The sequence below is a fragment of the Gopherus evgoodei genome, chromosome 2 (genome assembly GCF_007399415.2).
Source record: "Gopherus evgoodei ecotype Sinaloan lineage chromosome 2, rGopEvg1_v1.p, whole genome shotgun sequence".
Lineage (NCBI taxonomy): Eukaryota > Metazoa > Chordata > Testudines > Testudinidae > Gopherus > Gopherus evgoodei.
The window spans coordinates 229,843,313-229,987,491 of record NC_044323.1 but is presented as its reverse complement, the minus strand read 5'-3'; the positions used below and the strand labels follow the sequence as shown (position 1 = coordinate 229,987,491).

At 41.0% G+C, this 144,179-nt stretch overlaps 2 protein-coding genes across 5 annotated transcripts in view; both read left to right on the top strand.

Moving 5' to 3' along the window:
- The window catches only part of TOX (thymocyte selection associated high mobility group box), a 275,711-nt gene extending 250,793 nt beyond the window's left edge, over nt 1–24,918 (top strand). For all 3 annotated transcript variants that reach the window (XM_030553148.1, XM_030553147.1, XM_030553149.1), the window contains 3 exons: nt 6,458–6,844; nt 22,267–22,418; nt 23,917–24,918. In XM_030553148.1, coding sequence (XP_030409008.1) covers nt 6,458–6,844; nt 22,267–22,418; nt 23,917–23,953 — 576 coding nt within the window. In that variant the 3' untranslated portion in view covers nt 23,954–24,918. The remainder of the gene's footprint in view (nt 1–6,457; nt 6,845–22,266; nt 22,419–23,916) is intronic.
- A 62,346-nt stretch (nt 24,919–87,264) lies between these two features.
- NSMAF (neutral sphingomyelinase activation associated factor) lies at nt 87,265–143,943 on the top strand. 2 transcript variants are annotated; one of them, XM_030553146.1, is made up of 31 exons: nt 87,265–87,386; nt 103,533–103,622; nt 103,727–103,805; nt 103,899–103,966; nt 104,055–104,091; nt 107,467–107,517; nt 111,871–111,942; nt 112,376–112,423; nt 112,531–112,583; nt 113,121–113,250; nt 114,424–114,495; nt 115,578–115,686; nt 117,524–117,700; nt 119,064–119,143; nt 121,680–121,770; nt 121,866–121,929; nt 122,055–122,106; nt 123,003–123,123; nt 124,081–124,212; nt 125,934–125,976; nt 126,430–126,590; nt 131,763–131,871; nt 132,912–132,970; nt 134,335–134,402; nt 135,938–136,005; nt 136,253–136,376; nt 137,978–138,061; nt 139,404–139,461; nt 140,111–140,213; nt 141,038–141,147; nt 143,586–143,943. In XM_030553146.1, the coding sequence occupies exons 1-31, from the start codon at nt 87,334–87,336 to the stop codon at nt 143,678–143,680; spliced, it is 2,661 nt and encodes an 886-aa protein (XP_030409006.1). In that variant the 5' UTR covers nt 87,265–87,333; the 3' UTR covers nt 143,681–143,943. The 2 variants fall into 2 exon arrangements, with proteins under 2 accessions (XP_030409006.1, XP_030409005.1); XM_030553145.1 differs by having other exon boundaries at nt 87,266–87,386; nt 139,404–139,554.
- Nucleotides 143,944–144,179: the final 236 nt, after the last annotated feature.

Here is a 144,179-nt window from a genome sequence, read left to right as displayed (position 1 = left end):
TTGGCTTTAGGTTAGAGGCAGGCATGAGGAGTTTGCACTGAACAGGAGAGCTTTGAATGGGAAAGGGAAGGCTCACTCTGCTCAAGAGCAGGAGAGGAGAGCAGCAGGATTGGTGAGGGACATGCAGGGAAAGATAAAGGGACTGAAGTTCTATTATCTAAATTATCTCTCTCATTTATAAAGTGCCCCAACCTGTGCAGCAACTAAGCACCAATATATACAGTAAAATAAGAATGGCAAAGATGGGCTTGCTCTCATACTCCTGGTATTTGGTTGCTTATACTTAAAGATGTTCATTATTTTATTTGCTTCTTTTCATTTCTCACTCCCCTGCTTTTCCTTTCGTTCTACATGGCCCATTTTCTTCCCTTTCTCTTTGTTCCTCTGGGCTTTTGTTCTAAGTGTGACATACCAGGGTACAATCCAGGCTCATGTGTAGCTGTGTCACCCCTGCCCTGTAATCTGGGTTACCCTTTACAATGGCTTGCTGCTCACAAACAGCCTCCAGAGTGTTAGTCACTCCCAGCTATATCTGTTTGTGTGCTTTAGCCAGCCAGCCACACCTTGGCTCTTACCAGCCTTAAAGTTTACCACAGGGTGACCCCAATACACTCCCAGTCTCAGATTTTCCCCCAGACCTCTCCTGGACAGTACAGATATACTGAGTCTGTTATTCCTTTAAGGAACTTGTTGCCCCAGATGGAGTCACCCTACATTTCAACTTGAGCACGCTGGATTGGATAAAACAAAAAGCCAGTTTACTAACTACAAAGAGAGAGATTTTAAGTGAGTACAAGTAATGAGGCATAAAAGTCAGAAATTGTTACAAGAACAATAATGATAAAACACTCACTAATGCCTAATTTAAACTATATTAGATTCAAGCAAAGTTTCTCACCACATGCCCGAGCAGCATTGCTGACCAAACTCTCAGATCAGGACCCTTCCCCCAAGCCCAACCATTGCTTCCTTTGTCTCTTCAGGTACAGTGAACGTGATGGACAGGGGTGGGGGGGCTGTCTTGGGGTGTTTGTCCCTCCTTTTTATAGTTTCAGCCCCCTTCTTGAAAAACATTTCTGGCTAGATATCAGGAGACAAATAGTGTATGTGAAAAGATGTTCCTTGCTTTTTTTCCCACCTGTTTAAACTTCCTTTGTCTTCCCTTCCTGCTTGATGATTCTGTTTACTACTTAAACAAAAATTAAGCAGAGCACACATCTCTTTGTTTAGGACAGACCTGTTTGCCAACCTCTGTTTGGGCAGGGCTGTGGGATTTGGAACATGTGTTAATAACACCATACAGGGGAATCTTATAACTTCACATACAATCTTCCCACACATACTTTATCAGGACAATAGTGACCAGCAAACTATGAGTTTCAGATATTCAAGGCATATTTTGAACAAAGATTATTACAATAGTGTATAAGGTGTGAATACCGGGGGGGGCGGGGGAGTCTGTCATAGTAGGCTCTTGTGTAAAGGGTGAGTTTTGCATTGAATCCAGAAGACAGGCATACATCTTTTAGGATGGTGTTCCATACCTTCAGACTTGACACAAAAACTGCCTCCCTCCATCTTCTGGTAGGTTTACACTGCATGCAACAGTCTTGGAGGCTTACATATGGAGAGACAATATCCTAAGATATTGATAGATTAGGATATTGCCTATTAAAATCTTAAAAAATTAGGACCAGGACTTTGAATTAAATTCAATAGTGAGTGGGAGCCACCGGAAGGTACAGGGTACTGGTGTGAAAAACTAGTATTCTAATCTGCAATCCTGTAATGTACTGGCTAATGTGTATGTGCTCCCTACTGATAGACTGTATATGAGATTCTGTCATCCTCTGGCAACTGATCTACAGAACCTTTAAGTCCTACCACTCCTAGAACTAAAAAGGATTCTCCTTTAGCTCAGGTGGTAGAGACCTGTATAGAGAGCAGAAGGTCTAGAATTGTACACATGTAGCATCAAGCATAAAAATTAGCTGGTGACTATGATCATAAATTCATGTTGGTACCTTAGTGCTGAACCCTGGGGATGAATATATTTGTCTTCCATGTTTTCTGTGGTCCAAAGTCTAATTAAACAAGTTAATAGGAATCTTTAATATGTTTTCCTGTACTATTTTCCTTAGATAAGCAGAATGACTTTTCAAATGGCAGATTGGCTAACGAGTTTCGGTCTGCAAAGTTATGCCTGATACCTGAACAGCTGGAGGCTCTGTCAACCAGTCAGATCCCCTCTTTCATTATTCATATTTTATCAATAACATGTAGTGTCCTTATGTAGGAACAGATTCGGCTCTCAGTTACACAGGTACAACTCCAGCTGAAAATCAATGCAATCAATGCAAGCTGTATGTGTGCCTGGGAGGGCAGAATATGGCCTGTGCTGTGTACTCACATTTTTGTATGTAATAGATAATAAAGGCATATATGAAAAGTCTGTAACATTTTTGGTATCACCTATCTCATTAGCGCCAGTGCTGCTTACAAAAGAAAAGGTTTCGTCCCTAGCCTTAGAGAAAGCTGAAAGCGTGGTATGCTGGGGAATTATACTTAATGGGTTTGTTTATCCAGATTCCCAATAACTGATAATATGTATGTCTTTTACACTAATATTGGACGCTTTGGGACATCAAATCACATATGATTTAAAGCATTCTTAGTCACTGTAAAATACTTGCTTAGTCTAGGGCTGGAGTGTTCTGAATTGCATCAGAATATTGTGAAAAATATATAGAAGAATTACTGCTGGCTTGAAATTCTTTTTGATCCAGCTGGCAGACACTCTTCTGGGAAGTAAAAAAGTGATATTCATCCCCAGCGTAAGACTGTGCAACTACCAATAACTGAAATGGGAGTTGCACCTGCTTATTTGATCCACAGGATCTAGTATCCTGTAAATTAATTTATTGTAATGGGCCAAATTCATCCTTTATATAAGTGCATTGAAAACAGTGGAGTTACACCAGTAATGAATTTGGTTCAGTGTATCTCCCCCTATTTAAAGAGGAGTATGACAGAATCTTTGCCTATATACACAGAAAAATATCACAACGGAAGAAATCCTTAGAATCCTGTCCTTGCTCTAAGGAAATACATCATGGAGAGCAGTGGGAGGGTCAGGTAGGGTGACCATTTTTCCCTAGCTTGAAAACAGGATGCACGGGGCTGGCCCAAACCGCCTGGCATTGCTGCTCATCCCCTGCACCCCCACAGATGTTCCTCCTTGCCCCCAATTGAGCCAAGTTGAAGAGATGGGAGTGGGAGGAAGAGGACTGGGCTGGGATCTGAGTGTGTGAGTGTGAATACTTTTGGGCTCGGAGCCAGGAGGTGAAGCTATTGGACTATGATCCAGTTAGCAGTGTGATGCCCCTTTGGGATTTGGGATAGCAGAGGGGCAGGAAGGAGGCTCCGGGTAGTGGGTGGGATCAAGGAGACTCCAGAGAGCAGCCTTGGGGAGGTGGGGGAAGGCCGAGATGCAGGGCCATTTCAGACTTTGTTATTGAAGGAGGCGATTCCTGGCCAGGAAGGGGAGGGAAGGGGAGAGAGGAGCAAGCAATGGGGGACCAGGAGGAGGTCACTCCTGGCCAATGGTACAAAATTCAGGTGGGGCAGATGTCCCCCACTGCCCTCCCTAAATGGCACCCAGGATGTGGCAGACGCAGGCAACTAGAGGCAGACTGAGGACTTGGGAGGAGGTCTGGAAAGGGCTCTGGTGACCAGCCCCGAAGGACGATGAGTGGGGAGAATATGAGACCGGGGTGGGAGCTGTGGGGACTGCTTGGGAGGCTGTGGCGGGGGTGGGGGACCATGCCACACTTGGTGCCCCAGCACAAGCGGATGCTGCAGAACCCAGTCAGGCGCTTACCAGCCGGGTTGCCCGTTAGGGTCTGGGTCCCACAAGTTGCGGCTCCATGGCCCAAACAGAGAAGAGTTTGTTGAATTAGGGCCCTGACTGCACTGCCCTCTGACTGGGCTGCAGAGTGAGCACGTGTTACCCCATTGCTCCCTGACTGGGGGGCAGAACATAGCAGAGACAGACTGGCCAGGCTCCTGTCCCCCTCCCCAAAACGTTGCCACTCATACTCCTCAACATTCTTCCATACCTCCCTAGGGAGGCATGCCCCATCTTTTTTGCAAAACTGGGCATTTGTCCTGTTTGCTCTTGCCAGCTCATTTGGCAAGAGCAAACAGGACAAATGCCCAGTTTTGCCAAAAAAAAGTCACAATGTCAGGGACAGGGCTTAAAAAAGGGACTGTCCCAGCCAAAATGGGACATACGGTCACCCTATCAAGGAAACATCCTGACAACACAGAGGGCTGGAAAATATGTACCCCATGGGGACATTATTGTTTTTCCAAAAAAGATACAGCATTACTCCTAGTATGTGAGGAACACAGCATCTTCACCAGGCCCCTCAGTCAACAGATCTATGAGGCTTTGGCAGGCCTGTTAGCCGGTCCTCATTGCTTTTACTATCCTGCTATGCATGTGCTGTTGGTAAAACTGGGACGGATTTTGCATATGCTATCAGGTATCATGTGTCATTTTGTGTATGTGTGCATCTGTCTGTATCTTAATCTGCATATGTGGGTGTGTGTAGTGCATAGTGTACAGGGAGAGAGACAGAGATTTGCATTCCTTTTATCATTTTTATTTAATTTTCCTTAATTTACTGGAGAAAATACGTTTTCTGCTTCGGTATTGTAACTTGACTTGGGAAAATGAAATTATCATCTTTTTCATTGTATATCATCACAGATAACGAACCAGTTTCTGTAATGTGCCTATTAGCTGATTATTGGTGATGGCACATAAATCAGAAAGCATACAAATAGACTTTCACAGGCTCGGCTGATGCTGAAAGTAACATGAAACTTATTTTGACTTGAAAACTAAACAAATATGACATGGCATTGGTAGGATAATGGTATGTATGCATCTTCCAGCCTATATTTTGATACAGTGACTTCTTTTTCCAGAGGGACATTTACCATTTTTTCCAGCATATTTCACCTTTCACTGGTTATAAATACACTACAACCTTTCCTTAACTGCTACATTATTATTCAGGTACTCACACATAAGCACTGGATGGTTAATCTTTAACTCTTTTTGGCATTTACTTGAACATATCTAGTTTACAACTCAGTTGGAAGTTCTAAGAAACTGAGTGCATGGGGAACAGAACAAATTTAGTAGAAATTCAGAGTAACGACGTATAAACATTAGAACTATTTATTATTGAAAGTATTCATAATTGCTGCAAGAAAACAAGACAAACTGCAATTATTTTGAAAAGCTCTGTTTATTTTCTCAGTTCATTTATTTTGGTGCTGTTTTATTCAGGGCCAATTGAGATAATTTTCTTGTTTGCATGCGGTCAAACATAGGCCAAATGGTACCATCAGTTTTTAAGCAGAACTCCTTCACTGAATTCATTGAGAGGGTTCTGCTTAAAAATTAATTATTCAATATGCCTATACTATTTTCAAACTCACAATCTACAAAACACAGTTGATGTGGACATGGATATAATCCTAACACAGAATATTTTAAAAATAAATTATGCCAAACTGGAATTTTAGTTTGATTCAGTGACACAACCGTAGTGCCCAGTCCTGCCACCCTTCATGATAATACCAGCCTCTTATCTGGTGCTTTCATCTGTAGATATCAAAGTGCTTTACTAATGAGGCCAGTATCATTATCCCCATTTTACACATGTGCAAATTGAGGTACTGAGCAGAGAAGTGCCTAAGGTCACCCAGCAGGTCACTGGCAGAGCCAGGAATGGAAACAGAACCAAGTATCCTGAGTCCCAGTCCAGTGCTTTATTCACTTATTGCCTTATTACCTCACAAATAATCTTTCTTCACTTGAGTGGTCCCTTTGAATTAAAGGGGACTAATAACAGAAGTAATGACTGCTTATGTGAGTAAGGGTTGCAGGTTTGGACCCATGTTTTCATTTGCCGAGTAGCTTATCACGTCAGTAACATCACTTCCAAGTTTTGCAATATCAAAATGTCAATCCAGAAAGCAGAGGGGCTGTATTTACAGGAGTGAAGAAAAATCTGTGTGGTGTGTAAGAGTTAACTTTATTTGTATTTATTTAAGAGTAATAACCAGTCTCCGCTGTAAGGACATTTTAAGTAGCATCTCCATGACTGATGTATGCTGCTGAGATGAGTGCTGTCATAAAGGAGTTCTTCATATAACGAGCAGAGAACAAAAGGGGAAACATGGGTATTTGTTATAGAACAAAATTCTCCAGTATACTATGGGAAATTACCACTGCACTGTGCTTCAGAGTATTACTGTAGAACACTAAGTTATTCTGGTCAGGCATGGAATGATGCAGAGGTTCATTTGTGCAGTAAATAGATCTCAGAAAAACAGCTGTTATCTGTCTCTAAAGATTGTTTGTTTGTTTTCTCAACAGAGCTACAGTGAACCTGTTGATGTTAAGGCGTCCCAGCCGCCTCAGATGATTAATTCAAAACAGTCAGTGTTCCATGGGCCCACACAAGCTCATTCCGCACTGTACCTAAGCTCCCATTATCACCAACAATCCGGAATTAATCCGCACATAACTGCCATGCACGCTAATATCCCCAGGAATATTGCACCCAAGCCCAACAACCAAATGCCAGTGACTGTTTCCATAGCAAACATGGCTGTGTCCCCACCTCCACCGCTTCAGATTAGCCCTCCTCTCCACCAGCATCTCAACATACAGCAACACCAGCCAATTACAATGCAGCAGTCCATTGGAAACCAACTCCCAATGCAGGTCCAGTCTGCTTTACATTCACCTACAATGCAGCAAGTAAGTTCTAAATCATGAGCTTTCAGTCTGTTTGGGGAACAGATTTTCATCTGAATCAGTAAGACTGGTCTTCCAGTAGTTAATGTAGGATTTTTTTGATTCATGGTTTAGCTTTAATTTTGCAACATTCCAGTCCTGAAGTCCCAGCTCCCAGTCCTGCAGCTACTTGAGCACGTGAGCAACTTTACTCATATGACTAGTCCTACGAGCTGCACCAGGACAACTCATGTGAGTAAAGTTAACCAACTGCCCCTGAAGATTGGCTCCTGAACATTAAAATTCTCTCCCATAGGAAAGGGAGTTTCTTTTACAAAAAATATTACTGTTACTCAGTGAAATCAGCCTCTGAGGTAGAAAATAACCTAATGAACAGGTGAAATGTTAAGATTCCAAAAATGTTGATTTAAAGACACGGTTTATAAAGTAAGATATTGGAAATAAGGGACCAGTTCCTGATGTTCATATTAAAGTTTTATTCATTTTCATACTCAGTCCCTGCTCTAACAAATTCCCATTGAATTTCAGTGGGAGTCTGATTGAGTATGGCCCGACTACATACTGGAAACCTCATGATATGGACTTTCAGGTCCCAATCCTCCAGTGATGTAAAGCAGTGCAACTTCACTGGAGCTAAATAATTTTAAAGAGGATCTGGCTCTCAGTACATAAAGTTTTATTTTCTAAAAAATAGCCCAGAATTGATGATTTTGGGGAAGGGAGTAAGGAGGTGTGTATCTTGAGATTGCAAGATTTAGATGTAATTGGGCCTAATTTTCCATTACACCTTGTGTAATCATTTGCAGCATTGTAAAGTGAGTGTAAAATCCTACCAAGTTAGAATCCCGTATTTTACACCCACTTATTATAAATGGCTAGGCAAGGTGCAGGCCCATTACTGTGTTTCATGCTCAATGTTTTCTGCTCTTTTTTTATGCCCTTCCAGGTTTCTGAAATACCCAATTTGTTTATACAAATGCCTTGTATGCACAAAGCTTGTGGGCACAATTTATGAATCCAGGTTTGAAAATCTTGCTTGATTATTTCATGGATAATATAATTATACTTAATAGAAGGTGCAATGCAGGAGTTGGATGGTTTTAAATAGCATATTGGCACCATGCCATGATCATCATCATCACATAAATCTAAACATTGTTCCATGGTGCATTATTCAAAAATTACATATAACAAAATATATTAAATAAAATGTGACTTCAGTAGCTTCCATTACATCATGTTGAACATTACCCAGAAGGAAAGAAAAAAGTGGGACTACCACTTCTTGTAGCATGTTGCATGTATTTCAACAGCTTGAAAGAACTGCCACTTATAACAGAAGCTGCTGGCTATGACATATTACATATGTTGGGCAGTGCCATTTCTAGCCTGGGGCATAACAAACACTGTAGAAAATAGGCATCCTGAAGTCCATAAATAGATCTGTGTTATACTGTACCTTTCGCTTTCCTGACATAACATACAATATGATAAAACATTATGTGACTCTTTTTGCCTACTCCCCACAAAATTAAAAAAGCAGTGTAAAATATGATGTCCTGAAATAGGAATGGGAATCTTTTACCCGTATTTCTCATTCAAGAAATCTGACATTTCTATCAAAGATACCAAATGCATTATCAGGCACCTGGGACATAGGTGGTCTAACCTAGTGATTGGAATAGGAATCATTGAATTAGATATTGTAGTTTTCCTTGGACCCAGCAAAAGTCTAGTAAATTCCGAACAACTTATTCTTCTTGGGCATGGACAGTTGTAGGGAGGGGAGTAGGTTGTAGAATGAAATAGGAAGGGATTCTTGACTAAGGGTTTTTGCAGAAAGATGTGGAAGATGGGATGAATTGGAGGAAATCTGGTAGTTGTATCCTAAATGTAACAAGGTTAATCTGTTTAGTGATCTGTAAGGGTCCTAGTTACTGCTGGTCCAGCTGTGCAGAGGGGCATGTCGATCGCCCGTTCTGGGTGGACAACCAAACCTTATCCCCTACCTCAAAGCCTGGTGTTGGCTGGCGGGACCACTTCACATACCATTTGTAAGTTGCCTTGGTGACTTCTAACTACTTCTGGAGTTCTTAGTGTACCTACTAGTGAGTTCAGTGACAATTGGCATGGACAATTTCAAGGGGATCTGTAGATGAACGTGAGGATGAAGACCATAATTAGCAAAGGAGGCATTGGTAGCATTCTTTTAGATAAACTCAGCATGAGGGATCAAAGAGAGCCAGTAACATAGGTTCTGTTCTAGGATCTAGTTGTCTTCCTCAGACTGACCATTGTTGCTTGGGTGATAGGCCATAGAGGTTAGCATGTTTATACTCAGGTGGCATGGGAATTCCCACCAGAAGCAGGCAATAAACTGTGGTCCCCGGACAGATACCATACTCATAGGCAAGCCATGGAGATAAAAGATGTTGTTCACAAACAGGTGAGCTGTTTCCTGAGCAGAGGGAAGCACTCTGTATTCAACAAAGTGTGCTGTCTTGGTTAAGTGATTGATCACCCCTAGAATTGTAGTGTGGCCTTGGGAGGGTGGTAATTCCATGATAAAGTACATGGAAATGATAGCCCAAAACCAGAACAGAGAGGATAAAGTTTGGAAGAGACACAGCAGTTTTGAACCGGTGTCTTGGTCTGAGTGCAAATATCACAGGAGACTACATAAGGCAAAACAAGACGCATACAGCTGACCACCAAAACCTCCCAGACACTAGGCCTTGCATCTTGGAACAGCCAGAGTGACGCTCCACGGGAGCATCATGGCAGAGTTGTAGGACTTGAAGCTGAGTAGACCCTTCAGGTACATAAATCCATCTTTCGTGATACCAGATCCTGTCCTGGAACATGAATGTGGCAGAGGTCTGGTCCTGCTCTTGGTCTAAGGCTTGATGGATTTGGATGGCAAAGGGGTCATGGGGCAACTAAGAATGGATAGAGGTTATCAGGTTGGAGGCTATGATGGAAGAAATGAAGTTTGAGGGCTCGAGGATTGTGGACCTAGTTTCTTTTCCAGGATCAAAGTTCTCATCCTTCCACAACAGTACCTCTGCCTTCCTGTTCTTTGTCCCAGGATGGTAGGTGACCACAAACCTGAATTGCGTGAAGAAGAGGGACCAGCATGCCTGCGGGTGTTTTCAGGTGCCCGGCCATTTTAAGGTATTCCAAGTTTTTATGATCTATGAGAACTTGGACAAGAAATCTAGCCTCCTCCAGAAGGTGGCTCCATTCTTTGAAATCCATTTTGATGGCCAGCAGTTATTTGTCCAGGATGTCATATTTCCCCTCAGCAGGAGTGAGTTTTCGTGAGTAAAATATGCATGGGTGAAGCCACTCTTCGGGAGCATCGGATTGAGCTACAACTGTCCCTAGCACAATGTTCAAAGCATTTGCCTCCACCATAAACAGTGTGGCAGGGTCTGGGTGAATCCGGACGGGAACTGTTGATGAATCTCTGCTTCAGATTATCAAAAGCAACCTGAGTTTCTGGGGATCATACAAATCGAATTCCTTTCCGCAGTAGGGCTGTGAGAAGAGCAGCCAACACAGAGAATCCTGGGATAAAACATAGAATCATAGACTTTAAGGTCAGAAGGGACCATTATGTCGTCTAGTCCGACCTCCTGCACAATGCAGGCCACAGAATCTCATCCACTCACTCCTGTATCAGACCAGTGTCTGAGCCATTGAAGTCCTCAAATTATGGTTTAAAGACTTTAATATGCAGAGAATCTTCCAGCAAGTGAGCCGTGCCCCACGCTGCAGAGGAAGGCAAAAAAACCCCAGGGCCTCAGCCAATCTGCCCTGGAGGAAAATTGCTTCCCAATCCCAGATATGGTGATCAGCTAAACCCTGAGATTGTGGGTAAGACTCACTAGCCAGATACCCTGGAAAGAATTCTCTGCAGTAACTCAGATCCCACCCCATCTAACATCCCATCACAAGCCATTGGGCATATTTACCGCTAATAGTAAAAGACCAATTAATTGCCAAAATTAGGCTATCCCATTATACCATCCCCTCCATAAACTTATCAAGCTTATTCTTGAAGCCAGATATGTCTTTTGGCTCCACTACTCCCCTTGGAAGGCTGTTCCAGAACTTCACTCCTCTAATGGTTAGAAACCTTCATCTAATTTCAAGTCCAAACTTCCTGATGGTCAGTTTATATCCATTTGTTCTTGTGTCCACATTGGTACTGAGCTTAAATAATTCCTCTCCCTCCCTGGTATTTATTCTTTTGGTTAGGCTAAACAAGCCAAGCTCTTTGAGTCTCCTTTTCATAAGACAGGTTTTCCATTCCTCAGTACTTCCTAGTAGCCCCTCTTTGTACCTGTTCCAGTTTGAATTCATCCTTCTTAAATATGGGAGACCAGAACTGCACACAGTATTCCTGATGAGGTTTCAACAGTTCCTTGTATAACAGTACTAACATCTCCTTATCTCTACTGGAAATACCTCACCTGATGCATCCCAAGACCACATTAGCTTTTTTCACGGCCATATCACATTGGCGGCTCATAGTCATCCTGTGATCAACCAATACTCCGAGGTCCTTCTCCTCCTCTGTTACTTCCAACTGATTCGTGTGCCCAGCTTATAACAATAATTCTTGTTATTAATCCCTAAATGCATGACCTTGCACTTTTCACTATTAAATTTCATCCTATTATTATTACTCTAGTTTACAAGGTCATCCAGATATTCCTGTATGATATCTCGGTCCTTCTCTGTATTGGCAATACCTCCCAGCTTTGTGTCATCCGCAAACTTTATTAGCACATTCCCACTTTTTGTGCCAAGGTCAGTAATAAAAAGATTAAATGAGATTGGTCCTAAAACCGATCCCTGAGGAACTCCACTGGTAACCTCCCTCCAGCCTGACAGTTCGCCTTTCAGTATGACCCGTTGTAGTCTCCCCTTTAACCAGTTTCCACCCTTCAATATTCATATTGATTCCCATCTTTTCCAATTTAGCTAATAATTCCCCATGTGGAACCGTATCAAATGCCTTACTGAAATTGAGGTAAATTAGATCCACTGCATTTCCTTTGTCTAAGAAGTCTGTTACCTTCTCAAAGAAGGAGATCAGGTTGGTTTGGCATGATCTACCTTTTGTAAAACCATGTTGTATTTTGTCTCAATTACCATTGACCTCAATGTCCTTAACCACTTTCTCTTTCAAAAATTTTTCCAAGATCTTGCATACTACAGATGTCAAACTAACAGGCCTGTAGTTGCCCGGATCATCTTTTTTTCCTTTCTTAAAAATAGGAACTATGTTAGCAATTCTCCAGTCATACAGTACAACCCCTGAGTTTATAGATTCATTAAAAAATTCTTGCTAATGGGCTTGGAATTTCATGTGCCAGTTCCTTTAATATTCTTGGATGAAGATTATCTGGGCCCCCCCCGATTTAGTCCCATTAAGCTGTTCAAGTTTGGCTTCTACCTCGGATATGGTAATATCTACCTCCATATCCTCATTCCCATTTGTCATCCTACCATTATCCCTAAGCTCCTTATTAAAGATTGAGACAAAGTATTTGTTTAGATATTGGGCCATGCCTAGATGATCCTTAACGTCCACTCCATCCTCCGTGTTTAGCGGTCTCACTTCTTCTTTCTTGGTTTTCTTCTTATTTATATGGCTACAGAAGCTTTTACTATTGGTTTTAATTTCCTTTGCAAGGTCCAACTCTACATGGCTTTTGGCCTTTCTCACTTTATCCCTACATGTTCTGACCTCAATAAGGTAGCTTTCCTTGCTGATCCCTCCCATCTTCCACTGCTTGTAGGCTTTCTGCTTTTTCTTAATCACCTCTCTGAGATGCTTGCTCATCCAGCTTGGTCTACAACTCCTGCCTATGAATTCTTCTCCTTTCTTGGGATGCAGGCTTCTGATAGTTTCCGCAACTTTGACTTGAAGTAATGCCAGGCCTCCTCCACCTTTAGATCCACAAGTCCTTCAGTCCAATCCACTTCCCTAACTAAAATCCTTAATTTTTTAAAGTTAGCCCTTCTGAAATCAAAAACCCTAGTCACTGATCTATTTTTGTTTATCTTTCCATTTAGTTTAAACTGAATTAACTCATGATAGCTCAAACCAAGGTTGTCCCCCACAACCATTTCTTCTATGAGGTCCTCACTACTCACCAAAACCAAATCTAAAATGGCATCCCCTCTTGTTGATTCAGCAACTACTTGGTGAAGGAATCCATCAGCTATGGCATCTAGGAAAATCTGAGCCCTATTACTATTACTAGCTCTTGTCTTCCAGTCTATATCTGGAAAGTTAAAGCCTCTCATGATCACACAATTCCCATTAGTGTTTACTTCATTAGGAACATTAAAGAAGTCTCTATCCATATCCAGATCAGATCCCGGCGGTCTGTAGCACACCCCAAGCACTATCTCAGGGGAGGCTCTAGTAGCTCTCTTCCCCAGTGTGATTTTTGCCCACACAGACTCTGTCTTATCCATTCCATCCTTTCTTATATCTTTACAGTCGATCTCATCACTGATATACAATGCTACTCCACCACCTTTGCCTTTATTTCTGTCTTTCCTAAACAGAACATGCCCTTCAGTATCTGTACTGCAGTCATGACTGCTATTCCACCATGTTTCTGTTATCCCTATAATAGCCGGTTTTACATTCTGCACCAGTAACTCTAGTTCCTCTATTTTATTACCTAGGCTTCTTCCATTGGTGTACAAACATCTTAATTTTTGCTGCTTAGCTTCGCTCACATTCTTTACCCGATTAGGCCCAGACGTTCTACCGCCAGTATCACCTATTAGAATGGTATCTACACTACCCTTCCTCCTACCCACAGCTGTATCCTTTCTTACTTCATTTTCTTCCCTCTCAATGTTAAAATCCGGTGTGGAGATTACCTGGACGTCTCCCAACAATCTCCCCCCAATTCCTAGTTTAAAGCTGTCCTAATCAGTTGTAGAAGTTAACAAAAGCCAAGAAGTATTGGATTCTGTGTGCATCCTTTGGTGATGTCCATTCCATGCTGACTGCCACTTTGTGGGGTTCCATTGCCAGTCTGTTGGATGAGATAATATACCCGAGAAATTCAAGGATGTCCCAGTCACATGCACATTTCTCCAGCTTGATACATAGGTGATTCTGGCATAGTCTTTCAAGAATGCCGCCCATTTGCTGGTCCTGAAGAACTTGGTCCTCAGAAGAAATGAGGGTCATCAAGGTAAGAAATGACAGATTGGTCCAGTATATCCCAAAATATCTCATTCATAAAGTGTTGAAAAGTTGCTGGAGCATTGCATGGGCATGACCAGATATTCATAGTGACCATATTGAGTATGAAAGCCAATCTTCCATTCATCTCCCTTGCACACAAACACCAGGTTATAGCCTCTGCAGGCCTAGCTTAGTGAAATGTGAGCTGCATGTATCCAATCTGAGTTTGCTTATGGGGGGAGCAGTTTCATATGGTTACTTTGTTGAGGCCCCATAATCGATACAAGGCCACTATGAGTCATCCATCTTCTTGGCAAAAAAGATTGGGGCACTTGCCGGAGATGTGGATGGGCAGATGAAACCCATCTGTAGGTTCTCCTGCAAATACATGGAGAGAGTCTGAAGTTCTGATATATATCTGACTTATTGGGATCTCTGCTACAAGTTGGAGGTCATTGAGGGAGTCATAATTCTGATGGTGACAGGGAAGTATTTTCCTAACAGCCTAGAATTAGTGGTTGGCTTTTGATGTGAAAGACTGAAATTTAATATGCTTAATGTTTTTATCCTACCTAATACAACTGTGTGTGCTCTCATTATCCATACCAAAATATCTGCTTTTTATTTATGTATTTATTCCAAACTCTTAGTTGCAATGATATCTTGTACAAAAGAGTTTCCTATGTTAGTTTTACACTATTGGAAAAAACAAAATCCTTTATCAATTTTTAATTTGTTGTATTTGAGTTTCATTGAAGGTTCTCTCATTCTAGTATTATAAGCAAGTGGATAGGACTGCCTGAGTTAACTCCTGTATAGCATTCATTATTGTTATACCTCTTCTTATTCATCTCCACTCTGAACTAAACAGTCTCAGCCTTTTCAGTTTCTCCTCATATACAGTTGTTTTATTGCCCCTGATTATTTTCATTGTGCTTCCCCAACACCCTTCTATTTCTGCTATATCATAGCTGAGATGGGGTGACTAGAATGGAACACAGTAGTCCAGGTGAGACCATTCCATCGATGTAGAGAATGACTATAATATTTTCAATATTTTCTATCCCAGTCTTTATACATCCTAAAATTTTTTTTTTCTTTATTCACCACAACACTGCACAGTGAACATGTGTTTACATCCAGCTGTCCATACGGATGGTCAGCTCTTTTTCCTGAGTGGTTGTAGTTAATTTAAAATCCATTAATATGTACAAGTAATTCAAATGATCCCTTCTAATGTCTTGTAACTTGCATAGGTCAAAGTGAATTTAATCTATTACCACATTGCTTGTACATCAAGCACTGATAGATCTCGTAGAAATTCTTCAGTCTTCTCTAGTCTTGACTAACCTAAATAATTGTTATCATCTGCACGGTAGACCACCTCATACTTCACTCTTTTTTTCCAGATTATTAATACTATATTAAACAACACTAATCATAGTGCAGATCCTGGAGGTGCTCCTTTGATAACCTTTTGCTATGTGGAAATTGACCATTTATTCCTACTCTTAACTTTTGTTCTTTGACAGTGCTTTACTTCTCACCCCATGACTTCTTGCCAGAGTTTTCTTATACTTTTTGGTGAGGAACTTTGTCAAAGGTTTATTCAAAGTACAAATACATTATTTAACAGATTCTCCTTTATCAGCTGTTGACATACTCGAAGAATTCTAGTAGATTAGAGAGGCATGATTTTCCTTTTACAAAAACAATGCTGGTTTATCACTATCATATCATGATCACAGAGGCACAGACTTCCCCTGTTCCTGGGGGGTGCTCAAGCCCCACTCTGCCCCAGACCCCAATCCCGTTCCACCCCTTCCCCAAAACCTCCACCATGCTCCACCTCTTCCTGCCCCATCCTCCTCGCCCCACCTTTTCCCACCCCTGCCCCGACCTGTTCCACCCCCTCCCCCTGCCTCTTCCTGCCCCCGCTCCTCCTCCTCCCCTCCAGCATCTCCTGCAAACTGCTAAACAGCTGATTGCAGTGAGCAGAAGGCGCTTGGAGGGAGGGGGAGGCGCTAATCAGCAGGCCCGCCAGTGGCCAGTAGATGTGGAAGGAGAGGGACTGATCCATGGAGCTGCTGGTGAGTGCTGAGCACCCACTATTTTTTTCCCTGGGTGCTCCAGCCGCAAAGCACCCACAGATTCAGCACCTATGAATGATCATATCGGCTTTTTAATCGTTTTATTATTATTACAACTGGTGCAGACATACATCTACACATCTTCCTAGTAGATGCACATTAAAAAGGAATGAGGGGTCCATTATAATTTGCATTTACTCAAGCAGGATTTATATTGTTTTTTGGGAGAATAATATATGCAGTATTTCATCTTTTGGCTCTTTGTGACCCTATCTCCTAAAGTTCACATGGGTTTTTTTGCTTTCTGAGAGCACTAGAGTTTTCTAGAATCAGAGCTGCATTAACTGGAGCATGGTGATTTGTGGTAAAATGTAATTTACCTGTGGAAGACACCTTTGCATACAGTATTACTTAATATCAGCATCTGCTCTGAACCTGTCAGTTCTAAGGATAGAATTTGGCCTTCTGGAGCAAATTCGGCAGTCTTTACACACAGATAAAACTCTCAGTGAAGCTAATAGGATTTTTCACTGATTAGAGAGGGCAACATTTGGCCCATAATCAGTAAAATTACTTGTGTCCTGTGGATCAGATTGTCATAACTCTCCTACTCAGATCTGAACCTTAGAGTTCAGAACATGAGAAGCTAGCATGAAACCTCCAAACTTAATTACCAGCTTGGATCTGATATCACTGCCACCAGCCAGAATTCCAGTGTCTGGCTCACTCTGGTCTCCCCAAAACCTTCCCTGGGGAACCCCCAAGACTCAGATGCCCTGAGTCTCACCTAAAAGGGAAATAACCCACTTCCCTTCTCCCTCTTCCCCTCCAGGTGTTCCCTCCCTAGGTTCCTGGAGAGATATACAGATTCAAGCTCCGTGAATCCAAACAAAGGGATTCCACCCTCCCTGCTTCAAGTCCTTGAAACACAAGTACCGAGATATCAAATCTCTCTCCCCCCTCACCCAGAGGGTATGCAAAGTCAGGCTTAGTAAATCTAACACAAAGAGATTTTCCCCCTCCCTTCGTTTCTTAGCCTTAACCAGTGAAAAACACTCAAACAGGTCTTAAAAAGAAAGCTTTATATAAAAAGAAAGAAAAAGGACATAAAATTGGTCTCTGTATCAAGGTGACAATATACAGGGTCAATTGCTTAAAGGAAAAAATAAATAAACAGCCTTATCCAAAAAGAATACAATTTAACACATTCCAGCAACTAGACACATGTAAATACAAAAAAACAATATAAACCTATTGTCTTACTATCCTTGTACTTACAACTTGGAAACAGAAGATTAAAAAGCCTAAAAATGGAAAGATCACTCTCAGAGCCGAGAGAGTCACCGAACCAAATCAAAGAACAAAGAACTCACACCCAAAACTTCCCTCCACCCAGATTTGAAAAAGTCTTGTTTCCTGATTGGTCCTCTAGTCAGGTGTTTCAGGGCACTTTTTGTTAACCCTTTACAGGTAAAAGAACATTAACCCTTAGCTATCTGTTTATAACACAGATATCACTTGAGCATTGTGAAGAACTTGGCTTCACTTGAGCATTGTGAAGAATTCTGGCAGAATCAACCAAAATTCCTCTGAGGGTCAGAGGAAACACATGTTGAAGTAGGAGCCTGTTTGCCATTTGAAAGGGTATTCACCTCCTTCCTCCCTCTACAGACACTGGTACTCCCTCCTGTTAACTGCCCATTCTCAAACTTGCTGAACTCTGTCAGCTTGTGCGGAGAAGGATGGGGACATGGTCTCGTTGTCTCCTAGCCACTCCTTGACCTCACTGGGAAGGCTAGCCTAGCATTGCTCCTGGAATTAGTCCAGCACAGCACCTGCTTTCCCACCTTGGTACACATGCAGGGGGCAGCTAAAACAAGGCTCTTAATGTCTAATACCCATGGATGCAGGAATCCGTATAGTGTATATCGAAAAAAGGCAGAAGATTAATGTACACTGGGTTTTTTTTAAATAACGGCTCATTTCCGTATACCTTTGGTTGTTGGTTTTTAAAAGAAAATAAATGTATACTGCAATGTAATTGCCTAGCCTGCCAGAAATAATAGTCTCATTTTTTCTACTACCTATTTTATAAAATAAACTCATGGGCCTGCTGTATTTGTCCAGATTTCTTCCCCTTTTTGTTACACTATGTCTTCGAATGAGGTCAAGAGAAAAAAAATCATTAATATCTGTCAACTTCCTTTATAACCTTAAGGAAAAATCTTTGTATGATATCACACAGACAGATTTTCAATTTCCTTGTGTAATAAACAGATGCTTTAGGATTTGGATGTAATTTAAAGGTTTAAAAAAATCACATTGAGATTGATGAATAAATCAGTTGTGAAGACAAAAACATTGATGCCTGTTGAAAATACCTCTCCAGACAGACAGGAAATGAAATTAGTTCTCAGTAAAGTGTGGAGATGAGGATCACTGTTTAGTTCAGCTGCAGGCTTTTTAGGACTTGCTATCATAGCGCAACAAAACAGCTAGGGCTACAGAAATCTAATTAAAGAGCAAATGTCCCTTCTGACACCAAATTAATCTTTATCAAGTCCCTTATTTTTATTTCAATCTGGCACAGGAAAATGAAATTTAAAATTCTAGGCATGTTGCAAAACAGTTGGTGATTTTCTCTTGAGCATTACAATGCAAAACATTCAACATTGTTTAATTAGACCTCTAAGCACTCATTTTCTGAGCACTTTTTATTTCATCATTGTGTGTTAAGGACTTACATAAATAATGCACAAATATTTACTACAGGCCTAATATGAGGCTGTCTTCCTGTGTTATGCAGATATATATTGCAGGATTCTTACTTTACATGAAAAGGTTGAAATATGTATTGTTTACATAAAGGATATGATCATCATATATTAGTCCTTCATTTTCAGTAGTTCTGGAATTCTTAAATTATCTTTCGCTTTGGTGTATATGTGCTCAACCGTGTAAATTATCATTTGTATTATAGTAGCCCTACAAAGCCTTAACCAAGATCAGTGCCCCATTTTGCCAGGTGCTGTACATACAGAGCCAGAGACAGTCCCTGCCCCCGAAGAGCTTACAATTTAAAGGCATGTCTTCACTGCAGTGTTAGCCTGAAGTATAACTCAAGTGGGGCCCATAACCCTGCTCTCGTCCACACATAAAATTCTCTAGCTCCAGTTAAATAGGCCCTTAAACTTGAACTAGCTGACCCATCAGGGGATGTGGGTCAGAGCTCAAGGGCTGCTGATGCTGAGGGTAGAAATGCATTGGAGACTCTGTGCTGTAATCCAAACACTCTGTGCAGCTTGAGTGTTGTTTGAGCATCTTTGGAGTTGTCTGTTGTGAGCACTCTCACCTGAGGTAGGCTGACGCGAGAGGAGTTAATTTGAGGAGAGTAGAAAACTTCAGGGAAGACCAGCATAGACATGACAGACAAAGATTGCAGAAAAGGAAGAATAATTAGCCCTGTTTTACAGATGGGAGAACTGAGGCGTAGCAGGGTTAAGGCTCTGATCCAACAAAGCACTTAAGCATATGCTTACATTTCAGTACAAATAGCACCAACTGTGTCAGACTATTCATGTGCACAAACTTTGCTGAACTGGAGCCGAAGTGACTTGTCCAAGGTAACATAGGAACTCTGGGTCAGAGCCTGGAATTGGAGCCCAATCAGTACCAGATCAGTGCCTTCGCTACAGAACATCCTTCCACTCTGAAGATGTTTATTCGTCCTTAGTCTAGCCCAAGTGTTTATAGTGTTGTACTGTTGTTCTCTCCCTCTGATCTTGAGGAACCATCTGTCTTAGACAGAAAGTATATTTGATTCTCTAGGCCTGTTCAGCTTCATGCTTCTCTAAAACAGGTGGCTAGAGCTACCAACGCTATCGGATGGTCCTGTGTATATGTTTTCTTCATAAAGACTGGTAATAGATCACTAAGCAGGATGTACCGCCAAGGTACAAAGGTAATTCTAAATGCCTGAGAATATGCTGTTTTATATAATTTCCTCTTGCGACTGAATTAGAAATGGCCCCAAGACTAGTGTTTTATATACAAATTATGACAATAATATTACAAGACCCAATTCTATGATCTTCAATCAGGCAAAACTCTGATCAAAGTCAATAGGAGTTTTGCTCAGTTAAAGAGCACAGAATGTAACCCGCTTATTGTTTGTTCTTATGAAGCATTATTTGTATTCCAGTAATTGCCTCAACTAGGTTAACCCAATTCACATCCAGGAAGACAAAGTCCATACAGCTGAAGAACTTTCAGCCTAAGACTCCACAATGTAATGGGGGTTGGCCCATACAGTTTGGCTTGCAGGATCAGGGCCTAAGAAGACAAGCAACTTCCATAGCAAGGGTGAGAGAGTAACAACAAAAATGTGTATATCTTTTGTACACAACCATATATATGATACACATCAGTTATACCCCATTATCCCTCAACCTATCTACCATTAGTTGGCCAGTTTCTTGCAGGCATCCCTCACAGAAGAAGTGGGTCTTCTGGAAGGAATTGAAAGAGAAAAGGGTACTGACCTTATGAATCAATTCATGAAGGGCATACTGTGCCTAGGAGGCAGTGTGGAAGAAGGTCCGAAGAAGGTTGTAGGAGAAGTGGATAAGTTGGTGATCAAGGCAGGCATTTTAAATAGAGTGATTGGTGGACATGATAAGTGTGGGGGGGACAGAGCTCTAAAAGGCTTTGAAGATAAGAATAAGAAATTTGAATATAATGCAGTGAAAAACGGGAGCTAGTGGAGTGATTAGAAGAGGGAAATGGCATTTTGTTTTTAAAGGAGCCTCATTCCGAGGGGCCTAACAAAAACTACAAATTTTTTCTGTCTTTCTTTCTGTCTTTCTTTCTTTCTTTTTGAAAAAGACAACATGGCTCAGTTATTAAACCAGAAACAGGAAATAAATCTCCCTAGCAGCCTCTCCTGCTACAAAGTGTATATAAAGCAACCACATACAAACCATTCAAACTAACAAATAAAACTGAAAAGTCATGCATTTAGTCACAAGCGTGCCATATATGAACTCTGGCCAGAAAGAGTGGATTTTCAAACTAAATATTTCAGACCAAATTCAGCCTTTGCTTTAGCAGTGCACTTTCTATTGACTTCAAAAGGAATTATAGCTGCTTGCCCCAGCACTGAGTTTGGTCTCCATTTTTTTCCAGCAACTACTGCTTGGTTTCATACTGCATTCATATGTTCTAAACTATGAAGTATTTCTAACCTTATAGAAACATTCTTTATGTTTATTTAGGATAAACTTGGTATAGTAAATCAATACCTGGTGCCCTTGAAATTCTAACAACTCTGCTAGTTTTGAAAGACAGCATTTAAACACGCTACTATATTGAAAGAATATGCCAAAAACCTTTATTGCTTTTCAATTACTAAATATTTCATTTTAAAAATATACATTTCTTTCCACCCTCCATGTTTTCTCCTCGCCTTGGTTTCAAACAGCTTTCACTACATTAGTTCCCCAACTGTTAAAAAGCTTTGGTTGAATTTTTGTTTAGTTGAGAAAGAAATACAAATAAAAGAAGAAGCAGATGGTCCCTTTGTGACTGAACGAAAAAAAAGGGTTTAGAGAACAATATGTGAATAGGTGTAGTCTAATAAAACACTCAGCCACCTGCTGCCTGCATCCTTCAAAAAGATTCTGTTGCATATTCTGGGAATTAACTACTAGTGTATCCTTAGTTTAATCAAAATGCAAGCTCTAAGAAGCAAACAGACATTTTTTTCCCCTGAGTTCATTGAGTTGCCTCTTAGCTTTAAATTGATTCTGTCCCATGGCTCTTAGTTCCATACTATAACTGTGTGTTATCTAACAGTTTGGCGCGTTTTGTGCTTGTTTGTTTGTTTGTTTGTTTGTTTTTGTTTGTTTCCAAAATCAAGGAAAGGTTTTTAAAAAATAAAAAACACCCGCACACATTTTCTGCCTGTTTTAACTTTGCCAATTCAGAGTATAAATACAAGGAAAAGGACTCTGACATTTTGTTCTGCACATGCTACTTTTTAAAGATTTTTTGCACCTAAACTACTGCTTTGTTTATTGTACATTGTATTGGCTTCCTTTTTCTTACAGGGATTTACTCTTCAGCCTGATTATCAGAATATCATCAACCCTACATCTACAGCTGCACAAGTTGTTACCCAAGCAATGGAGTATGTTCGTTCAGGGTGCAGAAATCCTCCAGCACAGACTGTGGACTGGAATAATGACTACTGCAGTAATGGGTAAGCAGCCAATGAATGCCACCTGGTGTTGAGCAACCTTTATGACACAAATGTCTGGCAGGTGGTGGGAAATAGCTCTGTTGCCTGTTTCTCTACTGATTTTTTTTAGAAGGGCATCTGTATTGGTGCTGTGTTTATTCAGTAGTTGAATTACTGTATGAAAGCAAGTGCTCAACACATACAGTTAAAGATTGCTCTCAGATAAGTGCATTTTACTTCTGGAAAACTTTAATTTGCCAGAGAACTGAAATTTGATCATTAAAGGATAAGATTGGGAGGGACAGGTCACTCCTTCCTGCTTGATCAGGGCTGTGCTAAGAGGGAAATGTCACAAGTCTCCCCTCATAGAATTTTCTTACAAATTCTTCCATCACTGGGTGGAATTTTTCCCCCAGTGGAACAAGTGACATGATGCTCAGATATTATAGTGATGGGCCTGGTATAAGAACAGAAAAGAATGAATCTCAGGGGATTCAACAGAGACACATGGTATGTCTACACAGCAAAGAAACTCCAGCCACCCGACTCAGGCTTGCTGGGCTCAATCTGCAGGGCTGTTTCATTGCTATGTAGATTTTTGGGCTCGGGCTGGAGTCCAGGCTGTAGGACCCTGCAGGGTGGAAGTGTTCCAGCCCAAACCTGGAACTCTACACAGCAACGAAACAGCCCCACATTCCCAGCCCAAGTCAGCTGGCTCAGGTCAGACACAGGTTTTTCTTTGCTGTGTAGACATACCCACAGTGTCATCCGCACAGAAGCACTATACCTTTACCATGGTGCCCCTTCAGACCCTCTGCTAGATCCCATGCAGCACAACTCCAGTGGAGCCATGATGACAGACTCCTCAGGCTACTCCAAGAATCCCTGACATGTGGGTGGGGGGGAGGCAATTCAAGGAGGAATGTTGCTAATAGCTATCTTATCTTTTGTATGGATTCCCGGTCAGTCTTCAGCAGGTAGTTACTGTGCCTAATATACTCAGACCCCTAGCTTGCCCCTTCCCAGCCTCTGGCATGCCTCCCCGCCTCCCCGCTAACAGCCCCTTTTCACATCATACACACCCCTGTACAAGAAGGTGGAGATCTGTGTACAGAGAGAACCTTGGCTGAAGGCCTCCCTTGGGAGCCAGGAACAATAGTTCTGTGCTTGCCTCTACCGCAACCTTCCTGTGTCATCTTGAGCAAGTCACTTCATCTTTCTGCATCTCAGTTTCCTTCTCTGAAAAATGGGGATCAAAACATTTCCCTACCTCGCTGGGTGTTGGGAGGTTCTTTCAGTCACATAGGTACTGCACTTGGTGATTCTCCAGTCGTGCTCTGCAGGTATAAATGATGGTTAGTGTTTTCATTATTTTTGTTAGACCAGTGCAACCAGTACTTCAGTGGGAGGCTGGAACTAACGACGCCCGAAATATGACACTTTTCTTTATTGTTAGATGGTAGGACTAATAAAAATTTGACAGATTTAAAAAGTGTTTGCTCTATTTCTTTTTGAACAGGGGCATGCAGAGGGACAAAGCACTGTACCTTACCTGAAAATCTGGAAAACCTCTCCTTTCCGTTGAGGATTGCAGGGAAGTCTTTTCATCATGGATTGCTTTATGCAGTCAAGGCAGTTCTGCATTTTATTAGAAAATACAAGTTGCTAAGCACTTAGGACTATTTGAGCTTGTGGGTCACCCACTCTGGAAAAAAATAGTCTTGCTTCTTTCTTTCTTTTTTTATTTTATTTTATTTTTTTTCTCAGAGATCCTTTAACGGACATTGTTTTTCTTCTTTCCTGAAGGAAAATTGGACTACTCAGATTTTATGTTGGTTTTTGCTGTGAAGTGCTGCGCTAGTAACTGCCTTAGCAACTGTAGATAAAAGTCCTGGATTTTCCATTGGTTTTCATAATGGGTGTTTATATGAAACTACTAAAGACTTTTTAAATGGCTTGATGTAGCAGTCATAGCAAGTTTGTAAATAGCATCCATGTTACACTCTCCTAGAGTATAAAATGTGAATGTTTTTGTAGCTAATTGTAATTGAAACTGGCTCACAATAGGGGTTAAATTGGCAAACATTCATATTTTTACTTCATTTTTAAACAACTGACTAATAGTTTTATATTTTCAAAGTATTTGGAAAAAATAGTGTTCCCAAATGATGTTAATTAAAAATATTGGCTTTGTCTCATTAAATAGATAAAAGGGTGAAAAAAAAACTTGTCTTGGGAAAGAGCACAAACACATTTATTTTATACTGCCTAAAAATGCTTTTTTTTAAAAAATCACTTTACGCGTAATGGTTAGTAAACATCATTTAAGTCCTTTTATGTATAAAACTGCCAAATGCTTACCTGATATTTTATTAGATGCAGAAACAGATTGGAGACAGCTAAATTATAACCTTTACATATGGCTATGTATTATTGTTTCTTCATACTGTGTCTGTATTTAATCTTTTTTTAATGGAACTGTTGCGCCTATTTATGAAATAATAAATATAGGTGTTTGTAAGTAAATTTGTTAGCATTTTAAAGAAGTTTCTTTGTGTTAACTTTTGCTGGCAAAAAATTATTCACAACTGATGTGAATATTTTATTTAGTTTTTCAATTACATGAATCAAGCCAAACCTACGTTTTCTGGCAGAAGATGAAAGTACCCAACATTTATTTCTGCATTTCTTTAGCTGGTGGAAAATGGGGGGAAAAAAAGATATTTTAAATACTTCCCTTTTTAATGCATTGTACAGGGAGTTGCCCAAAATGAACTCATAAACCAACAAGGCTAAATAAACCGAAAGGCACCGTCTGTTAAATGCTGCCTCTTGGAGCTCAATCAGTTTTGGTTAATCAGTCAAATGAAATAAAAATAAAAATAAATAATCTGGAAAATTTACCAAACATGCTTCAGCCATTTTATCACGAAGGCAATAGGTCTTGTAATAAGAGAGAAATGACTTTGCTCTGAGTTTTAGGAGGGTATCACAAATACTTACTAAAACACGAGGTGAGTAACAAGGCAGTAGGATAAAGAGTAAAGAAGCCAAAATAGAACATTCTCAAGGTTTTAAATCAGGGATAACTAGGAAAACATATTACTGGGGGATGTCAACTGGGATGCCTGTCCAATTGATGATGAATACCACTGATTTGTATTTCCTATGTGAAATAAAAAGAACAGTTCTGATTCAATATATATTGTGTAATCCAGTCAACATTTTTTAAAAACAAAAGGTACAGTATGCTTGTTTTGGAATGGTTTTAGGCAATGTACAACCTGAATCACTTGAGCATGTAATAACTAATAAATAATGCAGATCAGATGTGATTACTCAAATGACTGTAGCTGAGAGCTCTAATTTTCCTGTCTTGAAACTGTATAAGAACTCGTGATTAAGTTCACAGTTTACTGTTTGTCTGTTTAGTACTTTAGAAATATACCAGCACTGCTAATTACCCAATGTCTTCTATTTATTATATTATAATAAACTACATTTTCCACTCTCATCAATTCTAAAATGAGAAGATAATTACTGGGACGGGAAAAATCAGCTATAACTTTGACAGGCAGATTTTTTTCTTGTATGGGAAAGATCTGTGTTACTTTAATGTTTTTAGAGCAGCTGTGCAGAAAAGGTATAAAAGTTGTTAATTACAATATCCAAGCAGAATTCAAAATACAAGCAAAAATTAATGTAAATAAAAATACATCATGAATAAAATACTTATTCTGTATGAAATCACCGCTGCTTGGTCTTAGTCTTTAAGAGCTTGAACCTACAACATGCTGAGCACTCTGGCCCCAATCCAACAAAGCAGATAAGCCCATCTTTAACTTTAAGAGCATTATTAATTCACATTGACTTCAGTGGGAATTCTGTGCCTGAAACAGTGGTAGGGCCTGACCTTCCGAAAGAGCAGCAGTGTTTATCTTATCCAAATGATGTTCACCTTGAAATGCCTTGAGTCCACATGCAGCCTGTTTTTAAACCAATTTATTTGGCCTCTTAGGTTGCAATAAGTAATCACCTAGGAACAGAAGTGAACCTATTGTGTCATGAGTGTGTTCATCTTAAGGTTCATGTGGACGCATTCCTAACTATTCTGCCTCTGACTCCAACTACTCTCCCATTCTGCATTGCTTCACATGCAGGTCAACCTGTCCTTGTGTGCCCTCCACTGCTCCAGTGTCATTTTGACCTGATGTCACTTCTCGGTTTAAATGCTGGCAGGCAGCTGAGAGTGCCTTTTTTCAGTACTAGGTAGTAGTGAGTTCACATACCTATTATAGCAGCCATGCCCCACCAGCCTTCAAGTGGACATCTTTAAAAGTTCTGGCCTAGATTGCTCTCTTTGGAGAGCTATATGTTCGTCCCATCTGGAGAAGACCTGGGACTGAACATATATTTGAGATATACCTATCTCATAGAGCTGGAAGGGACCCTGAAGGGTCATCGAGTCCAGCCCCCTGCCTTCACTAGCAGGACCAAGTACTGATTTTGCCCCAGATCCCTATGTTAGTGGATGCCAGGAGAGGAATCATGGGAGTTTGTTAGTATAAACTCTCAGGGCCAGAATTCATATAGTTTCTGATAGATGTCCATCCCACAAAGCACCACAAGAAAAATCACAAATCATAGAGCTGAGTGGTAGAACATTGCACTATGGGAAATCTCAAAACACTGCGCAGTTAATTCGAAGGTGCACAGAACTGTGTGGATGCAATGATTAGCAACAAACATATCTTAAACAAAGCAGTGTCGATACACTTCAATTCAATAGAGTTAAATGACTGCACTTGGAGTGAAAAAACTGGATTGATGTAAGATCCCTATGCCCATCTGGTCTTAGTTCCAGAGGAAAGATCTAGCATTGAAGCCACAATGGCAGCTTTTCATGGCTGATCTCAGAAGAAGCAATGTCTGATTACTATCTGCAAGGAGTTACCTGATACTTAAATAATGCAAACATGGCAAAGGCATCCAACTTTGATATCAAAATAACAAACACTGACAGAGATCATTTCTTCCAGTAAAGCAAATTAACAACCATTTCCATTCTGATGACTTGTAAAAGGCAATAAGTTGTCATTGAAAACAGACCTGGCCAGAATGACAGTAACACATGAGCTCCATCTGATCAGAAACCTGCTGGATTGTCCCCAAGGTATGTCCCAGAAGGAAAACCTTTGGAATTCATCACTTGCAATTGCCCAATGCATCCTGGAGACACACTACCCACTAGGGTCCCAGTCCTGCTCTCATTGAACTCAATGGGGGTTTTAACAAATAATGGGCCTGATTGCCACCTCCCACAATAAATCCCATGGGAGGAGAAGGAAACACTGTGAGGAACCTACCGTAGAGTTTCTTCCCCCTCATTTTTCCAAAGCCAGCAGATCTGGCTGGATGCATACGGGGCCAGGGCCATCTACAACAGGGCTTTGTGTAACCAAGCCCCAGATCAACTCCCACATCCCATTTGCTGACTCCAACAGAAGGGGTCTTCGCTGGGAAGGTAAAATAGCACCATGCTTATCTTTCCTACAGAATCGCTGCAGAGCTGGTGAGGGGACAATGCACATGAATGAGCCCCTATCCAGCACTGGGCTACCAACTCCCTGGCCCTATCTGCTTAATACTCACCCCTCCCATACACATCCCAACCCCATGGCATGCCCTTCACATGCTCTGAGGGGGACAATACCAGTGAGGTGGCTGACAGCGTGAAGAGTGACAGCAAGAAGAAGCAGTATGGAACATATGATTCGACCTCAAGCTTGACCTTTTTAATACATTACACAGAGAGAGAGAGAGAGAGAGAGAGAGAGAGAGAGCGCACGCACGCACGCACGCACGCACGCACACACACACACACACACACACACACACAGAGAGAGAGAGAGAGAGAGTCACCAAGGTAAGTATTTGATTTATGTAGTCTCTTTGATTCTTCTGGCACTAGAAGAAAAAATAAAAGTTGTATCCCTCACGTTGTTGAGTCTCTGAAGTTAGTGGGAGGGGAGGGCTCTCAGCACCTCAAAGAATGGAGCCATTGCTTTGTATCAACACTCTGGTATTACAGAATTTGCCATCCTTTCCAAAGTCATGTTTGCTTTGTTGGGTTTGCTATTATCCAGCAGCACAATAAATCACAACTCAAATGTAGTTCTTATTTCATAGACTCAGCTCAGCTAAGTCACATGTATAGAGCCAAGTGACAGGTAAAGAATACAGGAACAAAAACAACCTATCAGTTAAAAGAATACAACTAAGATACATAATGCAAACATGGGAAAGGCATCCAAATTTGATGTCAAAATAATAGACACTGACAGAGATCATTTCTTCTATTAAAGCAAATTAACAACCATTTCTATTCTGATGACTTGTCAATGAAAGTTGTCAATGAAAACAGACCTGGCCAGGATGAGGGGACAAGTGAGAAGGATGACTTGGAACATTTCAGAATCTGTCACGGTAAAGAAACCTACTAGTAAATGTACAGCCACATGGATCCTACAGCTGTCAATATTTCACAATTTATTACAGGTTTGCTGGGAAAGACACTTTATAAGGCAAATTTCATTCCCACTGATCCAATGCAAGAAAAAACATAGGTAGCTAGAAAAATAAAATAGGGGGGAAAAGCTTCCTGTTCTGAAAAAAAAGGCTCTGTGTACAAATCTATAGTATACTGCAGATCGGAGCCTCGCACACTGACAGTTGTGTATTTACAATGAGCCTGAGCATAATTGTTCTGATGAGCTGTCAAGGATAAGATTAATTTGGCAAAGATTAGTATTGACTTGCTGTTTATTAAGGCTTTTAAACAGCTGTATCTGGCAACATTCCGGTAAGTGCCTGTCATATCTGAAAATCAGGCTCACACCCGGGTGCTTGCCAGCTGTTACTAAACAATCTTATACCACTTTGAGCAGCTTTCTCCAGGCCAAATAGCAAGAGCAAAGTATTGCCAAATGAGTCTCTCTTTTTCTCTCTCACTCTCAGTCTCTTGCCCCTCCTGTCACTTTTTTGGGTTCTGAAAGCTGAAATGTCAGTTTATGGCTGATGGCTGAGCTGATAACAGATACCGGAAGCCAGTAGGTGGTTAGAAAGGTGCTAGAAGAACATGGCCCACATGTAGAGAGTGGGTAATGCTGTTAGTCATCTCATGAACACACACAAACCACAGGTTGCAACTGTTATATGCAAAGAGTTTTTAAAACTGTCAGAATCTGTGATCAAAGACACTATTCCAAAATTAATGCTTCTTCAGGCTTTTGCACATGCACTGTGGGCCATCATGGATAAAGACAACATAGCAGTATGATGTGCAAAAGAATAGACAACACCATTAATCTTTATAAAATGAGCCAAGGGTTTCATCTACAATTCTTTCCCAGTCTGCAGATAAGCAGAAGTCATAAAACATACTCACAGTATATCGTGGGTCAGTGGAAATCTGTAAAAGGAAAAATATAGGTTGTTGGGTTTTTTTGATGTCACTGAAAAGGCAGTTTAGCATTTGTTATAGACAATAACTGATAGCTCAGAATCAAACAAATAAGGCCAATGGAAAGAATACTATTCCACTGCAGCTAAATGCCAATATCTATAGCAATGTGTTACAATTAAAGTTGATTTGGCCTTTCCAGTAGAACTCTGATTTGCTGGGATTAATCTCAACCTTTTCAAGTTGCATCAGGCTGAAATAAGTTGTCAGAACAGATGTGAATTTTGTATGCAAAGAGCAATTGTAATCTAGTAACCCTTAGAACGCCAGCATTTTCCAGGCTGCCGGCCAGAAGACTAGTTAGGATAGCTATGGCCAGTAGATATGGTATGCCCACAGCAGGCAGAACCAAAGGGTTCATAACAACATGCAGTGGAGGTTGAAATCTGAACATTTCAAACTGAACATAAAATGCAATTTTTTTAACTATGAGTGAAAATAGCTATTGGAAGAGCTTATCATGGGAAGTGATAGATTCCCTACCATGTGGAGTCTTTAAATCAGGACTGGATGCCTTTCTAAGAGATGTGCTCTAGTTCAGCCACAAGATATTGGGCTCAATGATTGAATTACTGGGTGAAATTCTATGGCCAGAGTGCTGCAGCAGGGCAGATAAAATTATTGTAATGTTCCTGTGTGGTCTTAACATCTATAAAGCTATGAGGTCACCAATGTTATGTGTTTTAGATGGTGTTTTAAACAGGTTTCCCCAAGATCCCAACAATAAATGGCTCCAATTTTTAAAAATAAACTTTTGTTAACAGTTGGTTCTTACATATTTTGGGTGCAAGAGTCAGAATTTTCTGAAGTGCCTGGTGCCAGTAGAACTAAAGAACATGTTCTGTCCTTGAGGGGAAAAAATGGTAACAGCCAAGACATGTTCATTTACATATTAGCTACATGCGAAAGCTGCAAAGCAACAGGGGTATTACAGACTTTGCAGACACAAACTGCCTATCTTTTTGTTAGTTACACTAGCAACAAGGTCAGCAGTTTGTGTCTTTGCAAAGTCTGTAATACTCCTGTGAATGCAGTACTTATATTAGGGGAATATAGGTGGCTATGTCCCACGTCTCAATGGAGCAAATTTTTTCCTGGTACCTATTTGATCACTGTTTAAATCTGAATGTGATGTTCCAACATACATTCAGAAAAAAACAAAGGGTATTCAGTGGTGTAATTAGCACAGTGGTACTTGATATTTCAATAGCTCCTTTGGTTCAAAGATCTGTAAACCATTAAACATTAAGGAGCTAAGCTTTACAGCACCCTGAGGATGAAGGATAAACTGAGAGCACTGCAGTGTTTAGGGCAAAAGGCCACAGAGCAATTTAGTGGTAGACTTGGTCAGAATCCAAGAGTTCCGAGGTCCCCTACTTTAATCACTAGGCTACACTTCTTCCTCTCATCTTAAAAAACTTTATTAAGAAAGAAAGAAAGAAAGAAAGAAAGAAAGAAAGAAAGAGTGGTAGAGCATTACCAACCCCAAACGTTCAAAAATCCGGAGTCAGCCCCCACCCCGAAAAATCATGAGATTGGCTTAAAATCATGAGATTTAAAAAAAATAAATGGGTGGGTCTATTTCTTTGCCTTCTGTTTTTTTTTAATCTTTAAGATGCAATCAAGTGACATTTTCAAGCGTTTCTCTGCAACTCTAACGGCTAGAAGCATCACTTTAAAAGAAGAAAAATGGAACCTCTGATTCTCAGGTAATCACTTTTCCCCAGGTGCTTGGACTTTAAATTAAACATCAAATCTCATGAAACTCAAAATTAAATCATGGGAGTTGGCAACACTGGAACTACTCTTGCTCATTGCTTCAGTCAGAGCTTCTGCCTAGAATTCCCCGAACTTACTTGTTGCTTGGCTTCCTGCTATAGATTTAAAGAAACAGTACACATATCCTCAAGTCTGTATGATTCAATAGATGCATGTGTTCCAGAAAGAGTGAGGTATTCCTGTTGGCTGACTAGGACTGGCCCAGCTGTCAATTCCAAAACAGAGCTGCCACCTGAAAGCAAAATGCAAATTCTTTATGCCTTGTGCAAATATCAGTCCTGCAAAGCGCTTTCTGGAGTGAGGGGAGATTGTGCCATGGAGGCAGCTGATCCTCCACATGTGGGTGGAAGGAGATCTTCACTGGGAAGGGTTGTATGATCCAGACCTTGGACAGAAGACGATCTAGGCAGGTTATGGGGTAACTATCTGACCTTATATAAAGACATCAGAATTTGCCCCCAAGTTAGGACAGGAATGAAATGATGCTGTAGTTTGTTGGTTAATTCCTGTTAAACACAAATCATCCCATGTGCTACAGTAACTCATACTATTTTAACTTTGGGTTTCACAGCGTGGTTTTACAAGAACAGAAAAAGCAAAAGTGAGTGTCATTCTGTGTACTAGTTTCCTGTGGAGGTTTATTTAAGGGGAAAACCCTCATAAACTGCTCTTCTTCCCCCTCCCCCAACCCTGCCCCACCTCCCAACCCCAGCACACTGAGCAGTTTCCAGAAATGAATTTGGCTTGCATTTTTGGGAGCACAAACCTTCATGCACTGCAAACGGGGATAATCTTAGTTGCCAATGCAAAGCTAATTGGCATGAACATGCACTCTGGTGAGTGGATGGAACCATGAATAAATGAGAGGAAAGAAACAGGATTTTCTGTTTTTAATGTATAGCAGTCAAAAGCAGTCTCTGAGGCTTCCATACGTGACTTCACATTTTAATGGCTCTCCACCAACAGATGGTTTAGCTAAAACCTATTAGTTTCATTTGTGCAAATGGTTTCATACAAAAACCTATTTTTAATGTTTTTGCCTCAGGGCTTGGATTTAACATTTTTTGCAGAAGTGGGGAAGTTTTGCTAGTGTTTAATACTTTAATCATCGTCATTCCTGTTATCAACTAAGTGCTTCTACCAGAATGTGGCTGATGAGTCTTCTTAAAGGGAATTTATGTCACAAAAATGTGTTAAAATGACTTTGTACATTTGATGTATGTATCTTTTCACACAAACTTTGTGTGTGTGCAATTTTCCATGAGGTTAGTTATGATCATTTCAATTTCTGCATAAGTAGCAGGTAGGCTCGGTCAAACATAATGCTGCAAGCCCTTTCTCTTGCTTTTCTGGCCTGATGGCATTACTTTGGCGAATATGTTCAGTGTGTGAAAGCAGGAGAGCGTGCAGTGCTGGAAACCCCTAATCGCTCTGATGTGCAAATCCAGCCCATCTCTGGAGTGACGGATGCTGCTCTGGCCCTGAAACTCATGTGGTTGTCTGATGCGCGAGTCTGGCTTTGAGGAGGCAGCACAGAGGTTGTTCCAGCTCTGTGGGATCTCTTGGTGTTGTTCAGGGAGCTGGCTGGAAGCAAGGCAGGGTTGAGCCAGGGGAAAGGCCAGGGGACTACTTCAGCCATTGGAAAGAAATGGCTGTCATATGAAGGCCGCTGAGTCACTCTGAGGCTTGGAGAGAGAGGATTCCTATGGAGACACCCAGCATCCCAGGCCCTTACTTGGGCTGGACACTTAGTCCAGGATGTACAATGCTGACGGCTAAATCTAATTTAAAAAGGTTAAAAACATAAATCAAAAATTGCTGTCCCTCCCCCCTCTCCTTTTTTTTTAACTGTGACTTCTCTCTTCAGACCCTTTTCTGAAAAATAATAATATTTGTGTTGGAGTGAAGCAATGTGGCTGGATTGGGAATGAGCAGGAGCAAAGGAACAAGCAAGGGAGGAAGGCCTCTTTTCTCTGTATGATTGTGTTGAATGTGCTGCGAACTTGAACATATGTAAACAGAAACCTCTTTACCGAACTCTCCATGCAATAAGGGGATTTCCATTAATGAGTATACTGGTTGCGGGAATTTCACAATAGGGTGTCAAACCTTGATTTCATATGTATATAGTCATATTACTTTACTTGTTATGAGACTCATGAGATTGTAAATTAATGAACATCAGGGTGTGTAAAAACCCCCATGTGGTGCTGTCGGGGCTACTCCATGTCACGGCATAAAGGCAATGATGGAAAATAAACAATTTCAGCGCACAGCCACAGGAAAATTTAAGCGAAGGCTGTCACACGGCCCAGCGACGTGAAATGAAAGTAAACGTAGTCAGCAGACGAGAAGAATGCATTGACCTATTCTTAGTTTTGTAATGATATCACCTGTGTCAACTGAAGATTTTACATAGTAAATGGCAAACAGGAGCATTATGGGACACAGCTCTTCAGGGTTACTCCCCCATAGGAATCCACACCAGATGCCAGCACCATGGTTACAGTTACCAGGAGTTTTTCAAACACTTTGTCAAGAATCAAGATCTCATACATAGGCCTGGCATCATAGCTGGGCAAGATCTGGCCATAGCTATTTATTATCCTTGAATTCAGACTCTTTCTGCTGGACTGCAGCAGTATTCCCCCCCGATGCCATCTCTGCCTCCTTCTGAGTGAGTGGCTTCAGGCTCACAGCACTTCTCTCTAGCAAGTCTGGATCTGTAGACCTAAGATTATAACATGTTAAACAAATATCTGAGTCAGAGGGACTCGAAGAGGAACATCTAAAGCTGGCTAAATGTTGTAAAAACACTCTGCCAAAGCTCAATGAAATTTCTAAACCAATTATTTTGTGTGAGCTTGCATCCCCCCTCCCCACACTCTTCTGCAAAATAGCAGGAACGTTCAACACAAGTATGTCAATACAGAACAATATGTGGCTTTGGAATCTGTAATCATGAGTGTTTGCACAAGAAAACTGCTTTTAAGAGTAACACACATGCAATCAGAGAACATAAACATATCATGTAACCTGGGTGAGGATTCCAAAGAGCACATAGTTTGAATATTGACCGCTCACAATGAACTTCTCGAGAACAAGCTACAGGTTGAGATCTATTAACTGAAATCTGTGGTGAAGAACTGTGAAAATTGGTCTTGTGGTGTAAATGTGCAAATAGCAAAAGAGGCACAATTCATCAAATCAATAATCTGATATGAATTATTTGCATAGATTTAGAATAATCATCTTCCCACATGGTCTGTTTTGCCCCTCTGAGAAGGACAAGTAGGAGTTTCTCTCAGATTACTCAGACGTTTTCCAACAGGAATCAGAAAATTTTTTCTAAGGGAAACATCCAGTTCAAGAGGTCTGAATCCATGCTGATTTCTTAGAAAGGACCTGTCCTGTACCACTGGAATCAAAGGGAGTTTTGCCATTGCTTTGAATGCCCATAGAATCAAGCCCAGAAAGAGGCTTCTAAGTGTAGGAGATCTTAGGCTTTAATCAAAAGCAGAATGAATGTGTTGAATGCTATGTTGGACTGATGCATCACAAGTAACAGCATCCTTCGAAGGGCAAAATATCAGCAAAAAAGGCAATAAACACGTGCCGTGAACCAGCTCTGTTTCAAGAGAAGGTGGAAATTTTCTTGTGTTCTCAAAACAGAGCCTTCCTTCTTAGCCCTCAGCAAGGGCTACCTTCAGTCCAGTTAATCTGCAGCATAGGGAGAAGATGCTCCCATTTATGTATGCACTGGCAGAGATATATATTTACAGTGTTACAGCTGAAAGTTCGACCGGCACTGGACCTAGTGGAGAAAGTCAAAGGCCCTATCCTTCCTCCTCAGGACAGTGCTGCCATGGCCCACCAGCTGGAATCTAAACCTCAAAGATAAAAGAGGTACAGCCTGAGTTGACTTCCTAGCAGTGCCAGGCTACACAAGGCATGATGTCCAGTCCACTGGGTGCCTTAGTATGGAAAACAAAAATGACAGGTAACAAAACTAATTTCCCCTTAAGAATTAGTCACCTCCATGCTTAAAGCCACCTTAATACCCTTCCCCCTTTTCTGTGCCCAGCAGAAATGGAGAAACATATAATGTGGCTCAATATGGTCTTCAGACACATCTAATAATGTACTGAGGGGAGGGGTCTTACAGATTGGTGCCATGATGTAAGCACCAGAGAAGAAAGACCTGTAGACTTGTTCTTGCTTATCATGTATGGAGTTAGAGCCCAGATTAGATAAAATGAATTAGCAGGTGTGGTGGGTGTGGAGAAGTTTTAGTTTCCAAGCAGAACAGATAAAATACAATTTTGACAGATTTTGCTGCAGTAATTCATAACATTTGTAGAGAAAATAGGAATTTTTTGTAACTGGTGCCAAGCATATTGTAGTAGTTAAAGCAAAACCTACAAGGAATAAAATAAAACCGCTTATGAAAGACTATAATGGCTATGAAGTGAGGCTATGCATTTGACAGTTTCCTACTGCTAAGTGTTATTATTATCAGTAGCACTATATTCAGCCATGTGAATTATCATCATATTAGTTATGCTTCATTCTATAATATGAAAAGGCTATGTTTGAAAACGCTGATCAAGGTAAATTATGCAACTCGTAAGCAATTTCTAATTTATGCTTTGTTTCATACTGTGACTTACTGTTATAGTGATATCTTGATCCCAATGCACTTACGAGTCTGTTAGATAAAAAAAACTGGAATACAGTTATTCCACAAGCAGTAAATTTACTGTGATAGGCAAGCAGGGGATTCCACTGTGCCACTGATCTGGCTTGCTGTGATTGCTTGCATCACAGCAACCAGAGCTGGTAATGACTGGGATATGAGGAGGTTCACTACTAAATCATAATCCTGTCACTACCAGCTTAAATAAAAGCACAAGAGTTTATCCTGTCTGGAGGACTAGGACAAGTAATGCCAGGAATCACTCAGGCGTAGCTGGAGCGATTCAAGAAGAGGATCAGTTGGGAGAAGAGATGCTCTGTGAGTCAGGCTGGTGGCTCGTTTCATGCCCTGTGTGAGTATCGTTCCAGACTGCCCAGAAGTATTCTGTCCTGGTGGGGTGCTTATTTTGGGCATGTGTACCCAGGACATGTGGGGTTAGTGCATGTGCTGTCTAGCTTTTCCTTCTCACGGAAACTTAAACCAAAGCTGAAGAGTGTCTTTTCCAATAAAGCAGGAGCCAGAGAAGCAGCTGTATAAAGTGACCTGCCCTCACAGCACAGGACATTACCACAATAGCATCCATATGGTAAGGCTTCACCATTTATTATTATGATTGTTATTAGTGTCAAACTGGTGCCAAGAAACCCCAACCAAGATCAGCATTCTGCAAATACAGAACAAAAGGCCTTCCCTGCCATGAGGTGCTCACAGTCTAAACCAGACCAGATGGACAAAGGTGGGAGTAGAAACAGATGCACAGAGCAGTGAAGTGATTTGCCCAAGACCACACAGCAGATCAGGAGCAGAGATGGGGTAAGACCTAAGTTCAGCCTAGCGCCCTTGCCACGGCACCAAACTGCCCCTCCCCTCCATTTACAATAGATTGTAAGCAATTTTGGATCAGATTGTTTGCTGTAAGCGTGTACAGTTCCTAGTAAAAATGAGTCCTGAGCTTTGATCAGATGAGGCTTCAATGCAAATAATAACAGTAATAACAAATTGGGGTTGGGGGTGACTGCATGAAGTCCCAGCATACCAGGGGGTACCACAGTCAGGACACAGACAGGTAGTCTCTAGGTCTGACTTGCCCAGGGTGCCAGCCTTGGTGGATGGGTGCACAGAGCTATCCAGTTTATCAATACATGCTGCTCCAGACTGAACTGGCAAGAACTTACTGCTGTGGGTTGCACTGTTTAGTTCAATTTATTATTAATAAAGGCTGCAGCCAATTTGACCCAAGTGTCTGTCTTCATTAGTCAGCTTTACTTGTTGTTAAAGAGAAGTAATAAGGCCAGTAAGAAGCAGTGAGGAATGCTCTGTCTCTGATAGTACATATGCACTTGATTTGTTTATTGTAAGACCCACAAGAAGTCACCTGCCATTTTGTTTTTCATTTTGCCCAGATAGGAAAAATCAGTTTAACAGAAACAAGAACATGCCCACAAAGGTAAAAGCCCAGAGGAGGAGATAACCAGATGGGACACTGTCAAGGTAGATCGCATTTTTCTCAAAATGTAACGGTAAACTTTTAGCATAGATAAAATCTTACAGCCAGATTTCATTTGATATGAAAAAGCATTTGTGTGAGGGAAGCATCTGTTCATTATCACTCATGGGTTTAATTGTGTTTCTTATCACCCAGCAGTGTTTGTATACTTACCACATGCACTTCCTTATGTCCTACTTCAAAGAGAGAAAAAAATAGCGTAGAGCTTTTCAGCTGCTTATTTCACAAAGCAATATAGTTTCAAATAACTTCATTTTCTTCAGAAGAATTAGAAGAGGACCAAATCTAGAGAATACAATCTTCTACTGGCGCTTAAATGACGGCTTTGAAAATAGTAGCGGACTTGTAAGAGTATAAGAATCCAATGAGTTTTGATTGCTTCTATCTGTGCTCACAGGAGAACAAATATGACTAGTTTTTCCCAGTAAGAAGCCACCATTTTTGCCTCACATTTAAAAAGTAAAGGTTTTTGTTACTTTTTTGGAACAAGCAAATAAAGATTTAGAAATGAAAAGGCATTAGAGAAAGAAAGTTAAAAGATATCAGAAAGGAACGGAAGAAATCAGGAATGAGAACAAATGAATTTGAGGAATGATAATATTCCAGTTGTTCCATCAGTTCCTTCATGCAGTGCTGACCACTTCGTTGTATATCCCCTCTCACCTCATGCTCTGCTCCCTCGCTCAGACCTGTGGCTTCAGCACGGGTTTCCCATTGCTCTGTATTTGAAGCCTCCAACATCTGAATATAAAAACATTCACCAGATTTTTCAGCTCTTCAATTGGCATATCTTACTTTCCCATGAAAGAAAGCAATACTCATTGTAGGGCTGGAATAGCAGTCTGGGTGTGGGGTTAATTGAAACAGGATAGTGTCCCGGAACTCTGTCCTAATTCCCATCAAAAACAGTGTAATAAGTAACCCCATAGCTAGAGTTGAAGGATTTATTTATTATTATTATTTTATTTATTATTTATTACTTGAGTTTCAGACTTTCAAAAGTCTTTTCATAATTCAGCCATAAGTCAGCTGATTTAGGTGCTTTAATTCTTTTTTCCCTCATATTATTTTGTATTTCCGAACATGTACATGAAAAGAGAAGAGATAATCTCTGATACCTACTTAAAACTCAAATTAAAAATAATATTGTGTCAGCATTTTATTTATTGTTCTGTAGATTTGTACTTGCAATGTTCAGATGCAATGGCATTGAGCAAGATGTTTTTTTCCAGAGAGAGCTCTCTCAGTGTGCTCTTCTGCTGAACTCTCATCAGGAGTTGCCATAAGCTACATTTTCATGACATAGCATATTTTTAAATACCTTTGGTTACATTACAGAGACATTTGAGGATAGCTTCTCCCTAATGTCATGAGGAGCTTGTTTTCCATATGGCTGTACGTGCTGATGTAAAACTAGATTGCCACAGACCTGATGTATAGGGAATAAAGCAGCCAAACTTTGTTTTCAAAATTTGCACCTCTCAGATTTCACCAGCTTTGCTCCTCCAATTTAGGCATTTCACCAGCATCGTATCATTTGTACTTTTGAACATATCACAATTCTCAGATTGCCCTTCTCTGCTTCTCCTTTCCTGTGATCACCGACACTCTCCATTCTGCTCCTACTAGGGCTCCGTGCAACTTTTGATACTATCAATCACTTCGATCTTGCAAACAATTATCCCTAGGAGTGCAGTTATTCCCATGCGGAGACTCATTTAAAGCTTCTTGACTACTTTGAGCATTAAGCTGGTGTTTCCAGCTCTCTTTTCTTACAGTTCAAATTCTAAGGGTTAGCTCCTGAATTCTGCTGGAGCTGCACTCAACACAGCTGAGGACAGTGGGAAAAAGTAGTTTTCTACTACCTGTCACTTCTCTTTCCCCCAACTCATTCTGGCACAGATTAGAGCAGCCTTGGATCTGCTTTAAACTTTGCCTGGCTGCAAGAGCCCCTATCCAGGGATGAAATGCAGCAGCATTCTAGCCGTGTCCCCAATCTGTCCCCTACAATGGGACTGGGGTTAGAGTGTGGCTAGGCCAAGGATCTACCACCTAAGGATTTCCAGATGCCAAGTGAATCCTGGTGGCAGTTGTTAAACCAGACTTAAGGCATCTTTGCACCATGAGAGTGGCAAAAAGCAGCCTTAACAGGGGCCGACGTCTGACCCTAAATCTTGAACTTTTTTAAAATGGTCTTCGCTCAAGTTCCAATTTAAAGTTTTCAACTGGCTCCTACTAGTTCCAGTGGGTTTGGAACAGATCAAGAGTCTGTTGATCTACCAGTTCCTGGATTTCAGTATCCAAGGGCTCTTAGAAATGAAAATAGACCAGAAGAAGGATTTTCATGGAATCTGCTGGAATTTCCACTCAGCTTTATACCTTCCTTGTGGCTCTCATTCTTTCTGTTACAGAGCTCCGCTGGGCTCTTTCCTTGACCATTTTCATTCCTCTGTTTCCTCAAAATGGCAGAACTCAGTGATGTTTTCATCTCTGGAGATCTCCTCTATACTGAGTTGACTGTACAACTCTCCATTACCCTGAACTCTGAGCCCCGCGTCTCCCCTCTAGCCGCACTTTGCCAGTTCCTAGCTAAACCATAACTTCTTGCTGCTGAAAGTTTCAGAGAAGGAGGTTCTTCTCCTGAGTAAAAGTTCCTTCACCCATTATCCCTGGCTCTGATTTTACTCTTCAAATCAGAATTTAACTCTGCTCCCACAACTAGAAAGCCATGATCTTGAGCTTCCTTCTTCTTCTCTTTCCCCCTTGGGTGTAAATCAATACAGCCATGGCCTTCAGAGAATTGCCAGAACTCATTTGATTCTATTTCAGCTCAAACTTTTATTAAACCCAACCCGCTGTATTAATGCTATATTAAGTTTGCACAGTTAAAATTTTAAAAAAATAGGGTATGCAAAAATTAAGCTTCCAATAGTAAGATAAATTCAGCTGCACTGAGCTTCACATATACTTTCCAATAGACATTTGACTGCTTAAAAACTAATACAGAATATAAGCTACACAGCAAACCAGAAAAACAAAAATATAGACTATTTTACATCATAGCCAAGCCAATGCTGCTGAGGGGATCTTAACTTTTGCATTTCTTGACTTTTTGTGCTTTTAACTAGGCAAATTTCACATTGTGTTAATGCAGATATTTTACATTTCATGGCCTAGATTTTTTGTTAATAAAATGAGAGAATTTTTGAGTTATTTGACTTGTGGAGTCTATAAGTTCCATCGGCCTGAATTACTGGGTTGACAACTATGGCACCACCCTCCCAGGACATCCCTAGTCATTGCTTCCCCAAAACAGGCCAGACCAGGAATATCTCCTCCCCACCACTCACTGAACCTTTCAGTCCCTCAAATCTTTCTTCTGTGGTGAGGATTTTCCCCTGCTAGTGCCTCCTGGCCCCTTCAAAAACAGGTTGTGCTCATTGCAAGGGGAGCGCTCTCCCTCTCAACCTGATACACAATCCAATGACCTTTGGCATCAGTGAGAGCCTTAACATTGATGTCAGTGGGCCTTAGAGAAGGCGTGCAGTGCCTTCACTCACTCCTAAAACTGCCAGTGCTCACAGACAGAGACAAAGAATGTTCCCCAAAGAGTCCCTCCATTTGCCATGTTTACTCCATCAATTTGTTTCTTTAAAGGCTTTTTTAAAATGTATGTCAAGTAGGAGATCAGGCTCCCTGCCTAGTATGATTAGCACACAGAAGCAGTTCTACTGCTGTTTCCTTCAGCAGCTCACAATATCAGGGGAGCATGGCAGGACGATGATGCTACTCATAGAATCATAGAATATCAGGATTGGAAGGGACCTCAGGAGGTCATCTAGTCCAATCCCCTGCTCAAAGCAGGACCAGTCCCCAGCTAAATCATCCCAGCCTGACCTTAAAAACCTCTAAGGAAGGAGATTCCATCACCTCCCTAGGTAACCCACTTCAATGCTTCACCACCCTCCTAGTGAAAAAGTTTTTCCTAATATCCAACCTAAACCTCCTCCACTGCAACTTGAGACCATTACTCCTTGTTCTGTCATCTGCCACCACTGAGAACAGTCTAGATCCATCCTCCTTGGAACCTCCTTGCAGGTAGTTGAAAGCAGCTATCAAATCCTCCCTCATTCTTCTCTTCTGCAGACTAAACAATCCCAGTTCCCTCAGTCTCTCCTCATAAGTCATGTGCTCCAGCCCCCCAATCATTTTTGTTGCCCTCCTGAGCTGAAAGCTGACATCATGGTCCTACTGTGAGTCTATAAATACTCCCTAATAATAATATTAGTAACTGTATTGTTACGTATTACAATAATAAATAAATAAGAAGAATACTAGAAACAATTTGTGAATGTAAATGCAGGGCTAATCAGGGAAAAGATTTAGGAGTTACAGTATACAAATCCCCCCAAACCCTCAGCCTAATTAGCAAAGTAGATAGAGTGTCTGATAGATTGTATTGCTAGAAAAACATAAAGCAAAGGAGGTTATAATATATATTATCACTGTACAAAACAGTGATTAGACCCCGAACCTGTGTACAGATCTAATCACCATTCCCTAGAAAGGATAATGGCTATCCCTGTGTGCATAGTTTGACAAATTAAATGCAAGTCTGGTCCAAACAAGGAGATTTGTATTTTTCCAAGAGAAATTAACTCCTTGACAGTACAGCAGTGACACCCTCACATGCAGTAATGACTTTGCTAACAGGAGACAATGCCGCACTTGAACATGTCTAAGCACAAGTGCTGGCACACATTGAAAGATCACATGATAAATTGTTCAGTGTTATCTGAAGGCCACAAAATTAATTCAGGTCACTACTCTGCATGGAGTAACTTTGAACGCCATAAGTTCACTTTCCTGAAAGCTAACATTGCAGAGCACTGAACCAAATACCAGGCTGTCAACATTAGCCCAGCTCAGCGGATGGGCTGAGGAAGTTGGTCACTCTAAAACTCCTGCCCTTCTCAAGAGACATCCATATGTTTCTGTAAAGTTAAGATGAGATCAGCCTCTCACATTGTCAGATTCTATTAGCTCAATCTCAATATTGTAGCGAGAACACAAACAAAGCATTCTTGACTGCATGTATCTGTACCACAGTTGTAACTCGTAGAAAAGAGCAGGGGATAGGGCACTCAGAGTGGCTCTGCCACTGACCTGCTGGGTGCCCTTTAACAAGTCACTTTACCTCTGCTTCCACTACCACTGGAAGTTTACACTGAGAGCTCTTTGGTGCCGGTGCTGTCTCTCCTCAGTCCTAGCACAAGAGGGCCCGATCTCAGTTAAGGCCTCTAGATGTTATTGTAACATTAATAAAATAATAATAATAATTAATAATAAAAATTGACTAATATTGTTCATGTTGTGTACTATAGACCATTAACATGAACAGCACCAAAACTACATTCCTGACAATGTTTTAATCAGTGCCGATTGAGTGTGATTTCTGCTGTGGGATCTTTGTCTCTCCCTAAATATAATCCACCCTTTCCTGGTCTCACAGAATTTACAGTGTCCTTCCAGGTTTTTGACTGGAGATTCCTCCAGCTAATCAGTTTTGGCCAGAAGATTGAACTTTCACAGAGTTCCCTGACCCATTTCCAGCTCAAGCTTCCGCAGCTGAGATCAGCCATCACAAGGTTATTGTACTGTTCCTCCTCCTGCCCCCTCTCCTCCCAGTCACTGGGGCTTTACACAAGTACAAAGAAGTAGAAGAGTAGGTTGAATGCTGTGGTCTCTAATAGTGTCCACATTACATTTAGAGAGAAATAATTATAAGCGAGCAATTTTCCTTACAACCAAAAGGTAAGTGCAGCCATGGAGGCTAGATAGCTAATAGCAAGTCTCCAAAAACTCAGTGCCTGAGGTGCTTATACACCTGAACAGAGAGAGAACTGGATAAAAGCATGGTGAGGAGAGATGACAAATTCTCACAGGTCACATTTTTGGTACAAGTGAGTAAAGAAAATTCTAACCCAAATTTAAAGAAAAAATTTTAGGGAGATTATAGAGGTGGATCATTCTCTGAAAGAGCTTGTACAGTGAATGTAAGTAGTATCTTGGTGTATGTCTAAGAGAGAATGCTCAAGAAAATTATGAAGTAAGTTCCGTATGATGGTCCTGCTCTTGGAGACTGATTTAAGGCTGCCTTTGCTGTCACTATTGAATAGAATTTAATATGGCACATATAATCATGTAAAAGAATAACAATAACTAGTGAAATCACACAGCTCTACTAGATGCAGTGCTAGAGTTTAGAGCATACTGACTCCAAGGCTTGTCTAGCCTAGAATATTGCACCAGTGCATCTTGAACTCATGTGATTGAACACGAGCAATTTGCACCAGTGCAGTATGTCCACACGAACCATTCAGTTTTTTGCTAACCACAGTTCACAGAGCAGCTCCTTGAACCAGGAGGTTGAAGAAGATCCTGCAAGGTTTTGTAGGGTGAGGAAAAATCCTGGGTCAATATCAGAGCACTCAACAGCAACCATTGCGATTTCTGGAACATATCCCCAAATGGAGGCCATCTTGGAGGATCAGAGCAGTCTCTTTCATCTGAGAGCCAAATCGGTGGTTGAAGAGCTGGAATTGCTGCAGCTACTGAAGCAATGATATCTGGAGATGGAAGAGTTTGAGAGCTGCAAAGAGCAAGATCATCTTATGAACTTGCAGCTGCACCTGCTGGAGAGATGCTCAGGCAGCTCCTTCCCTAATGCAAACTGGCGCCTTTATTTTGCACACATTTTTATAGGGATGAGCAAAATATGTTTGGGTCATAACCTCTCTGGGACAGGGTTGTGCTGGAGCCCTGGGAAAGGCAGCAGCAGCTGCAGAATTTCCCAAATGAGGGCTGAACAACTTATTTGGGACTGACCAAGGACTTCAGGACTGGTTCCCATGATCACACCTTCATCCTAAATGTCATTCTGCATCTGCGTTTATCACCTTGATATTAAAGCATCAGACCACTACCATGAAAGCATTGCTCACCAGTGGCAAACAGCGAGTGTGAAAACTGGTTACATGATTATTCAGCTTGGAGTTGAGAAGTCCACAGTGGGGACTGAGGAGTCTGCAGCAGTGGTGGTTGCACTAGGGATTTGACTAACATTGCATAAATCACTGCATATGATCACGGTGCACTGTGTGTGTCTAATCACGGAGCGGTTTTAACAACTTGGCTTCCCAAATTGTGCTGATGCCCATTCTGTGCAGATCTCATCAATCTATGGAATATATGAACTGCAAGGATTACCACTCCCTTGTGATGCAAGCCTTAGTGGATTGTTTATGCCAAGTCCTAGACATTTACTTAAGCTGGCAGAATTTTCAGGATTGTGTCTTTTTCCAGCGCAGTCAGTTTGGCAGTCTTCACACCCCATGGACAGCATTTAGGTGTCCATCCACCCTGTGATTTTCAGAGATCCCTTGGTGTATTAAACCACATACTGATTACACCAGCCTTGACAGGTGTTGTTTTAGCTTCCATCCCATCAAGTGCAGAATGGTAGCACAGTATACTCCAAAAGGAGCCAAAGCAAGCACAGTGATTTTGCTTTTGAATACATGATTTCTAAGTGCTGTATTCTAGTGTTTGGGAAAGAAAAGAGGGTGATCCACAAGTGAAGGACCATAGAGGCAGAAATGGATGAAGAATTTCTCAAGCCAGAGTGAGAATCACTTGGTCAGGGCATTTCAACTGCAGCCTGTAATTGCCGGGCTAGTATTATAATAGCCATTGGGCCAGAGTCTCAACTGGTGTAAATTGATGTAGCTTCACTGATTTCAAGAGACCTATGCCATTTACACTAGCTGAGGATCTGGCCCACTATTTGTTACCTTTTGCCAATGGAGACACTGGGGACTCTGGTGGTGATGACATTCTTTGTCACTGATATTTGTATAGTTGTTCTGTTAAGGATTCGCTGGTGCTGGTTATTCTGCTTTGACGCTGTACAGACTCATTTTAATCACTTGTAACTTTTAGCTGTTCACTTTGTCTTACCAATGAGATGATCTCTGTTGGTGAGTATTTTCTTTTCAGCTTATATATCCATCCCACAATCAGTTTGACATCCGCAGAGCGGAAGGTTATTTTTCCTTCTACGTGTAAGCAAAGAGGCAAATTAAATGATTTCTGTTGCTAGTCATTTTGTTTTCAATGTCCAAGCATTTTAACATCTGCAGGTGGGCAGATGTTTGTTTTTTGCCAGTGTTTTGGCAAGGAGGGAAACAACATTTTCTCTGGTTATGGAAGAGGCAATAAAATTGCCTCTGTTAATACATTTCACATGTACACAAAGGAAAGGCCACTGGTAATTGTATACATATGTATTCCTTGCTCATGTGTCTTAGAGCATATCATAACAATATATATTTAAAAAAGGGGACAAAAGCGATTATTTTTCTAACAGCTCATATGTAGCTGTGCTGCAATAACTATTGGAGACACCACCGGTTCCTCAACCAGCTGCAAACTATATTATATTTAAATCCAATGAAAGCTAATCTATGACTGAATGGACTTAAGGTTTTTTCTCTCCTGGTTGTTGTCCAATGTGGGTTAGAGCCATGTTCCTGGATGGATCACTAACAGCAGGATGGAATTTGAGACCTCTGGTTTTAAAAGCTTAAGCATGAACTAAACGACCCAGCTCTGTGTAGCAGGTACATTAAACTCTAAACATGATCCAGCCACCACTAGAGAGGGACAGAGTGCCATACTAGTGACGATTATGGGTGACACATACAGAGGGTAGGTCCATGGAAGAAGGGGAGAACTGAAGGAGCTCCATTATGTTATGTAGCAGTCCTGCTGCTTTGCACTGGTGAAGACATGGTGAGGGGAGGCCTAACAATGAGCTGAACAAGAGAGAAAGTGGAGGATGAAAGATTCAGGAGGTTCCTGGAATGGAACACAAAAGACCAGGAGAAGGATCATAGGAGGTTGAAGGAGTATTTAAAGCCTGATCTAGGGCATGTTCCTGCACCCTTTGAAGCTCCCATTGACTTCAAAGGTGCAAGATTGGCCCCACAGTTTGGAGGCAGGAAAGTGAAGAAACACTCACTCAGGTCCCAAATCAGAAAAACACTGAAGCTCTGCTTAATGTTAAGCATGAGCTTAAGTCCATCCCTTTTTGGCAAAGCCCAAAGCCTATGCTTACGTCTCACTGACTTCAGTTATTGAATGGAGAATGACAAAATGCACATGAAAATGAAAAACAAAATTGGAGGCCACAGTTTGACAATGACACCTTGTTCAAGCTGTGAAAAAATAGATCAAAGCATATTGGATAGAAAAGAGATGGGGAAGCTATTAGCTGAGAAATATGAATGCTGGATGGAGGAGAGAATAAGGATGAGATAGTTGTCAAGAGTGTAAATTAGAGTGGGTGGCTGCAAGCTGAAAAAACAGAGATCACAGGGCAAAAAGAAGGGCTCTTTTCTCTGCTTGATGCATGAGTGCATTACTCCCATTACTATTAATTAGAGAAGCCAACAGGCTCCGTAGTGAACTGAGGAGTAAGAGTCCAATTTCTGAAATGAAAAATCCAGTGATGTTAATAAACTATGGGGAACAACTGGAATCAAGCAGTGATAACAGTAGTAGGCTGTTTGGGAGAGCTTGTTCTTACACTTATTGAAGTCAATAGCAAATCTCCCATTGACTTCAATAGTGTAAGATCAGAGCCATAGACATCTAATAAGGTAAAGTGAGAAGAAGAAGAAAAAAGTGGTTATTACCTACCTGTAATTATTAATCTTTTAAACCGGTCTATGCTGTGTCTTTGAGACCTGTTTGCTACTCTCAAAACTGTAAGGAGCCATGCTGTGGTCCATTTTGTGGAATAGGATCAGCACCATCCTGCACACAAGTGTCAATTCAACCTTATTCAGCAAAACACTTAAGCACATGTTTAAATCCTGTTGATTTTTAAATAGTTGCAGATTAGACTATGGACATATTCCCAAATAGAATTTCCTCCAATAAGATTTAAATATGTGCCTAAAGGTGTTCATTTTTACTGTGTATTTTGTTGTTCGTTCATTCATTTTTTAAAATTCTTAAACTCACAAACCAGTACTGACCATCCGAATGATTAGTATTATAGTTATGGTATAGGGCATGGTGAAAAAATGTCACATCCTGCTTTTTCCCAGTGTCCGAATACAAGAAGAGGTTGCTTAGCTAAAAGCAGCTAAATGAAGAACAAATACAAAGAAATTGTTGTTTCATACAATGTATGGAATTCCCAGCCCCAAGAGACCATTATGTGGCCCTTACTAGCATTTGCATTTAAGATAATTAAGTATAATAAGTATTATTAAGCATATGTCATGCTTCCTGGCATAAACTGTAAGGAGTCAGGAAGGATTTTTTTCTTATAAGGTTAGCATTGCGCAGTTGCCCAAGTACACTATTTTTGTGGTTGTGTATTTTGGTTTTTGCCATTTGCAATCAGGTTCTGGTCACTACTGGCAGCAGAATGCTAGCTTTGATGGACCAATGATGTCCTCTCGATTAGCTTTAAATTATAATGCTCCACAATGCACAGCCCAAGTATGAAACTGAATTTCAATATTTATCGAATATTCCAAACATACAAAATTGCCATGAAGGAAATTCTACTTGGAAATATGCCTGTAACCTAGTCTGCAATCCCACCTTCTGATCTCCCTTTCAAAACCATCTGTTTCATTGATGGACAGGCTTTTAGAAGCCAGATGTGTTTTTTTGCAAAGAAGAAACTGTTGATCTAATAGGGAGCAGAAATCCTGACAAAAAGACAAAAAAATATGTTGTTCAAGTCAATATTTGAATGGGGAAAAAATTAAGAATATTTTTTCCTAAAAAACATCAGTTTTGCACTTGAACGGCTCTCTGGTATTTAGAAATTCACAAGCCTCTCCTAATGCATTTAGCAGACAGAATTTTGCATTTTAAATAAATAAATAAATAAATAAATAAATAAAAACAGATGTCATTTTTTTTACTATAGAGAGACACCTAGCACTGTGTTCACTCATTGCTGCTGCAGAGGTTACGGGCCTGATCCTCTGTGCAGTCATTTACATATGTAGTGATTTACATCTGTTCAAAGAGGGTGTCAGTGTTGTGCACCCCTTTTACACTGAATGACCTGCAGGGTACAGGGCTTCAGTGCCTCAGGTCCAATATATCTGCCTGGCTAACTACTAGAGGGAGACCAATATCTGCTTGCACAGGAGTTATGGTGCAAAGAAAAAGTCAAGCCACTGGCAATCATCTCTGTTCCTGTGTGGCCAATGTTTGTCATGCACTTATAGAAGACAGAAGCATGTTCTCAACAGAAGGGAGTGTGGAAAATGAGAGGAAAGCTACACCAGGTGTAAAAAATCATTGACTTGAAATGCAGTTCAGTATGTGGGCAAAAGTGCATCGTTCTTGAGAGTGCTGCAGTTGAGAGGCTCAGCTAAAGTTTTCAGTTAGCTATAATCATGCCACAGTTTAACCTCACAAATTATGATACTGCCACTGCACATGGCCCACGAATCCAACAATTTGATCACCTTTGTCTTAAATTATTGGCTTTACCTTCCCTTTTCAGATCAGTTATTTGGCTCATTTGATTGTGGTTGGGTTGTGCTAATATATTTATTTTAGCTGACATTGTATGTAGCTGAATTGTCTGCCTCCAACAAGTCAAAAATGAAAGAAATGGAATAACAAAAGGAAATTGTTAATAATCCACATATATATTGTAAGAAATAGAAACATAATAAATGCTCAAAACAATTCTATTAGAGTTTAATCTTGCATACATTGGTATACTTGTACATTCACTGAAAAAGATAATTTGGGTAGGAGCAAAAGCAGCCCTTCACATCTTACTAAAATATTTCCCTTCCCCTCTGCCTTAATTTCTGCTCTTTTAAATGGACAGTGACATCAGCAATGGCCCTTGTGCGCTCCATAACCGAGTGCTATGCACCGGTATGGACCAGAAGAAGCCATACTCATCTTGTTGATGTCCAACTGAACACTACAATGTGGTGCATCACTGGAACCCTTGATTCGACCCCAACACCTTGGCTGCTGGTGCTGATGCACATCACTTTCCCCATCCATTTGCTGCAATACCACAACTCTTTGGGAATTCCAGGGGATCATGGAAAATGAACGTCTCCCCATCCACCAGGACCTTAACAATGTCCCTCATCACTGCCTGAAGTCGCATAAGCCCATTTGGACACATGCATTTATGCAACTTCAACCCTGATGCAGCTTGGAAGGCTGAATGAAGTTCACAGGAAGTCACAAATAAAGACCTTGTGAAAGACCCTACGCAGAAGGACTCTGGTTTTGATCTACCACGAAGATCACGGGCAACCCTAAATGGCATCCAAACACACCATGGCAGATGTAGATACGTGCTACATAGTGGAAAATTAAAGACTCTCCAGGGTACAGCTGTGGTCACCCAAAACATACCATGGAACATATAACAACTCAGTGCCCCCGGTCAGATGGGTTTGCCCTGCTGGAGGAAGGACTTCCCCTCAGTAATTGACAGCAGATGCTCCTCCCAGTGGTTCCAATTAAGCCAAGTCAAACCAAGATTAAGACGAAAAGTCAAGGTATCAAATCCTAAGTATGTTCACCTCATTTCATGGTCTGAACAGTTGCCTGGTTTCTGCCATTTTTATGTTTTCCTTACTGCAGTTTTTTCATTAACTTAGTGGCTGGCCATCTATCATCATCAAGGACAACATAAGGCCTGATACCAAATCTGTAAAGACTAGGTGGGAGATATTTTCTCCTAATGCTGAGATTAGTGATGCGTGTTCATAGAGAGATTGAAAGGGTCTATTTGGAAAGTAGTTAAAGCAGTACCTAAGGATTGCAAAGGTTTATAAAGGACTTTGAGATCCCTAGATGGAAGGCACTATGGAAGTATAGAGTATTATGATTAAGTATTCAAACTTTGGATACATGCTTGAATCCGAAAAATTGGACTAGCAATCATATTCAAACTGGCTTTGTTGTAAGATTTCTGTTATTTCCTGTTAACAACCAAGTTGGAAAATAAGCAAGAACACCACTCTGGCATATTTCACTATTTGGCATCCAGAATAATCGGGAAGTGGAGAATCACAAAAAATTGAACGGAAAAAGAAAATCATAAAAAAATATTAACCACACTTTTATGAACATCAAAAGATCATTGAATTAGAGATAGAAGGTTCAGTTTGGTTCATTCTTTGTCTGAACAAGTTCAACCCTTCCTTGCTGGAATTTCAAAGAGAAAATTAAATGTTGTTTTCGCCTTAAGAGAGAATGACTCCCAGTTTGACTTTCCAAACTTCCTTTCAGAGAGCCTATTATGGTTTATATAATTACATTTGTTCTTGCTTTGTAATATGTGCTGAATATTAACTATCTTGGGGCATGCAGCTAAATACATCAGCTATATAACATTACACATTTTATTCAATGCCAGTTAAGATACTAAACTTGTCTCCTATTAAAAAAAATGGAATTTTCAACCCATCCCCAAAATCCCCTTAATCAAATACCTGTGTAAACTGGTGAGCCTTGTTGGGGCTCTATTAGATCAGCAAGATGGGATAGTTGTTGGGTCAAGGCTTTTGTACCACCAGCAGCCTTGAACCGAACATTACCTCAAGAGCCCCAAACTAAGCTCATCTTCTGCAGTATCAGAAGAGAAGTGAAGTTAATTTAGCTCTGCAGCCTGTTTATGCTTATGCTGGGTGCACCAAAGATAAGAGGTTATCGAGGAGCCTATTATGGCTCCTTGATTCTCTGCCTGGCCCCAGGACCAGGTTAGAGCAGCCTTGTCTGATGATTATGCTCCCCTACTTAGCATGCACAAGCTACAGATAGCAGGAGCATGTTTCACTATGGCCATTTTCTGCCCCCCGCAACAGACCAGCAGTACTTGGGACTGTGAGGGAAGTTTTAGTAGTTGTGCTGACTCTACACCTACTTGGGCTCACCTACACTAGGAGAATACCCAGAAGGGGTCTTGCAGTAGCTTGCCACTGACTTTGCATTGTCTGAGCAGCACATAGGGAGCTGAGTAGGTCTGAGAATCTGTTCCATGGTCTATAAGGCAGCCAGAACTCAAACCATATTGGGATTTACTGGTAAAAGAACAACTTGAATGGCACATGAAAAAATGAAAAGCAAGCACAAATGTCATGCATTCCTTCTAACAAGCTCCACGAAGTGCGTAGAGCACCACAGCCTGGTTAAAGATTCTGAATAGTGTTCCAAGCACCTTGCTGTATCATGAGATGACAAGGCATGGCTAACCATGCTACGATAGGAAAGGAAAAGTTATAGCCTCTGAGCCATGAAAAATAAAATAGAATAAAATAAAACAAAATAAACCAACCACCCTACATTTGGCCACCTCAGCAACTTGATCTTCTAAATGTAGCTAACTGCTTACTTTCCTAGCAACAGATGGGCAGAATCACTCTATGATGGGTCAGATAACAACTCCTCTGTCTCTTTGAGAAATGTTCCTTGGCCATTGAGCATCAGCTCCATCTTTCTCAGCCAAGTAGCTCTCACTAAGGCCTGTGTCAGTTAAAATTGGCAAAACTGAGGGAAAGCCCACTTGGCTCAAATGAAAAAGAGACCCAGTGCTGTGATATCAGCATGATGGCACTGGCATTCAGACTGCCTCACTCCATCCGTCTGTGGTCTCACAAAGTTACTGAAAAGATGACAAAATGATCTGTTATACTTATATGGCCCCCTTCACAATAGTATCTGAGCATAATTTTGAAGCAGTTGAAATGAGAGAGACTTTCAGTAGCAAACTCTCAATACTAACCTGTGGGTTCTCTCAGAGAAAGGAGAACAAAGTGTTCATGTGCCTTCATCCTGCCAGAGTCTGCTGCCATGTCATCAAACCCTCCTGGTCAGTGGTGTCAGAGGCAGCTGATAGATTAGAGCTTCTGTCTAAATCTTTTTCAGGTCTGCGAGCACCCAAGAAATATTGCTTTCTGGTCCTTATAGGTGCCCTACATGTTTCAAGAAAGTAATGTATTACTGGAATACCAGCATACAAAATCTTTAAAGACTCGTTTCTTGCTAAACTGCCTCAGCTTCAGTCTGCCGGATGAGTGGGCCCAGCCTGGGTTATATTTCAGTCACTTTTCCAAAATCCACTACTGCTGAGACCTGGATTATCCCTCTCTAAAAATTCACTCCTCCTGTGTCTGAAGGTGAAATTCGGTTTAGCAGCAGGAAGGTGTTAACATGACCACATTATGGAGATTAACATTACAGCAAATCATCAAAAGAACCAGAAATATCCAATGCCCTCAAGAGCTCAATTTCTGGTGAAAGTCTCAAGAAAGTAATAAGAGAACAGTACTATATAGTAGGTCAGTTATTAATTTTTCTTGGAATCCCAACAGAAACAAGAGCTAGCAAGAGTCAATATGTCTGCACTGTAATTTTTTACTTTTTATTTCATAACATGATCCACATACCAATTAACTTTCTTTGCTCAGCTAAGTATTGTTTCACCTGCTTTTAACTAGGAGCTGCAGTCATGTTAGTACATGGATAGAAAGAGTATTTAGTTTCATTGTACTTACCACGTGTACCTCTGTATTCTGTGATGAAGTGTCGGCTTGTGATACCCAACAGCAATAGTTAGAGCACTCTATCGGCAAGGTTGTACCCAACTGTTGCATGGGTGTACAAGAGAAAATGGGGGAGGGTGAAAGCATTCCCTCTTCCCTGTTGTGCTCCTGAGCAGGACTACACCTGCAATTCTTGAGCTTCTCTGGAAGTCAGGATAATCCTGGTTATTACTTCTAGCCACTTCAAAAAGAGTAAGAAAGTTGTGGTAGAGGCAGCCATGGCCACCCCTCTCCCAATACTGGCCAGCTATGTTGGCTGAGCTTGGAAGGGAGTACACAGTACATCTTCTGAAAAGGTGCCTATGCTCCCTAGAAATTCTTAGAGCTACACATACAATGCCTCGGAGCTCCTGGTAGGGCAGTGCACCTCTCCACCACTCTCAATGCATTGCTGTGCCTCTAAGGCACAATTGAGACCTGAGCCAGTAAGAGATTCCACATTAGATAGGGGACTAGCAAAGGCAACTGTAAAGTTTAGTAAACATTCCAGAGGCAGAAGAAGACACATTTTTTGTTAATATACTACTTAATTCAGTTGGAGTCTGCTCCCGCTTCTAGCAATGTCTAGTTCACACTGGGCATGCTCATAGGTTACCATATCTATTAGCATAGTTATGCTAGGTCACATGCTGAGCCTGTCACCAACTGTAGAGATGTGGGATATGTATGGCTGCATTTGTGAGGCCCTGGCTAAAGTAATTATGGGATTCTGACAGTATTTTTTTGGTATGTGCAAGCCTTTCAAAGAAATAGTGGACACACCACTACTTCAGTAATTTAAAACTAGACTGGTCAAATAATTGAGAATATACTACAGGGAAAAGTCCTGAATTGCCAAGAGAATGGATATCACCTAGAAGTTAGCAATGGGAAAGGTCTTTTATAATGCTATTCTTTGATTCACATGTTTGAGGCAGTGTATAGAGCAAAACATTCATGTTTGTAGGCCACATATGGCAAAATTTATATTGGCTGCATTTGTTTCAAGGGGTATTCCTTGTGATACTCAATATTGACCAAGTAGTAATTGAGGAGGCGCAATGAAAATAACTTTCTAGTAATTAATTATCTATCTGTCTATCTTATTTCTAAAGCCAATGCCAGTTCATTCAATGCTGCCAAACTGCAGTCACAGCAGGTCTCTTAGTCATTATGGCCTCATTTCACCAGGGATAGGTTGAACAGATAGTGAGATGTTTACCAACCATTCTCCTGTGATACTGGTAACAGGTACAATCTGACTAGGATCTCTGTGGAGATCATTCAGTCCCCCTGGGGGAAAATACATGCACCAATTTTGGATATGTTCCCTAGTGTCACTCATTCCATGGAACTAACACTCCGTCTGATAGGGCAGTGCTACTTGAGGTAGGTGGTGGGGGGAAAAAGTCATAACTTGTAAATAGGAATCCAAATGAAAGGCTTTGTTAGAACCAGTCCTGACTCAGGCACATATCTAAATGTTATTAGTCTGTGCAATCATTCTGTGTGAGGATTTCCTCACTTGAAATCAATGGTTTCACTCTGGCACTTCTATTTTGATGAGAAAGAAAGAAAGAAAGAAAGGACACACTCAGCACTATCCTTGTTGCAGTAGACGGAAGAATAAAATAAACCAAAGTGTGCTTGGAACCACTGTTATCTGCTCTAAAACTGACAGTATGTGAACTCCAGTATAGATGGTAGTCATGCATGCTCATAATCATGTTAAAACTGAAAAACCATGAGCCTAAGCTCAGACTCAAATAGCAGTTCTCTGAAATGACTCAGACAACATACAGAAGGGCTTTTTCTGAGTAGTTTCTAGCTTTGCTACATCATATCCTCATGTACTGCATTAGTGGATCAAGAGGAAAAATATGATTAAAGTATTTCAAGCCTGACATGAATATTTTTCCAATGGAAGGAGTTTTGATAATGTAGACTTGCGGACTGAATTTGGAATTTGCTTTGCTGCTGTAATTGTGCTTCTAATGCCTGCAGAAGAATCAAGGCTTAAGAAGCCAAGTAAAAAAAATTATTTCAAGTGAATGCTCATCTCTGGTACAGTAAATCTATTAGGCTACTGAATATCTGTTTTGAATTATATCAAATCACCTGAAGACCATATGGCAAATGGAAATTTTTATCTTAACATTTTCTGCCTTTTACAATAACAAGAAAGAATTTTCTTTAGTTAAGCCTATATAATGTTTATACTAATATGCCTTGAACTTTTTGAAACTAGTAACTGAATGTCAATTTTGATCTAAGTGGATCAATTACACATATTTTATCTGCCAAATAGTTAGTTAGAAAATATGGCCACATTTTACAAAAGTGGGATTTTAAAGTTAGGCAGCTAAACCAACATTCATCCACCTATTTCTTAGAGGTGCTGAGTGAAGTGACTCTTGTTGCAGTCAGTGGGGGTTCAGCACCTCTGAATAGGAGGGTAAGACATGGATTTAACAGTGCAAATTATTTCAAAATAGGCCCCCTTGTTTGAAAATTTCAACCTATCAATCAAAGCACTAGCTTTCAGAGAGCGCTGTACTGCATTCCCATTAGTTATACGGATGTTGGGGGAAGGGAGGCAGTTGATGAGTTTTCTCCTAACCCCTAACCCTCGACAGAAGATTCAGATAAAATGCTTAAGGGAAACCTTGCAGAGTTTCCTAATGCCTATAAGGGAATTTTTGCATGAGTGCATGATTTGGCCCTACTTTAAGAATGACACTTACCTAAAACTCTTGCATGGTATAGAAGCCTTTGCCATCACATCACAGGATTTAGGTATGTGTGCATGCCAGTGTCTGATCCTATGTCCAGTCAGTCTCAGGGATGTATATCTAGATCCAGAAGCCTTGCAACTTCTTCACTAAACCTGGGCTCCTATCTATCCTAAAAAGTCCACAGTAGTAGAAACTAGTTTAAAGTTCACTTAATGTGGCTCAGGTTTCCTGGTCTTTCCTAATACATATTCCTCACTACTGAAAAGGGGCCTTTTGTTTCCCTTCTTGCTGCAGGGATTTTAATGTTCATTAGAATAATATCCTTAAGATGGGCCTTTTGTTAATAGGTTTGGGCAGTCCCCACTCAAGACCACTTGTAAACAAAATAACTATCCTGGGCAGATATGTAAGGCAGACACTGCACCAAAATCTTCCCTCATTTACACATTGAAAACTATGATAATTGCACCTGAGTAACTGAGCACAGAATTTGGCTCATTGATTTTCAGATAAAATTGACTCAGAGGTTTAATATGGCCTCATACCTCATATTTTCAGTCACTCACAGGTTGTTTCTCTGATGCTTCTGTCTTTTGCCTTCCACAAGAGAGGACCTGTGTAATATAATAGCTCTGCTCCAAAGCACTTATCTCTTTAGAACTACTAGTTGTTTTATTATTCATGTTCAGCTTTGTTCCTGTGAGAAAAGAGGAGCTTTTCTAGATCTAAGGGGTTATATGATCCATCCTGTCTAATGAGACATGAAACTTTATCATAGCTGTATGATAGTCCATTACCTGGGATGTAACATAACAACGTGTTGGACCTACATTTCAAAATTCAAAATTTTTTTTAAATGACATGGCCTGAGAAAGTTACTTTACTTTAACAAAAAATACACGACAACGGGATTTCTCTACTGATGTTCTGATACGTTTTGAAATTGTTTTTGCAGGGTTGCAATAAAGGTATTAGTTTAACACTTGACTGGGATGATTCCCTTTTCTGTTTTTAGGACATATTTGTGCAGGGATGCATCCCAGGTGCTGCATGTACTCTTCTGGCCTGATCCTGCATTCCTTAAACACAAAAAGGTCCTATTGGCTTCAGTGTTAAAGAATGCAGGACTGTTTATATTTAGTGTAGTTACGTATACATTGTGCCTTAGTCTCCACTCACATTGGGTTGATCTCTGTGTAATGCCACTGACTGCAGCGGAGTTATTTCTGATGTTCACCAGGCTAAGTGAGTGGAGAATCAGGGCCATTATTTCTTATGCTCACCCAGGGTAACTGAAAAACAACCTCCTCTGCCAGTTCCCAGGACACACCTGACTAGGGTTCTGGGTATTGCATTGCCAGTTCTAAGCACTGTCATTTTATTTCTTTGCTAAAGACCATTAGGTCTTGCATGCACTGTTAAAGATCAATTAACATTAAAAGATTCTTTATTAATAGAGAAATGGAGAGTTAACACAGAGCAAAAATCCTTATTATTGCCAGTGCTTTTAATTTCTGAAAAAACAAAACAAAACAAACTGAATTAAATCTGACGTTTCATGCAATTTTTCACGCATGTAGATCTTGGTATGGAACAAAAGCATGCACTTTGTGTGAACTCCATACCCTTATTTTTTACTTTTTTATTAATTTTTCTTTTGAATTCACATGTTTCTGTTTCTTTTGTGGAACAATATGAGTGCTTTCCAGTGGCCAAAAATAATATCTCTAAATTCCAATGGCTTTTAACCAAAGGGTATGTAGCCCAGTGGATAATGCCTCTGCCTTATATTCCACAGATATTGAGTTCAAATTTATAGGTGTTGCATTTTTATTTTTAAAATTTCATGGGCCAGATTCTCAGCAGGCATAAATTGGAAAACTTCATTGACTCACCGAGTTATGCTAAGTTATACTAGTTTAGGATCTGGCCCAATACCTTTTTTTTTTTCAGTATCAAATGCAGCATTCAGTATTCATACACTAACAATTTGTTTGATGTCTGTAACAAAATGTTTTCATTGTCAGTACAAACCTACCCTGTGAATTCATGAAAATGACTAGGCTGTGTGAAAGCGGGAACATGGGCATGAAATGATACTAAAATTAGAACTTCCCCAAGCAGACACCTCCTGACATCTATAGAAAAGTTGCCTGAGTAGAAACTGAGAAATCCTAACTGTACTGAAGTCAATGGGAGTTTCACTATTAATCGGAATGGAGCTAGGATTTCACCCATCATCTTTTGTCTAAATACCTTTGAGGCTCTGGGCCAAAAGGACTGAAAAGGATGAAGACAGAGAACAAAGCCATGGTTCTGCCCCTGTGAATTGCCAAGAGAGCTAATCAGGGGCAAAAGAGGGAAGATGATTCATGAGTAGTGCAGTGAGTGTGCATGAGTGCCCTACCAGAGAGTCCCAAGGAGGACTTCTGTTTGTCATAAGGGTACTGTAAATTTTACTCAGTTCTTACTCAAGCGAAGGTTTATTTGGAATCTGTTTGATTAAGGCGCAAAGGATTTGGTCTACACTGAACAGGAACAATGCAGGTAGCAGCACTGTTCTGTCAACATGCTGCAGTGCTCTAGAGGAAGGTCTGTATTTAGGAATAAGAGGTTAGTTGACTTTCCATGTCCTTTCAGTTGGCACATAAAGCAGAATCTAGCCCTTGGTGAAGGGATGGAGGTTAATATTTCTTATCAATATCATTATAACCTGATTACCTTTAGAATTAGCCAAGTTTATACTATTTCAACAAATACAATTTAGGAGATAACTGTACAATCATATAAGAAAAGAAAGCTTCTAAGCTGCCATGAAAAGTTAATTATTCTGGTTACAACTATAATCAAAGAACTGCAAGTAATTAAAATGATGATCATTTTTACCATGGCTGTAAAAATTAATTTTCTGTGTTCTGTGATTCAAGCAGGCTTATGGGAAGTATTAGGAGATTGTGATGTGTAATATCAGAATGCTTCCATCACTGTCTGTAGTTTTAGAAAAGATTTTAATGGGCTTCTCCTTATCCTTCTGATTTTTGGCGTATTTCTGTGAGTGTTGGTTCCAGTGATAAAATACAGATTTGCCTTCCAGTACTCAGATTGTCTGCAAAAAAGGCTAAAAATGCACGTATTTTTTCTGGCACTTTTGAAAAGATCTTGATATTGATTTTAGAAATAAAAGTTGACTGGTGCTACAATGAATGGTGTGATTTTCAACTGGTTTTTTATTAGTGTAGCTCACATTTATTCAATTTTATGATCAGATTAAGTTTTATTATATTTGGATGAAATTTAGTGAGCCTATAGTCAGAAACCCACAAAAAAACTAGTTACTTTTAAGTAGAATGCCAAATTCTTCCCAAATATATATCTTGTGCAAACACATTAACTTCCTGGTTGTAACTGAGGCAGAGTTTGGCCCAGTATGCTGAGGAAATTAATGAATTTTTTTGCCAAAAAAACCCCCCAACAACAAACACAACTGAGCTCTAAGTGGATGGAGTCACATGAGGTCACGGAGCCAACCAAATATGTTGATAAGGACTTCCTAGTTGAGCAGCAACACATCTGTCATAGTTCAGGGCAACTGCACTGGTATTTCCTCCTTGTGATCCCGCAAGGGCATCAACTTTTAGGCTCTTAGCTCCTCAGCTTGAGCAGAGACCCACATCTTTCTCCCTCCTAGCCACTGTTTGTTCAGGCTGCACTGCTCCCTGCCTACAATATGAGTTTCCCAGTAAGTCAGCTTGCCTCAGCAGGCCTGTTTTGCTTTCGTCTCAGGTACTATGAACAGTATAATTGCCCAGAATTATAGATTACTGCACAGCCATTTCTACACAAGCACATTTATTCTTAAGGTGAAAGCATCATAGAGAAACATTAAAAATAAAAAAAGAACCTACACATGCTAAAAGCTTACCAGAGATCACTTCCAATCCCCACAACAGCTCTGGCAGATGATCAGTCCTTCAAACCCCACCAAGGGGATTTTTTTGTGGTTACAAGTCTATAGCAGCTGTTAGCTCAGAACAAGCACACCCAGGAATCTGTGAGTCAGTCCTTTGCACAATTTGGGTCTTTGATCTTGAGACATTGGGAAAAACATCAACAGGCAATCACTCTTCTGAGGGCATAGTTTCAAAGGGATGGGTTTTTGCATAACCACAGATGGGGAAAGAGGAGAGGGAAATTGTAACACCCCCCCCACCCCAGATATTTCCTAGGAAATCCACTTCACACATATTGCCCCAAAAGTTCATTCTTGTCTGCCACATTGTTCAATACAGTCCTTTGATGATCCAGGCCTGCAGTAATACATAACCTTTGCAGTTTACAATGTACTCCAAAGATACTTAAACTTAATTCAGTAAGATCTCCCAAAGATTGCAGGAAATTGTCATATCTGTCACAAGACCTACCAGGCAAAAAAAGCATACACTTCTTCATGTCTGAAGTATCATAGAAATTAAGTGGATGAGAGGAAGAAATGAAGATCATTAATATCCACCCGCTGCAACTGTGAAAAATTGGTATGTGAGAAACATCCATCTGATCCTAACAGATTAACCTTGCTCAATGCACCAGAAGTAGTTGTAAACCGCTTGGTGGTTTATCCTTCTGCCAGGATCATCAAAGTTCTGTAGTACAAGGAGTTGCAAATATAATCAGTACTAAAGCAGGAAGGGAAACAAAGTAAAATAAAAAGTGTTAAATGTAATTCTAAAACTTCTTGATGGGAAAAGGATTGTTTTAAAATACAAGGGCAAGGACCACATTTTGTCCTCCAGTTTTACAACTGCAAGAGAATCTGCCCCATTAGGTCACAAATTGGGGTAAGAGTGGAATCACATCTCTGTATTCAACTCTGTGGAAGTCACGCTGTGTAAACTCTACTCAGTCATGGTTAGTCTGATTTTAGGCGTGTGGCTAGGTGGGGAGAAGTTGCACTCCATAGCATCATTTCCCTGAAAACTCCTCAGAGAGCTCATTGTTACTAATGGGGAATTAGGGTTCTGAAGAGAACCAGAGTGCAGACATTTTCCTGGATAATCCAGCTAGCCAAAATTTGAGTTTATGGGGATTTCTCTGTGGATTTTGGGATATGCATGGGTCAGGCTGGCCATGTTCCCTGCCCACTACGTAAATAGGGCGGACCAACCTCCTGACTGCATAGTTTGGCAGAAACTCATGGTTCTAAGGCTGCAAATATGTCTGCCTAAGGTTTTGTGTGGGAAGGATTTGGGGTTTTATGTTTTACATTAAACTACAGTAATTTATTTGCACACTGCTATATATTACATTATTTTTCAGATTATTAGAAATATTCCATGAATTAACTTTTACAGGACAGGTAAGAACACATAGGACAAGCAGACACTTAACCAAGCAGACAGGCTTGTTGATCTCTGAGGTAGAATTTCACAACTGATTTTTGTTTGGTTTTGTTAATCTTATTACATGTGAAACTAGCCCTGAACAAAACAAAGCACTTTGCTTCAGGCCAAGCATTACAAAAGTACACTAGCAAATAAATCTTCTCATGTTGTGGGTTATTAATATGTATACAGTGTTAGTTTAGTGCCATCAAGTGACCAAAAATGTGAAACAACACTTCTACATTTTGTAGTCAAATGAAAACTGAACTGTTATCCTTTTCATGAAAGAATGAGGAATTTCTGAAAAGTTTTATTATTTTTATTATTATTATTATTTCTAAAAAGAGAATCTAAAAGTTAGTTTAAAAGTCTCAAACATACTTTGATAAAACTAGGCCTCCACTCCTTTACTAGCTAAATTTGTTTGAAGAACATGAACTCTTGGGGTAAAATCCTAGTTTCATTCTCTCTCTCTCATACACACTCTCTCTCTCTCTCTCTTTCTCTCTCTCTCTCTCCTTCCCAGTTATATCTCGATTCTGCACTCTGCTCTGGGATTTAGGATGGAGTGCTCTCTTCACCTGATGAGGAAGACATTTGTTTTCCTCAAGGATAGTTCTGTATTTGTAAATGAGCCAGCACATCTCTCAGGAATCAATCACCTCTCAGAGTCAGGATTTTCTGTCCGTAGATAGACCATCAACGTATCTAGTGTTCCACAATTGCAGGCCCTAGAGAAAAAAGGGGAGTGAACAAGCTACAAGGGATAAGGAACAATTACTCTGTATGACATATTTTCCCCTTTTTCATGGCCCTAATACTATGTTAAAACCAAGATTTTCCAAACTGGTACCTAAAGCCTTATGTAAGTCCCTGACATATAGTACTGGGGCCCTTTAGAGACAGGATACTAGATGACATGGCTGCACAGATCACTGGTCAGATTCAGTATGACAATTGCTCTGCTCTAGAATGTTTGATGCTGCCCCTATCACAAACTCACAAAACAGTACATGTGAGAAAACATTTCTACAAATCTATTCATCTAGATAATGAAACCAAAATATTTCTAGAGCACCCATTGCTGTAGTAGCTAAGCACTAATAAGTTGCCATTTTGATTTTATTGAACCATTTTAAAAATAAACTTTTATTCTGAGATGAAGTACAGGCATATTTCACTTTTTAGGATGGATGTGTTGTAATAGCATCTCACCAGCAGGGGGAGCTCTAAATCAATCTGACGGGAAATATTAGCCTCCCCTCTCCGCCCCCCTCCTCCCTCCTACCCAAGCAGGAAATACTGTGTGCAATCAGACAGAGAACTTAAAAACATATTTATATGGAGGGAAGTTATGAAATGTGCTCAGAAAACCAACTGCAAGTGCCTGAAAATCAAAGGGAATACAGAAGAAGTACTAAACTATGTTCAAGACTATCACCTTAGTAGAGTTTGATTGTGGTCACAAGGATGGATTTTAAAAAGTATGTAGTAGGGCTACAGCCCATGTTGTTAAAGTGGTAGTGCAGATATGACTAATAAGACTATGGCTGACTTCTAAAGCTATTTTGTCTGTAGCATCCAATACCTGTAAATATACGTATGGAACGAACAGTATGATAGACCATAAAGCTTCACTTTCCTCTGATAACAATATAAACAAGAAGAACAAAGCTTGAGTAGCTTGACTATTTTAAGAGAGCCTGTTATTTATAGTTGATTCTATTTTTTTTAAATACTAGAATTAAAAACAAAAGCCCTGTACGTGTGCCCTTTAACATTCAAAGTGTTTGGTATGTTGTATGTTAGGATTCCCATATGTGTCAGTGACAATCATGTGCCAGCCCAATGCTTTGAACATTTAGAACCACTGTGAACTTTCAAATGTATATCTAACCATTGACATCACTTCCTCTCTTCTTTTTGAACTTGCATTGCTTTGTTCCTCTACCCTTCTACTTCTCTTGTTTTTTCATATGAAAGAGTAAATTGAGTACATTAAAGACAACTTCCTTCTCACCAGAGAAGTTACTCAAAGCCCTCTGGAGAAAGCCAATGTGGGGGAGCACGGTATTAGTGCCCTCCTTCTCCCCAAAACCCTGGCCATGTGCGGCTGGAGCTGTCCCCCAGGTTGTGGCTTTGGCCTTAGGGTGACCACCCAACATGAATTGGGTGGGACAGTCTCAAAGCATAGTACCTAGATGAATCATTCCAAGACAGCATTTGTCCCAGTTTCCCAGCAGTGCTGCTCTGTGCCTGACGCTCGGGGTAGCACCAGCCTTTTCCTGGTTGGGGGAGGACGGACCTTAGCCCCGCAATGAGGCCCTGCCCCCTGCTTCTCCTCTCCCCTTCCCAGGCCCCGCCTCCTGGCCAGGCCAGAAGCAGTGCTTCTATATCCTGGGAAATTTCCCAAAATCTGGGAATTTTTGAGCAAAATGTTTCAATTTGGGAAATTGGGAATTTTCATTCAAAACCTAAATAATCCTGGGAAAATTTCATAAAAAGTAAAAGACTTTCCAAATCTCAAGAATCTTGGGAAGTTTTCAATAAAGTAAAATATTTGTGCTTCTTCTAAATTTCCCTCAAAATGTGTTCTTCGATTGGTGACTATCTGTCACGTGATTTTCATAATCAGACTGTGCTGCTCTCCTATTGGTGGTGCTTCAACGTACTATATCATGATGGCACAAGTGAAGTGACAAATGTGCACATGCGCTCACAACAAACCAGCCTCAGCAACAGCTGGCTGGCGGGTAATGAGGTGATGGTTATCAAATTTATCTTCTGGGTAAGATTTCTTCCAATAATTAAATATATTGCAATACTTACTAATTATGATTAGTTTCTGGATCTGTCATTAAATCTCTAAAATTGTGTATTTCGTGCTTGCAGTTGCACAGAGAATGTGGACCAGAGCTTTTTGCTGTTCATAAATTTGTAACAGCACCTTCCTCCAGGCAAATATTAAATATCTTCCCCTACTGTGTTAGGTAATAATATAAAATATGTTCCCTTCTTTGATTTAAATATAAATTGAACTATACATTATACTAATTATTGCGTTCCATTATTTCAGAGATCTCTTTCCATTTTTTATCTAACATAAAAAATGAATAAAGAGACCAGTAAGGCTGGTGAGAAGAGGAAGAGGACTGCAGGAGTAGACAAAGATCCATCAAAACAAAAACAACAGGATAGCACCCCCGACAGAGTATTGAAGTCTCGGGGTGAACTTCCACCAAAAGAGACGCCATCTACTTTCAAAAAAGCCTTTCAAGACTTGTGGCTTCAAAAGGTAAATACAAAGACTGGCTGCAGAAAGTAGAAAACAATCATTTTTTAGCTTATTGCAAATGTTGTGATGTAAAAATCCAGGCAGGTACTAGTGAGTTAGATAAGCACGCTAATGGTAAAAAACATAAACAAAAGTTTGAGACAGTATCTAATACAAAGAAAATTGATGATACCTTTAATAAACAAGAATGTGAAATTAAAAAGCACAAAAGTTTGAAGAGCAAGTTAAAAATGCAGAGATTAGAATGGCCTGTTACTTTGCTGAACACGTCAGTATTCAGTCTGTAGAACACTTGACTGAAGTAGTTAAAAAATGTTTCCCTGATTCCAAAATTGCTGAGGCTGTAACATTAAAGAAAGATAAATGTACTACTATAATTAGCAATGTTTTGGTGCAAACTGAGACTGAGGAACTTATAGAAAAATTGAAAGTTAATGAATTTAGATTATTCAGGTCAATTCATGTTTGCAACTATATCTGAACTGGCTAAAAAGGTTTTTACATTCAAATGCAGCATGTGAACTGACATAAAAACCAAAAAAAGAAACCGTATGACAACCAAAACACTCAATTCTAGTGTAGGTATAAGGTCATCTTTGAAAGCAAAGCAAAAGAAATGTTCTAATTTTGTAATTACTATTAAGCTCTTGTATTTACATTGTAAAAATATGTACAGTAAAAATGACAGTGATAAAACTAGTAAAAATATTAATGATGGTAATGATGTTCCTAGTGACAACTCAGACCATGAGTCAGAAAATGGACAAAACTCAGAGATTATAATAATAAGGAAAATTATATAAAAGAGTGTTATTTGTTCTTTCTGTTTGCTTTTTTATCTTATTTTATAATCATATGTTTATTTTTTATTTTTTCAAAGTAGCTTTGATGTACAGTACGCTGCAGGGCACATGCTGTACTTATTAATACTTTTGTTTTTAAAATAGTGAAATTTGTGTAAAATACATTGTTTTCTATAATTTCAGTCCTATTCCTCATGTGTTTAATATTTTATTTACTGTATACGTAACATAAGTTTAAAATTGAAAAACATGTCTGAATGTATAAAAATTATAATAAATGTGAAATATCTAGAATGAATACGAATAATTTGGATATAATATATATTATATAGTTATTAAAAACACACATATTACATTCCTTTGAGATTTTGAAATAAAAAGCTTTATCTGGGAATTTTTCTCCAGATTTGGGGAATTTTTAGTGGTAGGCTGGGAAAAGTTGGCATCACGATATAGAAGCACTGGCCATGATATAGTAAGCCACTGAGGGATCCCAGGCTGCTGTGGGGCATCCTGGACCCTTCACCTGCCCATTGGCACAGCCCAGGGGGTGAGGACACAGGCCGGGGGTTGTTATTGGGCACCCTAGTCCCCCATCCAGGGCAGGTCGAGGGTCATAGGCTCCCCACAGCAGCCTGGGCTCCTTCGGTGGCTCTTAACATTGCCAGGCTCTGGCTTCTGGACTGGCCAAGGTTGGGGCCTCAGGGGGAAGAGGAAGAGCAAGGGGCAAGGCTCCTGCATGTGTCCCACTTTTGCCTTTTTAAAATGTGGTCCCCCTACTCAGCCTACACCTTCTTCAGGAAAGCACAGAGCAACAGTAGCACAGGAGCAAAGGAACACAGCCATAGAGGTGCTCTCTACTCTGGAAAGAAAGAATAGGAAAAGCAGCTAAAACACCTTCCCTTCTCCTTCACTGCCAGAGACCCTCAACTTCTAGAAAGATCCCAGCTCTCTGTGGAGGGCTGAGTGGCCTACCTTCCCACTCGCCAAAACCCTTCCCAGGAAATAGACAATGCGGGAGAATCTGGGTCCAAGTGCTTTTCCTCATCCACTGACTGGAGTCCTCATTCTCACCAGGAAGACACAGCAGCAGCAGGGACCAGAAGTCCCAGACAGAGAAACCCCACTGCCAGACATGCAGAGAGAGACCATGGCAGAAACTGCGCCCAAAGGTGCTCTCTGTCTGCCATCAACCCCTGTCTCTCACTCAGTCACCAGTTTGGCAACCTTGGCTTTGAGGAACTATATTTGATCACCTGACTGAAGCTGAAACCTGGAAAGATAGAGATGATTCTGGTAGCAAGGGAAGTACTTACAAGAATTTGTCTCCTGTAGAACATCTCCCTCTAGTCAAAATATCCGCTCAGAGATTGCTAAACTGAATCACAATTTTGGGGCCTAGCTGGACTTCACAATCCTACTGATATCCCCAAATAGCCATGGCAGGGAAAAAATATCTACTGCCATCTGTGGCTGCCTAAAAGATTGCACACCATCCACTGGGCAAAAACTTGGCCATGATGATCCCCATATTTCTGAAACCGAAGCACGATTACTGTGACTTTTGGTCCTGCTATATTATTGTTCTTTGATGACACTCAGTGCTGTAAACCAAAGCTGGCAGCTTTTATGGCCTGATTTTCAGAACTATTGAATACACACAGCTCCCTTTGCAGTCAATGGGATCCGTATTCAGAACCCCTGAAAAATAGCCAGTCTTCTTCGCTTTCATTAAAAAAAAAACAAACCCTCTTCTTAGCTACTTACTGGATGCAACATCTCAAGCCTTTAAACTATAACTTCTATAAATGCAGAGCCAGTCATTGCTTTACTGCCTGAACCTTCTTTCCAATATGATTGCTCTCTATAAATATATCAGAGGGAGGGAGGGAGAGGAATTATTTAAGTTCAGTACCGATGTGGACACAAGAACAAATGGATATCAAATGGCTATCAGGAAGTTTAGACTTGAAATTAGATGACAGTTTCTAACCATTAGAGGAGTGAAGTTCTGGAACAGCCTTCCAATGAGAGTAGTGCAGGCAAAAGACATATCTGGCTTCAAGACTAAGCTTGATAAGTTTATGGAGGGGATGGTATAATGGGATAGCCTAATTTTTGCAATTAATTTGTCTTTGACTACTAGCAGTAAATATGTCCAATGACTTGTGATGGGATGTTAAATGGGGTGGGATCTGAGTTACTACAGAGAATTCTTTTCTGGGTGTCTGGCTGGTGAGTCTAGCCCACATGCTCAGGGTTTAGCTGATCCCCATATTTGGGGACAGGAAGGAATTTTCCTTGAGGGCAGATTGGCAGAAGCACTGGGTGTTTTTTGCCTTCCTCTGCAGCATGGGGCACGGATCACTTGCTGGAAGATTCTCTGCATCTTGAAGTCTTTAAACCATGATTTGAGGACTTCAGTGTCTCAGACATAGGATAGTGGTTTGTTACAGGAGTGAGTGGGTGAGATTCTGTGGCCTGCATTGTGCAGGAGGTCAGACTAGATGATCATAATGGTCCCTTCTGACCTTAAAAATCTATGATTCTTTTATTCTATATCTTTCTTTACAAAGGTGTGAGTGTCATGCTGTCTGGAGTGGCTCATTGCCATGAGTGCCCACCTCAGGACAAACTGTCAAAAACAGGGCAGATACCTCAGACTGGTGGTGTGTTCTATAATTAGGGTCCTACCAAATTCACAGTCCCTTTTGGTCAATGTCATGGTCATAGGAATTTAAAAAATCATAAATTTAATGATTTCCACTATTTAAATCTGAAATGTTATGATATTGTAATTGTAGTGGTCCTGACCCAAAAAGGAGTTGTGTGTGTAGGGTGGCCAGATGTCCCAATTTTATAGGGACAGTCACTATTTTTGGGTGCTTTGTCTTATATAGGTGCCTATTACCCCCTCACCCCCATCACAATTTTTCACACTTGCTGTCTGGTTACCCTAGGGGCGCGCAAAGTGATTGTAGTGGATGTTGTGGTACTGCTACCCTTACTTATGCGCTGCTGCGCACAGTGGCAGGAAAGCTGGAGAGTGGCAGCTGTTGGCCGGAAGCCCAGCTCTGAAAGCAGAGCCTTCACCAGCAGCAGCGCAGAATGAAGGATGGTATGCTGGGCCCTCAGTCAGCAGCTGCCACTCTCTGGCCGCACAGCTCTGAAGGCAGCAGTGCAGGAGTAAGGGTAGCATGGTATGGTATTGCCACCCTTACTTCCGCACTGCTGTTGGTGAGCATGTCCCTTTATTAACGGCTTTTTCCTCTTAGGAATTTTTTGCATGTTTTAATTACTTGAATATAGTATGAGGAGTCGCTTAATTGATTTCCTGCATATTGCTGAATGGTGCAGTTCTGAGTAGATTCTCACACATTGTACTGTTTCAGCTCTTTGAACATAAAGCCACTGAAGTCAGGTTTATTATAATAAGGCAGCAATCTCAAACAGAGTACTTCTCTTTCAGATCATACCAAGTGGGGATGTTAAGCTTGATGCTTTAAAAATGATCCAACACTTATGGATCCAGGGCAGAAACCCTAAGGTCGTCTTGGAAAATTTTCCAAACACACGAGGAACCAGAATTGCATCTCTCTGCTAGGATAAAAATCAGTATCAGTTTAAAATGCAGAAGACTGCTTCTTCCTCTCTTCTCCTAACCTATCAGTTGTTATTAGTATAGACTAGAGTTAGGGGCCTTTTCTCTTTGAAGCACTCTTCCTTTAGTGTCTCAACTACACATATTTCCTGAAACAATTCCTGTTTTATAAAAACACTATGAATACAAAAAGGACAAAATCTGAATTGTACTAATTGTTACTTTCTAGAACTGTTGAAAAATAGAAGATAACAATACTGATGGGGACAGAAGGTACACAATTTTCCAGATCAAAAAGAATTCTGGTCTAGTGTTCATAACTATACCCATTAGGGCATCCGTTTTCAGTCTACTAAATCACACAAAATCAGATTTTGTGTAGAACGTATTACCTTGGTGAATCAGGTTCTGATTCATGCAAGAGAAGCTATTAAAAAAAAAGTGATTTCGATCACATATGGGGAAATGTTCCATAGCTAACTGTTTCTGTGAAAAGTAATCTTACTCATGAATCTACTTTACTGAACTGTGATGGTGACATAAATAGAAATCCCTCTCATCCTCTAGCACAGTAGTGCCCAAACTGTGGGGCATGGAGGAACAGCCAGGGAGCACAGCAGGGTCTGGGCCAGCCCCCACAAGGGGAGAAGCAGTGCCACCTAGCCCCACTCAGCCTCCAGCTCCAGTTATGGCTCCGGTTCGGCCCCCAGCCCCCGCTCCTGGCTGCAACTCTGCTCCTGGCCTGGAAGAGGTGGGGCGTGAACACATTTTATTACTAGTAAGCGGGGGGCGCGAGAGGTAAAGTTTGAAGACCTCTGCTCTAGCACCAGCTTCTCTTAGCAGTCAGGGTGGTGGTGAATTCAGAGTAGAAGTCTCCAGTAAATAAATGGGTTAACATATCATGAGATGTTTGTCCATGGAAAAACTTAGAAGCATTACAAAAGATTCTTAGCTGAAATTTTTTAAAGGGCTCAGCTAAAGCCTGACAAAACAAATCAGATGGCTTATCCTACAGGTAAGAGCAACAGGCAAATACATTGTTGCTTCTTTTGAACTTTTGGAAATCATTCAGCTACTATGGTGACAGATACAGATAGAAAGAAAAAGAGAGAGAAATCGAAGAGCTTTCAATCCCTTGCACCATTTTGTTTGTTCTGAACAGGTCAGGCTCTCGTCTATTGATATTCCAATTCTAGTATATTGTCTCATCATTATCACCCTTATTTATTTTCGTATATACTATGGAAGTGCTCAACGGTCCTAATCAAAACTGGGACCTCATTGTGCTAGAAGCTGTATAACCATATATGAAAAGAGAAACCCTGTCCCCAAAAGCTAATGTTCCTGTACTGTCAGAGAAATCATAATGTGATCATGTAATAATTCACCTATCCCATTCAGAGAGCTAAAACCTTCAGATAACTAAAACATTAGAAGCAAAAACATATCTGGAGCATCTTCACGGAAATTAACAGAGTTACATTAGGGATGAATTTAGGGGTCAGTCTTTAGGGGCAAGAAAAGGTGTCCTAAGCCCAAATACCACCCTCAGTTTTACCCCTGACCAGCAGTAGACAAAGTATAATTCAGAGCAGCATATGAGATTAGCCTAAGCCTAACTATTCCAAATTGCGCTCACTGTAGCAGTCCCAAAAAGATTGCTGCACTGTCTGAGAACTGCATGGCCACTATGTGCTCTGCCCCTGAAATACCCTCTGTGTGGTGTGATAGACTGAATTGCATACAGCCAGCTATGACTGCTTTACATAGCCACTTTATACTCCCTGAGCAGAACAAAGCGACGTGGAGCTGAGAACCTGGCCCTTGGTTTCGATATACATTAACATGCTGGTGAAGAAGAGTTGCTAGTTATACTGAGGAAGGAGTAGAGCATTCTAGAGTTTATTTATTGATTGCTGAATGCTTCTCTGTATAATAAAATCAATAGAACTTCATGATCAAATCCTACTCACTTTAAATATGTGAATAGAGTGAATTAGGTGAATTGGATTTGGCCTTTACTTTGGCCTGGTCTACACTACAAGTTTAGTTTGAATTTAGCAGCGTTAAATCGAATTAACTCTGCACACGTACACACAATGAAGCCATTTACTTCGACATAAAGGGCTCTTAAAATTGATTTCTGTACTCCTCCCCAACGAGGGGAGTAGCGCCGAAATCGACATTGCCATTTCGAATTAGGGTTAGTCTGACCGCAATTCGATGGTATTGGCCTCTGGGAGCTATCCCACAGTGCACCACTGTGACCGCTCTGGACAGCAATCTGAACTCGGATGCACTGGCCAGGTAGACAGGAAAAGCCCCGCAAACTTTTGAATTTCATTTCCTGTTTGCCCAGCGTGGAGAGCACAGGTGACCACTCAGAGCTCCTCAGCACAGGTAACCATGCAGTCCGAGAATGCCAAAGACGAAATTCCAAAACATTTGAAAAAAATCTCCAAGGGCATGATGGAGAGAGGCCACAGTAGGGTCTCACTACAGTGCTGCGTGAAAGTTAAGGAGCTCAGACAAGCCTACCAGAAAACCAAAGAAGCAAACAGAAGGTTCGGGGCAGAGCTGCAGACATGCCACTTCTACACTGAGCTGCATGCAATTCTAGGGGGGGTCCGCCACCACTACCCCACTCCTGACCGTGGATTCTGAGGAGGTGGTAATCTCAGCCATGGCTGAGGATTCTGTGGATGGGAAAGATGAGGAGGAGAACGAGCTTGCAGAGAGCACACAGCACTCTGTTCTCCCCAACAGCCAAGATCTTTTTCTCAGCCTGACTGAAGTACCCTCCCAACCCTCCCAATGCATTATCCAAGACCATGAAACCATGGAAGGGACCTTTGGTGAGTGTACCTTTGTAAATATAAAACATGGTTTAAAAGCAAGCTTTTTTAATGATTAATTTGCCCTGAGGACTTGGGATGCATTTGCTGCCAGTACAGCTACTGGAAAAGTCTGTTAACGTGTTTGGGAATGGAGCGGAAATCCTTCAGGGACATCTCCATGAAGTTCTCCTGAAGGTACTCCAAAAGCCTTTCCAGAAGGTTTCTGGGCAGTGCAGTCTTATTCCGTACTCCATGGTAGGACACTTGACCACGCCATGCTAGTAGCAAGTAATCTGGTCCCGGTGTTTGCTGGCATTCAAGCAACATCCGTTCTTTATCTCGCTGTGTTATCCTCAGGAGAGTGTTATCATTCATGGTAACCTGGTTGAAATATGGGAATTTAATTAAGGGGACAGAGGTGGCCGTTCCTACTGGGCTGTTTGTCTGGGCTGAAAAGAAATCCTTCCTTGCAGTTAGTCAAGCCGAGGGGGGGAGGGAAGGGGAGGCAGGGATTGGCACTGAGATTTTTGCATTTGGCTAGCAGGGATCTTCTCTGATACCAGCCATGCAGTGGGGGGAGGGATAAAGCCATCATCTCAGAGAATTGGATGAGGGAGGGCTGGTTTGGTTTCTGCTGCTGCACATTAACAGGAAAGCAGAAGCACTCAAAGGGCTTTGCTTGGTATGTGGGAAAGGAGGGCGCTGCTTTTATGAAGGCTGCAGAAGCCGAAAGACAATGGCTTACCATGGCTGCATGCAAGCCGAATTCTGCTGCCCGGACCTGCGTCTGTGATCTCTAACATCAAAGCCACAGGAACTCAATATTAAGATGCAAAATGCAACCTTGTACTGAAATCACGTGCTATGTAATGTCAATAGTGTTGTTCACGTGAAAGAGTATAAGCATTGTTCTGTAAAATGTATCTTTTTAAATATTTCTCTCCCTTTTTTTCCCTCCCTCCCGCAGCTGCAAATTTTTCAAGCCTCCCTCCTCTGTCCTGAAGGCTATCTCAGATAAGGTGACGGAAAAAAAGGACGTGAGACGAAATGTTCTCGGAAATCATGGAATCGACCCGCAGTGAAAGAGCTCATCTGAATGAGTGGAAGGACGCAGTATCAAAGTACAGGAAAGATGCTAGTGAACGTGAGGACAGGAGGGACCAATGTGATGACAGGAGGGACCAACGTGAGGAGAGGAGAGACACCTGAGATGAGAAGTGGTGGCAGGAAGATCAGAGGAGGCATGATGCAATGCTGGGGCTTTCGCGTGATCAAACTGACATGCTCCGGCATCTGGTGGAGCTTCAGGAATGGCAGCAGGATAACAGAGTACCACTACAGCCCCTGTATAACCACTCTCCCCCCTCACCATGTTCCATAGTGTCCTCACCCAGATGTGTAAAAACACCGGGGGGAGGGGAGGCTCCGTGCACCCGCCCACTCCACACCAGTGGACAGCCCAAGCAAAAGGCTGTCATTATTTTGAACTTTTGAAGTGGCCTTTTCCTTTCCTCCTATCCTCCTCCTAAATCCCACCCGGGCTACCTTTTCAGTTCTCTCTCTCTTTTTATAATCAATTAATAAAGAATAAGTGATTTTTAAACAATAGTGATTTTATTTCTTTAGAAAGCAAGCCGTGATCGAAGGGGGAGGGTGGGTTGCTTACAGGGAATGAGTCAATCAAGGGGGTGAGTTTTCATCAAGGAGAAACAAACAGATCTTTCACACCTTAGCCTGGCCAGTCATGAAACTGGTTTTCAAAGCTTCTCTGATGCGCAGCACTTCCTAGTGTGCTCTTCTAATCGCCCTGGTGTCTGAGTGCACGTAATCAGCGGCCAGGCGATTTGCCTCAGCCTTCCACACCACCATAAATGTCTCCCCCTTACTCTCACAGAGATTGTGGAGCAAACAGCAAGCAGCAATAACAATGGGTATATTGGTTTGGCTGAGGTCTGAGCAAGTCAGTAAAGTGCACCAGCGACCCTTTAAACATCCAAATGCACATTCTACCACCATTCTGCACTTGCTCAGCCTATAGTAGAACAGCTCCTGACTACTTTCCAGGCTGCCTGTGTATGGCTTCATGAGCCATGGCATTAAGGGGTAGGCTGGGTCCCCAAGGATAACTATAGGCATTTCAACATCCTCAGCTGTTATTTTCTGGTTTGGGAAGTAAATCTCTTGCTGCAGCTGTTTAAACAGAGTAGTGTTCCTGAAGACGCGAACATCATGAACCCTTCCCGGCCATCCCACGTTGAAGTTGGTGAAACGTCCCTTGCAATCCACCAGTGCTTGCAGCACCATTGAAAAGTATCCCTTGCGGTTTATATACTGGCTGCCCTGGTGCTCCGGTGCCAAGATAGGGATATGGTTTCCATCTATCACCCCACCACAGTTAGGGAATCCCATTGCAGCAAAGCCATCCACTATGACCTGCACATTTCCCAGAGTCACTACCTTTGGTAGCAGCAGTTCAGTGATTGTCCACTCCAAATTGATTCCCGACTGACTGATAGCTGTCTGGTGTTGCAAGCTTCCACAGGGCTATAGCCACTCGTCTGTGAACTGTGAGGGCTGCTCTCATCTTGGTATTCTGGGTCTTCAGGGCAGGGGAAAGCAAGTCACAAAGTTCCATGAAAGTACCCTTATGCATGTGAAAGTTTCGCAGCCACTGGGAATCGTCCCACACCTGCAACACTATGCCGTCCCACCAGTCTGTGTTTGTTTCCTGGGCCCAAAATTGGCGTTCCATGGCTAGAACCTGCCCTATTAACAGCATGATCTCCAAAGCACCGGGGCCCGCAATTTGAGAGAATTCTGTGTCCATGTCTTCATCACTCTCGTCACTGTGCTGCTGTAGACGCCTCATCCTTGCCTGGTTTTCCAGGTCCTGGTTCAGCATAAACTGCACGATAATGCGCGAGGTGTTTACAGTGTTCATGACTGCGGTCTTGAGGTGAGCGGGCTCCATGCTTGCTGTGGTATGGCGTCTGCACAGTTCACCCAAGAAAAAAGGCGTGAAACGGTTGTCTGACGTTGCTTTCACGGAGGGAGGGGGAGGATGTACCCAGAACCACCAGCGACAATTGCCACATCAGGCACTTGGATCTCAACCCAGAATTCCAATGGGCGGGGGAGACTGCAGGAACTATGGGATACCTATGGGATAGCTACCCACAGTGCAAAGCTCCAGAAATCGACGCTAGCCTTGGTACATGGACGCACACCGCCGAATTAATGTGCTTAGTGTGGCTGCGTGCACTTGACTTTATACAATCTGTTTCCAAAAATTGGTTTCTGTAAAATCAGAATAATCCCGTAGTGTAGACATACCCTTAGTGTTGTGGCATGACATACTGTTTGAAATAAATGTTGTAAGCAAGAGACTCTGAGGTGTTGACCTTGATATATCTGGAGCAATGGAACAACTGGACAAAGCAAAGTCATACCTACAGTCTTACCGGTCAGATGAGGGATTTCAAAACATTCTGAAGAGTGCACAGAAGTTGGCAGACGAACTTCACACTGAAGCTATTTTCCTACCCATTCAAGAATACGAGAGTCACCAAAGAAGAAGACATTTTGATTACAAAGCACGGGATAATACCATAAGAGACCCCAAACAACAATTAAAAGTTGAATTCTTTAACCAGGTGCTAGATTGTGCAATACAATCAGTTGAAGAACGTTTCATGCAGTTCAAGGAACACAGTGGTATATTTGGGATGTTGTATGATATTCCCAAACTCCTCACTATACCAGAAGACCTACACCAGCAATGCAGGGCACTAGAGAGTGTTGACACATGATGACATGCATGATATTGATGCGAGTGATTTAGGTGATCAGAAAGCCCTTTCAAGATACATTTCGGCAGGATCAACTCCAAAGGCTGTTCAGCATATATATGCACAAATAAGATGACGGTTCTCTTTCCAAATGCTTTTGGTGCTCTGTGCATACTACTAACACTTCCTGAAACAGTTGCCAGTGGAGAATGCGACTTCTCCCAGCTGATGTTAATAAAAACACATCTATGCTCCACAATGACATAGGAGAGGCTGGTCAGCCTTGTAACCATCTCAATAGATCATGAGCTGACCCAGACTGTGGACCTTCAGGAAGCAGTTCAAATCTTTGCAACCGAGAAGGCATGGAAAGCACCACTTCGATTATTCAAACAGATAAAAATCCCAGTGTTTACTGTGCAGACAAGAAAAGTTAATTTGCTGTTCAGGCATTTGAAAGTTAAGTGTTACTTAAAATTGTTGAACAAGGCATTTTAAGTTGTTAGTTCTCCTTTATTGGGCTAGGTAGCAGAGCTGTACCATGAGAGGAGTAGAACAGGAAGAAGGCAGAATTGAGACCTTTCCAAGTTTTGGTCCAAGTGAGGGGACATGGGGGCGTCATTTGAGCTCCCCGCCTCAGGTGCCAAAATGTTGTGGGCGGCCCTGGGCCCAGCATACGGATCCCCTTGGCAGCAGCTGGGGCTCTCCTGTTAAGCAGGCCCATCAAAACCTCACCTTGACAAGCCCCATCTCACCTGCATCTGTACCACCTCAATGAGCCCCGCCCGACACCCACCCCACTGAGCCTCAACCACCTACACCTGGACCCCCATCAAATGAATCCCATCTCACCTGCACCCAGATACCGCCCCCTACCCTGCTGAGCTCCAACCACTTTCACTTGGTCCCCCCTGCGGGCTCCCATTGCCTCTGCACCTGGAACCTCCCTGTGCATCCAGATCCCCCATTGAGCTGCCTGCACCCAGACTTCCCCACACAGAACCCTCTTACCCCCGTCTGGATCCCCCTACACTAAATCCCTCTGCACTTGAATCCTGCTGCCACACTGAGCCTCCTTGCCCACATCTTGTGTGCCTGGCGCAAAAGGGGCAGGGACCCAGGTATTTTCCGTGGCAAACCTGGCCCTTGTGCTGTGTCAGGATCAGGTTGAGCCTCACTGCCAAGTCCCTGTCCCAGATGGGCAGGGGAGGCTGCAGGGTATTCTCCCACCTCCCTGCAGCCAGTGGCCTGTGCTCCCCACTGCCATGGTGGAGCTTTCACATTTATTTATTGCACAAAATAAAAAAATCGCACAATTTAAAAATATTATGCACAGAATTTGATGCAGAATTCCCTGAGAAATATGGGGCACTGTACAGCTGTGATGGTGAAGGGGGTGCTGGACAGTAGGGAATCTGTGGGTGAGAGAGCTGGGCAGGGAGTATGGTGTGCAGGGTGCTGTGTAGTTGTGGTAGGAGGTCAGCGGGAGGGTCTCTGGGCTGGGGGTGCTATGCGTAGCAGGTCTGGGGGCATTGGGCATGGGGATCTGTGGGGGAGGTCTCTGAGTGAGGGGCACTGGGCGTAGGGATCTGTGGGGGAGTCTCAGGATTAGGGGGTGCTTGGCATAAGGGCAGGACACTGGGCATGGGGGCAGTGTGGAAGGGGCACACTGGCAGTGCAGGGCTGGGCAGGCCAGTGTGCATCTAGCAGTTGTGGATTTGTAAACAGTGCCCTTTTGCTGGGCTGCCACTCCCGCTGTGCTGCCCTTCACTCTGCAGACAGCCCCCATCACATGCCCTATTTCCCCAATGGGGGCCCACAAATATGTTTGGTGCTGGGCCCACAAAAAGTTAATCTGGCCCTGCCACAGGGATATTGTTAAACTAAATATAGTGTCGGTTGTGAGGTGCTCAGACACTGTGGTGATGGGGGCCATCTGAACTAAAAATAGTTAGGGGTAAAAATACTTGTAAGATTGGATGTTTGTCTCCCTTATATGTTACTTTTCTTAGATTTGGAATCCCGTGGTGTAGGAACTGTCTCCTGAATGTGTGGGCAGCCCCGGGCACATTGTGGGTATCACTGGAATAAAATAAAGTAAAAATAATTATACATGGAAGATACTACATTTGCACTTTATGTTTTACCTACATTAAATAAATCAGGAATTACTTTTTTAGTTCAAAACATTTATGGTTATAAGAAAGATGAATAAAAGGCCAGTTAATGAACAAATATCCAAGTGAGTTAATTAATAAGATAGGGCTACTTGTATTCTAACTCTTCACTTTTTCAAAATCACCTTTCCTAAAAGATCCTTAAGTTGTTAGGTCAGGTTCTTCCTGGGTGTAATTACATGGCCATGGAGTTACAATCTGGGATGAATCTGATCTAGGGCTGTCAATTAATCACAGTTAATTCATACGATTAACTCAAAAACATTAATTGCAATTAAAAATTAATAGAAATTAATCACAGTTTTAATTGCTCAGCTAAACAATAGAATACCTATTGAAATTTATTAAATGTTTTGGGTGTTTTTCTACATTTTAATATATATTGTATTGTGTGTTGTAATTGAAATCAAAATGTATATTATTATTATAAATATTTGCACTGTAAAAATGATAAACAAATGAAATAGTATTTTTCAGTTCACCTCATATAACTATGGTAGTGCAGTCTCTTTGTTGTGAAAGTGCAATTTACAAATGTAGATTTTTTGTTCCATAACTGCACTCAAAATCAAAACAATGTAAAACTTCAAATCCTACAAGTCCACTCAGTCCTACTTCTTGTTCAGCCAATTGCTAAAACAAACAAGTTTGTTTACATTTACAGGAGCTAATGGTAGAACAAGGAATTTCCATGGCACTTTTGTAGCCTGCATTGCAAGGTATTGATGTGCCGGATATGCGAAACATTCGTATGCCCCTTCATGCTTCAGCCACCATTCCAAAGGACATGCTTCCATACTGATGACACTCAATAAAAAAAAAATGCATTAATTAAATTTGTGACTGAACTCCTTGAGGGAGAATTGTATGTCTCCTGCTCTGTTTTACCCCATTCTGACATATATTTCATATTAAAGCAGTCTTGGATGATAACCTAGCACATGGGGTCATTTTAAGAATACTTTCACTGCAGATTTCACAAAACACAAAGGTACCAATGTGAGATTTCTAATGTAGAAGCTGCAGTATGTACATGACCCTGGAGGGGGTACCTGAAAAGAGTTTCACCTGCATGAAGTGCCGCCTGATAGAGATGATGGAAGAAAAGATACGAGGATTGGAGATGCAGGTGGAAACTCCGGTTGAGTTTAGAAGGGAGTTCGAGCAGATGATTGAGCAAAGACATGAGGCTGAAGCGAAAAGCTCAGACTTGCAGATGGAAGCAGGACCAAAGAACTCTGAGGGGAGACTGCTTGGTGAAGACAGTAGATAGTGGAAGCATGTGACTAAGAGAACCAGCTAGAGGAAAAGACAGGCTAGTGAAGGAGAAATAATGCTCAGAGACAGGTTTGCGGAGTTGGAAAATGAAGAAGGGGCACAACAGGTGGTCACTGAATGTGAGAGGGCAAGGAAGAAGAGAAGAGCAGCGAGTCCTATAGGAAGAGGGGAAGAGTCAATGGAGATAACACCAAATATGAGTCCCAGGAGGATATGGGATGGGTTGCAGAGGATTGTAAAGGAGAGTAAGAATCGAGAGGACTTGCGGCCAGCCAGAGGGAACAGGGGCTAGACCGGAGAATCACACCATCACCAGGAAAAGGCAAGTCTATGTGATTGGGGACTCCTTACTGAGAAGAACAGACAGGCCTGTAACCAGAGCTGATCCAGAGAACAGAAGGGTGTACTGTCTGCTGGGTGCGAAGATATGGGATGTGGACGTAAGGCTGAAGAGGATCCTAACGGGAGCGGGAAAGAATCCACTGATTGTCCTTCATGTGGGAACAAATGATATGGCTAGATTCTCACTGGAACGAGACTATGCCAGGCTGGGGAAGATGCTTAAGGAATCTGAGGCTTAGGTGATCAAAAATAGATCTGTGACTAGGGTTTTTTATTTCAAAAAGGCTAACTTAAAAAAATTAAGGAAATTAGTTAGGGAAGTAGATTAGACTAAAGAACTTGTGGATCTAAAGGCCTGGAATTACTTCAAGCCAAGGCTGCAGAAACTATCAAAAGTCTGCATCCCAAGGAAGGAAAAAAAATTCATAGGCAGAAGTTGTAGACAAAGCTGGATGAGCAGGCATCTCAGAGAGGGGATTAAGAAAAAGCAGAAAGCCTACAAGGAGTGGAAGATGGAAGGGATCAGCAAGGAAAGCTACCTTATTGAGGTCAGAACATATAGGGATAAAGTGAGAAAGGGCAAAAGCCATGTAGAGTTGGACCTTGCAAAGAGAATTAAAACCAATAATAAAAAGTTCTATAGCCATATCAATAAGAAGAAAACAAAGAAAGAAGAAGTGGGACCACTAAACACTGAGGATGGAGTGGAGGTTAAGGATAATCTAGGCATGGCCCAATATCTAAACAAATACTTTGCCTCAGTCTTCAATGAGGCTAATGAGGAGTTTAGGGATAATGGCAGGATGACAAATGGGAATGAGGATATGGATGTAGATATTACCATATCTGAGGTAGAAGCGAAACTCGAACAGCTTAATGGGACTAAATCGGGGGGGACCAGATAATCTTCAAGAATATTAAAGGAACTGACACATGAAATTGCAAGCCCATTAGCAAGAATTTTTTATTGAATCTATAAACTCAGGGGTTGTACTGTATGACTGGAGAATTGCTAACATAGTTCCTATTTTTAAGAAAGGAAAAAAAAGGTGATCTGGGCAACTACAGGCCTGTTAGTTTGACTTCTGTAGTATGCTAGGTCTTGGAAAAATTTTTGAAAGAGACAGTGAGGTCAACGGTAATTGGGACATTGAGGTCAATGATAATTGGGACAAAATACAACATGGTTTTACAAAAGGTAGATCGTGCCAAACCAACCTGAGCTCCTTCTTTGAGAAGGTAACAGACTTTTTAGACAAGGGAAACACAGTGGATCTAATTTACCTCGATTTCAGTAAGGCATTTGATACGGTTCCACATGGGGAATTATTAGCTAAATTGGAAAAGATGGGAATCAATATGAAAATTGAAAGGTGGATAAGGAACTGGTTAAAAAGGAGACTACAATGGGTCATACTGAAAGGTGAACTGTCAGCCTAGAGGGAGGTTTCTAGTGGAATTCCTCAGGACTTGGTTTTGGGACCAATCTCATTTAATCTTTTTATTACTGATCTGGGCACAAAAAGTGGGTATGTGCTAATAAAGTTTGTGGATGACACGAGGCTGGGAGGTATTGCCCATACAGAGGAGGACCGAGATATCATACAGGAATATCTGGATGACCTTGTAAACTGGAGTAAAAGTAACAGGATGAAATTTAATAGTGAAAAGTGCAAGGTCATGCATTTAGGGATTAATAACAAGAATTCTGGTTATAAGCTTGGGACGCATCAGTTGGAAGTAACAGAGGAGGAGAAGGACCTCGGAGTATTGGTTGATCACAGGATGACTATGAGTCGCCAATGTCATGTGGCTGTGAAAAAAGCTAATGCAGTCTTGGGATGCATCAGGCGAGGTATTTCCAGTAGAGATAAGGAGGTGTTAGTACTGTTATACAAGGCACTGGTGAGACCTCATTTGGAATAGTGTGTGCAGTTCTGGTCTCCCATGTTTAAGAAGGATGAATTCAAACTGGAACAGGTACAGAGAAGGGCTACTAGGATGATCTGAGGAATGGAAAATCTGTCTTATGAAAGGAGACTGAAAGAGCTTGGCTTGTTCAGCCTAACCAAAAGAAGGCTGAGGAGAGAGATGATTGCTCTCTGTAAATACATCAGAGGGATAAATATCAGGGAGAAGGAGGAATTATTTAAGCTCAGTACCAATGTCGACACAAGAACAAATGTATATAAAGTAGCCATTAGGAAGTTTAGATTTGAAATTAGATGAAGGTTTCTAACCATCAGAGGAGTGAAGTTCTGGAACAATCTTCCAAGGGAAATAGTGGAGGCAAAAGACATATCTGGCTTCAAGACTAAGCTTGATAAGTTTATGGAGGGGATGGTATGATGGGATAGCCTAATTTTGGCTATTAATTGACCTTTCACTATTAGCGGTAAATATGCCCAATGGCTTCTGATGGGATGTTAGATGGGGTGGGATCTGACTTACTAGAGAGATTTCTTTCCTGGGTGTCTGGCTAGTGAGTCTTGCCCATGTGCTCAGGATTTAGCTGATCACCATATTTGGGGTTGGGAAGGAATTTTCCCCCAGGGCAGATTGGCAGAGGCCCTTAGGGTTTTTTCCTTCCTCTGCAGCATGGGGCATAAGTCACTTGCTGGAGGATACTCTGAGCCTTGAAGTCTTTAAACCATGATTTGAAGACTTCAGTGTCTCAGAGATAGGATAGGGGTTTGTTACAGGAGTGAGTGGGTGAGATTCTGTGGCCTGCATTGCACAGGAGGTCAGATTAGACGATCATATGGTCCCTTCTGACCTTAAAGTCTATGAAATCTAAAGATAGCTACAGCACTTGACCCATGGTTTAAGAATCTGAAGCGCCTTCCAAAATCTGAGAAGGACAATGTGTGGAACATGCTTTCAGAAGTCTCAAAAGAGCAACACTCCAGTGTGGAAACTACAGAACCCAAACCACCAAAAAAGAAAATCAATCTTCTGCTGGTGGCATCTGACTCAGATAATGAAAAGGAACATGCATCAGTCTGTGTTACTTTGAATTGTTATTGAGCAGAACCCATCAACAGCATGGATACATGTCTCCTGGAATGGTGGTTGAAGTATGAAGGGACATATGAATCTTTAGTGCATCTGGCATGTAAATATCTTGCAACCCCGGCTACCACAATGCCATGAGAACACCTGTTCTCACTTTCAGGTGACATTGTAAACAAGAAGTGGGCAGCATTATCTCCTACATATGTTAACAAACTTGTCTTCAAGACTGGCTGAACAAGAAGTAGGACTGAGTGGACTTGTGCCTCTAAAATTTTACACAGTTTTATTTTTGAATGCAGGTTTTTTTCATACATGATTCTACAGTTGTAAGTTCAATTTTCATGAGAAAGAGATTGCACTACAATACTTGTATTAAGTGAACTGAAAAATACCATTTCTTTTGTTTTTGTACAGTGCAAATACTTGTGATAAAAAATAAATATAAAGTGAGCTCTGTACACTTGGTATTCTGTCAGGTTTCAGAGCAGCAGCCGTGTTAGTCTGTAATCAGCAAAAAGAACAGGAGTACTTGTGGCACCTTAGAGACTAACAAATTTATTTGAGCATAAGCTTTCGTGGGCTACCGCCCACTTCATCAAATGCATAGAATGGAACATACAGTAAAGAAGATATTTATACATACAGAGAACATGAAAAGGTGCAAGTACCCATACCAACTGAAAGAGGCTAAGTAATTAAGGGAAGCTATTATCAGCAGGGGAGAAAAACTTTTGAAGTGATAATCAAGATGGCCCATTTTGGACAGTTGACGCGAAGGTGTAAGGATACTTTAACATGGGGAAACAGATTCAATTAGTGTAATGACTGAGCCATTCCCAGTCTCTGTTCAAACCTAAGTTTATGGTATCTAGTTTGCATAGTAATTCAAGTTCCGCAGCTTCTCACTGGAGTCTGTTTTTGAAGCTTTTCTGTTGCAAAATTGCCACCTTAACATCTGTCACTGAGTGGTTAGAGAGGTTGAAGTGTTCTCCTACTGGTTTTTGAATGTTATGATTCCTGATGTCAGATATGTGTCCGTTTATTCTTTTGTGTAGAGACTGTTCAGTTTGGCCAATGTACATGGCAGAGTGGCATTGCTGGCACATGACGACATATATCACATTGGTAGATGTGCAGGTGAATGAGCCAGTGATGGCGTGGCTGATGTGATTAGGTCCTATGATGGTGTCACTTGAACAGATATGTGGACAAAGTTGACATCGGGCTTTGTTGCAAGGATAGGTTCTTGGGTTAGTGTTTTTGTTGTATGGTGTGTGGTTGCTGGTGAGTATTTGTTTCAGGTTGGGGGGCTGTCTGTAAGCAAGGACAGGTCTGTCTCTCAAGATCTGTGAAAGTGAGGGATCATCTTTCAGGATAGGTTGTAAATCTTTGATGATGCACTGGAGAGGTTTTAGTTGGGGGCTGAAGGTGATGGCTAATGGCGTTCTGTTATTTTCTTTGTTGGGCCTGTCCTGTTGTAGAACTGATAAATGAAATTGTTTTTAATTGTTCCCTTTATTAATGTAACTTCTGTTCACCATTCACTACACTTGCCTACACTGTAACTTCTGTTCCATGTTGTAATTCAAACCCCATTTTAAAACACTCACTCCATTTTGTAAAAGCTTCCTCCAACCTTCATTTTTGCAAACCCTGCTGTAATCTTATTAGTTTAGTTTAGATGTGTGAATGGGGTATGTATGAATGATGGAATCAACCTCCAGCCCCAGCCTGTCCTGATAAGATAAAGTTCAAATACCAATGGCTGAAGACCTAGACAACAGCCCTAAACAAAGTAAGAAGCATCCACCCTAAAAAGAAAAGGACAACAGAACAACAGAAGGAAGATCAAAGCCAGATCCAAGGCTGAAAGTCATGCCTGCAATTGATGGGTGATCAATCTAAACCCAGAGGCAGCGTGACACAGCAAGACCTATAGACTTTGAATCCAAACTAAAAGCCTATAAAAAAGAAGGGTGAGATGAGAGACTCTGGGTAACATTCTGCTGCCAACATAGAAGAACATCGGTGCCTGCCCAACAGAGATCCAGCTCAGCCTTGTGCCTAGCTTTCCTGGCCAGTTACCTGCCACAAGCTACAAACCCAAGCTGCAAACTCAAGCCATGAACTTAAGCTATCTTCAGGACTGGTAACTATGCAGCAGCTGCAGAACACCTGATAATATATATATATATATATGTATATGTATATGTATGTGTGTGTGTGTGTGTGAATTAAGATATTAGTCATAAATTGTTATCATAATAAATGTGGCATCTTTGCCTTGTCCCCTTTAATAAGATCCTGCTGGTTTTTACTGGTCTAATATAATTGGTACAACACTGTAGTAGGTGACTTCTGGGTACTCTTCTGGCTCTGCTCAATCTGTTTTTTCACTTCAGCAGGTGGGTACTGTAGTTTTAAGAATGCTTGATAGAGATCTTGTAGGTGTTTGTCTCTGTCTGAGGGATTAGAACAAATGTAGTTGTATCTTAGAGCTTGGCTGCAGACAATGGATTGTGTCCTGGATGGAAGCTGAAGGCATGTAGGTAAGTATAGCGGTCAGTAGGTTTCCGGTATAGGGTGGTGTTTATGTGACCATCGCTTATTAGCCCAGTAGTGTCTAGGAAATGGACCGTTTGTGTGGACTGGTCTAGGCTGAGGTTAATGGTGGGATGGAAATTGTTGAAATCATGGTGGAATTCCTCAAGGCTTCTTTTCCATGGGTCCAGATGATGAAGATGTCATCAATGTAGCGCAAGTAGAGTAGGGGTGTTAGGGGACAAGAGCTGAGGAAGCGTTGTTCTAAGTCAGCCATAAAGATGTTGGCATACTGTGGGGCCATTCGAGTACACATACCAGTACCGCTGACTTGAAGGTATATATTGTCCCCAAATGTGAAATAGTTGTGGGTGAAGATAAAATCATAAAGTTCAGCCACCAGGTTTGTCGTGACATATTCGGAGATACTGTTCCTGATTTCCATCTTTGTGTGGAATGTTGGTGTAGAGGGCTTCTATATCCATAGTGGCCGGGATGGTGTTATCTGGAAGATCATCGATGGATTGTAGTTTCCTCAGGAAGTCAGTGGTGTCTCAAAGATAGCTGGGAGTGCTGGTAGCATAGAGCCTGAGGAGAGACTCCACATAGCCAGACAATCCTACTGTTGGGGTGCCAATGCCTGAGATGATGGGGCATCCAGGATTTCCAGGTTTTTGGATCTTGGGTAGCAAATAGAATACCCCTGGTCGGGGTTCTAGGCATGTGTCTGTACAGATCTGTTCCTGTGCTTTTTCAGGGAGTTTCTGGAGCAGATGATGTAGTTTCTTTTGGTAATCCTCAGTGGGATCAGAGGATAATAGCCTGTAGAATGTGGAGTTAGAGAGCTGCCTAGCAGCCTGTTCATAGCATGTTCATATTCCAACTTATTCATGATGACAGCATCTCCTTTGTCAGCCTTTTTTATTATGATGTCAGAGTTGTTCTTGAGGCTGTTGATGGCATTGTGCTCAGCACAGCTGAGATTATGGGGCAAGTGATGCTGCTTTTCCACAATTTCAACCCACGCACGTCGACGGAAGCAATCTATGTAGAAGTCCAGTCTGTTGTTTCGACATTCAGGAAGAGTCCTTCTTTTTGCAGTGTTGGTAGGAAGGATTCTGTGGGTTAGTATGTTGTTCAGAGGTGTGTTGGAAATATTGAGTCCGAGAAGTCGAAAGTAGGATTCTAGGTCACCGCAGAACTGTATCATGTTTTTGGGCCTGGAAGGACAAAAAGAGAAGCTCCGAGAAAACATATGCTGAAATAAATTTGTTAGTCTCTAAGGTGTCACAAGTACTCCTGTTCTTTTTGGTATTCTGTGTTTTAATTGAAATCAATACATTTGAAAATCTAGAAAACATCCAAAATATTTAAGTAAATGGTCTACTATTATGTAACAGTGCAATTAATCATGATTTCTTTTAATCACCGGACAGCTCTGATCTGATCCACTGAGACCAGGAGGAAGCTGTCCCTAGGGCCTAGTTCTGCCATCGGCTCTGCAGGGAAGAGGCCCAAGGGGTGCGCAGAGAGCAGCGCGCACAGCGCTGATTGCACAGTCAGCACCCCTGCCCGGCTGGGTGTCCCCAGGCTAATCCTGGCTCCGCACTGGGGCTTGGTTATGGGGCAGGAGGCTAGAGACGCTGCCCCTGCTTTGGCGCCGGCTCTGCACGACCGGGAAGGGCTGGGAGCCCCGCTCGGGCCGCCCCCTGCCAGGCCGGGTTAATAACCAATAACAGCAGTGGCCGCTGCTCGGGGGCGTGTCCCCCGCACGGGGCCGGGTTCTGGCACATCCCCGGCAGCCGCCAGCACCGGCGCAGTGTGGAGGGAGCCGGACTCGGGCCTGGCGAGGCGGGTCAGCCGCCGCTCGCTGCCCGGCGCGGGATAAATGCGCCAGGGGCGGCGCGGGCGCCCCGGGCAGTGAGGGGGAGGCCGCCGGCCCCGCGCTCTCCGCCTCCGCGCTCTCCGCCCCCGGCGGCCCCAATGGCTTTCACCCGGAAGAGGCGGCAGGAGCAGCAGCTTTACTCTAAGGAGAGGTGGGGACTGCGCCGCGGGCTCGGCTGGGCCGGGCTGCGAAGGGGGAGGCTGTGGCTTGGCCTCCTGCGGCAGGGGCGCCGACAGCCCCCCCCCCCCCCCCGAGAGAGGAAGGGCAGATTTGGGCAGCGCTGACACTTCCCCCCTCGCTCCCCAAGGGGAGGCGGTCAGATTTGGGCAGCGCTGGCAGTTCCCTTCTCCTTTCACAACGCGGGGGTCTCCTGCTGGGCTCTGCATCCTGCAAACTCTCCCTCACATACACACATGCTTATACCCAGGGAGCGGGTGTTCAGGACATATGTGAGCACAGGATAAAGATCTGTTTATTGTTTCATTTGCGGTATGGGGTTGGGAAGATGCCATCAACACTACTCAGCACTTCTGGTTAATGGGGAAGACCAGAGTCACACACTGGGTCAAGCCTAACTGTAATTACTATTAACCGATCAGGAAAATCATTCCCTAAAATAGGGTTAGCTAAAGTTGGAAAAGTCTCTTAAAGGGAGATAAATATATGATCTGCTTCGGGGGTTGGCAACCTTTCAGAAGTGGTGTGCTGAGTCTTCATTTATTCACTCTGATTTAAGGTTTTGCATGCCAGTAATACATTTTAACGTTTTTTAGAAGGTCTGTTTCTATAAGTCTCTAATATATAACTACACTATTGTGTGTAAAGTAAATAAGGTTTTTAAAATGTTTAATAAATTTCATTTAAAATTAAAATGCAGAGTACTCTGGATTGGTGGCCAGGACCTGGGCAGTGTGAGTGCCACTGAAAATCAGCTCACGTGCTGTGCTGCATTTGGCACGTGTGCCATAGGTTGCCTATTCCGATCTACTTTAAGATATACATTAAAACAGTAGCCATGTCAATTGTGTACTCAGTAGCATAAAACATTGTAAGCATTATTTTTGGCACACATTGCAGTGCCAGTAGCAATAGAGATGGAGTAGTAAACTAATCACATGCCCATTTTACAAATGCTATTCTTGTGAGTGCTTTTCTGCAGCTGTTGGATGCATTGCACTCTTAATTCTTAGCAAGGAAACCATAGGACGATGAGACAAACTGAATGGCTAATTAACCAATGGCTAATGAAAAAGGAGAGCTGGGGTGAAATTAGTAAAGCGTTCTATATATGCATCAAATGCAAATGTCCATTGGATTACTTTTATATTATTGAATATGTAATTCTGTTTTTTATAATAAAAAATACCACTTTTATGCTACTCTGATGCTTTTGGGATAGCGTTGGGCACTGCCATAGGAGAAGAGTGTAATTCCTAGGAATATTGTGCCTTGAGGGTGAGATGTATATAAAGCAGAGGGGAAAAAATCTTGTCTGAGGAGGAGGAAAAGAGCAATCCTTAAAGCTCTGATTGGGCAAATAAATTCTTCAAGGGGGAAAGAGGATAGGAAAGAGACACTAAATTTCTTCTTTTGTGGAAGAATGATTTTCTTTTGTTTGAGTGGAGAACTTTTAAACTGTAAAAAACACGATGAGATCAGGGATTGGAAAATGAAGTAGTGGTTGATGGAAAAGGTGAGAGACCCATCGCCTGGGTTTGTGGGCAAACTCATGTCTAATTCATAGTCCATTATTTGTGGACTGTCATCACTACTTCTGAGAGGTCTTCTCAGCCACTGAAATCTATAATGAGTATTTTTCTCCCAAATTTAATCTCACAATTTTATTGCCTATTAACGTTTCTAATTTCAGCAATTCAAGAAATACTGATTTCTGTCTTTACTAGTATTTGTAACCCCTCCTAGCTTAATATCTGTGAATTTCATTTCAATTGCTTGCTCCTTCCCAATCATTAGTCAAAATCAAAGTTACCTTGAGCCAGTGGCTCATGGGGCTGACATGGTTAAGTGACATCAATTTCATAGCCAACAGTGCACAAGGTAATGATGTGGCCAGGGTCCTGTTGCCTTTGACTGCCCTAACCTGATGGACCAGCTACCCATTTTGCAGCTGGGTGAACTAGAGGTGGCCTTTCAGTGTGAAATCAAGTGAGACTTGAACCAACAAGCTTCAGAATTGTGATCATATGATTGTACCTGCAGATTCCTTTGTTTTGATACCCAAATAGATGCTCCCCCTTTAGTACACTCTGCCTGGATATAACACTGTCCTTGGGAGCCAAAAAATCTTACTGCGTTATAGTGAAACCACATTATATTGACCTTGCTTTGATCCACTGGAGTGTGCAGCCCTGCCCCCCTCCCCCCCCCCCCCCCCGGAGCACTGCTTTACCTTGTTATATCCGAATTTGTGTTATATTGGGTCGTGTTATATCAAGGTAGTGGTGTATATTGGTTTGTACCCTTTTCATGACGAAGAAGACATGAAAACATTTAAAGCAGGGGTAGTCAATAGGCAGACTCTGGGCCAAATCCAGACTGCCAGATGCTTTTGAATCAACCCTGAAATCTTTTTATTTACATGTTATCATTGTTATTTTTTAAATTTATTTTTCTCTAGAGTCTGGACCTTGCCTGTACATTGACCAAGAAATTTGGACCTTGACAAAAAGTAATTGACTACTGCTGCTTTGAAGTGTTTTTCTGCTCCACTGATTTTTTTTTTTTTTTAAACATCAGTAATATAAAATCTTGACACTTCTGTTTTTTTTTTAGATGCTTTTTCATCCCTTAATTGAAGGGCTAAGCTGTTGAATCTCTAACAGAGAGCTTTTCTTCTATTTGTTTGCTGGGTATTTGTAAAAGGTGCACAACTTTTATCCAAATGCCTTTCTCTACTAATGTGATCTTGGGTGTTGTAACTATATAACTGAAAGAAATTTGATTTCCCCCCTCCCCAATTATTTACTTTGTGCATTTGACAGTTTGTGTATAGTCAGTTTTGTTGGCTTTTTGGACAGCAGCATAGAGCGATATTTAAGATGGTAAAAGTAGAAAATTAACTGAGAGGCAGGCATAGTACCTCAAACAACAGTTAACTTGCTTTATGAAACTGACTAGATTACAAGTTAATTAAATCCCTTTTAAATAGATGAGAAAAAGTTTTAAATAATCTCAATAAAAATCATTCCCTTGTCACTTAATCAAGTTTAACTTTCTTAGTATCTGGTTTCTCCTACGTCTCCCGTTTTCCAGAAAAACAAGACAACATCAGAATTTCTCGTGTGTGTACAAACTGAGCAAATAAAAAAGCAAGACTTCTTTGTAGTTCATAAAAAATGTCAAACACCAAAAAAGGGCACAAAACCCGGTGTTTTTTTTTTTTTCCTTTGCAGGCCATCTTTCATAGGTTTAGAACAGAAATATTCCTTTCAGATGGGTAGACATCAATTCTCATTTCTCTGACATTTCTTTTCTCCCATGTGCTTTGTAAGAAAATTACTTGAGGGGCATATATTATGTCCTTTTCAATTGACTTGAACTAAAATCTTCTATTTTGTACCTGCTATTTTGCTGTATGTTTGCTATATGAGGGAAATAACATTAGGTTTTTAAAAAGTACACTAATTTTAGTTACAAAATTTGCAAGTAAAATGATATGGCTTTATTTCCTGTAAGATCATTGTAGCATTTATGAATTGAGTTCTCTATGCTGTGGGCTATTAGCATGAATAGATGGGGGTGGTCTGACACCTGATACAGAAGATCTTATAAACTGATATCTAATGATCTACATTGTGCATGCTACACTGTTTCCTGTTTAGGAAGTTTATCTGGATCTGCATTAGTGTTCTGTTTGCATGTGAAATATTGGCAGCATACAGTTCTGCAGGTGGATCCTGAGCAAAACAATTGCTTAGCTTTTTTTCCTAAGCTAATAAACTTGTCTTTATCCTTTTGGAGCAAGATATCCAAAACCAAAAACTTGCTGAAAACTGTCATGCTCAAATATCTATAAATGAGTGTCACTTCTTATTTGTGGATACTTTGTTCAGTTAATAGTGTCTAAGTTTTTATTCAGAGTTTTAATTTAGAAATAACCTGGTGATTCCAGCCATTGCAGATGTTCCTCACGTTCTGATGCTGCAAGCTGTTCTATACAGATAGATGCCTGATAATTTCAGTGGGGCTCTATGCAAGCACAAAGGTCCACCCATGTGGGGCATCTTGCAGAATTGAGGCTTAAAACTGCACAAGTTGGAAATCCTACTTAAGGTTGCCTTCTCTCAAATGAGTATACCTTTGAAAGGCTGAGAGTGAGCTGAGGATGGAAATGGAACTTTTATTTATTTTATCTTACTGAAGACTTTAAAATTCTGTAGTTATCTAAAATCTTATCTCAGTGAATAGGATTGGGCTGATTTGGTAAGCAGACAGCTTAGAGACCCAGTGGGAAGGGAGAGGGGAGGGTGGTGAAACTTCAAAATTTTCAGGCATCTGTTAATCAGATTGATACGAATACATTTTTCAGCAGGATCCAGGGAGTACCCTCTCTGGTTAGGCTCTGAGGGTGGTAATGATAGAAATGGGCTTCTCACAAGACCTTGACCTTGGTATCCTCGCTTTCATATCTACCTCTTGTTAGTAGGTTTGACCAAGGGGTTCCTGTGGTACAGACTCTCAGGGGAAAAAACAGTTTTCTTAATGATGACACACTCTAGTAAACATTTTTTTGTGCACAGATAGAGATGAAACCAGGGCTCTGATCATCTCACCATGATCTCAGTTGCACAGGGGTGCCTGGCACCCATCAGCCTTTTGGGGGGGCTCAAAGCATTATTTGAAAAAGAGTTTGGTTCTTCACCTTTGCCTATTTATGTGGCTGATGGATTACAGAGCACATGTGCAGAGAGAGAGCGAGGCTTGCTATCTGGAAAACTCTCTCAGCATCACAAGACCTGAGGGTGTGTTATGCTTAAGGCTGCGAATCTGTTATGGATTCCATGGCTTTCTGCAACCTCCATGAAATTCTTGCAGCTGCAGCGTCCAGTGTGGCTGTCCCCCGGACTGCCTGAGCTACTGGCCCTGGGGCCAACTGCTCAGGTGGCTGTATGGTCAGCCACACCAGCTGCTGCTGGAGCGGCTCCGTAGCCAGCCACACTGTCGGCTGCTGGAGCAGCCACACCAGCCACTGCTTGTGGCCCTGGGCAGCTGGCTGCAGGGACTGCCCAAACAGTGGCCAGTGCTGCTGGTCTCGGGTGCTCCCCAGAGCAGCTTCACCCAGGGGGCTCCCCAGAATAGTGGGTCCCATGACAGTTAAGATTTAGTCAGGGGTGTTTATAGTAAAAGTCATGGACAGGTTACGACTGTGAATTTTTGTTCGTTGCCCATGATCTGTCAATGATTTTTTCTAAAAATACCCATGACTAAATCTTAGGCTTAGTTATGGCCACTGAATCTGTGCACCACCTCAGGCATTGTAGGTTTGAATCCATACCAGGTCAGAATCTGAAATGAAAAAAGCAGACACACTGCTCCAATCTGCCTCTGTGAAAGGGCAGTTTTTATTTTGGGGAAAAGTAATGTGAATACAGCAGAATATTCAAAAATGTTTTCAGCACCTTTTTGAAAAGAAAATAAACTACATAAGGAAATGCTTCCTGTTAGGGGAGGTAATTGGGGTGGCAGAGCAGGTGGGAACATGGGAGAGGAGTTGGTGGATGGGAGAGGGAGTGGGAAGGAGGACATAGAGATGAGTGACAGAGGATTGGGGAAGAATGGGACAAGTGCCTGTCAGCCCCACGTTCCCCTCCCATATGTGTGCCATGATCAGGAGGCCCCTAGCCCATCTACAGGGCTGTGACCCTCCTACCATGCCTCCTTCCCATTTGAACCAGGTTCTGGAGGGAGCTTGTCTATCTGAGTGAGGGGGGTTCCTGTCCTTTGGGTGTTTCTGAGCCCTGTGCCATGCCCTGGTGGTGTGCCAGGATCTGGGGGGACCCTGCCCATATATGGGAGTGTGACTTCCCCTTCCCTAACCTGGTTGTTAGCATGAGTGTGCCTTTCTGTGGTGGTGACACCCACTCTCTAATCCCTTTTATGTGATACGCAGGTCAGTGCTGCTCTGGGAAGCCCCACTCACTGCCCCGCTTTGTTTTCCAGAATCTGGGTGCTCCTGCCCATCTGTAGGGGACTGATTCCCCTCCCCCCTGTGTGAGCTAGATTTGGGGGTGGGGGCTTGCCTCGGAGTGTCTGGGACCTTATCCTCACCTTCTCATGTGAACTGGGATCTAGATTTCCTTGTGCCTCTAAGGAGGCCTGAGCCCATCTCCCTACCGCCTCCTCCCATGTAAATTAGGATTTGGGGAAGCTCTGCCCCAGTGGGTGGGGAATTTAGGACAGGTGTGCTCAGAATGTGCCTGGACAACACACTGTTACCCATCCTCAGCTCCTCACCCCAGTGTATGTTTGATACATCTCAGAAACTCTCCAGTCCTTGAGCGGGCTAAGGGAACGCCCACCAACATGAATGGAGCAGTTCGTGCATCACAGAGCTATTCTTTTAGTCTGTATTAATTTCCATTGGATGTTGTGTTTTAGCTGAGAACAAAGCCATGCCTGTACTACCATTTATGTCAGCAAAACTTATGTCGCTCAAGCGTGTGAAAAAAAAACACCCTCCCGAGCGATTTAGGTTTCGCTGACATCAATGGTAGAGAGCTTTTCCTGCTAACTTAGCTACCGTCGCTTGTGGTGGTGGTTTTATTATGTCAATGGGAGAGTTCTCTCCTGTCGGCATAGAGCGGCTACACAAGCGATCTTACAGCAGCAGCTGCATCGGTACAGCAGTGCTGCTGTAAGCTCTCCAGTGTAGACATGACCCAACTCATCAAATGAACCTAACACCTTTCTGTGCCTGCTATACTGCTCTCCTTCAGTCTCCGTCTAATTTCGTAAGATATTGTAATGAAGCATCAGGTCAGCCATAGCTACGGTGGGATTCTTGCTTAAAGGCTGACTCCTTTGAGGGTGTAGCTACACGTAAAACATTATAGCAGCACAGATGTGCCACTGCAGCTGCTGCACTAGCGCTTCAGGGTAAATACTATCTACACACTGTTGGTGTAGGTATGACAGGCGGTAGCTGTGCTGGCAGGAGATGGAAGAATTCTTGGGGAATAGAGATCCTGGAGGTAGTCTGCAATCCTCTGCCCAAGGCTTCTTGGAAGGGATGCCTTGTTTCTTCTCCCATGGTTGGACGCTTTGCCATGCCACTGGGCAATGACTTCAGGAGGCACCCTTGCGGCACACAGGCTAGCAGCATACAGACCTGGTCTGCAGCTCGACACTGCAGGAGCTGTTCCCTTGCAGCTTCAGTTACTCTCAGGAGTGAGTTATCAAGTACAGTCACCATCAGCTGTGGAAGACAGAGCTAGTTTTAAGTGCAATAGCCCTATCTGCTTGTACTGATGTCCCAGTGCTATCCCCCCCCCCCCCATTGTTCCAATTTGCCCCTTTCTTCCCCAGGCTATACTCAGCATGGCTAGAGCTGCCACCATGCTCTGAGTCCCAAAGGGAAGTGAGAATGTTGTGTTTGTAACTTGTGTGGATCAAGAGGAGTAAAGGCACTGACAATAGTACCTCTGCCTATTGTTTCTTAAAAGCTGCAGATGTGGCCTTGAGGTTCTCTTCATCCACACCAGTGGAGTGGCTCAGCCAGATAAGGAGGAAAAAGAAGAGGACAAGGGAAGACATATTCCAGGAGCTCCTGCAAGCCTCTGGCTTTGGATTGCAAGCAGAGGGCTTTGAGGATGCGATCAATGACAAAATGCAGAGGGATAGCAAGGACAGGAGAAACGGGCAGCAAGAGATGGTAGTGCTGCTGAAGGAGCAAAGAGACATGCTATGATCCCTGAATGAACTTCAGGCTGAACACATCTATTCTACCTCCATCTGAAGGCAATAGAGAACTGCATTTTAGGACTTCCCTACACTCCCCTGCTACATTCCACGTATCTTACAGTACACAGGGCACTCCACCCTGCAGGAGATTTACACAAAATGACAGCCACACTTACTCTGTGAGAGCCTCGTTGGTGTATATGTGCTTGTGAATTCCTTGTTCCTTCCCCCTTTCCCTGTATGTATGAAGTTTACCTGAACTTTACATAGGTATGTTTGCATGGGTGTGGAATAAAAATGTACTTATGGAAACTGAATTTATTATTCTCCAATATAAGATAGCTGCTTAACGTTCGCAGAGAATAGCAGCGGGTACATTTGCATTGTTATATTAGTGGGCGCACCACAGTCATTACAAGGTTCACAGTATGCTGCAAAAAAACCAGTGCCAGGCGCATTACGCTACAGCAACACAAGTTACTGTGGCTCATTGTTAAAATGCTTCTTCAAAACCTCCCTGAGCCAAATAGCCCCTGTTGAGCTCTTCTTATAGCCCTGCTATCTGGCTGCTCCAAATCAACAGCCAGCCAATCCACTTCCATGTTCCACCTCTGCGGAAACTTCTCCTCCTTTGCTTCACATATTATGAAGTACACAGCAGGCACCTATGACCATGGGAATATTGTCCTTGCTGAGGTCTAACCTCCTGAGTAGACAGTACCAGTGACCCTTCAAACTGCCAAAGGCCCCTTCAGCAGTCATTCTGCATCTGCTGAGATTGTTGTTTAAGTGCTCCTTGCTATTGTAAAGGTGACTAGTGTACATCTTCATGAGCCATGGGAGTAAGGGAAAGGCTGGGTCTCCCAGGATGACTATTGGCATTTCCACATCCCCAGTGGTAATCCTGTGGTCTGGAAAGAAAGTCCCTGCTTGCAACTTTCTGTACAGGCCTGTGATCCTAAAAATGTATGCATCATGCACCTCCCTTACCAGCCCGTGTTGATGTTGATGAAACAGCCCCAGTGGCCCACCGCGTTTGCAATATCATAGGAAAGTAGCCCTTTCTGTTGATGTACTCTGTCGCAAAGTGGTGTGGTGCCAAAATAGGCATATGTGGGCCATCTATTTCCCCACCGCAGTTAGGGAATCCCATTGTTGCAAAACCATCCATATTTCCCGGACAGTGCCCAGAGTCACAGTCCTTCTTAGCAGGATACAGTTAATGGCTCCGCACACTAGCATCGCAGCAACCTCCACAGTGGACTGACTCCAAACTGATTCCTGACTGATTGATAGCTATCTGGCATTGCCATCTTCCTCATAGTGATCACCACTTGCTTCTCCACTGTGAATGCAGCTCTCATTTTGGTGTCGCTGTGCTGGAGGGCTGGGGTGAGCTCTTCCCACAGTTCCAGGAAGCAGGGCCGGCTCCAGACACCAGCCGACCAAGCACATGCTTGGAGCGGCACGTTGGGGCGGAGTAGTGCTCGGGGTTTTCTATTCTTGCGTCTTAGTATCTCCTCAGGCAAGATTTTTTTCAAAATTTCTTCTTCAGAAATTATATTCCACTTAGTCACCACGTTGATTTTTTCATGTATCTTAGTAAATTAATCCATTAATTTAATTGGCACAGTGTAGAAAACAGAGCTATGAAATGAAAGTTGTTCAAGCAAAACTTTAGGCTGTGCTTGGTTACTACAGAAAGTGCCCTTATGTAGGCATTTTAAATTCAGCTGGTACTGTGATATGTACAATATTAAAAAAAGTGCTAAGCACTTTCAGCACCCACTGACATCAGCGGGAGTTGAAGTCACTCACTATCTTGCAGGTTCTAATCCCTAAATACGGATGATCTTTTATGAATATGTAATCTCTTATATAATAGCAAATGCTTTTCAAGCCTCCAGTTACTAGGTTCATACCCCTCCTTTACCAGGCTGTATTTCAGGTTTCAGCACATCTCATGAATATAACTAACAGGCAGTCTGGAACTCCCCCATCTCCAGTATGTTTTTTAAAAAGCTAAAATAAACATGTATAAATAGCCCCCCCCCCTTTTTTTTTTGAGATAGACTTTAACAATCTCATCATGCCATTTTAGGGAGGTATCAGTGTAAGCTAATACACAATATTACGATGCTTCCTGTTTCACAATCAGTCTGACTAGGTTAATTGAATATCAGCTGAATTCCTTTCCTTAAACTCACATCATCTTCTCTTTAATGTACACATCGATACTGATGTGCATCCTGAAGGTTTTCCCTCCACTCTCAATAAATATTTTTACCTGAAGAAGTGAGACCAGCTTGTGATCTTAGGTAGTCTCTAGAGTTTCATTGACGCCTTCTGATTGCCATTAACACTTTCTGGAGAATGTTTCTGTGGATGTAGCCCCTTTGCAGACAGTTTGTTTGCAGACATGGTCTATATTCAATTGAGTTCCCATACACTGGCTGCTTGCCGGCTTCATTATGTTGGAACTGGTAGGATAGTTGCTTCCAGAAAAAGAATTATATTGAACAGCAGGGTTTGAGTTGGCACATTGTGTTGATAGTGTCAAAAAAGGGAAACTGTACTCTTGTGGTATTCTCTTGTGGTTTCCATTTTAAAATGAATTTCTCTTTGCTCTGGCCTTCTACTGCTATAATACAAATAATAATTATAATCTTAATAATTAATATTTTCACATTGGTTTCAGAAACAGTAGACGCTAATCCTGTGTATCCTAGCTGTCCTGCTCTCTCTTAAAATACAGCCCCAAGGCCCCAAAAGCCGGCAGGGGTGGCTCAGACAGATATAATACTAGAAGCTTCTTTTATCTGACTAGATTTTAAATGCTCAAGTCCAATATATGAAGCCCTTCCCCTTTCCTAGGCTTCATAACCAGAGCTCCAGCTTGATCCTCAACTTCAAAGCAATGTCGCTGCAGCTACATTTAGAGTGCTAGTGTGAGCCCTGATAACCCCGAGTCTCTTGATCTGCTCTGGGAGGCTCACTCTTGCTAGTAGCTCCAAAACATTGTGTAGAGATACCCTTTGTGCTCTTTTGAAAGCTGACCCCTCTTGTTTAACTCAACAGAGATGTCCTTTTCCTTTGTCTTCTGTTTTAAGGGTATTTTTGCCTTTAAAAGCAGTCTACTATTTTTCATTCCAATCCCACACTTAAGATAAAATATTGAATGATCCTCGAAGAAGTAATAGTTTATCAGATACTCATTGTATGATGTGTTGCTAGCAATGTATTTCTGAGCAATTAAATTGCATAGTGGTTCTACAACTTGTGGCCATATCTATGAAAAGTGTGTTCTCTTGACTTAGAGAGAGACAACATAATTTGATTATATTGCATACCCTTGGGGGAATTCTGTGACATGCGCAATGCAGAATTTTACAGAAATTGGCATGCATGCAGAATTTCCTTTTTGCTTCCACAGAAATGTGATGCAGAGATGTTGGCCACCACTGGGGGGAAGGAGAGGGAACTTGAGGGTTCCCTGCCACTGCAGTTCCCAGCATGAGCTCAGGGCAGGAGGAGGCGGCGCCACGTAGGAAACTCTGTGCAAGCATGGGACTCAGTATCAGTTGTTTCTCTCTCTCTCTCTCTCTCTCTCTCTGGATCCCTGGGCTCTGGGGGGTAGAGGGTGTGAGCGTCAGGGCTGGGGTGGCCGCAGCTGGGCTCTGGGTGAGAGAGTGTGTGAGTGTCTAGTCTGTGGGAGGGGGAGCCACAGCTGACCTCTGGGGAATAGGGGATGTGAATGTCTAGGCTTGTGGAGACAGACCCACAGCTGGCCTCTTGGGGATAGGGGGTGTGAGTGGGTGGGGGTGGGCATGGCTGGACTCTGCTGGGTAGGGGTTGAGAGTGTCTGGCCTCCGGCTGGACTCTGAGTGGGAGGGAGCAGAGAAACAGAAAATGGGCTCCTGGGAGAATTTTTGTCTGTCTGTGTTATTACAGACACATTTGCTGACACGTATGTTGGAATAAATTACCAAAATATTGAAACTGGTATGATTATATAGTGTTATTTTAACAAATACAGTTTGCAGAATTTTAAAATGTGCGCAGAATTTTTAATGGCGCAAAATTCCCTCAGGAGTATAGTACACAAGTGCTTCCTGTTGTACATTTAAAGTGAAGTTTTAGGTGTGGGTCACTTAGGGCTTGAGCCCAACAGTGTTGAAGTCAAAGGTGATATTTCCATTGGCTTCAATGGACTTTGAATCAGCTGGTTATAGTGCTGAGCTGTTTAATATTGGTAACAATTAGTGTTAATGAGCTAAGTGTCTTACACATGGCAAATTTCTGATAGCAACAGTAGATTTACACACTTCCAGAAAGCTGACCACTTTTTGATGTTCAGAGAATTCTTAGGCCTGGTCTACACTACGCGTTTAAACCGAATTTAGCAGCGTTAAACCGATTTAACCCTGCACCTGTCCACACAACGAGGCCCTTTTATATTGATATAAATGGCTCTTTAACCCAGTTTCTGTACTCCTCCCCAACGAGAGCAGTAGTGCTGAAATCGGTATTGCCATGTTGGATTAGGGTTAGCGTGGCCGCAAATCTATGGTATTGACCTCTGGGCGGTATCCCACAGTGCACCATTGTGACTGCTCTGGAAATCAATCTGAACTCGAATGCGCTGGCCAGGTAGACAGGAAAAGCCCTGCGAACATTTGAATTTAATTTCCTGTTTGCCCAGCGTGGAGCTCTGATCAGCACGGGTGGCGATGCAGTTCCAAATCCAAAAAGGGCCCCAGCATGGACTGTATGGGAGATACTGGATCTGATCACTGTATGGGGAGACAAATCTGTTCTATCAGAGCTCTGTTACAGAAGATGAAATGACAAAGCATTTGAAAAAATCTCCAGGCTATGATAGACAGAGGCCACAGCAGAGACTTAGCACAGTGCTGCGTGACAAGCATAACGGAAAGCCAAAGAATCAAATGGATGCTCCTGGAGGGAGGGAGTGGGTACTGAGGACTCCAGCTATCCCACAGTTCCCGCAGTCTCCGAAAAGCATTTGCATTCTTGGTTGAGCTTCCAGTGCCTGAAGGATCAAACACATTGTCCGGGGTGGTTCAGGGTATATCTCGTCAATTTACCCCCGCTCCCGCCCCCATGAAAGAAAAGGGAAAAAAGTAGTTTCTTGCCATTTTTCAGTGTCACCCTATATCTACTGCATGCTGCTGCTAGACGTGGTGCTGCGGCAATTAACAGCAGCATCCCCTCCCCTTCTTTTCCTGACGGCAGATGGTACATGTCATAACATATTCCCAGATTTGGACCTTAGCGTCCAAAATATGGGTGTTAGCATGAAAACCTCCAAGCTTAGTTACCAGCTTGGACCTGGTAAAGCTGCCACCACCCAAAAAATTAGAGTTTTGGGGGCACTCTGGTCCCCCCCAAAACCTTCCCTGGGGACCCCAAGACCCAAATCCCTTGAGTCTCACAACAAAGGGGAATAAACCATTTCCCTTCTCCCCTCCAAGTGTTCCCTCCCTGGGTTCCTGGAGAGATATACAGAAGCAAGCTCTGTGAATCTAAACAGAGGGATTCCACCCTTCCTATTTCCAGTCCTGGAAAACAGAAGTACCGAGAGCTAATCTCTCTTCCCCCCTCACCCAGAGGGAATGCAAAGTCAGGCTAGTAAATCTAACACACACAGATTTCCCCCTGACTTCTTCCTCCCACCAATTCCCTGGTGAGCACAGACTCAATTCCCTGGAGTTTCCCACTAAAGAAAAAACTCCAACAGGTCTTAAAAAGAAAGCTTTATGTAAAAAGAAAGAAAAATACATAAAAATGGTCTCTCTGTATTAAGGTGACAAATACAGGGTCAATTGCTTAAAAGAAATATGAATAAACAGCCTTATTCAAAAGAACACAATTCAAAACACTCCAGCAACTACACACATTTAAATACAAAATAAAAACCATATAAATCACTATCTTATCTTTTGTACTTACAACTGGGAAACAGAAGGTTAGAAAAGCAGGAGGCAGAAAAATCCTCTCATAGCCGAGAGAGTACAGGCAGAAGACCAAGAACAAAGGACTCACACACAAACTTCCCTCCACCCAGATTTGAAAAAGTCTTGTTTCCTGATTGGTCCTCTGGTCAGGTGTTTCAGGTTACTCCTTTCCAGGTAAAAGAACATTAACCCTTAGCTATCTGTTTATGACAGTACAAAATGGTGGAAAACCATCATCAGCCCGTGAGTGCTCCTGGCTGGCCTCGGTGAGGTCGGCCGGGGGTGCCTGGGTAAAAATGGGAATGACGCCCTGTCATTCTTGGCAGACGGTACAAAATGCTGGGTAACCGCCCTCATCACAGCAGCTGGAGCCTGAGCTCCGTCAGCACCCCCCCACCCCTTTTGTGTCTAAAAAAAAGATTCTGTACTCCCTGGACTATCAGAGCAGCGGGTGGCTGCGATCCTCTCCCCACCACCCTTTAATGTCCTGCCTGGACTATCATAGCTGCTGGAGGCTGCCTCCGCCTCATTTTATCTCGCTAAAAAGTCAGTGTTTCTTATTCCTGCATTCTTTGTTACTTCATCAATCAAATGGGGGGGACACTGCCATGGTTGCCCAGGAGGGTTAGGGGAGGAGGGAAGCAACAGATGGGTTTGTTGCAGGGGCACCCCCTAGAATGGCATGCCGCTCATCATTTCTGCAGGATCTGTGGGGCTCTGATCCAGAGCGGCTGTGCTCTCTGGCTTTCTAGTAGACTTGCCTCATATTCTAGGCAGGACTGACTCTATTTTTAGACAAAACATAAAGAAGAGGGGAAGCATTCCCATTTTTGTCCATGTGCCTCTGGCCGACCTCAGCGAGGCCAGCCAGGAGTACCCATGACAGCAGCAGACGGTACAAAATGATTGATAACCGTCATCGCCACTTTCTAATTGCAGACGGTACAGAATGATTGAAAACCGTCATCTCATCGCCAGTTTACAATGGCAGATGGTACAACAGGAATGGTAACCATCTCTGCTACCTTTGAAAGGCAAATGAATGCTGCTGTGTAGCACTGCAGTACCGCCTCTGTCAGCGGCATCCAGTACACATACAGTGACAAAAGGCAAAACAGGCAAAATGGTTGCCATACTATGGCGTCTACTAGGGCAATCCAGGGAAAAAGGGCACAAAATGATTGTCTGCCATCGCTTTCACGGAGGAAGGATTGAGTGACGACATTTACCCAGAATCACCCGCAACACTGTTTTTGCACCATCATGCATTGGGATCTCAACCCAGAATTCCAATGGGCGGGGGAGACTGCGGGAACTATGGGATAGCTACGGGATAGCTACCCACAGTGCAATGCTCCAGAAATCGACACTAGCCTCGGTACATGGACGCACACCACCGAATGATTGTGCTTTTTGTGGCCGCGTGCACTCGACTTTATACAATCTGTTTTACAAAACCGGTTTATGTAAAATCGGAATAATCCCGTAGTGTAGACAAGCCCTAAGACAGCCACGGTTCTCTCTAACTTCACAGGTTTCAGAGCGGTAGTTGTGTTAATCTGTATCAGCAAAAACAACGAGGAGTTCTTGTGTCACCTTAGAGACTAACAAACAAATTTATTTGGGCATATGCCAAAATAAATTTGTTAGGATCTTTGTGAAATTAGAGACTAAAGGTAAGGGCCAGACACTAGTTTTCACTCATACCAAATAGTGGAACTGAGAAGGACTGAATTTTGACGGGAAGTGGGGGAAAACATCCTTCTTTTATTTCTAATACAGAAAGCAAGGCCTTTCAGAAGGATTCATTGTTGTGGTTATTCACAGATTGCCCAAAGAGTCTTGGCAATGCAGTTTTAAAAAATGTTTATTATTATTATTATAACTTACAAGATTATGCATATACATAATGTTTTCCTTATAGTTTCCGTAACATGTAAATGCAAGTGATGGCATAGATAATATCAAGTGATTCAAGGCTATATGGTAGAGAGAAGCCTTACTTATTTTGAAATAATTGATTGTTGCCTGTTTCCTTTCAAACTGGTGTGAGTTCAGCTTCTGTGAACTGCGCTTAGTGATACTTGTTCCATGGTTTACAGGTTGAGCCATACTGGCCTTTGTGGTCCTGCTGGGTTCATCCAGGTAATCAGGATTGTTTTTTTGGCCAGCATAGTAACAGAGCATAAAAGATCTCTTCTTTGGTATTTCACACTTCAGAAATGCCTAAAACACAATTCTATTTTTTAGGAAAACCAGTCTCCAACATGTCTTTAATTGTGTTACTCCTACCCATTTGACAGTATATTTTAATAAGAACAATGTAGAGTCCGATCCCTGCTTGAAGAAAAAAGTTTCTTAAAAAAAGAAAACAGTTTCCTCATTTTTTTTATTTGTAGGTTTTCACTGCTCCTTCTTAATCTGGAGGAATATTATTTTGAACAGCATACGGCTAACCATATTATAAACAAAGATTGCAGAGATGAAAGGTAGAAAACCATTTCTGTTTTGAAAATTATACTGGAGTCATTCAGCTATTGGATCTCAATTTAGGTATGCAAATCTTTTTTTTTCTTTTTCCTTTTCTTTTTAGGAAAATCAGAGGTTCACTAAAAATCTGCTCAAAATCAATTATTTTTGAACCGGATGAGAAAATCCAACCCATTATTAAGGTAAATTGTCCAGTCTGATCATTTGGTAGTAACTTTTAGTTTCTTTTCAAAACGTATGTTTAAAGAAATACATATTTCTATAACTTGCTGCAGATTCCATTGCGAGATTGTATCAGTATAGAAGCACCAGAAGATAATGAAGCAAATAACCCTTTCACCTGGTATGTGAATTTAAGATGTTTAGATACTTCTATTTTTGTTTTTAATAAGTTGAATACTTGTATTTCAAGTACCTTATCTGCATTATAGGTATACACCTGGAGTGATTTCTGTTGTATCCAATCAGGTAAGAAAAACATGTAACAAATTCATGGCTCATAACTGAGAAGTTTTTTTTTCTAGGGTTTCTTTAAGTATTTTCAGAAAACAGTATTGGACATAATGAACTAGAAAATTAATATGCGACATTACTGCTCTTAACATCTTTCATAAATAAGTAAATACAGAGAAAAACAAATGTTCAAATGAAACTGAGATGAGGTTGACATGTTGAGGGTATCTCTTGAATGGTAAGTCAGATACAATAAATTTATCTCCACGCTCAATTGCATATTGCCTAGTAAAGATAATATTTTCAGAAATTAATGCATATAGGAGAATCACTTTTATCATTAAAAACCAAGGGAGGTGTATTTCAGCTGTTTGATACTTCTTGTTTTGGTCTTTCTACATCTCTTGCAGTTTTTCTGACTCTCCACTACCACCATGGCTTGCTTACATTTGTCTTTTCAAAGTTTCAAGTGGAAAACGCTGTTCAATGATTGGACTCTGTACTGTGTGTGCATTTTAGTTTTCAGTAACTGGTCATGAAGTATGGAAGTATTGTTAGAGCATGGAATGTCTTGAATATGGTTAATTCAAATTTGTAAATAACACTTTAAGCTTCATTTTAAAAAAATGGAGCAGATCTAAAGATTTCAAAATTAGAGACTTCAACAAAAAATGGTCACACTTTTCATGAAATCTTTTGAAGAAAAAAATTCAACCCATTTTCATGTTGGTTCACTGGTGGATTTTGCACTAGTAATCTTGTTTTTGCCCCAATAAAGAACAAATTGCTACAGTCCAAAATTAATTTGGGCAGGTCACTAGACTGTCTACATGGGAAAGTTGTACTAATTATACTGACGTAGTTATACCCAGTACAGTTAGTTATTCTCTTTTCAGTGTAGAGCTGCTGTGAAAATGGCATTGTGGGTCCATGGCAACAACTTCTGTATAAAATGTCCTCTGTTTACAAATATAAAGATGCCTTTCTAACAACCAGTCCTGCAAACTCAGTCAGGTCCCTAAGAGTGGAGCTATGTTCTTTTCCTTTTTGTCCCCACATTCTCCTGTTAAAGTTTTGAAGAACAATACACATTAGCCCAATCTGTAGTCCTATAAGAGGAATCCTCCTTGTATCTCAAAAACATCTTTTATAATGGAAAATGTTTGGCAAACTAAACATGGGGTAGTTAGGTGCTACCATCTCCTCCCTATAATCAGGGGTGTTGGAACAATTTTTATGAGGGGGTGCTGATGATGGAAACCAGGTCTTTGGGGTTTGTTATTACTACTTCAAGCCAGAGAATGCCAGAACACTCTTAGTTCCAGCACCACTGCCTATAATACTGGTAACGTATTGAAATCCTTGGATGAAAGCTGTGATATAAAAGGGAGGGAATTTTAAAGTGTATAAAATGTGTATAATTGACACTTTCTGATGTCTGTCAGACTCTGTGCAGAGAAACCTTTATTAGTATATAAGACTTAGACATTATTACATCCATTATGTAATAAGTCGTAGTTACAGCGAATTATAATGGAACAAGTGTACGGTACAATCTCAGACAGGATTACTTTCTCTGTACACTCAAATCTCATTGCCAGTGCATGACTGAATAAGAAGCCTTTTGTTTTGATTGTGAGTAATGGGCAACTGAAAAGCTATTTAATGCCATAATAGCTGCGAAATAAAAGCTATAATGTGAAGGTCATTAGAGATTATCAAACCAGTATAAAAAAACCTGTAACTTCTGCTTTCATTATTTCTGAGGAATAACGAGATGCATTAATAATATATGTTAAAAACTTAGTGTCTTTTCTGTTATGCTTGTTTGGTAATGCAGATGCTTTCAACCTTCATGTTCTATTTGCTAATTTAAATTTGGGATATCTATTTGAAATTTCTCCAAACTGTAAAATATCCATTTAACATGCAGTAATACAAGCTAACTGCAATGTATGCAAATCTTAGGTATTAGGCCACAATCCTGAAATGTGGGCAAACCTCTGTGCCTGCACAGAGCTTGTTGCTAGATCAGTGCTTTCATAGCCATAGTTTGCTTGATTATTACCAGAGCACCTCAGAGCTCTAGTCATGGACCAGTACCCCACTGTGGACCAGTATCCCATGCACTAAATCAAAAAAGATGTTTTAAGAAATTAAGCTTCTTGGTTGAGTTGAACACTTGTGCCTCTTGTGGGTGGTGGTTGTATTGCTGAAGAGCGATAGCTTTCGCTAGCGGAAGTCACTCAAAGCAAAAGAGTGCAATCCTGCTTCTATCTTGCTTAATAGTAGTTTGCTGTCTTTAAAACCAGAAAGTGCTTACAACTTGTTAGACTAAAACTGATGTAAGAACAGGTTTATCTGTCTATCTGTGCCTTTCTTCAGCAGTATCACCAGTGAACCTGCCATGCTAATGACAACTTAAATTCTGGATACAGCTAATTGAATGAAAGGCATCATAACATAATTTAGTTAAAAACATTTAATATAACTGCCTTTATTAATATTTGTTTCTATCTTTGGTCTTTTTACATGGCTTAATAAAAGAGTGATGTTGACAAGTTGTTTTAACAGTCATAAATCTTTTCAGCTTTTTAAAATCTCAACATTTACCATCACTAAATAACTCTCTGACGACCACATAATTTCCTGCAACTGTGACAATTTAATTGATAAAAAGTTTAAAAATAAACATTGATATTATCCATCAAAAGTATATATAAAAAAATTGCATTGTGCCAAGTCTAATTTATATAGAATTAGAAAAAAAAGCAAAAGCTGCCAAATTTAAGAATGGATACAAGCCCTCATGCTTTAGGGCATAAGCCAACTTCTAAATGAAGAGTTTTATGAATGATGTGGGTGAGTGAGATTCTGTGGCCTGCGTTGTGCAGGAGGTCAGACTAGATGATCATAATGGTCCCTTCTGACCTTAAAGTCTATGAATTTCTCAATGAAGAAACAGCGAAGAGTCCTGTGGCACCTTATAGACTAACAGACATTTTGGAGCATGAGCTTTCGTGGGTGAATACCCACTTCGTTGGATGCATGAAGAAATTTTCAAAATGAAGAATTTTTTACAGAAAGGTAGCTCAGTCATTGCCCACTTCTCCATTTCTTGCACCTTACTCTGGTACTGGCCACTTTTGGCAACAGGATACCGGACGGGCCATTCCTGGCAATTTCTATGTTCCAACCCCCTTTTGTCACTGTCACTTCCCTCTCGATTCCACCCCAAGTTAATAGCAGATCTCTCCTCCCTGCGCAGACCTCCACATACACATCATGAGTGCACACACTTTATCCACACATTATCACCAAACAATATAATTCATAGAGAATTTATTGTCCAAGCATATTCTGGCTAAATTATCTTTTATCCTTTTTCAGGCTTTTCTCATTAAAGAACAAAACATTATTGCACCCTATAAAACTGAAAGAGTAAGTAGACATTTTACATTATGTTTAACAATCTAAGGATTTTATATGAATTATGCTCTTGTTCTTGAAAGGTCAAGGTTATTTATGTAATCGCCATCTGAGGTTTATGGGAACAAAGTATTCATAATAAGTTCTTCTGTGTACTGTACAATAAACGTTGTCTGGGTATTTGCCTTAATGTATGCATGTATGTGTCATCAAAGGTCTAAGGCTGCCATGGCTTAGTACTGAAACAAACTTTGAATGCATATAAAAGCTTTTCAGTTGCTAGGTTAAACTAAATCAAGGAAAGGCAAATGAAAGAAAATGCAGTGCAAAGAAACCAGCTTTTATAAATACGCTGTGAAAGAACATAAGTGCTCAAATACCAACAAACTTCGTTCTTACCCAAAAGTTACTGGAAAAGAGTGAACAGGCACAGGAATTGTTTAGATTGCTCGAGATATTCTGTCTTCCTTAAATAAGAGCAAGATTTCAAGGATAACACAGCCCACAAATTCCTATTTCTATGATGAACAGCAACATGTCTTGGAAATGGTCTCTTGCTCTCTTCACAACTTTTTTTAGGTTTTCTGTGTACTCTTTATTAACTGGATCTCTATTCATAAAGCATAAGCACTCTTGAAAGTTAGGGGGAAACAGTGAAAACCTTGTTGCACTGCTTTTCCCCTTATTCACCAGCAGTGTGTTGGCTGTACAGACAATAAAACCTTATTGACAGGAAAAGGTCCCTGTGACAGGGTGCTCGGCTGGGACTGCTGAGCCAGCCCTCTGTCATGCCAGCTCCAATTAAGAGAGAGGTAGAAACCTGTGTCTGATTGACAAAGGGGAAACATCTGCCAGCCCAGTTAGCTTGGGGCTGCATAAAAGCCTCAGAAGAAGGAAGTCAAGGTGGGGCAGACAGAAAGGGGGAAGTCAGAGAGTGGCGGTAGAGGGGTAGCCCCTTTGCCCCCTCCCCCTGGTTGCAGAGATTGAGAAGCCCTTAAGGCTGAAACCTCCAAGCTTTAGATGGTGAGAAGACGGTGGGATTACACGCTGTAAATAAACTGCACTGATGATTGCTGAAGATCTCTGAGTGGTTTTTGGAACAGAGCAGAGGCAGGAGCAAAGTTCTGGACAACAAGAAACCCAGCTGAATTGAGCTCGACAGGAAGAGCTTGAGTCCTTACTCCAGAATTCAAATTTACTGGAGGCTAACTAGTTGGGAGGAACTTTTTCGGTCCAGTTCATGTCAATTATTTTTAGGTACTGGAGCTGATTTTTTTTTTTCCCTGTCTTGTCCTTGTCATTTCTGTTCCTAATTAATCCTTATTTATTTGAGTGGTAGGGAATCATAACTAACACCATAAAGGGATGCAGCTGTATCGCTGCATGTTAAAACAAGAAACCTAGTGTTTCTGCCATAGATTCAAGGTCTCACTCATTCTGCTGTTGCCAAACCATTTGCTCTGGTGCTAAGTTTAGGTATATGTGTTTTGAAACTCCACTGATCCTCTCAATTTAGCACCTATGTAGTAACACTTTCCAGCAAATCAGAATATCCTGAGTAGTTGTTGTTGTTGTTGTTGTTATCTTTCCATGTGACTGGGGAGATGGACTTTTTCTGAGATCCCTTTTGCCTGTGATGGCTGTAAATAACCCAAAACTGTTTTCTAGCTTTAAAGTTTGTAAAGGCCTCTTGATCTCCCAGAGCTGCTCCTAGCCATTGAAGAAAAGATACAATTCCTGAAACGTGCTATAAGGGTCGTCTAATCAGACTAGCACCAGAAATATTTTATTGTTCAACCCTCTTTCTCTTCACTCCAATCCCAAGTTCTTTGAGACTTCCTATTTTCTTCACTATCAAACTTTTTTTTTTCCTTCGTTGGATTGCTCTCTATCTTCTGTGAATTGGGACTGTAAAATCAGATCTCACTAGTTCTTTGAGCCTGAAAAGCAGCTCTTCTGCAAAATAAATCTTTCAGTGCATCTACCTATATCCCAATGTCACCAAATATCTCTTAGTATTCATCTTGCCTCATTAGGTTATATATTTAAAAAATCGTAGGAGTTTATTTGATATACTTTTATACCATATGTAAGGGTTGTCAGAAGATTCTGTGATCTCCTTGCGGTGATACAATAGAGTGCAGACCTAAATGTAGATAGTTAAAATTGAACCTTGTTTTTAATGTTCAGTGTGTTTTCCATTGTACATATTCTCCTTTTCATTCAGAGACCTGTACTGCAATTAACCTGTATAGCCTGATCTTCTAAGATGTTGTAGATTATAAACTTTTGTCTAAAAGGTATACAGTAGCACTAGACATATCTTACAATAAAAACGTCAGTCGATAGATAAGCATGTACTAGTTCTAAAGTTACAAATAAATATGTTGACCCTTTGTTTTATGTGTACAAGCATTTAAAAGCTTTTGCTTCTAACTAGGGCTGTCAATCGCAGTTAACTCACACGATTAACTCAAAAATATTAATCACGATTAATCGCAGTTTTAATTGCACTGTTAAACAATAGAATACCAATTGAAATTTCATTAAATATTTTTTGTTTTTCTACATTTTCAAATATATTGATTTCAATTACAACACAGAATACAAAGTGTACAGTGCTCACTTTATATTTTTATTACAAATATTTGCACTGCAAAAATGATAAAGAAATAGTATTTTTCAATTCACCTCATACAAATATTGTAGTGCAATCTCTTTATCGTGAAAATGCAACTTAAACAAATGTAGAATGTTTTTTGTTACATAACTGCACTCAAAAAGAAAACAATGTAAAACTTTAGCGCCTACAAGTCCACTCAGTCCTACTACTTCTTCAGCCAATCACTCACACAAACAAGTTTGTTTATATTTACGGAAGATAATGCTGCCCATTTCTTATTTACAATGACACCTGAAAGTGAGAACAGGTGTACGCATGATACTTTTGTAGCCAGCATTGCAAAGTATTGATGTACCAGATTTGCTAAACAGTCTCAGATGATGACCGAGCACATGTTGTTCATCTTAAGAACACTTTCACTGCAGGTTTTACAAAACACAAAGAAGGTACCAATGTGAGATTTCTAAAGATAGCTGCAGCTCAACCCAGGTTTAAGAATCTGATGTGCTTTCCAAAATCTGAGAGGGATGAGATGTGGAGCATGCTTTCAGAAGTCTTAGAAGAGCAACAGTCCGATGCGGAGACTACAGAACCCGGACCACCAAAAAAGAAAATCAGCCTTCTGCTGGTGGCATCTGACTCAGATGGTGAAAATGAATGTGTCGATCCACATTGCTCTCGATTGTTATCGAGCAGAACCTGTCATCAGCATGGATGCATGTCCTATGGAATGGTGGTTGAAGTATGAAGGGACATATGAATCTTTGGTGTATCTACCACATAAATATCTTGAGATGCCAGCTACAGTGGTGCCATGCAAACACCTGTTCTCTCTTTCAGGTAACATTGTAAACAAAAAGCAGGCAGCATTATCTCCTGTAAATGTAAAACAGCTTGTTTTTCTGAGCGATTGGCTGCACAAGAAGTGGGACTGAGTGGACTTGTAGGCTTTAAAGTTTTACATTGTTTTATTTTTGAATGCAGGTTTTTTGTACATAATTTTACATTTGTAAGTTCAATTTTCATGATAACGAGATTGCACTACAGTATTTGTATGGGTGAACTGAATACTACACCGCCACCTCAATATAATGCCACCTGATATAACACGGTAAAGCAGTGCTCCGGGGGGTGGGGCTGCGCACTCCGGTGGATCAAAGCAAGTTCAATATAACATGGTTTCACCTATAACACAATAAGATTTTTTGGCTCCCAAGGACAGCGTTATATCAAGGTAGAGGTGTATTTCTTTTATATTTTACAATGCAAATATTTGTAATCAAAAATATAAAGTGAGTACTGTATATTTTGTATTCTGCATTGTAACTGAAATAAACATATTTGAAAATGTAGAAAATCCAAAAATATTTAAATACATTGTGTTCTGTTGTTTAACAGTGCAATTAATTGTGTGATTAATCATGATTAATTTTTATAATCGTGATTAACTTTTTAATCGCTTGACAGCTCTACCTCTAACACTATAATAATCTGAAAACTTGTTTCAAAATGTTTATTAAATACTAAATAGCTTGCCCAATATTGCTTAAAAAGCAAATTTACTCCAACAAAGCTGCATTTTGTAATTTATTGTATATTTGTCATGGGTATGAAATCCAAAATAGTTCAAGAATGCCACCTTCTTTTAAAATACATTTTGGCTAGAGAGTATGCGGTCTTTTGGTACTGTGCCTAATTATAGTCTCTCATCCAGTATTAAACGTACTTTTTGTCTTTGTTAGGGCAAAACTGAATACCTCTTTCAGTTGGATGTTGCGGGGAAGGTGGATGATGTTATACAGACTCTACTTCAGGTACAAGTGTTTGACAGCTTTGCAAATTTCACCACCACATCATCCAGTTTTGGAATATGTCATACAGGTAGACTCTCTCTAAGCAAATAGTTTAAATAGCTTCACCTTCTGAAGGCAAATGAAAGGATTTAGGACACTTGCCTAAGAGTACTACCAATTTGCTCGGAGCACCTGTGATAAAGTACACTAATCAAACATAGTGCTCATTTTGAAATCTGCCTTATACGACTCTTAGAAAACTTTTGTTTCTTGATGGTGCTTGTCTGTATAGACCAGATAGTAAAATGACTTCATATCTGAACAGTAGATCTGAGTAATAATTTCACGTCATTTCTCTGTTGATAGTCTGTGTGCAAGTCTGCTGAGTGCCCTCAACTTCTATTGACTATAGTATGAACTATATGGTATTTAATTTTAACTCCTTTTTTAATAGCTCAACCGGGCCTCTCACCTGGACAAGCTGGGAGATCAGGCTGCCATGGTAAATCCAATGACATATTTTAAGGGCATGTTGTTTGTTGTTGTTTGTTAGTGATGATGATCCGACTGCAATTAGGAACATAAAACATTTTAACCTTTTTTCATTAGATAACTGCTATATTGCAGTCACGTTTGGCTAGAACATCATTTGATAAAAACAGGTATGTTTTTCTAATTATTTTTTACGACAAAATTCAAGCTTGTTTAGAGATTAACAAAAGCTAATTTTGTTTACCACAGCATGTGCATTTTAATTTAGAGGATCTTAATTCTCTTTGCATTATGACTCAATAGCACCTTACATTTAGCATAGAGGATGGAAAATTCTCTACTATAAAGTTTATACATCTTCATACTGTTCTGAGTTCTTATCCATGAGTTTCTGGTGGAAATATGGCATTTCTGAACGGATTGTGAAAAATGCAGCAGTGCGTGTGAAGCTGCCAGTGCTTTAAAATAATGGCTGCTGCAGAATGTGATGGAGACTGTGTAACAGCTTCTACTTTGGAGTAGCAGGGAAGATGGGGAGAGGACTCTGGTACAGTTTTCAGAGAACCTGTTTTAGGCATGCAATAAGGTGCATGTAGAAACATTTCTAGAGCAGCATGTGACCATTTCAGTTAAGCAGGAACCAGTGAGAGAGAAATTGACTTCTGTGTTTGTGGGGTGGTTTTTTTTTTTTTTTTTACTTTTCTCAGATTTCAAAATGTTTCTGAAACTTTGCATATGGAATGTGAAGCAGAAATGGTGACACCACTGGTGACTAATCCGGGGCACGTGTGCATCACTGATGCAAACCTGTATTTCCAGCCTCTTAATGGATATCCTGTAAGTAAACAAAATTTCATGTGATTTTTTTTTTCCACGCTGCTTATCTATGTACCATATATAATTTTTTTTCTAGATTGCTCCTCATAAGAAAATGCCTCCTCTTGGAACATATGCAATAAGCACCTACGTAGATGTAATTTGTTGTGCTGATTAAAGTAATAACCATTTTAATTTTCCACAGTTTTCCTGTATTGACTGTTCATATGTAATATTATACATATCACTTAAATTACCGGGACTGTTTCTTGATCTTGACTATTTCATTGAAATGAAAACATAGTTCTTACTCTTTGATTTGTCAGAAAGAGATTATTTTCGTTGGATTAATGGCCTAATAGCAGTTATTCAATTGCATGATAGACTTTCCTTGTCTGAATATTCCATGTAATTTACAATGTATAAGACCTTATTCTGAAGTACTGTCCTTGTATACTGGAGATTTGAATACATTCTGTGTCTAGTTAAATCAGAACAAGGTTAACTACATGTATGGGGCTCTCCAGTTCCTGACCTACTAAACCTTTTTTTCCATGAGGGTGTTGTAGATTAAACTGGTTGATCATTGCTGCTTCATTCATGGGACTGTTTTTGGTATGTGCTGTCAAAGGGTTAAAATTATTCTAAAACAATTGTTTAAAAATCTGTTCCTGAACCTACAATAGATTACCACTCACTATAGGTTTGTAATGTCCTAAAGTCAGCTCCACTGCCACCTTGTGCTGTGTTAGGTAAAAGAAATGCTATTTTATGTTTATCCTTAAGATGGTATCCATAGCCAGCAAATATTTTCCCCAGCATGCTTACTCTTCAAGAGCCCTTTCCATATTCTGACAACTTCCTCATTTTTGCCTTCTACTGTTGTGTGACTAGTGGTGTTTGAGAAAATTTTTAGAATGACCCGTGAACAATGGAGTTGCCACTAAAGTTGCCTCTCAATCTGGGAAGCTGCCAATAGCAAAGTAATTATTTCTGCTACAAAATAACTATTTCTGTAGGGGAACAGGGGTAGTTTCTTCTCTAATGTGGCTGTTCAATCTTGCCTCCAGGGCATTACATGCCTATAAACAAAAGAATCCTTGTTTAATTTCCTTGAATGTTACCGATATCATATATATAAGAATATGTGGAATATTAATGCTTTTGGGGTATGTCTTGATTTTTATTTTACAGAAACCTGTGGTTCACATAATGATGCACAATGTCCGTCGCATCTACAAAAGAAGACATGGTCTAATGCCATTGGTGAGCTGGAGTTGTTTACTTTTAGCTACATATATTGCTAATACCTTTCACACTTACTTTTTCTCCCATTGAATAAATTCAGAGAAACTCCTCTTGCTTTCTGAGAAGTATGAATTAAGAATAGGACTGCAGTTTTCACCTACCATTTACATTTTGTTAGCAAAGTAGAAGTTATAAACTGAAAGGAACGGTGAACTGTCTGTATGAGGGTGAGGGCCTCTTCCATAGTTACTTTTTAAAATTTAATATTTCAGTTTGGTATTAGTGGAGACTAGTCCAGATCTTATGCCAAAAAGGATTTTATTTAATTTGCTGATCATTCCAATGTGTGAATGAGATGGAAACTTAAGTACACTCTCAGGTTCTACTGATCTATATTACAGTTCTTTTACAGTGAAATAACAGACCTATTTTCTTTTGTTTGCCATAGAGTAATTTGGTTTATACATTGGCTTTACAGTACCCAGGTTTGGTGTATATTGACATCCCCAATGATTTTTTTAAAATTACATATTCTTCTGCAAAATGGCCAGGTTGGTAAATGTGAGTTCTAAAGATTATATATAATCTTGAAGTACAAGAAGGAAATTGTGTTAGATTACATCACTGATGTGAGCGAGTGGCAGTGGGAAAGCACAACAATTCTGCAGTGAGATCTTGGTTGTCTACTTCCAGTGTTTTTGTTTGTTTTTAACATAATGTAAATGTAAACTCTAGCAGGGACCCAAAGGGGCTCACTTTGGCATTGTTTCAGTCAATTAGTATATATTTTATAAAGTTAAAATGTGTACTGTGAATTGTATATGAAATTGTTAGATTGTTTCATTTGGATCAATTGTGTACAGCCATACATTTCCTTTCTCTGAGTATAAGAAAGTGCATGTGTATATGGCTGAGGAGGGGAGGAATCTTTACAACAGGCAATGTGTTAGCCAATATTTGGCAAAACTGCTGACAAACTTCTTGTGTGGGAACAGTCTTAAGTTTTGGATGTCACTAACTGAAATCGGCTGTTAGTAACATGGGCAGTAGGGTTTGTCACTGAATTTCTAGACTTAATTTTTCTCCTTTTAATTTCAAAGGGTCTAGAAGTATTTTGCACAGAAAATGACCTGTGTTCTGACATCTACTTAAAATTCTACAACTCTCAGGATCGAGATGAGCTCTATTTCTATATTGCAACATATCTAGGTTTGAAACCATTTATTTATTAAATGTCCTACTTTTTTCCCTTGTGGGAAATATGCTGGGTTCTGTTGTCTTGATGTGTGGGAAGAGGTAGGTCACATTTATGCATCTTTTTAATAGGTGGAAAACTCCATTCCTGTGTAGACTTTTGGGCATATGGCAGTCCATTTAGAGGCCACCTGTACCCCCCATAATAGGGGTCAGCAACCTTTGACACGCTGCCCATCAGGATAATCTTCCGGCGGGCCGTGAGCCATTTTGTTTACATTGACCATCCACAACTCCCAGTCGCCACGTTTTGCCGTTCCTGGCCAATGGGAGCTGAGGGAAGTGGTGGTCACCCATACTACTTCCCGCAGTTCCCATCGTCCAGAAACGGCAAACCGCGGCCACTGGGAGATGCCAGGGGCCATGCCTGTGGACAGTCAACATAAACAAAATGTCTTGTCGGCTGCTGACAGATTACCCTGATGGGCCACTTGTCGAAGGTTGCCAACTCCTGTTCTATAAAAGTTACTGGGTAGCTGCAGGGGAAGGAGAATGAGAGGGTGTGAAGAATATCCGGTTTCTACATATCCATATTGTGGGAGCATATATAGGCCTCTCTCTTCCCCTCACAATAGGTTATCATGCTTGCACTGTAACTAGACAAAGATTTTTTTTATTTTTGGTGGAGGTTGGCAGGGGGATTGGTTTCTAGGAGCCATCCACAGGCTTGCATCTAATCTTTGATAGTGTTAAAGGACCTGTCGTCTGCTGTGCCACCACCCCCAAGTTGCCTGTATCAGCCTTTGTAACTGTGCCTTCTAGTTGCAGAAGATTGTATCTTCCACCTTGATTGTTGACGACTTTGGTTTTTTAAATGAGATGAATGCCAGTCATTCATCAATAGGATTAAAACTACAGTGTGGGCCAATATTATTAGGGGGAGTTCACTTTGTGACAACATGTATTTGTGAAATAGCTCTCAACAGTGCATCCTACTATCTCTTCATCTTATGGACTCAATAAGGGTGTTAACAACAGGATTGGTTAATGAATAACATAATTAATGTTCTGTGAATAATTTAATAAGAGGCTGGCATACAAATCCCAACCCCCTTAGTCTATGATAAATGCAGTGTATGTCACAGAGGTGAGAGAGAGCAGAATCTACTTAGATATGCTCAAATATAATCAAAGCAGCAGCCAGCGTGGCAACAGTACCATATTCTGGAAATGGTCTGTCAGCTCAGGCCATCTTTTCCTTTAAGAGTATGGCTTGCATATCCATACTTCCATTAGAAATGTATTATTTGGTTTTGGAGCTAATGGAGGGGAGGACCTCTGACAGACTCTCCGTATTCCACAGGCAAAGAGATCTTCCTGTAATCATTTCTTTTTTTCTGTATGGTGTTGGTATTGCACCTTCATCCAACCTGTTTGTTAAACAGGACCTTATTCACGGAAAGGTGAGACCATATTTCACTAACAGATGTTAAGCAGGCACCATTAGTTACTCCCTAGCAAAACAAATTCCATTCATGTAGTCTCATCCCTTAGTTAGCCATGATCCAGAATCTTAAGGGTCTTCTCACTGCTAAGAAGAAAATTCTTCAAATACTGTAGATGTCATGTTTCTCTTTACTTTCACAGATGTTAAGTCTTTTCCCCCTGTCCAGTCAATTGGACGACTTAATGATTTTTATGCTTTTTAAAGCTATGGATAGGTATGTTTTAAGTAGATTGCTTAAACTACTACACATTTACAGTATATAATGCAGTGAAATAATTCAAGGTGCTGTAAAGTTAAATAAATTTTAGAATAGAGAAAAGTTAATTTTTTTTGTTTTGTTTTAAGAAAATCATATTACAGAGCAGACGGCTGAGAGTTACATGTTGCAATGGCAGCGAGGTCATATTTCAAACTACCAGTACCTTCTTCATCTCAACAATCTGGCTGATCGGAGCTGCAATGATCTCTCCCAGTATCCTGTATTTCCTTGGATCATAGCAGATTATTCTAGTTCAGAATTAGGTAAACAACATATATAGGAGGAAAAAACAGTGTGTGCACATGATGTACATATCTGAAACTGCTGCTTTTACACTGCATAAAAATCATGCCACATCACCCTGAGGTTAGAGGGTAAGGAACAGGATGTTAATCAGTATGCTAATCCCAGCTCTGTTGGGTCAAGCAAGTGACCATGCCTGATTTCCCCATCTGTAAAATGGGGCTAATGCTTGATGAGGCCTGAAGCTTAACTAATGTTTGTAAAATCTTTTGAGGTGCTTGCTAAAAGGTCCACATTGTCTTCTTCCACAATATTTTTTATGAATGAGTCAACAATATCTGGTGGTCAAAAAGCTGTTGAGATTATTGCATTTTCTTATAAGTCTATATGGAGCAATCGTGATAATCTGGCATGGAACAGACTGATAAGGTACAGAAGAAATTCATGGACCAGGTGTTGCTAGACTGGGACCATCACCACTTTCTGAGAAATGCTTCCTAAAAAAGTGGGGTTCAAGGCAGGGTGCTTCCTGAGTAAGGTTCTAATTGTAACATGTGTTGCTGGTAGCTTGCCCACTTCAAAGGTTTGAATGCCTTTGCTGTTAATGGGTCCAGTGTGTCTTCGCTTGTGCTTCTCAGCTCAGACACCTCCTAGTCAAACAATGTTGTTGTGACACAATGAAGGTGTCCAGTTACTTAAGGAATGGTAGGGGGAAGATATGCCATTTATCTGTTCCTCAAGGCCACTGGGGTCCATGTTAACAGATGGGAGATGTTTGCCCAATCGTAGTGCTGTGGAACATATAACGTTAACAAAATCCTACTCCAGAGCTAGCCATGGTGTGCAACTTTTTAGATAAGCTGAAAAAACTAATGTTGGGAACATGGTATAGTCACTTAGGGGAAGTCTACACCACAAAATTAAGTCAACTTAAGTTATGTCTACATGCAGCCACTGCAGTAATTTAATAGCTTTTGCATGTCCACACTACGCACCTTGTGTTGGTGGTGCATGTCCTCATCAGGAGCACTTGCACTGATTTAACTGTCAGTGTGGGACATTGTGGTACTGCTTTTGAAAGGCATCAACAATTGATGTAAGCAATGCACTGGCACTGTGTCGCCTAACTACATCAAACTAAGTGCTATGCCTCTCATGAAGGTGGAGTTAAGTCAGTGTGATGTGTGAGTTACATCGGTGGGAGCTGCATTTTAGTGTAAGCTGCCTTATGTTGACCTAACTCTCTAGTGTAGGCCAGGCCCTAGTATGAGAGCTTCTTGTGCCTGTAGGAAGAGGAGGAAAATGTTGTTTTACAATATTGGTTTACAAGTGATTCCTATCAGTGGGACCAATCCATACAGATTAATTTCTTTTCTCTCTTAGATTTGACACAGCCTGAAACATTCCGGGACCTTAGTAAACCAGTTGGTGCTCTGAATAAAGAAAGGCTGGAAAGACTACTGGTATGTGGAGTTCAGTTTTTTTGTTTTATAATTTGTGACCTACAAATCTTATTACTAAGAGGACTCCATTTTCCATGTAGCATCTCTTGTGAGGATGAAATTCGCACAATACAAAAATAAAATAAACAGGCTTGTATTATTTGTATTCAGATATTTCTAGGATTATTCACTGTATTTCCTATGTTCTGCAATTCTTAAAACTGTTATTGAAACTTAGACTGCAAACATCAGAAGCAAACTCTACCTGTATTAAGCTAGTGTGATGTGGAATTCAATATATACATAACTAATAGTGCAAACTTAAATATCTAAGATTTCAGAGTAGCATCCATGTTAGTTGTATCCACAAAAAGAACAGCAGTATTTGTGGCACCTTAGAGATTAACAAATTTATTTGAGCCTAAGCTTTCGTGGGCTACAGCTCACTTCATTGGATGCATGTAGTGGAAAATACAGGAGGAAGGTAGATATGTACACAGAGAACGTGAAACAATGGGTGTTACTGTACACACTATAAGGAGAGTGATCAGTTAAGGTGAGCTATTATCAGCAGGAGAGAAAAAGAACTGTTTGTAGTGGTAATGAAAATGGCCCATTTCCAGCAATGGACAAGGAGATGTGAGGAACTGTGGGAGGGCAAAATAAGCACGGGGAAATAGTTTTACTTTGTGTAATGGCCCATCGACTCCCAGTCTTTATTCAAGCCTAATTTGATGGTGTCCAATTTGCAGATTAATTCCAATTCAGCAGTCTCTTGTTGGAGTCTGTTTTTGAATTTTTTTTTGTTGTAATATTGCGACCTTTTGGTCTGTAATCGAGTGGCCAGGGAGATTGAAGTGTTCTCCAACTGGTTATTGAATGTTATAATTCTTGACATCTGATTTGTGTCCATTTATTCTTTTGCATAGAGACTGTCCGGTTTGGCCAATGTATATGGCAAAGGGGCATTGCTGGCACATGATGGCATATATCACATTGGTAGCTGTGTGTGTGGATGAGTCAAATTATTTTTAAGAAGAACATAAGAATCTGTTTTAACAAACAATATCGTTACAAAGTAAGGTAGAACATAGGCACGTGCTTCTAAAGCCATGTCTATATTTATGTTGGCAAAACATATGTCATTCGGGGGGGTGAAAAAGCACTCCCTCAAGTAACACAAGTTTTGCCAGCATAAGCAATTGGTGCACAGCGCGTATCTCCTGCCGACATAGCTACTGCCACTTATTTAGGTAGTTTTATTATGACAATGGGAGAGCTCTCTCCTGTCATCATAGAGTGGCTACATGAGCGATCTTACAGTTGCACTGTTGTACTGATACAGCTGTGCCACTGTAAGCTTGCTAGTATAGACATGACGTAAGTCTCTAAGAAAAGGGGTTTAATGGGGAGGGGAAAGTGGGAGAATATTAAAAAAAATAAAAATAAAAATAAAAAATCCACACACATGGCAAAAGACCAGGGTAAAAAGTGAATGATTTAATACCTGAAATGGAGTACTGCCACTGTACTTTGTATGCAGTTATAGACAATACCACATAAGAAATTCCTTTCCATTCCACATCAGGCAGGAATATTTTTTTTTCATGAGCAATCTAACATATAAATGCAGTGTTTGAAAGATCCCCATCTCTTCACTGGCATTAGACTTCTTGATTGTAATTCTTAGACATAAAGCTGCAAAACCACTTTAGGGAATCCTGGTATATTCTTTAAAGGACCTGTCTTATTGATAGCATTAATTTATCATAAAGGAACAATCATATGAAGAACATAAATATCCTTTAATAATTATCCCCATGCTACTGAACTGCTTATCTCTTTAAGAAGCACTGGGACAGGAAATTCTTGCCAAATCAGTAGCATCTTTACTGGTGAAAAAGAGAGAAGGATTTTAAAGAAATAAAGATTCTTAATGCAAATTCTGATTTCCACCCCTACGTTTCTTTGATTCTATAATCTGAATCAGTTGATTGCTTTATTTGTATTGGCATACATTCTAATTTCAAGAGGTACCTAGAACGTATTAGTCTCTGCTAATAGATACCATTGAGTTGGAGTTGCAAATGGAAAGGCAGCATGTCCAAATAAAACACTTAAAAACCACTGTAGTGATACATGTTTGGAAACGTACGTAGATTCTTGGTCTATGATTGTTATGGATGATTTAAAGAAGTGTAACCTTTAACTTATCCTAAGATATGAAGAAAAGCTATAACGCTGAATTTACAGAAATTCTATAAACTTACAAAAATGCAAACTGCCAATATACTTTGTTTTTTTTCCCACGTTTAGCCTGTTCAGCTCTTTTCAGCTTACTAGGAATGCATTTCAGATATTGTGTATAGAAATAAAATAAATACAGGAATTCTTTCCTGAGATTAAGTATACAGTTTAAAAGCTTTGTTTTGTGTTTTTTATCTGAATGAGAAGAAGTGTATAATCCTAGCTTAAGTTTTCTGATAAACGTGTTTAATACAAGAAGAAAATACTACTCTAATTTTAAACAATTTGTCTTTTTTTCAATATGTTACAGACACGTTATCGGGAAATGCCAGAGCCGAAGTTTATGTATGGCAGCCACTACTCGTCTCCAGGTTATGTTCTGTTCTATCTTGTTAGAGTTGGTAAGATTGCTTTCACTGCAAGTCTTTTGAATACCTATTGGGTTTTAAAATAAGCAGAATTTGGACAGATCTGACATCCATTCTTATCTCCCTAGCACCAGAGTACATGCTTTGTTTACAAAATGGAAAGTTTGATCATGCTGACAGAACGTTCAACAGGTTTGTTTAAATTGAATTTAACAGATTTATTTTTCACTAAATAATGGTTTTCTTTAAATTGCATGCTTAAATGGGGCTTAACGTACTTTCCTGACCAATATACCTTTGATTTGTATTATGTCTAGTATTGCAGAAACCTGGAAAAACTGTCTGGATGGTGCAACAGACTTCAAAGAAGTACGTAGCCAGAAGCTACTTGAGGTCACATTACCTGACTGCTCTGTCCTTTTTTCCATTTCAAAAATTTTAAATTTCTGTTGGTTGTTTCCTTATGGAGGTGAAGACTGCTTTGCTACACTTAGTTTGAGCTTGGCACTGGAGATAGGTGAATGGTCACATGGCTTCTGGTGGGCTGCTTTTCCTTTTTTTCAGTTTTATTTTGATCAGATCTTTAGTTGGAGATTTTAATGAAGATCATGAGATTATTCTACCAAGTTCCTTTCCTCACTAAATATAATTGGGACTTGGGCTTTTGTAGTGCAGCCCATTTTGAGGGTTTAGAATTATAGTACATCTATTTTTTTTTTGTATTTTCTGTTTTTAAGCATCACAGAAATATTGTAATTGAAGCATCTTAAAAGCCTTCTCATTGTTCTTAATGTCTTTTAAAAAACTAAAGGAGATCTGTCAGGTAGATGTTTGGAGCTGGTAAATTATGCTTCACTGACATCCGAGAAACTTGAATTGGGAAAGGAGGCTTTTCTTAACATTGCAGTCCAGGTTTCCACTGCAGAGTTAGGAGTGGTTAATTATATCTGATCTTAGACAACTGGCTTACGTGAAATGCTTTAGAACCTTGACCTAATATGTTTGTCAGAGTTCTGTTTGCTATTTTCAGAACTTTAAAATTGAATCTATATGAGACACAGCTTTTTATCTACCTTTAAAATTACTTTGGAGACTTTCCAAAATGTTGACAAGTTTGTAATACTGTAATGTTATAATACACCATGTATTTAGCAGTGTTGTTTTCAGTATATGTATTGATGCATTTCATTTAAAATGATTTAAAAAAAAAAAAAAAGGAAATCCTGAAATTTTTTTCTTCTCTCTGTCTTCCATCCTCACCCTAGCTGATTCCAGAATTCTATGAAAATGATTCCAGTTTTCTAGTAAATAGTCTGAAGCTGGACTTGGGAAAAAGACAGGGAGGAAAGATGGTTGAACATGTAGAACTTCCTCCTTGGGCATCAGGTAATGACATTCTGAATGCATTTCCTAAACTCAACACTGCACACAGTTTACCTTCATTGCTTTCAGACTCTTGGAATCCTTTGTGTCTGCCCCCCCAATTTTATTTTTCTCTTCTGTTCTATTTTCTGTTACAAAAACTTAAATAAAAATAAGCAGATCGAGGGACGTGATCATTCCCCTCTATTCAACATTGATGAGGCCTCATCTGGAGTACTGTGTCCAGTTTTGGGCCCCACACTACAAGAAGGATGTGGAAAAATTGGAAAGAGTCCAGTGGAGGGCAACAAAAATGATTAGGGGGCTGGAGCACATGACTTATGAGGAGAGGCTGAGGGAACTGGGATCGTTTAGTCTGCAGAAGAGAAGAACGAGGGGCGATTTGATAGCTGCTTTCAACTACCTGAAAGGAGGTTCCAGAGAGGATGGATCTAGACTGTTCTCAGTGGTACATGATGACAGAACAAGGCGTAATGGTCTCAAGTTGCAGTGGAGGAGGTTTAGGTTGGATATTAGGAAAAACTTTTTCACTAGGAGGGTGGTGAAGCCCTGGAATGGGTTACCTAGGGAGGTGATGGAATCTCCTTCTTTAGAGGTTTTTAAGGTCAGGCTTGACAAAGCCCTGGCTGGGATGATTTAGTTGGTGTTCGTCCTGCTTTGAGCAGGGGGTTGGACTAGATGACTTCCTGAGGTCCCTTCCAACCCTGATATTCTGTGAAGTGCAGATACTGGGGGAGGTATAATCTAAAGTGGCTATTAATGAATGAAGATCATATTCTTATATGAATGTATAAATCAGATACTTTTTTCAAAATGTTACTAAATAGCTGAAGTAGTCTTATTTTAATAAATCTGGAAGGTTTCTCCGTGGAATGTCTGGGGGGGACGGTGAGAGAGAGGAGAGTTCATCCACATTTAACAGTAGTAGATTTCTGCACTGATTAAACTTTCTCTTGATAGATCCTGATGACTTTCTTCAGAAGAGCCAAAATGCCTTAGAAAGCCAGTATGTGTCAGAACATCTCCATGAATGGATTGACTTAATATTTGGCTACAAGCAGAAGGGAAGTGAAGCCATTGCAGCCCACAATGGTAAATTGTAAAATTCTCTAAAGAATCACTTTTTTGACATTCTAACTAAACTCAGATGGACAATGTGACTAGCAGGGTTTCCATGTTGCCTGCGTTGAACATGCATCAAGCCTGTGTTTGATCCTTCAGTACTTGAGAAAAGTGCCAATCCTTTTCCACTGGAAATAGTGACTCATCTTCTAAAACTTTTTCCCTTTCTTGTAATGTCTGTCTTCCCAGAAGACAGTATATAAATGAGAAATGTTTGATTATGTATTGTGTGTAGATGTTGCACTTAGGGTGACCAGAGAGCAAGTGTGAAAAATCTGGAGGGGGGCAGGGGCATGGTAATAGGCACCTATATAAGACAAACCCCCAAATATCGGGACAGTTCCTATATAATCGGGACATCTGGTCACTCTTGTTGCACTTAAAATGACAGTGAAGGGAGACGGACAATATTTTTGTCTGTGATTTACTCAAGTCAACGATAATGGCAATTTGGTGCTGAAATAGTCTCTTGTGTATTTCACATTTCTGCCCAGAAATTGCAGCATGAAACTTCAGGTTCATGTGGGTAACACTGGTTTCCAAGAAGAAAATGGGAGGGAGGGGAAAGGATAAATAGGTCGCTGGGCTTCTCCCTGTGTGCCACTCTAGCGACAGTAACTCTTGGACTCACTTAGGTTTCCTCTTTTAGTTTTTTTGTGATCTTTATTTTATTGCTCTGTCTTTGCTATAATTAGCCCAGAATATTAAAGAAAAGTAATACATTATTTTCTGAGTGTCTGAAAACTGTTTGCAGCATCAAAAGCAGTTCTCTCACAATGGCATTCTCTGCATCAGGCTACTGAAAGTCTGCTACATCAGAAATCTGATGTCTAGTTCAGTTGTTTTTTTAATACATTAACTAACTTCTCAGGGAGGAAACACACATAACATTTTGCCAAACCAAGTGGTTTCAGAAAGGCAGGGGGGGAGTGGATAAAACACCTTTATCTGTTGTAAGCATCTTCCCCCCACACACACATTCTTGAGTTTCCTTTATAACCACCTCTAAGCCAAACAACCATGGAGTCAGTTCTTGTTAGTGTTGTTACAGAGCTTTAATTTAGATGTAGCTGAATGTGAGGCACCATGTAGCTTAGTTGTACTAAGCTAAGTTTTATGTCTCTGAATTGCGTCCAATGTTCATCTTCCTGGGGAGCAAGAGACAGAGATCTGAAATCCATCCTAGGGACCTATTAGTATGTTAGTCCTGCAGAGATCTAATGAGGAAGTAATATTTGAGGGGGGGTTAATACTGAACTAACCCTAAATCACCAAGCCTCTCAGCTTGTCACTTAATCACAGTTTACAAAATTCTCAATTTCTTGCAGGTAGGGGATTAGTCCACTGTGATGATGGACTCTTATAATGATGTAATAAGATGACTGTTGTGTATCCGGGTACTGAGAGTCTTTGAAATCACAGAAAACATGCTAGGGAAATGCACAGAGTCAGGAAATGTGATATCTGAAACTGTTTTTTCCTCTTCAGCCTAGCTCATGCTTTTCTATACATCAAAAGGCTTGAAACAAGCTATAACTTGCAGTAGGTGTGAGGTGAGTGGAATTGCATAGATGTGTAGCACAGTTAAATATTCATGTAGTTTACAATTGGTGTGTGAATTGAACAAAAAAAAAAAAGAAAGCCATGTTTATCTACACTGTGCAAATGGCTCTCTTTCCCTCTTCTTTCAGTATTTCATCCATTAACTTATGAAGGTGGAGTGGATTTAAACAGGTAATTAAATGCTTATAAGCAATGTTTGGTAGAGGCACATAATAAATTTCTCTTTATCCCATAAAGTTCCCTGTTAATTATCTAAGTGCTCCCAACAATTGAGAGAGCCATTCTGTTTTGGACTCCAAAAGACACTGTCCACCAATCTTACCATTGTAACAAAGGTTGAATTGAAGGATTATGCTCCAAATTTCTGTGCAGTCTGAGATTTGAGTTACACTGATACAAATTGCTGTATTTGCAGAGTACCATGCATGCAATTGTTGCTGTTGTACACACAGTCATGGTTATGTGCTTGCTTGCAATTGTCCAGTCAACTGTGTAATAGGTCCATTGTGTATGCCTTTACTGTGGCTGTGTTTTAAAGCAATAACTGTGCGCATGTGCCTACATTTTCAGAAACAATCTTTCTGTCTTAAAATATTTCACGGAACACTTCTTGCTTTTCTTAAGTATTATGGACCCCAATGAGAAAGTAGCTCTGTTGACACAAATCTTAGAGTTTGGACAGACACCGAAACAGTTGTTTACAACTCCTCATCCCCGGAGGATAATACCGAAGTTCAAAAGTTTGCGAACATCCAGTCACAATGTTTCCATAGCTGAATCTCCAGGTAAATGTATAAAAGAATTGTAGTTATTGTTTGTATTGCTATCTGATAACATAACTGACTTGACCTTATTTCTGGGAGGGCTGTATCTTTTGTTTCAGAGTATCATAGGTTATATAACTTGGTTATCTGCTTTCCCTGTAAGTCATGGAGAAATAACTACAGGAACTGAAGGCTCTGATAGAAAACAGACTTTTGCCTGGCAACTCTCTCTCTATTTTGTTTTAAATAACCAAAAACAGAAGCAGTGTCTTGTTGAGCTCTGATTATTCACTTTGCGTCTTAAAATTGTTTCAATGGTTTAAATGAACATCAGATATTACTTTTATTGTCGATATACAGGCCTATAAATATACAAAAAGTCAATAACTAATATGCAGATTATAGCACTCAGTTTTTCTATTCTATGTGGTGGCTTTACCAAAAAAAAAGTGAATTCTGTGACCTGTGAAGTACCAGATTGACAGCAGCGGCAATCAAATTAGTCTGTCTACAGCATACATATAGAATGCGCACTGGCAGTGCAAGCTCCACACGATGTCCCACTAATGTACTTTTTAATCCTGTCCTGGAAGGATCACCTTTGCGGTGAGAGGGTAATTCAGTTCCTATGTCCACTTAATCATTTAGCCACTGCTGAAATGGCCAACAAGTTTGCCAGTCAAGATGGTGGCTCTTGTGATGTGGACAGTGGTCCACTAAGAATTGGACTGAAACATCAAACCACTTATATGCTTAAATCAGTCTCTGTACCAGATGACTGTAGGGTAACTAATGTAGCACTGAAAAAAGGCTCCAAAGGGGATCCTAGCAATAACAGGCTGGCAAGCCTAACTTCAGTACCAGGCGAATTGGTTGAAACGCTAGTAACAAGTAGAATTATCAGACATGTAGATAAACGCGATATGTTGGGGAAGAGTCAATATAGCTTTTGTAAAGGGAAGTAACGCCTCAGCAATCTATTAGACTTTTTTGAGGGGGGTCAGCAAGCATGTGGGCAAATCATTACAGTGTACTTGGACTTTCAGAAAGTCTTTGACAGGGTCCCACTCCAAAGGCTCTTAAAGTAAACACTCATGGGATAAGAGAAAAGATCCTCTCATGAGTGAGTAACTGCTTAAAAGATAGGAAACCAAGGGTAGAAATTGTCAGTTTTAATAATGGAGAGAGGTAAAATAGTGGGGTCCTCCAAGGATCTGTACCAGGACTAGTGCTGCTCAACATATTCATAAATTGGGGAGTGGGGTGGTGTTGAACAGTGAGGTGGCAAAATTTGCTGATGATACAAAATTAATCCACAATAGTTAAGTCCAAAGCTGACTGCGAAGAATTACGTGGGATCTAACAAAACTGTGCGACTGGGCAACAAAATGACTGACAATATTCAATGCAGTGCACACTGGAAAAAGTATTCCCAACTATACATACAAATGATGAAGTCTAAATTATGAAGTCCAAGAGATCTTGGGCTCATTGTGGATAGTTTTCTGAAAATATCAGTTCAATGTGCAGCAACAGTCAAAAAAGCTAGCAATGTTAAGAACCATTAGGAAAGGTCATAAAACAAAAAATATGATAATGATAATGCCACTATATAAACCCATGACATGCCTGTTTCCTGGGGTTATCTGAACCCGAAAAAATAGTAACTAATCTGTTTTCTAGGCAGTTTCAGGACATAAATCACTAGAGACACAGCTTGTCTGTCTGACAAATGATTGTACACATGAGTGCTTTCTTTCAAGAGTCCTTGTTTTTATTGAGTCCAAAGCACACATCTAAAATAACAATAGTCTTGAGCACCCCAGATATAGTTATCCAAAGTCTGAGATGGTGTCAAGTGGTCAGCAGTACATTTCCAGTGGCCAGTCTTTCTCCTAGCTGTGAGGGAGTTGGATGTCAGTCTCTTAGCTCATCAAAATCCTCTCCAAAACTTCTCCAAATTCACACTCTAACTAATCTCTTTTATAGGTTGCTCAAAACAAAGCACATACCTCATAGTAACCCCTAATGGACTAATAATTTCCCTAGCAACAGCAAAAAAAAAATCTACTTATTAGCAAAGCAACTCCCACACCTAGATCCAAGGTCAGCTCTCCACACTCCTTCCCCATCTCATGAATCTATCACTTTATTGCTCCTTGTCAGCAACAATGAAGTTGAACAGCTGTTTTGTCTGCTCCGGCAAAGGCCAAATTATTCCTGTCTGTGTGGTGGTCTCACTTCCAAATAATGATGGTTAAATACACAAAATGGCTGCAGTTATGTCAATTCCAGTTTGTCATAATGCCCGCACGTTGAATACCACATGCAGTTCTGGTCATCCATCTCAAAAAAAGCTATATTAGAACTGGAAAAGGTGCGAAGAAGGTGTTGGAATTATTAATGTTTATGAAGGGTATTTGCTTGACACTAATTTCACCATAAATTCCTTTATTAAATTCAAAGGCCACATGATATTTATACAATTGGTCCAAACATGCCTATAAAGTCTAACTAATAAGCAATTTATTACATCAAATACAGTAACAAAACATTTATAAGCATTTGCTCCAGATATTTACAAACAGGCTAAATGCATCCATATTGGTTGGTTCCAAAGTGGTCAGGCAGGTATTAGCAATGAAGTTTTTCCTTTCTATATCCTTTAACAAACAAATGATGTAATTGCCAATTACTGACTTCAACTAAACACCAATATGGGACAAATCACCTTTATTTGCAGTCTTAATCCAGATAAAATTTACCACCTCCTTTCTCCCCAAAGCCTTTCCTCCTTATCTCTTCCCCTCCTTGCTGACCAACAGTTTTTCTTTTGCATCTGGTTCACATAGGCCCTAATTTTTGAAATCCCACCCCACACCAGTGTTAAGGACCATGTTGGCTCATTTAAAACAGATTCTGCTTGTCTTATTTAAAACCAGCTGCAGTCATCCCTATCCGTCAGAAATCTACTTTTTAGAAACTTTTCCTGATTTCATTAGATATTCTTTCAACCAGACATCTTCATTCCTTCTGGCCTTTATAACTAAGGCTAAGATTTTGTCGCGGTTATTTTTAGTAAAAGTTATGGACAGATCAGGGGCACCAAACAGAAATTCACGCAGCCTGTGACTTTTACTAAAAATAACTGTACAAACCGCAGCAGGGCGCACAGCCTCAGCTGCAGCCCCCGACACGGGGCAGAGGCACACGGCCCTGATGGTGGCTGCAATGCAAGCAGCATGGCAGAGATGCATGGCCCTGGTGGCAACCCCCAGCACAAGCCATGGGGCAGAGGAGCATGGCACTGGCTCCCAGCAGAAGCCACAGGGCAGGGACATATGGCCCCTGGTGGCAGCCCCCACCGCAAGCCATGGGGGAGGGGTGCATGGCCCCGGCGGCGGCCCTCACCACGGGGCTATGTGGGGAACATAGCCCTGGCTCCAGCCCCAGCCATGGCTCCAACTGCTGACGGAAGCTGAAGAAGTCACGGACGTCCGGTAAAATCATGAAATCCATGGCTGCTGTGAGCTCCATGACTAAATCGTAGCCTTACTTATAACTTATTATTTTCAAGGCTTTCCTTCAGCCTGCTAGCCAGGGCCTTTCTTTACAACACACGTATTTTGTTAACCAAACGTAAGCTAACTCTAGTTCTTTAATTTCATATTTATCCTACAGAAGAGCAATAAAAATAATTAGTAGTATGGAACCGATTGTACATGAGGAGAGATTCAAAAGACTGGGACTATTCAGCTTTGAAAAGAGACAAGGGTGGATATGAAAGAGGTCTATAAAATTATGAATAGTGTGGAGAAAGTGAATAGGGAAGTGTTGTTTACCTCTCACATAACACAGGAACTAAGGATCAGCCCATGAAAATAATAGGCAGCAGGTTTAAAACAAATAAGTTCTTCTTTACACAACATGCAGTTAAGCTATGGAACTTATTGCCAAGGGATGTTGTGAAGGCCAAAAGTAATGTTGAGTTAAAAAAAGAATTAGACAAATTCGTAGAGAATAGGTCCGTCAGTGGCTATTAGCCAAGATGCTTAGGGATGCAGCCCCATGCTCTGGGTGTCCCTAAACATGTAGCTGCCTGAAATGAGCTGGATGACAAGTGATGTTCCCTCGAAATTAACTTCTGTTCATTCTCTCTGAAGCAGGGATTCCTCAACTTGGTTCGTGGCTTGTTCAAAGTAAGCCCCTGATGGGCCGCAAGACACGTTGTTTACCTGAGCGTCCACAGGTATGACCATTCGCAGCTCCCAATGGCCACGGTTTGCCGTTCCTGGTCAATGAGAGCCGCAGGAAGCGTCGCAGGCTGTGAACCAAGTTTGGGAACCCTGCTCTGAAGCAACTGGCATTGACCACTATCAGCAGAAAGGATACTTGGGCTAGATGGACCATTCGTCTGGGCCAGTATGGCTGTTATGTTCTTATACCCTATCAGTTGTCAGCAGATAACTATGCTTTTGACTGCCATCTTAAATTTAGATCATTTTCCTCATTCCTCTATTGGGTGATCTTTAACTTTGAAGTACAAGGGTGACAGTACAGGTTGCTGTTTTAAGTAGAATATCTCTTCCAAATGACTCATGTAGAATTAATTCTAAAATTATGTTGGGTGGTTTGCCAAAACAGGATTCTATTTTAAAAATTCTTGAAATTTAAACATCTCTAAATCATGCTATGTATTCTCACAGCTTGGCAATTCTTATTGAGTTGGTGGTATTCTTGGTAGCAGTTGCCACATAGTAAGCTCATTTAATTTCTTCAAACCCCCATAACCTTTAAAAAACATAAGCCATAATTTTAAACCTACAGTTCTACAGAATCCGACTCTGAAATGCATGAACATAAAAGTGGCAGCCAGTCATAACAGAAGAACATATACTGTCTAAAAACTTCTGATCCATTTAGGAATTAACCTGAAGATTTCTGGCTATTTATGTTCTTGAACTTCTGTCAATAAATATTGTGGGGCAGTTAACCATTCTCTCATAAATTCTCTCCTCTCTGTAATAGAACTGGAAATAATAGATATGATGCATATGCCTTTTTGGCCTTTTTGTATCATTTAATATATTCATATTTGGTATAACTTTAACTCATTTATTATCTGAAGTCTATCTCTCTTTAATTTTCAGTTTGTTACTTCTCATTTTATGGTGATATCTTATCTTATTTAAGTTTCTCCAAGTGAAGAATCTTTTGAAGATTTGACAGAAGAAAGTATAACGCTTGCATGGAACAACATTGCCAAACTAAAGTTAGATGAGCAACATAAAATTCATAAAGAGTAAGTCTTTGTAATGTCCTCGTCTGTGGTATAATTATCTCAAAATCCAATAATCTGCTGTAGTCATGCTGCTAGTTATTGGATCACATGTTTATCTGGATGCATCGTGTGAAGGAAAGCGTCCAGAACAGGGGTGGGCAAACTTTTTGGCCCTAGGACAACATCAGGGAATAGATGGCAGGCCATGAATGCTCACAAAATTGGGGTTGGAGTGTGGGCTCTGGGGTGGGGCTGAGGATGAGAGGTTTGGGGTGCAGGAGAGGGCTCCAGGCTGGGATCGAGGGGTTCAGAGAGCGGGAGCAGGGATCAGAGCTGGGGCAGGGCATTGGGGCGTGGAGAGAGGCTCAGGTTGCAGGCTGTGAGCGGCGCTTACCTCAAACGGCTCCCGGAAGCAGTGGCATGTCCCTTTTTCCAGCTCCTACATGGAGGTGCAGCCAGGTGGTTCTGCGCTGCCCCATCTGCAAGCACTGCCCCTGCAACGCCCTTTGGAGTGCATAGGAGCCAGAGAGAGGCTATGCTGCAGCTTTTGGGAGCTGCGTGGTGTGGCCCCCGACCCAGCGCCCTGACTTAAAACGGCTTGTGGGCCGTAGTTTGCCCACCCCTGTTCTAGAAGGTGCATTCCTTCATGAGATTATCTGGTTGTTTGGTAGTGAAAAATGAGTTGTATACTAGGAATTGGCCTGATATCTTAACAGTCATCTTAATATTGGTTGCCCCACTAGAAGCTAAATGATTTAAGTGGGTGTGGGCTAATTTAGGCTTTCACCACCTTAAGCAGGTCTTTTTTGGTTAGGATTGAAGCATGCTGGCAGAACAATGTGGGGGGAACTTGCACTGCTCCTTCCAGTTCTTTGGCAAGGTATATTTTTGTCTGTAGAATTGTGCACTCTACAACAATCTTCATAATTTGCTTGAGTGTCTAAATTAACCCTTGTGAAGATCAAATACTGAATTGCAGCTGTAAAAAAGTCACTGTATGGTATGATCGTTGGAATTAAATACCTTTTGAATTCACTTCCAAACTTATTTGTCTTGAATAGGGAAATTACTGGAATTGCAGTCTCTTGCGATGGGTCTTCAGTTTTCACAACATCTCAAGGTGGGTATTCTCGTACAAGTGTCTTCTTGTAAGACACTGTGATGCAAACATTGCATCACTGTGTTATAATGTCTTGGCTTAATGAAGTTACATGAACCATCAAAAATTCAGACCACTCAAAGTGTACTTTTTGCTTTTTGGATGGAATTTGCAAAAGTGCTTAGCATTGGCCTAGCTCTCCTGTTCTTGGATTCACGGGAGTAACTTCACTGAAAACAGAGTTAGGCCAATGCAGTGATTTTGAAAATCCTATCCTTAAGTTGTTTCTTGCACTTTTTCAGTAAAGCAACCCACTGTTTGACTTCTAGACAGGCTTTAATGACCTGTTGGATGCAAAAATCTGTGTCAGCCTGTACTATGTCGCCACCATCGGCGTTTCCATTATGTGTCTGTTTCTCTCCAAAAACATGTGCATAGATACAGTCTTAAAAATCTTCAACAATAGTCTAATGTGATTTGAAGGCTTCTTATCTGAATGAGTTTGGAGTAGTCAGGTTATCCAGCTTATGCCAAACAAATGCTAATAAAACTGTATACTGCATTACAACGTGTATTCTGCCGTATATTTAACACACTTAAGACACCTATAAAATCAATTTTAGGTCACTTGTCATGCTGTTGAAGTTGTATATTGAAAATTTCCAGGTGTAAAGTAACTGAGAAACTGATAATGCTGGTAACTTCTCTTTTCTAATGTTACAAAGATCCCATTTGCAAGCTTTTTGGCTCACAAGATACCTGACATCTAAACCTGTCAATGATGCAAAGTAGATTATTGCTACTCCTGAACCTCAGATCAGTGTAAAATTTGGGGTAGGGGATTATTTAAAAAAAAATCTATTCCAATGAGTAAGTGTCGACTGATGAATTAGTGGGTAGAGTGCAAATTAAGTGGGAAAAGGTTGCATGCTGGATTAAGTTAAATCCAGGGCTCTGCAACTTCTTTTGGATACTAGATCTGTGTTACAAGCATGCAGAAGTGTGAGAACTGTGGGAGCTATACCTCTTAAACTTCCTGACTATCTTCCAAATTAAAATATCAGTGATGAACAACAAATCAGAATGTTTAAAGGTTACACCTGCAACATACCTGAGTTATGTTGGGTTACATTTGAATATAAAACACCAGGACTGCCTTTACCTTCAACTCCCTATTCTTCTTCCTCATTCAGTTCTTCAAAATTAAGAAAGAAAAATGCTTTGTAGTTTCTGTATTTAACAGTAGCCTACAAAGTGGCTCTTATAGTGGCTTTTTAGAAGTGATGTATGCATTCACACAGGAGCAAAAATAATTTGTTTAGATTAGAATATTGCAGTACAGTCCTGTTCTGTCTTTGTAATTACTTCCCTAATGTTTGCATTAGATTCAACCCTGAAGATGTTTTCTAAAGAATCAAAAATGCTCCAAAGAAGTGTGTCCTTTTCAAACATGGTGAGTAGTTATTGTCATTAAGGGAAGTAGTCCTGAAACCTACCCACAGGAAGATGTTCCTTGTCAGCAGTGTATCAATGAAATGCCAGCTTTGCCTTTGTTTCCTTCCTTCTCCAGCCTTCTGCATTCTCTCTTGCACGAGTAATTTACCAACGTGGGGTGAGGTTCAGTACTGTGCCTCCGAAGAAGCATAGCACAGTTTGCGACTTCCCAAGTTTGGGCTGCTTTGAGGCCCAGTGTAAATCTTGTGGTGTGACTGAGACCCTCCAGGGGGTCTGCCTACATTACATAGGTTCATCACTGGCTGCCTAAGGCCAGCCATGCTACCCAGGATCTCTGCAGCACTACATGCTCTCTCATGCCCCTGACATGTCCCCTGTACTAAGACTTGTGAGGGGATCCTTGGAAGGACATCTCTTGTCTGTCTTCCTCAGTTCTGTGCTGGGGAGTTCTCCACCAGAGGGAGCTGAGTGTTTTAGAGCCTGTTTACATAGCTCCTGCCATTTTAGTTATCAGAAAGGGTCTGGAGCAAGGATGAGAATTTCACCTGTGGCATTGACTAGGCTACTGCTACTTCTGACTGTGACTGCTGTTTTCTTTTAATTGGTACTTTTTTCCTAATCCTTGGCCAAGGAGCCAGTTTCTCTCATTAATGGGTCTTGTCTACACTGACATTTCTCTTAGTCTCCTACAGGTGCACTGCAGCTACATTGCAGAAATGGTGAAAGACCTAGCAGAGACGTGCAGCTGCCTTTCTGCCACTGTTATACCTAACCCTGCTTAGAGCAGGTGTAGCATGCAAGGCAATAAAAACACCAGCAACAGAACTACACAAATTCTCCCACTGTTGCTGGTAATGTAACTACAGCAAATTTCAGTAGACAAGCTAGTGTAGGCAAAGGCCTTAGCAGTAACAGCACTGTCCTTCCTTAAATTGATAGATATTCTTCACTTGTTCAAAGTTAACAGGGCTGCTTTTTTACTTACGCACTGCGGAGAGAATACCCTTTCACGATCAGAAAAATATCATCTTTCATGCAACCTTTTTCATGAAAATACCATTCTCTGACTAGTAGTTATCGTGAGATGGTTGTTTGGCAGCCTAAATATAGAACAAAAGCTTCCATTTACTTTGGTAGTTTTAAGTTCGTTCAATATTTGCTTTGTCTCAAGTTGATAAGTAGCTGCAAAATTGGAAAGCTTGCTTATGCAAATAGGATGAACCAGGATGAAGCAATGCACTGTATTCTTGAAGCATGAGCTAAGATTTACTGTATCTTCCATAACATACTGGAATTGCAACTCTTATGCAAAGCTGGTAACTCTTTTATGTTGACCATAGTGAATCCACTATCCTTTAAGGCAGTAAGAGTTAATCTCTGACACCCGTCACAATTTTTTTTTTGAGAACATTAAAGGCATAAGATGTAGATACTCTTTGTGTTTTTTTCCAAATATGTGCTAATGCACTTTAATTGACTTCTGTTCTATCTGGCACTAAATTGAACATTGCTTTATTTTCCTTTTCCTTGTAGGCTTTGTCATCTTGTTTAATCTTACCAGGAGATACCACTGTCATAAGCTCTTCGTGGGACAATCATATGTGTGTATTTATTTGTGGATTATATTTAATCATACAATTTTGGGGTAACTATGATTTATGAAACTTCTTTTGAGAACATGGAAGTAAGTCGCTATTAGGAAGCATTTACTCTTTTTCTACATTTTTGGACAGATTTCAATCTGTTATTTAGAAATGATGGAAGCCAAATTATTTTAATTTATTTAAAATCTATAAAAGTTTGCTCTCTGAAGCTATACTTTCATAACTAATACTTTTTTCCTGATAGCTATTTTTATTCAGTCGCATTTGGAAGACGACAGGATACCCTAATGGGACATGATGATGCCGTCAGCAAGATCTGCTGGCATGATAATCGCTTGTATTCTGCATCTTGGGACTCCGCTGTAAAGGTTTGTATGTCAGCCACTTTACTACTTATACTCATGGTTTTCGTTAAGGTGACAGTGGAATACTCTGGAGTTCCTGATAGTAGCTGTCCTGTTGTTAACAAAGATTGCCGTAATTGTGTCTTTAACTCCTTTATAATTAAGGCTATGAGTTTGTCACGGATTCTATGACTCCATGACTGCTGTGACTTCTGCAGTGGCTGGTGCCTCTGGCCCAGGGGCCACCTGAGCTGCTCAGGCAGCCCCTGGGCCAGCTGCATTGGCCATTGTTGGGGAAGTCTTGCACCGCCATCTCCTCCTCCCAGCCAGGAGCAGGAGTTTGGGTGGCTTACCTTGGGGGCTCTACGGAAGCGGTGACATCCCTTGGCTCCTAGGGGGAGGTGTAGCTAGGGGGCTCTGGGTGCTGCCTCCACCTGTAGGCACCGCCTCCTCAGCTCCCATTGGCCGTGGTTCCCAGCCAATGGGAACTGCGGAGCTGGCGCTCAGGGAGGAGTCAGCATGCAGAGCTGCATGGCCGCACCCTTCTACTCCCCTGCACCAACGGGGGTCCCAGGCTGTCCTCCCTCCCCTGAGCACCTGCAGCAACCCCGGGCCACCCTCCTCCCCGAGACTTAGTTAGGGGTCTATAGTACAAGTCATGGACAGGTCCCGAGCAGTGAATTTTTGTTTACTGTCCGTGACTTTTACTAAAAATACCTGTGACTAAAAAACGTAGCCTTATTTATAAAAGCCCAGTGGTTTTCAATCTTTTTTCATTTGTGGACCCCTAAAAAATTTTGAATTGAGGTGTTTTTGGAAATCTTAGACGTATTCCACAGGTTGAAAATCACTGTTCTATGGTAATGACAACTTTTTGTGGACCCCTTAGACATAGTCTGCAAACCCCCAGGGTCTGCAGACCGCAGGTTGAAAATCACTGTAAAAACCACTGTGCCTTAAAGGTAGTACACTACTTAAATGGAATATCTTGCAGTGATGCCAGTGCTCTCTGATCTGTATTGACTACCTATAGGGTTTTAAGTGAAAATTAAGGTGTTGGCTTTGCCTTATGACCATTAAATGGGATAAGATCTGCCTAATTAAAATATCACCTCTCCCTGTCTAATACTGCCATAGTTAGAATCGGAGACCTCCCCCCAACACATTTGTTTTAAGGGGGAGGATGCTGGCATCATTTGGGTGCCCCCCAACTTTGAAATTCGTCACTGCGCTTAAGGGCAAAAGCCTGCCTGTTTGGTGGATTGAGGGGCAGAATGTTTTGTCATGTTTTCTTGCTCAGTGGGTTGAGGATGCTTCTGTTTGGTAGAGTGGAGTATGCTGCTGCTACTAACTGTTTTTAATTGTTATCGACCAAGTTCTTCATGATTCGTAAAGAGAGCTTAGAACTTCTGAGAGACAGGTTTAATGTTTAATCCAAAACCAGAATTATTTTTCCTTTTACTTAACTTAGAGATAAGGAGGAAGTTTCTGTAGCTGACCGTCATACAGCTTTTAGTTATCACAAACAACTTACCTTGCAATGACAGAGCTAGGTAATAAAAAATAGTTAACATGACAAGTTGTGCTAATGCTTGTTTAAACAAACTGCAATGTTGGTATTCTAGGTGTGGCACTGTGTTCCTGCAGAGGTCCTGGGCACCAAAAGACATCATTTTGAATTGCTTGCTGAGTTAGAACATGATGTTAGTGTGAGTATGGAAATGTACACACATATAACTTCTAATCTATCAAAGACACTAGTCTGGAGTTACTTGACAATATCTCAGTCAAGCTTTTAAAAGATGTGGCATAAACCAAGAAAAGCGAAAATTCTAAATTAAGGCTACCGTTCATCAAAGGCTTGACAGTTGCTAGGTATTGCAAGAATGCCAAGACTAGGAGGGAATAAAATAGACTAAGGGCAAAGTGAAAGTAACTCCAAATATTTTTCTGTTTTCTTAAAAGAATTGGTTCAAGTGTCCACTTCTGGAGAGTGGAAAGCTTGTATAAAGAAATGGGTTTTCTTATTATTGGTCAGGCACTACTTGTGGTGTGTGCAGAGGGTTCATGGGCTCTTTTCAGTAAGTCAAAATAAATTTGTCTGAAGTATTTGCATCCTCATGCCTTCTGTACAAATACCAGATTTGCCTGTTTAGAGTTTTTAGGTAAAAGTCTGACTTGTTTTCCATATTTTGTACTTGGCTATGATATATGTTATCAGAAAGACCACTGTGACTATTTAAATACATTGTACGTGTTTGGCTCAACATTCAGTTAAAAATAAATATGGACAGATACAGGATTTGTGTACATTTATATCTCACTAACTTCTGACATCATTCCTGCAGAATATTTAGAACACTTGCATTTAAATTTCTTAAACATCTCAGTAGATTTCTTTATAGATTACAAGGAGGCAACAATGCCTGGTAAAATTTACCAACAGCATCCAAGGATATCAAAAACAGATGGGCTGGGCCAAAGCACAGGCTAGTGGTTTTCTAGACTTGCTTGCTATAGTTAAACATTTCATTAACTAATTAGAAATGTAGGCTGTAATCAGTCATCTTCTCTTGGATAAGAACTTAAATGTCAATTCAAATGTCTGATTCTGCAAGGAAAAACAACGCTTATAAATCTGCTTAAGACTCCATTTATGACACACCTCCCCTCCATTTCCTGCCCACATATACACCTCTACCTCAATATAACACTGTCCTCGGGAGCCAAAAAATCTTACCGTGTTATATCGAACTTGCTTTGATCCACTGGAGTGCGCAGGCCCCCTTTCCCCCTCCGGAGCTCTGCTTTACCGCGTTATATCCAAATTTGGGTTATATCAGGTCACATTATATCGAGGTAGAGGTGTAGTTGGCAAGGATTTTGTATTTTAAAAATAAGTCAGGATTTTATATAAAAATATGTAATCAACTGATGTAATAAAATTGGATACTTATGAAACACAGGCTTGCTTTGTGAATACTTAAAGGTCTATCAAGAATGCCCATGTGAGAGCTGAGTAAATGAATAATGTGGTACTTAATTGTCTAGGTAAATACTATCAACCTAAATGCTGGAAATGCAATGCTGGTGTCCGGAACCAAAGAAGGTACCATTAGTATTTGGGATGTTACTACTGCCACTATGTTGCACCAACTTTCATGTCATTCAGGGACCGTGTATGCTGCTGCATTTAGTCCTGGTATGTTGTGTTTAAGTCTCTTCTAATATGCAGATGTTGAGAGAGAGAAGAATTTCTAGAGGAATCTTCATCTTTGTATAGCTCTATTATACATTGATATCTGGATCTGACGAAGTGGGTATTCACCCACGAAAGCTCATACTCCAAAACATCTGTTAGTCTATAAGGTGCCACAGGATTCTTTGCTGCTTTTACAGATCCAGACTAACACGGCTACCCCTCTGATACTGGATTTTTAACATAATTGTAGATTTTAAATGTTCAGCTATAGTCAGACACATCTCCAGTGTCCAGGTTTTATCAGTGCTTTGCAGTACCATACTTGATGTTAGAATACTATTTTCTGGGCTAGTGATAAATTGCTTCAGTTCTTTTTGCTTGAAGATTTATTTACTCCTCATTATCTGAGACGTAACTGGAATAACTGCTTTTAATTAAAACATGATGTTTTCTGACATACCTAATGTGCTATATTAGTCATAATTCCTTTCTTTGATCACTGGAAATATTAGATATGCATTACTGTATGTGCTTAATACATTTAATTTTTGTATAGACAGCAGACATCTGCTCAGCACAGGAGAAGATGGCTGTTTTAAAGTAATAGATGTGCAAACTGGAATGCTCATCTCTTCTATGGCCTCAGAGCAGCCACAAAGGTAACGGTGAGAGAAAGCTCTGTGTGAAGCTCAACCCCTTCTAGCTACAGTGGCTATAATTGATAGTTGTATCTCTGAATTACAATCGGGGCAGAAAGTGGACATCTCTGTTTGCATCAGATGCCCAAAGGGAATGTGGAAATGACACAAATATTAAACATGTCTAAGGTATATGTCATCTAGGAGAAATGGGGTCATCTTAACAAGAGATGCACGTATCAACAGAGGGAAGTGCAAAGGCTGGGATCCTGTGTTCATTGTCTGCTGCAGCCAAAGTTTCTCAACTTGGATGCTAAAGCTAGGCACTTGTATAAATGGCCTGCCTGTCAGATGTGCTAAGCAGCTGCAGTTTTCACTGAAATTAGTGAGAGCTGACACTGAAAATTGTTACAGTTAATAGATGCAATTTTGTGTGTACTTCAGCAGCTGTAAAAGATGTTGGATTCAAAACTTGTTAGTTTGTAGTATACCAAAAGCTATAGAAGTGTCAGCCTTGTTATCGAACACTAAAGAAAGTATCAGTTTTAACTTGAAGGGCTCGCTTTCCTACCTGTCTCTCTCAGACTGATCTAGTGTTTCAGAATGTAGAGCAATATGATATGTGATTTAAACTATCAACAAACAGTTTTCTTCATTTTTAAAACTTTCCCTTTACCCTTTCACCTCTCATTGCTTAATTCATAGAGCAGCATTGGCCTCAGTACTAAGTAGAACAGGTTTTTTATACATAGGTGATGGACTAAATTAACAGGTAGAAGAGTCTTAAATAAATAATGCCACTTCTTAGTGCAAATGGGCTAAATGATTACTGAATTATTTTGCAGATGTTTCAAATGGGATGGACATTCTGTGTTATCAGGAAGCCAGTCTGGTGAATTATTGGTTTGGGACCTTTTTGCAGGAAAAGTTATTGAAAGAATCAAAGGACATACAGGTGTGTGTGCAATACTGTGTAATCTCCTAGGGCCAGATCCACAAAGGGAATTGGGTGCCTAAACCCCAGTTTTAGGGGCCTAAGTCCCAGATTTAGGCTCCCCTGTGATCCCGCCTACTCCTGTGGTATCTAAACTCACTCGACCCCTAAATTTTTGCTGTAAATGTTCCCTCAGCACCTATGTTTCTGCCTCTGCACATGCAGACTACTGCCTACCTCTAGGTATTTGGACCTATCTCCTGTCTAGGCCCCACCACCATCCACAGATGCGGGGATGATAGGTGCTACTCTACCTATCTTATCTGCAGAGCCTGATCTGGTAGGCATGCTCAGAGCAGTCTAACTACACACACAGCAACCAGAGGGTGGTGGGGAGGAGGTCTCACTCTTTTAACCTTTAGCACAATGGCTAGCATATTCCCCAGGACGGTAGGAGACCCAGGCAAGTCTCTCCTATTGAATCTGTTCCACTTCAATTCAGTGTTTGAATAGTTAAATGTGAATTGGGCCAGAGGGAGTGAGGTCATGTCTACACTATGGGCGCTACAGTGCTGTAGCTATACTGTTGTAGCTCTGTAGTGTAGATTCTTCCTACCGTAGTGGAAGGGGTTTTTCCTTCATTATTGATAATCCACCTCTCCGTGTAGCAGAATGCTATGCGAGGGATTCAGTTGACTTAACTATTGTGCTCAGGGATATGAATTTTTCACATGCTTAAGTGATGTAGCTTGGTGAATCTAAATTTTAGATTTGAGTTACTATATAGTCCATTGGCTTCAGCACTCAACTGAGTGGGGAGAACCCCCTGTTCAAATTCCTTCCCTCACCAGGCAGAGGGGGAATTGGTCTGTGATCTTCTGCATCCCAGGTGAGTACTCTAACCATTGGGCTAACGGTTATAAGGGAGGTCCTCCTCCTTCTCTTGTTTTGTGTGGAATGAGGCAGGCACCGAACTTATCCCTGCAGAAAGGGGCTTAGGCACCTAAGCTGCCTGACTTCAGGAGAGAGGTTCCTGTCTGTGCGTCATAGGCAGAGAAAAGCACCTCACTCCATGAGAAGGGCGGGACTGAGGATACACTGCTCTTATTGGCATCTCCCCGGGGCTGGCTTACGCAGCTCCTCACCTAGCATGCTGGCTTTTGTGGATCCCATTCTGTCTCTCCCCATGTTGTGTATAGGGAGCCCAGGCACCTAATTCAGGCTTTGTGGACTCCATTGTTCCAGTGATTTTTCTGGGCACCTAAAAGTTAAGCATATCAACACTCTACATGCCTTTGTGAATCTGAGTCCCAGTTCTGTGCAAGGTTCCTTTTTCCAAAGGAGCACTGTACTCTGACATGGGTCATACAACACTTACAATTTCTGACATAGAGTTGAGGCGAACTGGAATTTAGAATCAAATGACAATTGGATCAGATGCTAAATTTAAGACCATAGAAAGTCTCCCATTGGCTTTAGTGGAAGATGCAGAGGGCCCTTAAGCCATTATTCCTGACCAGCAGCATTATAAAAGGAGATGATCTGCCTGTTGGGTGGCATGAGGGAGGAAGAGAAAAGATTAACAGGAGAAATGTTGAATTCTACTGATTTGGGTGTTTCAGTGGTACTGATGGAAACAGGATGCTCTAATAGTATTCAAGGTCTAGTATACTCCAGCTGTGGCAAAATGCCCAGGTTTCTGCAGCAGATGTGAAATTTTGGGAAAGTCGGAGTTTGTGTTTTCCACATTTAATAAAACCTAATTTTGAAAAAATCTGGGCAAAGTCCATTTATTTATTTTGATGTCAAATTCAATTTTACAGTCTCCACACTTTGTCTCAGTGTGTGAGTCTGACACAAACCTGTTTCAGGGCATCTAAGGGCTTGAAGATAATACCATCTAGCATCAGTTTGCCTTTAAGGTTTCTCTTGATCTTATGAGGGCTGGAAACAGCAGTGTAATAAAAGCTTATGTGTGGAATTCCCCTCTGCATGGAGTGGTAGAATCTCAGAAAACACAAGAGTTCTGGCCATATGCTCCCACTGAAGTGTACTGTAGGGTTGTGTAGGATGCCAACTCCGATTTTAATGTGAAAAATGGGTCAAGTGGCAGGGGCTAAGAATGCTGTGAAGGATCCTCTGAAAGTTGGGCTAAAGGAAAATTCTTGTAGCCTTCTACCCGTTGATTAGAGTGGAAATGTCTGTGGGCAAATGGATTCATTCACTTCAAAAGACTGCTAAGGATATACAGTGTGCTGGAGTTCAGTATACATACTGTAAATGAGATCACTGCTCCTCACTGAGCGTGCTCAAGCAAGAGAAATTTAAGCCTGTGCTGTTCAGTGCTATTAATTTGATCAAAACTACCTCCTGCAAACTTGTTTTTAAAATAGTACACTTCTCAAATATTCCCACTGTATTTGTATCTAACACACAATTCAATGATCTGTTTTTCTCAGGTGCTGTAACTTGTATGTGGATGAATGAGCAATGCAGCAGTATTATCACCGGAGGGGAAGATAAACAAATCATGTTCTGGAAACTGCAATATTAAGTGCCTTTTCCCTCCAGTATATAAAGGAACTTACCCATGTGCAATGATGGCTGCAGGAAGGTCAACCAAATAGAAAGCTTGGTTTATCTAAAACTTTCTAGCTTATGGTGACTTCATTTAAAGCTCTTGTACTGTAATTTCCATACTGTAATATTTTTGTTTGTATTTCATTATGGCTGTCTTATTGTCTCAACTTGAAAATGCTTGTCTTAATTTGAGATGAAAGACTTATTTTTCTGTAATAAAAGAGATTTTAACTTGCAGTCACTGTGTGATCTACTTGAACTGCATCAAATAGGATAGTGTATGTTTGAATTAATAAAGCAAACCTCTCATTTCGGCAAGGACCACATTCATACCATCTGATGCATCATTTGTTTTAATTGGAAGCTTCTAAGGAAAAGCGCTTTCATCAGTCTCTGTGCTCTTTACAAATTTATTAGAAGGAAACACCCTGATCTTCACTTAGCCCTACCACTCTAAAGAGTCTCTCCCCTCT

Coding starts and splice junctions, on each gene's coding strand:
- NSMAF (XM_030553145.1), top strand. CDS start 87,334: ATGGCTTTCACCCGGAAGAGGCGGCAGGAGCAGCAGCTTTACTCTAAG. Junction 117,701..119,063: donor TTATTCTAGTTCAGAATTAG/GTAAACAACATA, acceptor TTTCTCTCTTAG/ATTTGACACAGCCTGAAACA. Junction 134,403..135,937: donor GTGTGTCCTTTTCAAACATG/GTGAGTAGTTAT, acceptor TTTTCCTTGTAG/GCTTTGTCATCTTGTTTAAT.